Source organism: Micromesistius poutassou (genome assembly GCF_964030765.1).
Source record: "Micromesistius poutassou genome assembly, chromosome: 3".
Classification (NCBI taxonomy): Eukaryota; Metazoa; Chordata; class Actinopteri; order Gadiformes; family Gadidae; genus Micromesistius; species Micromesistius poutassou.
The window spans coordinates 23,900,150-24,044,328 of record NC_140273.1 but is presented as its reverse complement, the minus strand read 5'-3'; the positions used below and the strand labels follow the sequence as shown (position 1 = coordinate 24,044,328).

The 144,179-nt window shown below is 43.7% G+C and overlaps 8 protein-coding genes and 1 pseudogene across 13 annotated transcripts; 8 read left to right on the top strand and 1 right to left on the bottom strand.

The window, feature by feature from the left end:
* Nucleotides 1–48,009: 48,009 nt before the first annotated feature.
* Nucleotides 48,010–55,224, top strand: LOC311340750 (acetoacetyl-CoA synthetase-like). 4 transcript variants are annotated; one of them, XM_084465626.1, is made up of 8 exons: nucleotides 48,010–48,309; nucleotides 49,538–49,641; nucleotides 50,367–50,487; nucleotides 51,960–52,073; nucleotides 52,496–52,580; nucleotides 52,663–52,730; nucleotides 52,858–52,926; nucleotides 53,027–53,121. In XM_084465626.1, the coding sequence occupies exons 1-7, from the start codon at nucleotides 48,168–48,170 to the stop codon at nucleotides 52,875–52,877; spliced, it is 654 nt and encodes a 217-aa protein (XP_084321752.1). In that variant the 5' UTR covers nucleotides 48,010–48,167; the 3' UTR covers nucleotides 52,878–52,926; nucleotides 53,027–53,121. The 4 variants fall into 4 exon arrangements, 3 of the variants coding, with proteins under 3 accessions (XP_084321752.1, XP_084321751.1, XP_084321753.1); XM_084465625.1 differs by lacking the exons at nucleotides 48,010–48,309; nucleotides 49,538–49,641; nucleotides 50,367–50,487; nucleotides 52,663–52,730 and adding exons at nucleotides 53,390–53,522; nucleotides 53,615–53,732; nucleotides 54,569–54,645; nucleotides 54,969–55,224; XM_084465627.1 differs by lacking the exons at nucleotides 48,010–48,309; nucleotides 49,538–49,641; nucleotides 50,367–50,487; nucleotides 51,960–52,073 and adding exons at nucleotides 53,390–53,522; nucleotides 53,615–53,732; nucleotides 54,569–54,645; nucleotides 54,969–55,224 and having other exon boundaries at nucleotides 52,510–52,580.
* Nucleotides 55,225–57,852: 2,628 nt separating this feature from the next.
* LOC311341171 (uncharacterized protein) lies at nucleotides 57,853–62,747 on the top strand (the record flags this gene model as incomplete). The annotated part of the gene is made up of 9 exons (XM_084466058.1): nucleotides 57,853–58,038; nucleotides 58,148–58,241; nucleotides 58,336–58,403; nucleotides 58,528–58,776; nucleotides 58,895–58,954; nucleotides 59,073–59,219; nucleotides 59,328–59,393; nucleotides 59,546–59,623; nucleotides 59,770–62,747. 9 exons carry the CDS (start codon nucleotides 57,853–57,855, stop codon nucleotides 60,427–60,429), a joined length of 1,608 nt encoding a protein of 535 aa, XP_084322184.1. The 3' UTR covers nucleotides 60,430–62,747.
* A 5,842-nt stretch (nucleotides 62,748–68,589) lies between these two features.
* On the bottom strand, nucleotides 68,590–70,701 carry LOC311341170 (arylsulfatase I pseudogene; annotated as a pseudogene). The gene is made up of 3 exons: nucleotides 70,685–70,701; nucleotides 70,118–70,453; nucleotides 68,590–69,686 (listed from the first exon to the last, which is right to left on the bottom strand). The product of its transcript is annotated as an arylsulfatase I pseudogene (transcript).
* Nucleotides 70,702–70,875: 174 nt separating this feature from the next.
* On the top strand, nucleotides 70,876–75,738 carry LOC311341169 (uncharacterized protein; the record flags this gene model as incomplete). Its single annotated transcript, XM_084466057.1, has 6 exons — nucleotides 70,876–70,881; nucleotides 71,164–71,413; nucleotides 71,543–71,636; nucleotides 71,713–71,770; nucleotides 75,350–75,538; nucleotides 75,647–75,738. 6 exons carry the CDS (start codon nucleotides 70,876–70,878, stop codon nucleotides 75,719–75,721), a joined length of 672 nt encoding a protein of 223 aa, XP_084322183.1. The 3' UTR covers nucleotides 75,722–75,738.
* A 2,475-nt stretch (nucleotides 75,739–78,213) lies between these two features.
* On the top strand, nucleotides 78,214–87,050 carry LOC311341168 (cell adhesion molecule CEACAM8-like; the record flags this gene model as incomplete). The annotated part of the gene is made up of 13 exons (XM_084466056.1): nucleotides 78,214–78,245; nucleotides 78,375–78,383; nucleotides 78,652–78,755; nucleotides 78,934–79,055; nucleotides 79,910–79,918; nucleotides 81,057–81,063; nucleotides 81,178–81,444; nucleotides 81,816–82,076; nucleotides 82,255–82,509; nucleotides 82,601–82,730; nucleotides 82,807–82,867; nucleotides 86,462–86,650; nucleotides 86,759–87,050. The coding sequence occupies 13 exons, from the start codon at nucleotides 78,214–78,216 to the stop codon at nucleotides 86,831–86,833; spliced, it is 1,521 nt and encodes a 506-aa protein (XP_084322182.1). The 3' UTR covers nucleotides 86,834–87,050.
* Nucleotides 87,051–87,918: 868 nt separating this feature from the next.
* LOC311341167 (B-cell receptor CD22-like) lies at nucleotides 87,919–102,269 on the top strand (the record flags this gene model as incomplete). The annotated part of the gene is made up of 12 exons (XM_084466055.1): nucleotides 87,919–87,973; nucleotides 88,974–89,354; nucleotides 89,528–89,743; nucleotides 92,239–92,499; nucleotides 92,678–92,944; nucleotides 93,319–93,579; nucleotides 93,758–93,876; nucleotides 99,383–99,518; nucleotides 99,614–99,743; nucleotides 99,820–99,880; nucleotides 101,891–102,039; nucleotides 102,188–102,269. 12 exons carry the CDS (start codon nucleotides 87,919–87,921, stop codon nucleotides 102,267–102,269), a joined length of 2,118 nt encoding a protein of 705 aa, XP_084322181.1.
* Nucleotides 102,270–104,577: 2,308 nt separating this feature from the next.
* On the top strand, nucleotides 104,578–113,364 carry LOC311341165 (cell adhesion molecule CEACAM6-like; the record flags this gene model as incomplete). The annotated part of the gene is made up of 8 exons (XM_084466054.1): nucleotides 104,578–104,586; nucleotides 104,799–105,009; nucleotides 107,854–108,114; nucleotides 108,765–109,019; nucleotides 109,204–109,297; nucleotides 109,374–109,434; nucleotides 112,979–113,167; nucleotides 113,276–113,364. The coding sequence occupies 8 exons, from the start codon at nucleotides 104,578–104,580 to the stop codon at nucleotides 113,348–113,350; spliced, it is 1,155 nt and encodes a 384-aa protein (XP_084322180.1). The 3' UTR covers nucleotides 113,351–113,364.
* A 1,321-nt stretch (nucleotides 113,365–114,685) lies between these two features.
* LOC311340781 (cell adhesion molecule CEACAM6-like) lies at nucleotides 114,686–122,675 on the top strand. Of its 2 annotated transcripts, XM_084465662.1 has the most exons (10): nucleotides 114,686–114,770; nucleotides 114,861–114,967; nucleotides 115,942–116,322; nucleotides 116,486–116,704; nucleotides 117,345–117,611; nucleotides 117,983–118,237; nucleotides 118,331–118,460; nucleotides 118,533–118,593; nucleotides 122,208–122,396; nucleotides 122,497–122,675. In XM_084465662.1, exons 2-10 carry the CDS (start codon nucleotides 114,913–114,915, stop codon nucleotides 122,569–122,571), a joined length of 1,632 nt encoding a protein of 543 aa, XP_084321788.1. In that variant the 5' UTR covers nucleotides 114,686–114,770; nucleotides 114,861–114,912; the 3' UTR covers nucleotides 122,572–122,675. The 2 variants fall into 2 exon arrangements, with proteins under 2 accessions (XP_084321788.1, XP_084321789.1); XM_084465663.1 differs by lacking the exon at nucleotides 115,942–116,322 and having other exon boundaries at nucleotides 114,753–114,770; nucleotides 116,523–116,704.
* Nucleotides 122,676–123,920: 1,245 nt separating this feature from the next.
* Nucleotides 123,921–131,499, top strand: LOC311340778 (sialoadhesin-like). Its single transcript, XM_084465659.1, has 12 exons — nucleotides 123,921–124,005; nucleotides 124,096–124,202; nucleotides 125,196–125,576; nucleotides 125,757–125,975; nucleotides 126,733–127,113; nucleotides 127,409–127,675; nucleotides 127,976–128,242; nucleotides 128,625–128,879; nucleotides 128,995–129,088; nucleotides 129,169–129,229; nucleotides 130,689–130,921; nucleotides 131,035–131,499. The coding sequence occupies exons 2-12, from the start codon at nucleotides 124,148–124,150 to the stop codon at nucleotides 131,105–131,107; spliced, it is 2,286 nt and encodes a 761-aa protein (XP_084321785.1). The 5' UTR covers nucleotides 123,921–124,005; nucleotides 124,096–124,147; the 3' UTR covers nucleotides 131,108–131,499.
* The last annotated feature ends 12,680 nt before the right edge of the window (nucleotides 131,500–144,179 follow it).

Genomic DNA, 144,179 nt, shown 5'->3' with positions numbered 1-144,179 from the left:
TTTTGTTTTGTTTTTTTGTGGGTGAAGGAGCTTTATTTTTTCTGTTTTATTTTTTTGTGGGTGAAGGAGCTAGGGTTAGGGTTAGGTTTTTATGTGTTTATTTTTTGTTTTCTTCTTTTTTTGTGGGTGAAGGAGCTTTATTTTTTGTTTTATTTTTTTGTGGGTGAAGAAGCTAGGGTTAGGTTTTTATGCGTTTATTTTTTTTGTTTTGTTTTTTTGTGGGTGAAGGAGCTTTATTTTTTCTGTTTTCTTTTTTTGTGGGTGAAGGAGCTTTATTTTTTCTGTTTCTTCTTTTTTTGTGGGTGAAGGAGCTAGGGTTAGGGTTAGGTTTTTATGTGTTTATTTTTTCTGTTTTCTTCTTTTTTTGTGGGTGAAGGGGTTAGGGTTAGGTTTTTATGTGTTTATTTTTTGTTTTCTTCTTTTTTTGTGGGTGAAGGAGCTTTATTTTTTCCGTTTTCTTTTTTTGTGGGTGAAGGAGCTTTATTTTTTCTGTTTCTTCTTTTTTTGTGGGTGAAGGAGCTAGGGTTAGGGTTAGGTTTTTATGTGTTTATCTTTTTTGTTTTCTTTTTTTGTCGGTGAAGGAGCTTTAGTTTTTCTGTTTTCTTCTTTTTTTATGGGTGAAGGAGCTAGGGTTAGGGTTAGGTTTTTATGCGTTTATTTTTTCTGTTTTCTTCTTTTTTTGTGGGTGAAGGAGCTTTATTTTTTCTGTTTTCTGCTTTTTTTGTGGGTGAAGGAGCTAGGGTTAGGGTTAGGGTTAGGTTTTTATGGGTTTATTTTTTCTGTTTTCTTCTTTTTTTGTGGGTGAAGGAGCTAGGGTTAGGGTTAGGTTTTTATGTGTTTCTCTTTTCTGTTTTCCTCTTTTTCTGTGGGTGAAGGAGCTTTATTTTTTCTGTTTTCTGCTTTTTTTGTGGGTGAAGGAGCTAGGGTTAGGGTTAGGGTTAGGTTTTTGTGTTTATTTTTTGTTTTCTTCTTTTATTGTGGGTGAAGGAGCTAGGGTTAGGGTTAGGTTTTTATGTGTTTATTTTTTGTTTTCTTCTTTTTTTGTGGGTGAAGGAGCTAGGGTTAGGGTTAGGTTTTTATGTGTTTATTTTTTTTGTTTTGTTTTTTTGTGGGTGAAGGAGCTTTATTTTTTCTGTTTTATTTTTTTGTGGGTGAAGGAGCTAGGGTTAGGGTTAGGTTTTTATGTGTTTATTTTTTGTTTTCTTCTTTTTTTGTGGGTGAAGGAGCTTTATTTTTTGTTTTATTTTTTTGTGGGTGAAGAAGCTAGGGTTAGGTTTTTATGCGTTTATTTTTTTTGTTTTGTTTTTTTGTGGGTGAAGGAGCTTTATTTTTTCTGTTTTCTTTTTTTGTGGGTGAAGGAGCTTTATTTTTTCTGTTTCTTCTTTTTTTGTGGGTGAAGGAGCTAGGGTTAGGGTTAGGTTTTTATGTGTTTATTTTTTCTGTTTTCTTCTTTTTTTGTGGGTGAAGGGGTTAGGGTTAGGTTTTTATGTGTTTATTTTTTGTTTTCTTCTTTTTTTGTGGGTGAAGGAGCTTTATTTTTTCTGTTTTCTTCTTTTTTTGTTGGTGAAGGAGCTAGGGTTAGGGTTAGGTTTTTATGTGATTATTTATTCTGTTTTCTTCCTTTTTCGTGGGTGAAGGAGCTAGGGTTAGTGTTAGGGTTAGGTTTCTGTGTTTTTTTTTCTGCTTTCTCCTTTTTTTGTGGGTGAAGGAGCTTTATTTTTTTCTGTTTTCTACTTTTTTTGTGGGTGAAGGAGCTAGGGTTAGGGTTAGGTTTTTGTGTTTATTTTTTCTGTTTTCTTCTTTTTTGTGGGTGAAGGAGCTTTATTTTTTCTGTTTTCTTCTTTTTTTGTGGGTGAAGGAGCTAGGGTTAGGGTTAGGTTTTTGTGTTTGTTTTTTCTGTTTTCTTTTTTTTATGGGTGAAGGAGCTTTATTTTTTCTGTTTTCTTCTTTTTTTGTTGGTTAAGGAGCTAGGCTTAGGGTTAGGTTTTTATGTGATTATTTATTCTGTTTTCTTCCTTTTTCGTTGGTGAAGGAGCTAGGGTTAGTGTTAGGGTTAGGTTTTTTATGTGTTTATTTTTTGTTTTCTTCTTTTTTTGTGGGTGAAGGAGCTAGGGTTAGGGTTAGGTTATGTGTTTATTTTTTCTGTTTTCTTCTTTTTTTGTGGGTGAAGGAGCTAGGGTTAGGGTTAGGTTTTTATGTGTTTCTTTTTTCTGTTTTCTTCTTTTTTTGTGGGTGAAGGAGCTTTATTCTTTCTGTTTTCTTCTTTTTTTGTTGGTGAAGGAGCTAGGGTTAGGGTTAGGTTTTTATGTGATTATTTATTCTGTTTTCTTCCTTTTTCGTGGGTGAAGGAGCTAGGGTTAGTGTTAGGGTTAGGTTTCTATGTCAATCAATCAATCTTTATTTATAGAGCACCTTTCATACATGGGAAATGCAACACAAAGTGCTTTACACACAGAAAAATAGAAACAGAAAAACAATTTCAATTAAAAACCCCTCCCTCCCACACCCCATACTGCACACACACACACACACACACACACACACACACACACACACACACTCTCTCTCTCACTACTGACACTAGGGAGACATGGCATGACACTGAGGATTGAGGAAGCGCCATCTTTGGGGCCGTCCACACTGGGAGGAGTGGCAGGCCGTGCCACAGGGGCACCAGCGCCCAGGCCCCCCGACCCCGACAGACCACAGCCAGCGGAGCCGAAGGGACCCAGGGACAGCGCCCCCAGCAGCAGCCCAGACACAGCTCCCAGCGTGGACGACCCCCCTGAGGAAACGCTGGAGTTAAAGCTAAAAACTAAAAACATAAGATAGGATAAAAACATTGAACATTGAACATAAAAACAGTTAACAGAATAAACAGTTTAAAAAGATAAAAATATGTAAGATAATAAATAAAATAAGTAAAACAAGTAAAATTATTTAAGGTTAATAACATCTTTAAAAGCAAGGTAGAAGCAGAAAATTAAGATAGAGCCATAAGAAGAATTTAAGATCTAGTTCTAGTTAAAAGCCTGACTAAAAAGGTGTGTTTTTAACCTTCCCTTAAAAATATCAACTGTCTCTGCGGTCCTGAGGCTCTCCGGCAGGCTGTTCCACAGGTGGGGGCCATAATAGCTAAATGCCGCCTCACCGTGGGTTTTGGTTCTGGGTTTTGGTATGGATAAAAGGCCGGTGCCGGAGGACCTCAGGGTCCGCGAGGGTTGATATGGTAAAAGCAGGTCAGATAAATAAGAGGGCGCAAGGCCGTTAAGACATTTAAAAACTATTAAAAGGACCTTAAAATCGATCCTGAAGCGTACGGGGAGCCAATGCAGCGACTCTAAAACTGGCGTAATATGCTCCCGCCCTCTGGTCCTCGTCAGTACTCGTGCGGCTGAGTTCTGTAGTAATTGGAGATTAAAAATACTCTTTTTGGGAAGACCAGAGAGCAGGGCATTACAATAATCTAATCGACAGGTGATAAAAGCATGCATCAGCACCTCCGTACTGGCCTGAGAGAGAAACGGGCGGACTCTGGCTATGTTTTTAAGATGATAAAAACCTATTTTTGTCATATTTTTGATATGTGGAAGAAAATTCAGCTCAGAGTCAAAAATCACGCCCAGATTTTTTACTGACTGTGTTGGTTTAAGATCCTGTAGTTTTGGTAAAACTTTCTCTCTCTGGCCTTCAGGACCAATGACTAAAACCTCAGTTTTGTCCTGGTTGAGCTGTAGGAAATTCACTGCCATCCATGACTTGATGTCTAAAATGCAGTTAAAAAGGGCATCAATTGGCCCAGTGTCATCAGGAGACACAGCGATGTACAGTTGCGTATCGTCAGCATAACTATGGAAGCTGATGCCGTGCCTCCTGATGACGTCCCCAAGGGGCAGCATGTACAGATTAAAAAGAAGTGGACCTAAAATTGACCCTTGGGGAACCCCACATCCAATTTCATGGATTTCCGAGGAACATGTATCCATACTTACATAAAAGCATCGGTCTGTGAGATAAGAACAAAACCAGTTAAAAACAGTACCAGAGAGGCCCACCAGGTGTCTAAGCCTATTTAATAAAATGTGATGGTCTACTGTATCAAAAGCGGCGCTTAGATCCAGTAGAACCAACACTGTGAGCTTTTTATTATCTAAATTCCACCTGATGTCGTTTAAAATCTTTAAAAGTGCTGTCTCGGTACTGTGGTATTTCCTAAAACCAGACTGATGCTTTTCTGAAATGTTCTTTCTGTTTAAAAAGTCATTAACTTGGTTAGAAACCAGTTTTTCTAAAACTTTACTTAAAAATGGTAAGTTGGATACAGGTCGGTAGTTATTAAGAACACTTGGATCTAAATTGCTCTTCTTCAGAAGGGGCTTCACCACCGCTGTTTTAAAGGCGGTGGGGAAGACACCCGTCTGAAGAGAGCAATTCATGATGTTTAAAAACTGTTCCTCGAAGAATCCATAAAACGATTTTAAGAGTGATGTGGGAATGGGATCTAAAAGGCAGGTTGTTGGGTTTACTTGGGAGAAAACTCGACCAAGCGTCCTTGCATCAACCAGGGCAAAACTCTCCAGTGTTTCCTCAGGCAAGGACAACAGTTCAGTGTCAACAGATAAAACTTGATGGGATAAAAGGCAGGATCTGATGTCCTTGATTTTGGTTCTGAAGTGGTCTGCAAAGTTCTCACAAAGATCATCTGTTGGTGTCTTAAAAACGTTATTAGAATTAGCACCTGTTAAAACATTAAAAGTGGAGAAGAGGAACCGGGGGTTGTTTTTATTGATGGTGATGAGTTGTGAAAAATGGGAAATTCGTGCCTTTTTGACTGCATTATTGTAAGTTTTGAGTTGTTGACATAAAATCTCGTAATGAATTGTCAGTTTACTTTTCCTCCATCTTCTCTCGGCACTCCTGCATTTTCTTTTCAGTTCATTGATTTCATTGTTTTTTCTCCACGGGGGTGTTGGTTTTCTTTTTACTGTTTTAGTTAAAAGTGGAGCTACTGAGTCCAGAGTTGACTTCAGTCTACTGTTAAAATTATCAACAATAAAATCACAAGGTGCAGGTAAAATTTCAGCAGGAGTGCTCTGTAAAATCTCCATAAAATTTGCAGCCACTTCAGAAGTAAGATAGCGCCTCCTCACTGTTCTCACTGGGGCCTCCTCTCGGTTAAAACTGGTGATGCTAAAAAACACACAGTAATGGTCAGACACAGCCAGGTCGACAACAGAGGACACACCGATGGACAGGCCATGGGTTATGACCAGGTCCAGGGTGTGTCCTCTGTTGTGAGTTGGCTGTGCGACGTGCTGCTTAAAATCAAGACAACTTAAAAGATTTAAAAACTCTCTGGATATTGGATCCGAGGTGTCGTCAACGTGTAAATTAAAATCACCAGTTATTAAAATCCTGTTAAAAGAGGTGTGAATAATAGATAAAAGCTCTGAAAATTCACTGATAAAAGAGCTCGAGTGATGGGGTGGTCTGTATACAGTAACACCAAGAATTGGAGGACTGCTAAAAGTAAAGGCATGGTATTCAAATGATGCATAACTGTTAAAAAACACTCCATTTGAGTTCAGTGAATCCTCTATAATTGATGCTGTACCTCCTCCTCTTCTACCCTCTCTAGTAGAGAATAAAAAGTTATAATTTGGTGGGGAAGCCTCAGTGAGAACGGCAGGTGCGTCAGTGCCAAGCCATGTCTCGGTTAAAAGAAGACAGTCTAACTTGTTGTCTAAAATCACATCATTCATTAAAAAGGTTTTGTTTAAAAGAGAGCGAACATTAAAAAGTGCCATGTTGATGGTGACAGGTGGCTTGTTGATGGGAGAGGTGGATTGTTGTGTGAGTGATCTGAGATTGTGAAAGTTCACAGAGTGGGTGTGGTAGTGTCTGATGTGGTGATGGTGTGTAATGATAACGGGAATGGGTGAAGTGTTGATGTGCAGAGGTCCAAGTCCGGTATTGAGTGTATGGTGGAAGGTGGAACTGAATGCGTAGGAGCATGGACCAGGGGGACATCAATCGGAGGGGGTCAGAGCAGCTGGTGCGGGTTTGGGCTGATTGGCATGCTGTACGCCGTATGCCAGGTTAGCAGCTAGCATGCGGGCACCTGCCCTGTTCAGGTGGCGCCCGTCCGACCCAAAGAGATGTCGCCTCTCCCAGAGAACGTCAAAGTTATTAACAAAGCCTACCTGGTGTGAGCTGCAGACAGAGGAGAGCCAGGTGTTGAGGCTGAGCAGCCTGCTGAAGCTGCCGATCCCTCTGCCGCAGGTGGGGGTGGGGCCGGAGATAAAAACAGTCACCTGGGACTGTGAGACAGAGTTAAAAAGGTGGATAAAATCTTGTTTTAAAAGTTCGGACTGTTGCCTGGCGATGTCGTTTGCCCCTGCGTGGATGATAATCCTTCTTGCCTGCGGATGGGAGCTCAGGATGTCCGGAATTTTCCCGGTGATGTCCGCAACGGTGGCTCCGGGAAACGCCATGGTGAACGCCCCCCTAATGCGGACGTGCCTCACAATCGAATCCCCGATGACCAGGGTTGTGGGCGCGACCGCTCGGTCGTCAGGGGGGCAAGCCAGCTCAGCCACCCCGCCACCCACACCAGGACCCCGGGTGTGATCCCTCGCCTGGTGGGAAGAACGGGAACGGGATGAGCGCCAGCGCACCGCGTCGACGAGCCGCCTGCGCTGGGATGAGGAGCTGGGCGGCGGAGGCGGACAGCCCCGGGTTTGATGCCCACCTGCTGGAGGGCAGCTCGCCGCGAGTGGAGGGAAGGCTGTGGTGTCTGTCAGCGGGGGGACAACACAGGCAGCAGCAGAGCGGATGTGGGGACCTCCAGAAGACAGCGTGGGGGAGGCTGAACCGACCTGGTGGTGCAGGGTAGCTGCCTTGCTTCCCCCCGATGGCGAGGGACCCGCGGGCCTGGGTGGTGGTGCGCCCCCAGGGAGGGAGGCTGTGGACGCCGCGCCGGTCGGAGGAGCCGAGCCCGGACCCCGACCATCACACGGGGCGCCAGCAAGCTGCGACAGAGCCTCATAGTGATTGGAGAGTGGGATTGGAGGCGAGACAGCTCCAGGTGGGGTCCTCTGTCGGCCATGGGTAACCCGAGTCCATGATCGCTGGAGGCGGGGGCGGAGCAGACGGACGGCCGCGGGCCGGTGGGATCCCAGGGCACCGTGTCCTGGAGGGCCGCTGACAGCGATGACATCCGGAGACACTGCTCGTGAGCTACGTCCAGGGACTGCTGGAGCAGGTCCTCTTTCCTTCTCAGCTCCTTGGAAAGTCGGCGAACATCATCTTTCAGGTCAGCAATCTCTTTGTGGGCTTTCCTCAGTTGTTTGTGATCCCCCGGGGACATGGAGGTAGCCATTTAGCTTAGCCAAGCTTAGCCTAGCTTGGCTGTATCTTGTAGGTCCCCGGCTGTCGGTGTATCCAGTAAAAGCAGATAAAATAGCCACTGATCGTCTTAAAAACACACAGTATGGTAACTGTGAGTATAAAAAGACTAAAAGCAACTAAAATCTAAGGTCATCAACAACTTCACTTGTTGCGTAGGGATCGTCACTTGTTGCGTAGGGATCCACCTGTCGCAAGATGCACCTGTCGCTGTCACATGTGTTTATTTTTTCTGTTTTCTCCTTTTTTTGTGGGTGAAGGAGCTTTATTTTTTCAGTTTTCTTCTTTTTTTGTGGGTAAAGGAGCTAGGGTTAGGGTTAGGTTTTTATGCGTTTATTTTTTCTGTTTTCTTATTTTTTTGTGGGTGAAGGAGCTAGGGTTAGGGTTAGGTTTTTATGTGTTTATTTTTTCTCTTCTTTTTTTGTGTGTGAAGGAGCTAGGGTTAGGGTTAGGTTTTAATGTGTTTATTTTTTCTCTTCTTTTTTTGTGTGTGAAGGAGCTAGGGTTAGGGTTAGGTTTTTATGTGTTTATTTTTTCTGTTTTCTTCTTTTTTTGTGGGTGAAGGAGCTTTATTTTTTCTGTTTTCTGCTTAATTTTGTGGGTGAAGGAGCTAGGGTTAGGGTTCGGTTTTTATGTGTTTATTTTTTCTGTTTTCTTCTTTTTTTGTGGGTGAAGGAGCTTTATTTTTTCTGTTTTCTTTTTTTGTTGGTGAAGGAGCTTTATTTTTTCTGTTTTCTACATTTTTTGTGGGTGAAGGAGCTAGGGTTAGGGTTAGGTTTTTATGTGTTTATTTTTTCTGTTTTCTTCTTTTTTTGTGGGTGAAGGAGCTTTATTTTTTCTGTTTTCTTCTTTTTTTGTGGGTGAAGGAGCTAGGGTTAGGGTTAGGTTTTTATGTGTTTATTTTTTGTTTTCTTCTTTTTTTGTGGGTGAAGGAGCTAGGGTTAGGGTTAGGTTTTTCATGTGTTTCTTTTTTCTCTTCTTTTTTTGTGGGTGAAGGAGCTAGGGTTAGGGTTAGGTTTTTATGTGTTTATTTTTTGTTTTCTTCTTTTTTTGTGGGTGAAGGAGCTTTATTTTTTCTGTTTTCTTCTTTTTTTGTTGGTGAAGGAGCTAGGGTTAGGGTTAGGTTTTTATGTGATTATTTATTCTGTTTTCTTCCTTTTTCGTGGGTGAAGGAGCTAGGGTTAGTGTTAGGGTTAGGTTTCTATGTGTTTATTTTTTCTGTTTTCTCCTTTTTTTGTGGGTGAAGGAGCTTTATTTTTTCTGTTTTCTTCTTTTTTTGTGGGTGAAGGAGCTAGGGTTAGGGTTAGGTTTTTGTGTTTATTTTTTGTTTTCTTCTTTTTTTGTGGGTGAAGGAACTAGGGTTAGGGTTAGGTTTTTATGTGTTTATTTTTTCTGTTTTCTTCTTTTTTTGTGGGTGAAGGAGCTAGGGTTAGGGTTAGGTTTTTATGTGTTTATTTTTTCTCTTTTCTTTTTTGTGGGTGAAGGAGCTAGGGGCTGGCTCCTTCACCCACAAAAAAAGAAAACAGAAAAAATAAAGCTCCTTCACCCACAAAAAAAAGAAGAAAACAAAAAATAAACACATAAAAACCTAACCCTAACCCTAGCTCCTTCACCCATAAAAAAAGAAGAAAACAGAAAAACTGAAGCTCCTTCACCCACAAAAAAAGAAAACAGAAAAAATAAAGCTCCTTCACCCACAAAAAAAGAAGAAAACAGAAAAAATAAACACATAAAAACCTAACCCTAACCCTAGCTCCTAGACCAACAAAAAAAGAAGAAAACAGAAAAAATAAAGCTCCTTCACCCACAAAAAAAGAAGAAAACAGAAAAAATAAAGCTCCTTCACCCACAAAAAAAGAAGAAAACAAAAAATAAACACATAAAAACCTAACCCTAACCCTAGCTCCTTCACCCACAAAAAAAGAAGAAAACAGAAAAAATAAACACAGCTCCTCACCCACAAAAAAGAAAACAAAAAATAAACACATAAAAACCTAACCCTAACCCTAACCTAACCTTAACCCTAACTCTAACTACCTAACCCTAACCCTAACCTAACCCTACTAACCCTAACCCTCTAACCCTCTAACCCTAACCCTATTATTATACAAAAACCTAACCCTAGCCCTAACCCTACTAACCCTAACCCTAACCCCTAACCCTAACCCTACCTGCCGTGAGGTCCTGGGACTCCTCCTTGGGGGCTTCCTGCATGGCGTCGGGCCAATTGTGTGTTTTAATATGTTGCATGTTTTAATCCTTCCGTGTGACTCTTTTAGATCATGATTTTATTTAGGCCTTCCACCTCATCTACTTTTTACCCCCCTATTTTATTCCATTGGAGGCCTCTTTTATGTGTAAGATTGGTATGAATGTTTGAATGATTTTACTATACCTTATTCATCCTTTTATATCTATTTATATACCTATTTATTCATCTATTTATTCATTTTATCTATTCCAGCACTTACCCAAAGCACTTATTTTTATCATGCTTGTTTTTAATGAGTCTTGCATGCTTTTATCATTCCCTTATGTGTGTGTGTATATATATATATGTTTTTTTATATATGTGTGTGCATTTCCATATTAAAGGGGGTCCTGCATTTTCCATCCATGAATTATTTGAGATTGCAGTGGCTTCCTTTTTTATTCCTGTATATATATTATGTATATTTTGTGATCATGCACATGTTTTATTATTTATGAGGATGGATTTGGATGGGTATGAATGCATGCAAGTGTGTATGGATGTATATATACATGTGAGTGTGTCTATTTATACATGTATTTATGGATTTTTACATATTTATATGCATGTGGGTGCGAACAGGGCCCTTAGATCACCCCTTCTTTTATTCCAATAGAAGTGTATTTATATCGGCCCGACTGCTGTGCTGGCTGCCCCACTATGGGAGGCCTCTCGGAGCCCCGACCCCTTGGGCCTTCACCGGCACTGGCAGTGCCCTGCTCCCTCTTGACTCGCTCTTGGGGGTCATAAAAGGACAGAATTAAAAAGTATACTTACCTTTGCTCCGCGCCTCCTCAGACCCCAGCTGCTGCTCCTCCTGCTCCTCCTTCTTTTCCTCTGGTTTTATTCAATCCCTGCAAAAAAATAAAATAAAACACAAAAATGAAAAACAATATATATCTAAAAGAAAAAAACTAAATGAAAGGATTGGGAGATGGTGTGCCAGTGCACCCAGGGTCGCATGACCGTCAAAAGCTGAATAATTACAAAAACCTAACCCTAAACCTAACCCGAAACCTAACCCCTAACCCTAACCACACATCCACACACCTCCACACACATTCACACTCCACACACAGCTCCACACACATCCACACACACATCCACACACACATCCCCACACACACATCCACACACACATCCACACATCCCCATACACACATCCACTCACACACATACACACAAACACATACACACATCCCCACAGACACATCCACTCACACACCTCCAATCACACCTCCACACACACAAATCCACACACACATCCACACACACATCCACACACACACCTCCACACACACACCTCCACACACACACCTCCACACACACACCTCCACACACACCTCCACACACACCTCCAGACACATCCACACACATCCACACCCACCTCCACACACACATCCATACACACACCTCCACACAAACATCCACACACCACCTCCACAAACAGATCCACACACACACATTCACACACACACCTCCAGACACACCTCCGCACACACACATCCATACACATCCACACACACATCCACACACACACCCACACACATCCACACACACATCCACACACATCCACACATCCACACACACATCCACACAAAACACATCCACACACAAACATCCACACACACATCCCCACACACACATCCCCACACACACATCCCCACACACACATCCACAGATCCCCACACACACCTCCACACACACCTCCACTCACACACATCCACACACACACCTCCACACACACACCTCCAAACACAAACCTCCACACACACACACACATCCACACCTCAACACACCTCCACACACACCTCCACACACACATCCACACCCACCTCCACACACACATCCACACACACATCCACACACACATCCCCACACACACATCCCCACACACACACACCTCCACACACATCCATCCATCCACACACACACATCCACACCTCCAAACACATCCACACACACCTCCACACACACATCCACATACACACATCCACACACACACCTCCAGACACACCTCCACACACACATCCATACACATCCACACACATCCACACACACATCCAATCAGATTCACACACACATCCACACAAACACACCCACACACATCCACACACACATCCACACACACACATCAACACACATCCACACACATCCCCACACACACACACACCTCTACACACACACACACACACACACCTCCACACACCTCCACAGACCTCCATACACACACCTCCACACACACACATCCACACACCTCCACACACACACACATCCACACACACATCCACACACATCCATCCATCCACACACACCTCCACACACACCTCCACACACACACATCCACACACACATCCCCACACACACATCCCAACACACATCCATCCATCCACACACCTCCACACACATCCACACACACACATCCACACACATCCATCCATCCACACACGCAAACATCCACACACACCTCCACACACCTCCACACACACACATCCACACACACATCCACACACATCCATCCATCCACACACGCAAACATCCACACACACCTCCACAAACATTCACACACACATCCACACACACACATCCACACACACACCTCCGCACACACACCTCCACACACACCTCCACACACACACACATCCACACACATCCATCCATCCACACACACAAACATCCACACACACCTCCACACACACATCCACACACACATCCATCCATCCACACACACAAACATCCAAACATACCTCCACACACACACATCCACACATCCCCACACACACACCTCCTCACACAAACCTCCACACACACACCTCCACACACACACATCCACACACACATCCACACACACACCTGCAAAAACACACATCCACATACATCCACACCCACCTCCACACACACACCTCCAGACACACACACATCCACACACATCCACACACACATCCAATCAGATACACACACATCCACACACACGCATCCACACACAGCCACACACACACATCCCCACACACACATCCACACACACATCCATCCACACACCTCCACACACACACCTCCACACACACACCTCCACACACACACATCCACACACCTCCACACACACACACATCCACACACATCCACACACATCCATCCATCCACACACACAAACATCCACACACATCCACACACACACATCCACACACACATCCACACACACACATCCACACACACATCCACACACCTCCACACACACACACATCCACACACACATCCACACACATCCATCCATCCACACACACAAACATCCACATACACCTCCACACACACATCCACACACACACATCCACACACACATCCACACACACCCACACACACACATCCACACACACCTCCAGACACACACATCCCCACACACACATCCACACACATCTCCACTCACACACATCCCCACACACACATCCCCACACACATCCACACACACATCCACACACACATACAGACACACACACATCCCCACACACACATCCACACATCCCGACACAGACACATCCACACACACACATCCACACATATCTCCACACACACACACATCCACACATCCCCACACACACACACCTCCTCACACACACCTCCACACACCTCCACACACACACATCTACACACACATCCACACACACCTCCACACACACATCTACACACATCCACACACCTCCACACACACCTCCACACACATCCATCCACACACCTCCACACACACCAACACACACATCCACACGAATCCAAACACATCCACACACATCCAAACACCTCCACACACACATCCACACACATCCACACACATCCAAACACACCTTCACACACACACATCCACACACACCTCCACACACACACCTCCACACACACCTCCACACACACACACACATCCACATACATCCACACCCACCTCCACACACACACCTCCACACACACACATCCACACACCTCCACACACACATCCACACATATCCATCCATCCACACACACAAACATCCACACACACCTCCACACACACATCCACACGCACACATCCACACACACATCCCCACACACACATCCCAACACACATCCATCCATCCACACACCTCCACACACATCCACACACACACATCCACACACACATCCACACACCTCCACACACACACATCCACACACACATCCACACACACCTCCACACACACATCCACACACACACATCCACACACACATCCACACACACCCACACACACACATCCACACACACCTCCAGACACACACATCCCCACACACACATCCACACACACCTCCACTCACACACATCCCCACACACACATCCACACGCATCCACACACACATCCACACACACACACATCCACACACACATACACACACACACATCCCCACATCCCCACACACACATCCCCACACACACATCCACACATCCCGACAGACACATCCACACACACACATCCACACATATCTCCACACACACACATCCACACACACACCTCCTCACACACCTCCACACACACATCCACACACCTCCACACACACACATCCACACACATCCACACACATCCATCCATCCACACACGCAAACATCCACACACACCTCCACAAACATCCACACACACATCCACACACACACATCCACACACACACCTCCACACACACCACACACACACACCTCCACACACACCTCCACACACACCTCCACACACACATCCACACCCACCTCCACACACACATCCACACACACATCCACACACACATCCCCACACACACATCCCCACACACACACACCTCCACACACATCCATCCATCCACACACACACATCCACACCTCCAAACACATCCACACACACCTCCACACACACATCCACATACACACATCCACACACACACCTCCAGACACACCTCCACACACACATCCATACACATCCACACACATCCACACACACATCCAATCAGATTCACACACACATCCACACAAACACACCCACACACATCCACACACACATCCACACTCACACATCAACACACATCCACACACATCCCCACACACACACACACCTCTACACACACACACACACACACACACCTCCACACACCTCCACAGACCTCCATACACACACCTCCACACACACACCTCCACACACACACACATCCACACACACATCCACACACATCCATCCATCCACACACACCTCCACACACACCTCCACACACACACATCCACACACACATCCCCACACACACATCCCAACACACATCCATCCATCCACACACCTCCACACACATCCACACACACACATCCACACACATCCATCCATCCACACACGCAAACATCCACACACACCTCCACACACCTCCACACACACACATCCACACACACATCCACACACATCCATCCATCCACACACGCAAACATCCACACACACCTCCACAAACATTCACACACACATCCACACACACACATCCACACACACACCTCCGCACACACACCTCCACACACACCTCCACACACACACACATCCACACACATCCATCCATCCACACACACAAACATCCACACACACCTCCACACACACATCCACACACACATCCATCCATCCACACACACAAACATCCAAACATACCTCCACACACACACATCCACACATCCCCACACACACACCTCCTCACACAAACCTCCACACACACACCTCCACACACACACATCCACACACACATCCACACACACACACCTGCAAAAACACACATCCACATACATCCACACCCACCTCCACACACACACCTCCAGACACACACACATCCACACACATCCACACACACATCCAATCAGATACACACACATCCACACACACGCATCCACACACAGCCACACACACACATCCCCACACACACATCCACACACACATCCATCCACACACATCCACACACACACCTGCAAAAACACACATCCACATACATCCACACCCACCTCCACACACACACCTCCAGACACACACACATCCACACACATCCACACACACATCCAATCAGATCCACACACCTCCACACACACACACATCCACACACATCCACACACATCCATCCATCCACACACACAAACATCCACACACACATCCACACACACCCACACACACACATCCACACACACCTCCAGACACACACATCCCCACACACACATCCACACACATCTCCACTCACACACATCCCCACACACACATCCCCACACACATCCACACACACATCCACACACACATACACAGACACACACACATCCCCACACACACATCCACACATCCCGACACAGACACATCCACACACACACATCCACACATATCTCCACACACACACACATCCACACATCCCAACACACACACACCTCCTCACACACACCTCCACACACCTCCACACACACACATCTACACACACATCCACACACACCTCCACACACACATCTACACACATCCCCACACACACATCCCCACACACACATCCACACATCCCGACACAGACACATCCACACACACACATCCACACATATCTCCACACACACACATCCACACACACACATCCACACACACACCTCCTCACACACCTCCACACACACATCCACACACCTCCACACACACACATCCACACACACATCCACACACATCCATCCATCCACACACGCAAACATCCACACACACCTCCACAAACATCCACACACACATCCACACACACACCTCCACACACACCACACACACACACCTCCACACACACACCTCCACACACACCTCCAGACACACACACATCCACACACATCCATCCATCCACACACACAAACATCCACACACACCTCCACACACACATCCACACACACATCCATCCATCCACACACAAACATCCACACATACCTCCACACACACACATCCCCACACACACACACCTCCTCACACACACCTCCACACACACACCTCCACACACACACATCTACACACACATCCACACACACATCCACACACACACCTCCACACACACCTCCAAACACACACATCCACATACATCCACACCCACCTCCACACACACACCTCCAGACACACACACATCCACACACATCCACACACACATCCAATCAGATACACACACACATCCACACACACGCATCCACACACAGCCACACACACACATCCCCACACACACATCCACACACACATCCATCCACACACCTCCACACACATCCACACACACACCTCCACACACACACCTCCACACGCACACATCCACACACCTCCACACACACACACATCCACACACACATCCACACACATCCATCCATCCACACACACAAACATCCACACACACCTCCACACACATCCACACACACACATCCACACACACATCCACACACACACATCCACACACCTCCACACACACACACAAACATCCACACACACCTCCACACACACATCCACACACACACATCCACACACACATCCACACACACCCACACACACAAATCCACACACACCTCCAGACACACACATCCCCACACACACATCCACACACACCTCCACTCACACACATCCCCACACACATCCACACACATCCATCCATCCACACACACAAACATCCACACACACCTCCACACACACACACACACACACATCCACACACACATCCACACACACCCACACACACACATCCACACACACCTCCAGACACACACATCCCCACACACACATCCACACACACCTCCACTCACACACATCCCCACACACACATCCACACACATCCACACACACCTCCACACACACATCTACACACATCCACACACCTCCACACACACATCCACACACATCCATCCACACACCTCCACACACACCAACACACACATCCACACGAATCCAAACACATCCACACACATCCAAACACCTCCACACACACATCCACACACATCCACACACATCCAAACACACCTCCACACACACACACATCTACACACACATCCACACACACACCTCCACACACACCTCCACACACACATCTACACACATCCACACACCTCCACACACACCTCCACACACACACATCCACACACATCCACACACACATCCAATCAGATACACACACACATCCACACACACGCATCCACACACACCCACACACACACATCCCCACACACACATCCCCACACACACATCCACACACACACATCCACACACACACATCCACACACACCTCCACCCACACACACCTCCACACACACATCCACATCCATCCATCCACACACACACACATCCACACACACATCCACACCCACCTCCACACACACATCCACACACACACCTCCAGACACACACACATCCACACACACCTCCACACACACATCCACACACACAAATCCTCACACACACCTCCAGACACACCTCCACACACACATACATACACATCCACACACGCATCCACACACATCCACACACACATCCAATCAGATACACACACACATCCACACACATCCACACAAACACACCCACACACATCCACACACACATCCACACAAATCCACACACATCCACACACATCCCCACATACACATCCACACACACACATCCACACATCCACACACACACATCCACACACATCCACACACACATCCACACACACACATCCACACACACACCTCCACACACACATCCACACACACACACACACCTCCACACACATCCACACCTCCACACACCTCCACACACACCTCCACACACACCTCCACACACACACACATCCATCCATCCACACACACATCCACACACACATCCACACACACACACACACACACACACCTCCACACACACACACACACATCCACACACACACACACACCTCCACACACACGCACATCCACACACACCTCCACACCTCCACACACACCTCCACACACACACCTCCACCCACGCACATCCACCCACGCATCCACACACACACATCCACACACACACACCTCCACATCCACACACACACACACACCTCCACACACACACACACACCTCCACACACACACACACACCTCCACACACACGCACATCCACACACACCTCCACACACACACCTCCACACACACACATACACACACATCCACACACACACACACATCCACACACACACACATCCACACACCTCTACACACACACACCTCCACACCTCCACACACACACACACCTCCACACACACACACACCTCCACACACACACCTCTACACACACACACCTCCACACACACACACACCTCCACACCTCCACACACACACCCACACACCTCCACACACACACATCCACCCACGCATCCACACACACACATCCACACACACACACCTCCACATCCACACACACACACACACACCTCCACACACACACACACACACCTCCACCCACGCACATCCACCCACGCATCCACACACACACATCCACACACACACACACCTCCACATCCACACACACACACACACACACCTCCACACACACACACACACCTCCACACACACACACACCTCCACACACACGCACATCCACACACACCTCCACACACAGACCTCCACACACACACCCACACACCTCCACACACACACCTCTACACACACACCTCTACACACACACACCTCTACACACACACACCTACACACACACACCTCTACACACACACACCTACACACACACACACACACCTACACACACACACCTACACACACACACACACCTCTACACACACACACCTACACACACACACACCTACACACACCCACACCTACACACACCCACACACACACACACACCTACACACACACACCTCCACACACACACCTCCACACACACACCTCCACACACACACCTACCTCCACACACCTCCACACACACCTCCACACACACCTACACACACACTCCTCCACACACCTACACACACACACCTACACACACACACCTCCACACACACCTCCACACACACCTCCACACACACCTCTACACCTCCACACACACACACACCTCTACACACACACACACCTCTACACACACCTCCACACACACACACACGCACATCCACACACACACACACACGCACATCCACACACACCTCCACACACGCACATCCACACACACCTCCACACCTCCACACCTCTACACACACACACACCTACACACACACCTACACACACCTCCACACACACCTACACACACACCTCCACACACACCTACACACACACCTACACACACACACCTCCACACACCTACACACACACCTCCACACACACCTCCACACACCTCTACACCTCTACACCTCTACACCTCCACACACACACACACCTCTACACACACACACACCTCTACACACACGCACATCCACACACACACACACGCACATCCACACACACCTCCACACACACACCTCCACACCTCCACACCTCTAAACACACACACACACCTACACACACCTCCACACACCTCCACACACACCTACACACACACACCTACACACACACCTACACACACACCTACACACCTACACACACACCTACACACACCTCCACACCTCTACACACACACCTACACATACACACCTACACACACCCACACCCACACACACACACACCCACACACACACACACCCACACACACACACACCCACACACACCCACACACCTACACCCACACACCTACACACACACACCTACACACGCACCTCTACACACACACACCCCCACACCTCCACACCTCCACACACACACACCTACACACACACACCTCCACACACCTACACACACACCTCCACACACCTCCACACCTCCACACACACACCTCCACACACCTCCACACACACACCTCTACACACACACACCTCCACACCTCCACACACACACACCTCCACACACACACACACACCTCCACACACACACACACACACACACACACACACACACACACCTCCACACACACACACCTCCACACCTCCACACCTCCACACACACACACCTCCACACACACACACCTCCACACACACACACACACACCTCCACACACACACACACACACCTCCACACACGCACCTCTACACACACACACCTCTACACACCTACACACACACACCTACACACACACCTCTACACACCTACACACACACCTACACACACACACACACCTACACACACACACACACATACCTCCACACACACACCTCCACACAACTCCACACACACACCCACACACCTCCACACACACACCCACACACCTCTACACACACACCTCCACACACACACCCACACACACACCTCTACACACACACACCTCTACACACACACACCTACACACACACACACACACCTACACACACACACACACACCTACACACACCCACACCTACACACACCTCCACACACACACACACCTCTACACACACACCTCCACACACACCTCCACACACACCTCCACACACACACCTCCACACACACCTCCACACGCACACACACACACACACACACACCTCCACACGGACACACACACACACCTCCACACACACCTCCACACACGCACATCCACACACACCTCCACACACGCACATCCACACACACCTCCACACCTCTACACACACACACACCTCCACACACACACCTTCACACACACACCTTCACACACACACCTACACACACACACCTACACACACACCTCTACACCTCTACACCTCCACACACCTCTACACACACACACACACCTCTACACACACCTCCACACACACACCTCTACACACACCTCCACACCTCCACACCTCCACACACACACACACCTCCACACACACACCTCCACACACACCTACACACACACACACCCACACACACACCCACACACCCACACCCACACACCCACACACCTACACACACACACCTACACACACACCTCCACACGCACCTCTACACACACCCACACACACACCCACACACACACCTCCACACACCTATACACACATACACACCTACACACACCCACACCCACACCCACACACACCCCCACACCTCCACACACACACCTACACACCTACACACACACCTCTACACACACACCTACACATACACACCTACACACACCCACACACACCCACACACACCCACACACCCACACCTCCACACACACCTCTACACACACACCTCTACACACACACCCCCACACCTACACACACACACCTACACACACACACCTACACACACACACACCTACACACACACACCTCTACACACACCTCTACACGCACCTACACGCACCTACACGCACCTACACGCACACACACCTCTACACACACACACACCTATACACACACACACACCTCTACACCTCTACACACACACACACACACACACCTCCACACACACACACCCACACACCTCCACACCTCTACACACACCCACACACCCACACACCCACACACCCGCACATCCACACACACACCCCCACACCTCCACACACACCTACACACACACACCTACACACACACACCTACACACACACACCTACACGCACATACACACACGCACATCCACACACGCACATCCACACACCTCTACACGCACCTACACGCACCTACACACACGCACATCCACACACGCACATCCACACACACACCTCCACACACACACACGCACATCCACACACACGCACCTCCACACACACACACACCTCCACACACACACCTCTACACACACACACACACCTCTACACACCTCCACACACACACACACACACACCTCTACACACACACACACACCTCCACACACACACACACACACCTCTACACACCTCCACACACACCTCTACACACCTCCACACACACCTCTACACACCTCCACACACACACCTCCATACACACACAGACAGACACCTCTACACACCTCTACACACACACACACACCTCCACAAACACACACCTCTACACACCTCCACACCTCTACACACACACACACACACACACACACACACACACACACACACACACACACACACCTACACACACACACCTCTACACACACACACCTACACACACACACACACACCTACACACACACACACACCTCTACACACACACACCTACACACACACACACCTACACACACCCACACCTACACACACCCACACACACACACACACCTACACACACACACCTCCACACACACACCTCCACACACACACCTACCTCCACACACACCTCCACACACACCTCCACACACACCTACACACACACTCCTCCACACACCTACACACACACACCTACACACACACACCTCCACACACACCTCCACACACACCTCCACACACACCTCCACACACACCTCTACACCTCCACACACACACACCTCTACACACACACACACCTCTACACACACCTCCACACACACACACACGCACATCCACACACACACACACACGCACATCCACACACACCTCCACACACGCACATCCACACACACCTCCACACCTCCACACCTCTACACACACACACACCTACACACACACCTACACACACCTCCACACACACCTACACACACACCTCCACACACACCTCCACACACACCTCCACACACACCTACACACACACCTACACACACACACCTCCACACACCTACACACACACCTCCACACACACCTCCACACACCTCTACACCTCTACACCTCTACACCTCCACACACACACACACCTCTACACACACACACACCTCTACACACACGCACATCCACACACACACACACACGCACATCCACACACACCTCCACACACACACCTCCACACCTCCACACCTCTAAACACACACACACACCTACACACACCTCCACACACCTCCACACACACCTACACACACACACCTACACACACACCTACACACACACCTACACACCTACACACACACCTACACACACACCTACACACACACCTACACACCTACACACACACCTACACACACCTCCACACCTCTACACACACACCTACACATACACACCTACACACACCCACACCCACACACACAGACACCCACACACACACACACCCACACACACACACACCCACACACACACACACACCTACACCCACACACCTACACACACACACCTACACACGCACCTCTACACACACACCCCCACACCTCCACACCTCCACACACACACACCTACACACACACACACACCTCCACACACCTACACACACACCTCCACACACCTCCACACCTCCACACACACACCTCCACACACCTCCACACACACACCTCCACACACCTCCACACACACACCTCTACACACACACACCTCCACACCTCCACACACACACACACACACACACACACACACCTCCACACACACACACCTCCACACCTCCACACCTCCACACACACACACCTCCACACCTCCACACACACACACCTCCACACCTCCACACACACACACACACACCTCCACACACACACACACACCTCCACACACACACACACCTCCACACACACACACACACACACCTCCACACACACACACACACACCTCCACACACGCACCTCTACACACACACACCTCTACACACCTACACACACACACCTACACACACACCTCTACACACCTACACACACACCTACACACACACACACACCTACACACACACACACATACCTCCACACACACACCTCCACACACCTCCACACACACACACCCACACACCTCCACACACACACCCACACACCTCTACACACACACCTCCACACACACACCCACACACACACCTCTACACACACACACCTCTACACACACACACCTACACACACACACACACACCTACACACACACACACACACCTACACACACCCACACCTACACACACCTCCACACACACACACACCTCTACACACACACCTCTACACACACACCTCCACACACACCTCCACACACACACCTCCACACACACACCTCCACACGCACATCCACACACACCTCCACACACGCACATCCACACACACCTCCACACACACACCTTCACACACACACCTTCACACACACACCTACACACACACACCTACACACACACCTCTACACCTCTACACCTCCACACACACCTCTACACACACCTCCACACACACACCTCTACACACACACCTCCACACCTCCACACCTCCACACACACACACACCTCCACACACACACCTCCACACACACCTACACACACACACACCCACACACACACCCACACACACACCCACACCCACACCCACACACCTACACACACACACCTACACACACACCTCCACACGCACCTCTACACACACCCACACACACACCCACACACACACCTCCACACACCTATACACACCTACACACACCCACACCCACACCCACACCCACACACACCCCCACACCTCCACACACACACCTACACACCTACACACACACCTACACATACACACCTACACACACCCACACACACCCACACACACCCACACACCCACACCTCCACACACACCTCTACACACACACCTCTACACACACACCCCCACACCTACACACACACACCTACACACACACACCTACACACACACACACCTACACACACACACACCTACACACACACACCTCTACACGCACCTACACGCACCTACACGCACCTACACGCACATACACACACGCACATCCACACACACACACACACCTCCACACACACACACACACACCTCCACACACACACACACCTCTACACACACCTCTACACACCTCCACACACACACACCTCTACACACACACACACCTCTACACACACACACACCTCTACACACACACACACACCTCTACACCTCTACACACACACACACACACACACACACACCTCCACACACACACACCCACACACCTCCACACCTCTACACACACCCACACACCCACACACCCACACACCCGCACATCCACACACACACCCCCACACCTACACACACACACCTACACACACACACCTACACACACACACCTACACGCACATACACACACGCACATCCACACACGCACATCCACACACCTCTACACGCACCTACACACACGCACATCCACACACGCACATCCACACACACACCTCCACACACACACCTCCACACACACACACGCACATCCACACACACGCACCTCCACACACACACACACCTCCACACACACACCTCTACACACACACACACACCTCTACACACCTCCACACACACACACACACACACCTCTACACACACACACACACCTCCACACACACACACACCTCTACACACCTCCACACACACCTCTACACACCTCCACACACACACCTCCATACACACACAGACAGACACCTCTACACACCTCTACACACACACACACACCTCCACAAACACACACCTCTACACACCTCCACACCTCTACACACACACACACACACACACACACACACACACACACACACACACACACACACACACCTCCACACACACCTCCACACACACACACACACATCCACACACACACCTCCACACACACACTCCTCTAGAGAAGCTTTTGTAGTTATACTTCCCTTTACAATTCACATGAGTGAAAAAAACAGTTAGGAATAGACTCTTTGACTTCTCTCATGAACTGTACTCTCCCTGGTGGATGTCTGAGTAGGGACTCGAACCCAGGTCCACAGAGCTCTAACCCAACACGCTTACCACTGAACCGCCAGCGTAATGAGTTACTGTAGAGAAGCTTCTTTGTACTTATACTTCCCTTTACAATTCACATGAGTGAAAAAGCCAGTTAGGAATAGACTCATTGACTCACCATCCAGCCAGAGGAAGAATGGGCGCAGGAAGAAGGCTTGGGCTCTGGCGGGGGGGCTGCGTGTAGAGGTGCCGGGCGCCTGGCGGGTACCACCACAGGCGGGGCGGTGTGGTGAGGACCACCTTCACACACACACACACACACAGACAAAGCTGTAAGACTGTTGATATCAATGTTAATGTCAGGATATCAGCCCATTAGGGGGGTTAGGGTAATACTGTTGTGAATGTTAATGTCAGGAGGCCATTAGGTTTAGCCTGATAGTGACCTGTTGCCCCATCCATTCACACCTCTCTTATGCAAATCGAGGTTGTATTTCAAGCACCGAAATCACACATTTACACTTTTAATTAATTTAAATAGAAAGCCTATCTTCATATGGGTTTCTAACCCCTCTATTGTCTCATCTACTTTTTACTTCATGCTCAGTGCCGTCATGATCGCCATAGTAACGCCGATAAACAAATCCACCTCATCGCGGCAGCGTGGTGCTTTCAGAAACTGTTTCACCCTCCCCTGACTTCCACTGGTTGGTTTGCGGGACATGCAAAGCAAGCGGTGGATGGGGCATTACACTAAGCAACATGAATCTCATCCATATTACATAGTAAGGCAACACAAGACGTGAATAAAGCTAACGCCGCTTAGCATGCTAATTGTAAACAATAGAACGTGCGCATTACATGTAGACCACCGCAACGTCGCTCATTACGTCTGCGAACCGATAAACACTTTCATAAAGTACGCACACCAACCGGCACATACGCATTTAACACTGATGTTACAGGCGCTTAACTTGTATAGTAACAAACTACTTTAATTACTATTTGGCCGCAAACTTAAACGTGCTACTCGCCAACTCAGAACGGAGCGGATAAAGGCTGCACATGCACAGCGTTGCTAGGCAACGTCACGTAAACAAAGGGAGTCTTTCGTGCACATATTGAACCCAAGTTTGCGGGTTAACAGCTCAATAACCAATAAAAATGTACACAAGCACTGTTACGTATTAAACTTCAATAGCTCAATATTAAAACATTTTAATAAAACTCTGAATACACATTTTCTTGTCCAGAAAAAACCAGCGGCACAGAAGTTTTTTATTCAAGCAATGTAGCACGAGTTGGAGTGGAGTTGGTTAGGAACAATAATATCGGGGGGGGGGCAGAGGATCAGGGTAAGGTAAGGGGGGCATTTGCTCAAAAAAGGTTGAGAAACACTGGTCTATAGCATAAAACACCGTCGACTGATTACAGTTTAATGCATTTTACACAATTTTCCAGGGCGAATAAACGCGCCAAACGTGACAATGGGAATCGCGACAATGGGGATGACAAAGGGAATACTTTCCACATCAAGTTTAACATATTTATACTTCGACATTCGTTCCAGCATTTATACCAAAACTACCTTAGGGTCTATAGCATATAACTGGCTAATCTGCTCACATTTTAATGCATTTTTCACGATTTGCCAGATCTCGTTTCAAGGCCTATCACCGCGCCATTCGTTTCAATGGGAAACGTGACGGTGCGTACTTTCCACATCAAGTTTAACATATTTATACTTCAACATTCGTTCCAACATTTATACCACAGCTACATTAGGGTCTATAGCATATAGCTAGCGTGTCTGCTCACATTTTAATGCATTTTCCACGATTTGCCAGATCTCGTTTCAAGGCCTATCACCGCGCCATTCGTTTCAATGGGAAACGTGACGGTGCGTACTTTCCACATCAAGTTTAACATATTTATACTTCAACATTCGTTCCAACATTTATACCACAGCTACATTAGGGTCTATAGCATATAGCTAGCGTGTCTGCTCACATTTTAATGCATTTTCCACGATTTGCCAGATCTCGTTTCAAGGCCTATCACCGCGCCATTCGTTTCAATGGGAAACGTGACGGTGCGTACTTTCCACATCAAGTTTAACATATTTATACTTCAACATTCGTTCCAACATTTATACCACAGCTACATTAGGGTCTATAGCATATAGCTAGCGTGTCTGCTCACATTTTAATGCATTTTCCACGATTTGCCAGATCTCGTTTCAAGGCCTATCACCGCGCCATTCGTTTCAATGGGAAACGTGACGGTGCGTACTTTCCACATCAAGTTTAACATATTTATACTTCAACATTCGTTCCAACATTTATACCACAGCTACATTAGGGTCTATAGCATATAGCTAGCGTGTCTGCTCACATTTTAATGCATTTTCCACGATTTGCCAGATCTCGTTTCAAGGCCTATCACCGCGCCATTCGTTTCAATGGGAAACGTGACGGTGCGTACTTTCCACATCAAGTTTAACATATTTATACTTCAACATTCGTTCCAACATTTATACCACAGCTACATTAGGGTCTATAGCATATAGCTAGCGTGTCTGCTCACATTTTAATGCATTTTCCACGATTTGCCAGATCTCGTTTCAAGGCCTATCACCGCGCCATTCGTTTCAATGGGAAACGTGACGGTGCGTACTTTCCACATCAAGTTTAACATATTTATACTTCGACATTCGTTCCAACATTTATACCACAGCTACCTTAGGGTCTATAGCATATAACTAGCGTGTCTGCTCACATTTTAATGCATTTTCCACGATTTGCCAGATCTCGTTTCAAGGCCTATCACCGCGCCATTCGTTTCAATGGGAAACGTGACGGTGCGTACTTTCCACATCAAGTTTAACATATTTATACTTCGACATTCGTTCCAACATTTATACCACAGCTACCTTAGGGTCTATAGCATATAACTAGCGTGTCTGCTCACATTTTAATGCATTTTTTAACCTTTAATAAAGGCATTACTTACGTGATGGTTGGAAACTGTAAAAGTCTGCTTTTCGGCGGGAAGTTTTCGGCGGGAGGAGCGCAGGTGAATATGCGCTCCCAATGCGCCAATCACGGAGCAGCATCCTAGTCCAAGTGAGATTCTGTCCAATTAAACCATGGGAGCTGTTTAGCAAATTAAGTGAGACGGTCCAATCAAAGGCCGCGGTTTTTTTTGTTGCCAGGGCGGGAGGTCTTTCGACCGACGTCGTTTCGACGTCTCATAGACGACATCAATCCACGTCGTCTCGACGTTGTATAGACGACATTTCAACCTACATGAAATTTACTTTTAAGCCAATACACTAAATACCCACTTAATTATGAAAAAAATAGTATTAAGCTACATTTCAGTTACCTTGTAGTGTGCTCCAATTTACGGTTTTCAGTATAGCTACCCACTGAACCTATAACAAGCAGTTCTTATGCTGCATGTAGATAATTAAACATTTCTCAATCTGTTGTAAACATATTTACCTCAAACCGTGTGGTCAACAAGTCCAATAGACGTCGAGTCGCAACGTGACTTTATTTCGACCCTTTGCCGACATGATGTATAGATAGAACCAAATGTAGCCTATAGAGCATTTGGTCATATCAAAAGGACAGCAATATTTGGCTACATCTATAATATTTGGTTTAATTATGCATACTCTTATCAATCAAGCATGAATACATGTCCTATTAATCTTCAACAAAAGACAGATTTCAGGGTATAAAGTAAATTTATACCCAAGTAGGCCTACATCTTCTTTAAACAACAAAATGAAAACTTATTGGGATCAAAATCCCACCCCCCCAGTCCTTGCAGGTGCATGTTTCAGGTGTAAACTCATGGCTGCTTCGATTACTGTATCTGTGGCCTCGGGATTCCATCTCGTCACAGCAGCTGGAAAGAACACCAGTACAAGGTTTGGTGAGAGTGAGAAGTTTGACTGGCCAAAATACACCAAGTGTTTGGCTCAGTGGACGAAGACAGTCTCACCATCCAGCACCCCAGCCTCAAGGGCTAACTGGTGGCTACATCAAGTCCATTTAGCTTAGCTACATCGGAAGCTATCACCTCTCTCGCTATCAATAATGAGAAGAATGGGTCCTAAAATTGACCAACAGTTCACAGGACTAATGCACGGGGAAGGGCTTTGCCACCCGTGTTTTATTTTCAATAACACAGCTACCGTTAGCCCTGAAACGGGACGCTGCTGCTCCCCAGCTGGGAAGTAGCAGCGTCCCGTTTCAGGGCTAAGCTAACGTTAGCCTGCTAGCTTCCCGCTCCCAGTTCGTATGTAACGTTACAAATACGAAAACCCGCTATCCATGAGAATACGCCATGTAGCCTCAAATTCAACAGTTATGCATGCAAATAACAAAAGGGTAATGTCTCTACAAATACAGTTGCATTTTAAATTGCAGTGTCTTTTCGAAACTCACCTGCAACTCCCGCATGCTGCTGAGTGCCGAACTTGACGGCAAACTGATATCACCTGCGCATGCGTTGGAGGGATTACGTGTTGGTGCGCAAGGAAAAATAGTTCCTCAATGGAACTTGAGTAAATGCTGGAATAAAACATTTTAGCACCTATATTGGCCATATACATGATAGCATATTGCGTTTGGAATAATAACACTTTTCAATAATACTATTAATGTGTAAACATTACCGTTCACACTAATGTTACAAAGTTACATCGTTGTTAAGTTAAATAGCGATATAAACAGTGTTTATTCAGTTACACAACTGTCAAACAAGCTTTCCTCGAAATCACCATTTCCGTAGCGGCATAGGCCTATATGTTTTCATGTCGGCAAATGGTCGAAATAAAGTCACGTTGTGACCCGGCGTATTTAAGACTTGTTGAATGCATAAATGTTTGCTGGGAGTGTTTATTCGGTTACACCACTCTAAAATAAGTCTTCATTGAAATCACCATTCCTCTAATGATTATGTTTTCATGTCGAAATGAAGTCACGTCGTGACTCGACGTCGACTGGACTTGTTCGCTTCGACGCAGGTCGAGAAAATGTTTGCTGGGTTATTATTCCCAACGCAATATGCTATCATGTATATGGCCAATATAGGTGCTAAAATGTTTTATTCCAGCATTTACTCAAGTTCCATTTAGGAACTATTTTTCCTTGTGCACCAACACGTAATCCCTCCAACGCATGCGCAGGTGATATCAGTTCGCCGTCAAGTTCGGCAGCATGCAACAGTTGCAGGTGAGTTTCGAAAAGACACTGCAATTTAAAATGCAACTGTATTTGTAGAGGCATTACCCTTTTATTATTTACATGCTAAACTGTTGAATTTGAGGCTACATGGTGTATTCTCATGGATAGCGGGTTTTCGTATTTGTAACGTTACATACGAACTGGGAGCGGGAAGCTAGCAGGCTAACGTTAGCTTAGCCCTGAAACGGGACGCTGCTACCTCCCAGCCGGGGAGTAGCAGCGTCCCGTTTCAGGGCTAACATTAGCTGTGTGTTCTTGAATAAAACACGGGTGGCAAAGCCCTTTCCCCGTGCATTACTCCTGTGAACTGTCAATTTTAGGACCCATTCTTCTCATTATTCATAGCGAGAGGGGTGATAGCTTCCGATGTAGCTAGCTAAATGGACTTGATGTAGCCACCAGTTAGCCCTTGAGGCTGGGGCGCTGGATGGTGTGGCTGTCTTCGTCCACTGAGCCATACACTTGTGTATTTTGGCCAGTCAAACTTCTCACTCTCACCAAACCTTGTACTGGTGTTTTCTTTCCAGCTGCTGTGAAGAGATGGAATCCCAACGCCACAGATACAGAAATCGAAGCAGCCACGAGTTTACACCTGAAACATGCACCTGCAAGGACTGGGGGGATGGGATTTTGGTCCCAATAAGTTTTCATTTTGTTGTTTAAAGAAGATGTAGGCCTACTTGGGTATAAATAAAATGTTTTGGATAGTGCACTTTATACCCTGAAATCTGTCTTTTGAAGATTAATAGGACATGTATTAATGCTTTATTGATACAGTATGCATAATTAAACAAAATACTATATATGTAGCCAAATGTTGCTATCCTTTTGATGTGACCAAATGCTCTATAGGCTACATTTGGTTCTATCTATACATGTCATGTCGGCAAAGGGTTGAAATAAAGTCACGTTGCGACTCGACGTCTATTGGACTTGTTGACGACAGGGTTTGAGGTAATGTTGGCTGGAATTGGTCTAATGGTTGTAAATATGTTTACAACAGATTGAGAAATGTTTAATTATCTACATGCAGCACAAGAACTGCTTGTTATAGGTTTAGTGGGTAGCTATACTGAAAACCGTAAATTGGGGCATACTACAAAGTAACTGAAATGTAGCTTAATACTGTTTTTTTTTCATAATTAAGTGGGTATGTAGTGTCTTAGGTTAAAAGTAAAAGTACATTTCACGTAGGTTGAAATGTCTATACAGTGGATTGATGTCGTCTATGAGCCGTCGAAGGACCGACGTCAGAAAAACTTTCATATCAGCCCCTCAAATCGACGTCGTTTCGACCTCCATGACCAACGTCTATTAGACGTCTGATCGACGTCGACATGTTTGCTGGGTGAGACACAGGATGTAAGCCGTTTCTCAATACCAAGTACGCGGACTACGTTCTCGCGGACTTGGAAGTACGTACTTGGCAAGTCCGGACTTCTAAGTACAGACTTCCGAGAATGCGAGTACGCGCCTGCAACTGGAACAGCAGTGGACTGGATGACGTCACCACCTTAGCTCTGTTAACTGTGCTTTACGGCCTCAAACTACTGAACAATATAAACTAATTATATAAAACTAAACCCCAGCCTCTTTCATTTTAAAATAGTATGTTGATATTTTGAATGAATATAAATTATATATGTAGGGTACAGAAGCGCGTGCCTAACTGCCTATGTAGTTGGAGAGTAGGCTATTATAACGAATAATAATAATAACGAATGAGCGAGAAATTACACAGATTAGAATAGTCTACCAGCAGGGTGGCCACGGCCGTCACCATGGGAACAGCCGGGCGTAGGAGGCGAGGGCGTCCTTGTTGTCCATGAGGGGCGACCTGCTGGTGTCCCCTCCCTCTCTCTCCTTCTGGTGGGACGCCGAGATGGAGACGGCGTACCCTACCACGGTCCCCAGCAGCCACCGGAACGTTTGGCCGTGGTACTGGAGGCCAAACTGGAGCTCGCTCTCCGCCAGCACAACATGGTCAGTGACGTCCCCCTTCTGCCGGGCTCTGGCCCTCGGACCACACCCCCCCTCTTCACCTGCCCCCCGCTGGCAGAGGCCTGGGGTTTGCTTGCCAGCGCGACAGCGGCATCAGAGGGGCGAAGGGTGAGCTCGGAGGATGAGGGTTCGAACCGGAACAGCGGAGCAAAAGACATGTTCTGTAAGACAAGAAGAAGAAACAAAACATTTAGTGTATTACAATGTACTACTAATGACCTTGTTTGCCTCCCCTAGGGTGTTAGGATAACACTGTTGATATCAATGTTAATGTCAGGATATCAGCCCATTAGGGGGGTTAGGGTAACACTGCTGATATCAATGTTAATGTCAGGATATCAGCCCATTAGGGGGGTTAGGGTAACACTGTTGATATCAATGTTAATGTCAGGATATCAGCCCATTAGGGGGGTTAGGGTAACACTGTTGATATCAATGTTAATGTCAGGATATCAGCCCATTAGGGGGGTTAGGGTAACACTGCTGATATCAATGTTAATGTCAGGATATCAGCCCATTAGGGGGGTTAGGGTAACACTGTTTATATCAATGTTAATGTCAGGATATCAGCCCATTAGGGGGGTTAGGGTAACACTGTTGATATCAATGTTAATGTCAGGATATCAGCCCATTAGGGGGGTTAGGGTAACACTGTTGATATCAATGTTAATGTCAGGATATCAGCCCATTAGGGGGGTTAGGGTAACACTGTTGATATCAATGTTAATGTCAGGATATCAGCCCATTAGGGGGGTTAGGGTAACACTGTTGATATCAATGTTAATGTCAGGATATCAGCCCATTAGGGGGGTTAGGGTAACACTGTTGATATCAATGTTAATGTCAGGATATCAGCCCATAAGGGGGGTTAGGGTAACACTGTTGATATCAATGTTAATGTCAGGATATCAGCCCATTAGGGGGGTTAGGGTAACACTGCTGATATCAATGTTAATGTCAGGATATCAGCCCATTAGGGGGGTTAGGGTAACACTGTTGATATCAATGTTAATGTCAGGATATCAGCCCATTAGGGGGGTTAGGGTAACACTGTTGATATCAATGTTAATGTCAGGATATCAGCCCATTAGGGGGGTTAGGGTAACACTGTTGATATCAATGTTAATGTCAGGATATCAGCCCATTAGGGGGGTTAGGGTAATACTGTCGTGAATGTTAATGTCAGGAGGCCATTAGGTTTAGCCTGATAGTGACCTGTTGCCCCATCCATTCACACCTCTCTTATGCAAATCGATGTTGTATTTCAAGCACCGAAATCACACATTTACACTTTTAATTTCGTTCCAGCATTTATACCACAGCTTCTCTAGGGTCTATAGCATAAAACACCGTCGACTGATTACAGTTTAATGCATTTTACACAATTTTCCAGGGCGAATAAACGCGCCAAACGTGACAATGGGAATCGCGACAATGGGAATGACAAAGGGAATACTTTCCACATCAAGTTTAACATATTTATACTTCGACATTCGTTCCAGCATTTATACCACAGCTACCTTAGGGTCTATAGTATATAACTGGCTAATCTGCTCACATTTTAATGCATTTTTCACGATTTGCCAGATCTCGTTTCAAGGCCTATCACCGCGCCATTCGTTTCAATGGGAAACGTGACGGTGCGTACTTTCCACATCAAGTTTAACATATTTATACTTCGACATTCGTTCCAACATTTATACCACAGCTACCTTAGGGTCTATAGCATATAACTGGCTAATCTGCTCACATTTTAATGCATTTTTCACGATTTGCCAGATCTCGTTTCAAGGCCTATCACCGCGCCATTCGTTTCAATGGGAAACGTGACGGTGCGTACTTTCCACATCAAGTTTAACATATTTATACTTCGACATTCGTTACAGCATTTATAACACAGCTACCTTAGGGTCTATAGTATATAACTGGCTAATCTGCTCACATTTTAATGCATTTTTCACGATTTGCCAGATCTCGTTTCAAGGCCTATCACCGCGCCATTCGTTTCAATGGGAAACGTGACGGTGCGTACTTTCCACATCAAGTTTAACATATTTATACTTCGACATTCGTTCCAACATTTATACCACAGCTACCTTAGGGTCTATAGAATATAACTAGCTTGTCTGCTCACATTTTAATGCATTTTTTAACCTTTAATAAAGGCATTACTTACGTGATGGTTGGAAATTGTAAAAGTCTTCGGCGGGAGGAGTTTTCGGCGGGAGGAGCGCAGGTGAATATGCGCTCCCAATGCGCCAATCACGGAGCAGCATCCTAGTCCAAGTGAGATTCAGTCCAATTAAACCATGGGAGCAGTTTGGCAAATTAAGTGAGACGGTCCAATCAAAGGCCGCGGTTTTTTTTGTTGCCAGGGCGGGAGGGGGCGGGAAACACAAGTGAGCAAGTGAGACACAGGATGTAAGCCGTTTCTCAATACCAAGTACGCGGACTACGTTCTCGCGGACTTTTTTTTTAAATCTTTTTTATTGTAGAGTGAGTAAGACAGAAAGAGAGAAAGGGAAACATGCAGCATATGACCCAGGCAGGAATCTAACCCCTCATTTGACTTTTTTTAGTTAACTATTTTGAATGCATGAGGGATCCCTCCATCTGGTGTTGAACAGTGGTAGTGACGTAAAGCATTATAATCAGCTCAGTAATTGTATGCAGGTGTGCAAACAAACAATTTGAATCAGTGAATGTTGAGAGAGGACAAGGTCTTGTGCTGCTCCTGGCATACTTTTGAGCATAGAATGCTACTTTTTGATATTTTTATAACTTATTTGGACGCATTTTAGAGCTTGGAGCCAACACAGACTACCGGAAAGACTACAATCAACTTCAACAAACCAAGTGAGTGCAATAACTGCCTCTAAATTCATTGTCTATGGGGGAATTGTTTTGTTGGAAATTGACGTGGGACTCAATGCAGGCTGACTCAGGGGGCTGTTAACTCCACCAGATCAAACAGGTTACATTGAAAAAGACAGTGGGCCGTCTCCATTACACGGTTAATATTGACGTTATTTTAGAAGTTTAACCGAAACATGGTTAGAAACGTCCAGTTAAAGTTATAAAAGTAACTAATGATATGTCTGGTCCTTGTTTTCCAGGTTGACCATCGGGTTAACGAAGACTTTTTGAAGTAAAACGGCCCGCTACATCCGGACCTGCTGTGAGTAGGACATTTATTTGACATTTATTTATAATTGATCTTAATTGTTTTTTACTAGGCCTACTTGATAAGTTTAATAATAGTAGTTCTGGATGTAATTCGTCGTAAGCGGTTGACGGGGCTGCTGATGTTTATCAATGACTCCATGATGGAGTTGGCCGGCGGAAGACGTAGGGGGCGGGAACATGACATCACACAATGACTCCGCATTCGGTTACCGTCGTAGTTAAATGGAAAAAATAACTTATTTTAATAACTTATTTTGATTCGATTAATCACTAATTAAAACACACACACACACACTAGCTGTAAAACTAATCTCGTTGCTCTCCTTCACAGCTCAAGAAGAACAGATTCTGTGAGTATCACGATCAAACCATGAAGAAGAAGAAACTGCGAACTGTAAGTCACAACATTTTCTTTTGATGCTGTGGGTTGACAGCGTTTAGTTTGAACGGGTTCTCAGGCCCTGCCCCTCGTAGGCCCTGCCCCGCCCCTCGTAGGCCCTGCCCCACCCCTCGTAGGCCCTGCCCCGCCCCTCGTAGGCCCTGCCCCGCCCCTCATAGGCCCTGCCATACCCCTTGTAGGCCCCGCCCCCCTCTCTGGCCCTGATCTCTCTCTCTCTCTCTCTCTCTCTCTCTCTCTCTCTCTCTCTCTCTCTCTCTCTCTCTCTCTCTCTCTCTCTCTCTCTCTCTCTCTCTCTCTCTCTCTCTCTCTCTCTCTCTCTCTCTCTCTCTCTCTCTCTCCCGTTATCATGCCTCTCATTCGCACCTAGAAGATACTTTTTCCGTCCACTTTCCTACTACATTCCTCAACATTGCATCACATCTCATGTGTGTTGTCCTACTGATAAGGGTGTGGTCTGACTGACCAGAGATGCATGCTAGGGTTCTGCTCTGTTTGAGGCCTTCAGTTGTGTAGACGTTCCCCCTCAGGGGAACCCAGTGTTTAAGAGGCCGTCATCACGTAAGTTACATGAACTGGAACGTCTTTCAGGATGGCGACAGGGACTCCTCAAGGAGTCACACCAGGGGGCGAGATGTGAGGGCTGTCCCTCTCAGCAACTAGAACCCAACCTGGTTCCTGCACCTGAGAACCACAGAGCACATTCCAACGTTTCCCTCCATATGCCTTGAAGCCCAAGCCCCAGCCCCCCCCACCACTGGTCTGACCCACCAGCCCCCCCCACCACTGGTCTGACCCACCAGCCCCCCCACCACTGGTCTGACCCACTAGCCCCCCCACCACTGGTCTGATCCACCAACCCCCCCACCACTGGTCTGACCCACCAGCCCCCCCACCACTGGTGGCTCCTTACTTTATGGTATGTCTGTTAGAGACCTATAAACCCTCTACTGGTCTCTCCTCTCTCAAAGACCTACAAACCCACCGTTGGTCTCTCCTCTCTCAAAGACCTACAAACCCACCGCTGGTCTCTCCGTCAAACCCACCACTGGTCTATCCGTCAAACCCACCACTGGTCTCTCCTCTCAAAGACCTACAAACCCACCACTGGTCTCTCCTCTCTCAAGGACCTACAAACCCACCGCTGGTCTCTCCGTCAAAACCTCCATTGGTCTCTGCTCTCTCAAGGACCTACAAACCCTCCACTGGTCTCTCCTCTCACAACGACCTACAAACCCACCGCTGGTCTCTCCGTCAAACCCACCACTGGTCTATCCGTCAAACCCACCACTGGTCTCTCCTCTCTCAAAGACCTACAAACCCACTGCTGGTCTCTCCTCTCTCAAAGACCTACAAACCCACTGCTGGTCTCTCCTCTCTCAAAGACCTACAAACCCACTGCTGGTCTCTCCTCTCTCAAAGACCTACAAACCCACTGCTGGTCTCTCCTCTCTCAAAGACCTACAAACCCACTGCTGGTCTCTCCTCTCTCAAAGACCTACAAACCCACTGCTGGTCTCTCCTCTCTCAAAGACCTACAAACCCACTGCTGGTCTCTGCTCTCTCAAGGACCTACAAACCCACCGCAGGTCTCCTCTCTCGTTTGGCTTTGTATTCCTTTGAGTATTGTCATCGTTTGTGTATATACACAATCTAATAACTGAAAATAAAGAGGTGTGATCTTTAACCTGGTACTGGTCAATCTTTGCATGTCATGGGGTACTAAGTGTGTGAGGGGCAATATTTAACCTGGCACGGGGCACGAAGTGTGAGAGGGGAGATCGTTACCTTTGCACGGGGCAATAAGTATGAGAGGGGCAATTGTTGCCCTGGCATTGGGCATTAAGTGTGAGAGGGGCAATCTTTAACATTGCATGGGGCACTATTTCAGGTGAGGGGTGATTGTTGCCCTGCCCTCGACTCGCCACGCCTTTTTTGTGTTTCCATTGGCAAAAAAAGTACCTGGTACCTACCCTTTATTTTATTTTATTTCCCATCATAACCTTTCCCGGGAATCAGGAAAGTCTTGATCAGATTCAGATTTCCCGGGAACCCCGTCTCCCGTGATTAAAACCTAATGACAATCCGCCCATGGTGGAGAGGTTCTTTTCTACGACCCGCCCACATTGAAGAGGTACTTTTTTAGATGGAAACGCACCTGGAGTCGAGTCGAGCTGATACTGTCGGTGGAAAAGCGGCATAAGTGTGAGGGGCAATCGTTGCCCTGGCATGGGGCACTATGTGAGAGGGGAAATCTTTAACCTGGTACTGGGCACTACATGTGTGAGGGGAAATCTTTCTACTCCTACTTGGCTTGTATTACATTAACATTTTAATTTTCAGCTATAGGAGGACGCTACTCTTCCTGAAACAAGAGTGTCTTTTGGTCGGACGTTTCTGGATGACTCAAGTCTGTGGCCTAAATCAAAGAGGATAACAAAGTGGGTGTTCAATACAGTAAGAGCCTGGAGTGATCTAGCATCTGGATCTCAATTCAACCCTTCTACACAATGGACAGGATGACTTGAGTGTCATGCAGCTTGGACTGCAGTGTGACTGAATCATGCAAACAATGGGAAGCGACGATGGCTACTTGGTACAATGAATGATGGACTAACGGCATTCCGAATGGACAATCGGATGAGAAACCAACTGACTGAAGATGGAAGATGAACAGTCTGCGACGTGGCTTCCCTACCTAACCTCAACATGATGGACTGCTGGCAAGCCCACTGGATCTCCTGTACTCGTGCCCTGAGATCCAAATCTTTCTCAGGCTGTCTTGTAATGACAAGGCTAATTGGACCTGGGAGATGGATCCCCCTTGAATCGGAAACCATCTTGGAAACATCCCAACTAGCGTCCCTGTCGAGCTGCAGTTGTGCTCTTCTTCAGAAGACGAGGTGAAGAATGCCTCACTGGGGCTTCAAGGTCTATGAAGAGGAACGTTGAAATGTGCTCCATGATTCTCTCCTGTAAGAGCTGGGTTGTATTCTAGTCGCCGAGCGGGGGGAGACTCACATCCTACCCTTTGGCGTTTCTCCTTGGGGAGTCCTTGTCACGGTCTTGACAGATGTTCCAGGTCATGTAACTGATGTTACGACAGCCTTTTGAAAACTTGGTTTCTCCTGAGGGGCAACGTCTACAGAACTGTAGGCGTCAGATGGCACAGTATCCCAGCATGCATCTCTGGTCACTCAGATCACACCCTGATCATTAAGGCAACACTCATGCGATGTGCATGCAATGTTTTAGAGAGTAGTAAGGAAGTAGACAAAAGGCATGAGAACAGTTTGTTATTTTGTAGGGTTAGCCTTGTTTATGGGTGGGAATTATTTGCTAAATGGGGGGGATATGAAATGTATAGTCAATTATTTGTACATGAACCAACAGCAACAAACTACTAGATCTGCTCAAGGTAAGTCTGTTGGCTGTATTTTGCAACGAGACGACCAAAGCACCCCAAGATCTCCATCATCGTTCCAGCTCAAGGTAAGGGGCTTCTGCAGGGTGGTTGGTAGTTATATTTGAGACCGCTATGTGCACGGGTCTATAAAGATGCTGTCTGACTTCACAGGATCTCCTGGACCAGGGTGGACCAGAGGCTGAGGACCAGCAGGTGACCAGATCCCCAAGACCAGGCATGGGAGACCAGAGGCTGGAGACCAGATCCCACTGGACCAGGTATGGGGCACCAGGGTGGATGATGATGATAATGATAATTGTTATTGGATGTGTATAGTGCTTTTCTCACGCTTAATTATAATGTAGGGTAACTAGATCCCCTAGACCAGGCATGGGGTACCAGGCAGGACCGGAGGCTGTGGACCGGAGGCTATCCAGATCCCCTAGACCAGGCATGGGGTACCAGGCTGGACCGGAGGGTATCCAGATCCCCCTGGACCAGGAATGGGGCACCAGGCTGGACCGGGGACCAGAGGGTAACCATCACCAAACACTTGACACCCAGAGGTTCTTTTTAATTATTTCAAACGATCGTAGAGGGTGTTCATTAGTTTTTCCTTCAGATTTTTGATTCAGTGAATTTTAGCCAAAGCTGTGATTTGAAGTAATTAAGGTCACATCAGCTGCTACTACTATGGTTTATCCAGCATACATCAAGGTGGACACTAAAACGTAACAGCTGGTCACACTCACACCTGGTGACGTAACGTCACCCTTTTTTATTGTGAACAGATGAAGCTGACGACCCACCAGGAGCGAGACGAGGACTACGATGGGACTGCACAAGTCTTTGGAAGGTTAATACCAAATTCCCAAGTGTGTGCATGTTTCATGTTGAAGTTAAAAATTTGATTTGATTCAGAATTATTTCAATGAGGTGTCCAAAGAATAATAAACTCTACCACTGTGTTTCTAGTTTAGAATTCTCAAAACAAAAGTTTTTTCTTAAAGTATAATTTTTTACAATTTCAACGCAAATTATATTAACTAAAAAAATCATGGACAAAATGATCAGGAACCCTCGGCTGAGGAGAGCTGATGGAGGAGCCACCTACAGTATCTGGATGAATGCTGAGAGAGGACAAGGTCTTGTACTGCTCCTGACTCCTGATATTTTTTTAACTTATTTGGACGCATTTTAGAGCTTGGAGCCAACACAGACTACCGGAAAGACTACAATCAACTTCAACAAACCAAGTGAGTGCAATAACTGCCTATTTTAATAACTTATTTTGATTGGATTAATCACTAATTAAAACACACAGACACACTTATGTGACACACACACACACACACACACACACACACACACACACACACACACACACACACACACACACACACACACACACACACACACACACACACACACATAATCTCGTTGCTCTCCTTCACAGCTCAAGAAGAAGAAACAGATTATGTGAGTATCATGATCGAACCATGAAGAAGAAGAAACTGCGAACTGTAAGTTACAACATTTTCTTGCTGTGGGCTGACAGCGTTTAGTTTGAACCAGTTTTCAGGCCCCGTCCCTCGTAGGCCCTGGCCCGCCCCACATAGGCCCTGCCATACCCCTTGTAGCTCTCTCTCTCTCTCTCTCTCTCTCTCTCTCTCTCTCTCTCTCTCTCTCTCTCTCTCTCTCTCTCTCTCTCTCTCTCTCTCTCTCTCTCTCTCTCTCTCTCTCTCTCTCTCCCCCCCCCCCCGTTCTCATGCCCCGTTCTCATGCCTCTCATTCGCCCCTAGAAGATACATTTTCCGTCCTCTTTCCTACTACATTGCATCACATCTCACGTGTGTTGTCCTACTGACCAGAGATGCATGCTAGGGTTCTGCGCTGTTTGAGGCCTTCAGTTGTGTAGACGTTCCCCCTCAGGGGAATCCAGTGTTTAAGAGGCCGTCGTTACATGAACTGGAACGTCCTTCAGGATGGCGACAGGGACTCCTGAAGGAGACACACCAGGGGGCGAGATGTGAGGGCTGTCCCTCTCAGCAACTAGAACCCAACCTGGTTCCTGCACCTGAGAACCACGGAGCACGTTCCAACGTTTCCCTCCGTACGCCTTGAAGCCCAAGACCCAGCCCCCCCACCACTGGTCTGACCCACCAGCCTCCCCACCACTGGTCTGACCCACCAGCCTCCCCACCACTGGTCTGACCCACCAGCCTCCCCACCACTGGTCTGACCCACCAGCCCCCCCACCACTGGTCTGACCCACCAGCCCCCACACCACTGGTGGGCCCTTACTTTACGGTACGTCTGTTAGGGACAAACCCTCCACTGGTCTCTCCTCTCAAAGACCTACAAACCCTCCACTGGTCTATCCGTCAAACCCACCACTGGTCTCTCCTCTCTCAAAGACCTACAAACCCTCCACTGGTCTCTCCTCTCTCAAGGACCTACAAACCCTCCACTGGTCTCTCCTCTCTCAAGGACCTACAAACCCTCCACTGGTCTCTCCTCTCTCAAGGACCTACAAAACCTCCACTGGTCTCTCCTCTCTCAAGGACCTACAAAACCTCCACTGGTCTCTCCTCTCTCAAGGACCTACAAAACCTCCACTGGTCTCTCCTCTCTCAAGGACCTACAAACCCACTGCTGGTCTCTCCGTCAAACCCACCACTGGTCTCTCTTCTCTCAAAGACCTACAAACCCTCCAATGGTCTCTCCTCTAACAACGACCTACAAACCCTCCACTGGTCTCTCCGTCAAACCCTCCACTAGTCTCTCCTCTCTCAAAGACCTACAAACCCACCGCTGGTCTCTCCTCTCTCAAAGACCTACAAATCCTCCACTGGTCTCTCCTCTCTCAAAGACCTACAAAACCTCCACTGGTCTCTCCTCTCTCAAGGACCTACAAACCCACCGCTGGTCTCTCTGTCAAACCCACCACTGGTCTCTCATCTCTCAAAGACCTACAAATCCTCCACTGGTCTCTCCTCTCTCAAGGACCTACAAACCCACCGCTGGTCTATCCGTCAAACCCTCCAATGGTCTCTCCTCTCTCAAAGACCTACAAACCTTCCAATGGTCTCTCCTCTCACAACGACCTACAAACCCTCCACTGGTCTCTCCTCTCTCAAAGACCTACAAACCCACCGCTGGTCTCTCCGTCAAAACCTCTGCTGGTCTCTCCTCTCGAGGACCTACAAACCCACCACTGGTCTCTCCTCTCGAGGACCTACAAACCCACCGCTGGTCTCTCCTCTCTCGTTTGGCTTTGTATTCCTTTGAGTATTGTGATCGTTATAACTGAAAATAAAGGTGTGATCTTTAACCTGGTACTGGTCAGTCTTTGCATGTCATGGGGTACTACTACATGTGAAGGGCAATATTTATCCTGGCATGGGGTACTAAGTGTGTGAGGGGCAATCTTTGCATGGCATGGGGCACTACTACATGTGAAGGGCAATATTTATCCTGGCATGGGGTACTAAGTGTGTGAGGGGCAATCTTTGCATGGCATGGGGCACTACTACATGTGAAGGGCAATATTTATCCTGGCATGGGGCACTAAGTGTGAGAGGGGCAATCTTTGCATGGCATGGGGCACTACTACATGTGAAGGGCAATATTTATCCTGGCATGGGGCACTAAGTGTGAGTGGGGCAATCGTTGCCTTTGCACGGGGCACTAAGTGAGTGGGGCGATCTTTAACCTTGCATGTGGAGCTAAGTGTGTGAGGGGCAATCTTTGCATGGCATGGGGCACTACTACATGTGAAGGGCAATATTTATCCTGGCATGGGGCACTAAGTGTGAGAGGCAATCTTTAACCTGGTACTGGTCACTACATGTGTGAGGGGAAATATTTCTACTTGTATTACCTGAACATTTGAATTTTCAGCTATAGGAGGACGCTACTCTTCCTGAAACACCCTTGAGTGTCTTTTGGTCGGACGTTTCTGGATGACTCAAGTCTGTGGCCTAAATCAAAGAGGATAACAAAGTGGGTGTTCAATACAGCTAGAGCCTGGAGCGATCTAGCATCTGGATCTCAATTCGACCCTTCTACACAAAGGACAGGATGACTTGAGTGTCATGCAGCTTGGACTGCAGTGTGACTGAATCATGCAAACAATGGGAAGTGATAATGGCTACTTGGTACAATGGATGAAGGACTAACGGCATTCCGAATGGACAGAATCGGATGAGAAACCAACCAACTGACTGAAGATGGAAGATGAACAGTCTGCGACGTGGCTTCCCTACCTAACCTCAACATGATGGACTGCTGGCAAGCCCTCTGGATCTCCTGTACTCCTGCCCTGAGATCCAAGTCTTTCTCGGGCTGAATTGTAACAAAGAGGCTAATTGGACCTGGGAGATGGGTCCCCCTTGAATCGGAAACCATCTTGGTAACATCCCAACTAGCATCCCTGTTGAGCTGCAGTTGTGCTCGACACAACTGCAAAGGAGGTGAAGAAAGCCTCACTGGGGCTTCAAGGTCTATGAAGAGGAACATTGAAATGTGCTCCATGATTCTCTCCTGTAAGAGCTGGGTTGTATTCTAGTCACAGAGAGGGGGAGCCTCACAGCCTACCCTTTGGCGTTTCGTCTTGGAGTCCCTGTCATGGTCTTGATGGACGTTCCAGGTCATGTAACTGATGTCACGACAGCCTTTTGAAAACTTGGCCCCTGAGGGGCAACGTCTACAGAACTGTAGGCGTCAGATGGCACAGTATCCCAGCATGCATCTCTGGTCACTCAGGTCACACCCTGATCAGTAAGGCAACACTCATGCGATGTTTTAGAGAGTAGTAAGGAAGTAGACAAAAGGCATGAGAACAGTTTGTTATTTTGTAGGGTTAGCCTTGTTTATGGGTGGGAATTATTTGCTAAATGGGGGGGATATGAAATGTATAGTCAATTATTTGTACATGAACCAACAGCAACAAACTACTAGATCTGCTCAAGGTAAGTCTGTTGGCTGTATTTTGCAACAAGACGACCAAAGCACCCCAAGATCTCAATCATCGTTCCAGCTCAAGGTAAGGGGCTTCTGTGGGGGGGTTGTAGTTAGATTCGAAACCGCTATGTGCACGGGTCTATAAAGATGCTGTCTGACTTCACAGGATCTCCTGGACCAGGGTGGACCAGAGGCTGAGGACCAGCAGGTGACCAGATCCCCAAGACCAGGCATGGGAGACCAGAGGCTGGAGACCAGATCCAGGGAGACACGGAATCTGGTTAGCCTCCTAGCTGGACATTGTTAGCCTCCTAGCATAATGGATATCGTTAGCTTCATAGCATAATGGATATTGTAAGCTTCATAGCATAATGGATATTGTTAGCCTCATAGCATAATCGACATCGCTAGCCTCATAGAGTTATCTATATCGTTAGCCTCATAGTATAATTGATATTGTAGCATAATTGACATGGGTAGCCTCATAGCGTAATGGACATCGGTAGCCTCATGGCGTAATCGACATGGGTAGCCTCATAGCATAATCGTCATCGGTAGCCTCATTGACATTGTTGGCCAATGGCTAACATAGATTATGCTACGAGGCTAACAATTTGTGTTTTTCCTCTTGCAACATTTCAGTGACCCACCGACGGCGCCTCGTCAGAGCTGGACGGTGGAGACTTCGGATTCAACTTCTACCTCGCAGGACGTGACTTAAGTCATGGGTTTTCAAGGGTTCCTTGGTTCCTACAAGGGTTCCTCATGGTTCAGTGTTAGGGACAGAGTTAGGGTCAGATGGTCTCACCATGAACCATTGTTTTTTTTGAATCACATCCCAGAATTGCTTCACTGTGCGCACAGATGTTGAAATGTATACTGATAGATATGATATAAAATAACTTAAAACGACCTGGCTGTGTGGCTTGTTGTGCAGTAATTTTTATTATACACATGCCTGTTACCCTAATAAGGTAAGGTTACCTCTCCCCTCCCCTATACCCTAACCTCCCCTCTCCTCCACACACACACCTCCACACACGCACACCTCCACACACACACACACCTCCACACACACACCTCCACACACACACCTCCACACACACACCTCCACACACACACCTCCACACACACACACACCTCCACACACACACCCCTCCACACACACCTCCACACACACACACCTCCACACACCTCCACACACACACACCTCCACACACACACACCTCCACACACACACCCCTCCACACACACACACCTCCACACACACACGCCTCCACACACACACGCCTCCACACACACACGCCTCCACACACACACACCTCCGCAACGATTCTTATTTTTGTGGTTTATGCACTAATTAAAATGCTCTCATGAACGTAACGCTCTCATAACGTTGCACCTTGAATGTCTCACATGCTGATTGCATTCATGTTTAGGCTGAGGTCTGCCCCAAGGTTGTCCTGGCTTATCCCCTGTTGGACAACAGTCACAACATGGGGGTGTGTGGTGGGCCTCTTCTTCCTGCATAAGACAACCTTCCTTCAATCCCACAAGTCCCAAAAGTGTGTGGGGACACATAGTTCTTCTGTGTAATCGCTGCAGTGGATGGAGATTGTGACTGAGGCTTCTTATGGTGTAGTTCTCCTCTCGTTGTGAAGGTGTGAATATCACAGGTTACAATGCATTTAGCCTACTTGTCACCCAAAATGATGAGGTTACTCTCAATCTGCCTGTCTATCAAATATACATACATAGGCCTACATATACATATATATATATATATATAGCGGTATACTACACAGATCATAAACAAACATAAATCACACCATTCTGACTGATTGTAGGACATCCCCCGAGGGAGGGAGGGTTCCCTTTGCTGGCTGCTGATTGGGCACACCTCTGAACCGGTATTAGCTTAGCAAGACGCCAGTCCACTGACACGGCCCGCCCCGTATAGACCGATCCGTCGGCTGATGTGGAACCAGACTCTTCTCGTCCAATCAAAACTCGCCTCTTCCTCCCTCCTTGAGCAGAGCCCTTGAGCAACCGCGAGCCAGCTCCTGGTGCGCGTCACAGGCGGGAGGCATTCAAGACTCGCAACTGTCTACCAGCGAACCGTGAAAAATAAATATTATATTCGCCCTTTTATGTTTTCGTTTCCGGTAATTTTTCACCAAAATTTAAAACAGAAACCTAAGATACACTGCCAAGTCGTTCCTACGTGTTGTGTTTTGTTTAATTTACACGTGCAGAGAATTTTTGCTTAAGTTAAGACCTAACCATTTTTATACATTTTAACAATGGTCAATGACCCTATGCGTATTAAATCCCAATAAAAGACAGATGGACGTATCGTAAAGAGAAACGGGGAAATATATTTTTTTATATACAAACGACGGGAAGCGTACGTCTCTTGAATGCGCTCCAGAGACGCGCGGTCGCTCGGTGGGCGGAGCTTCCAGCAGGACCACGCTGACAGGACGCTTCAGTGGGTCAGCTGTCACAGACCTCCAACCCTGCTCACAAGACAGAGGCGCTAGCCGGGTGATCTCATTCAACGCTCCACCTGAACGCGTCTGTAGGTTATCCAGCAGTGGTCAAGCCCTTGAGACGAGACGAGAAGACCCCGAGCAGCAGCGATGTCGAAAGACCCACAGGAAGGGAAGAGCGAGAAGATCATGGAGGAGGAGACCAAAGCGCTGTGGTACCCAGACTCTAAGAAAAACACGCATATGAACAGGTTCAGGGCGCACATCAGTAAGGATTACGGTGTCGATCTGGGTGAGTTGAAAGGAGAGACGGGAGATTATGCACGAGGCTACTTTTGTCTTTTGCTCTTTGCAGGTATGGCTATATTATTGAGTTATAACGTAATAGTACAATATGATAATAAGACAGTCGAACGATGCTAATTAAAACTAATTTGACCAATGCTTTTACCTACTCAGTTTGCACCGATGTTTTGGACATAAATAAAACAAGGGACATCAAGATTCCAGACACCTCAGTCGAAGAGAGTCGGCTCGGCTTCACCACACCTCCTCGTCTGGCTACAAAGCTCACTATGTCATGGATTAACCTTCTCACACATAGCCTCGGTGTCAACAGGTCACTCCTCATGCTGACCACCACACGCACAGATCTGCTGTAGCGGTGGTGGTCCACCGTGTTCCACAACACAGTGTACAGCCTGCATCAGAGTATTTAACATGGTCAACTACTATTATGCGGATACTGTGTCATAAACAGTGTATTACTCATGATTAACTACTATTATCCGGATACTGTGTCATAAACACAGTGTATTTCACATGAGTAACTACTATTATCCGGATACTGTGTCATACACACAGTGTATTACACATGGTTAACTACTATTATCCGGATACTGTCATACACACAGTGTATTTCACATGGTTAACTACTATTATCCGGATACTGTGTCATACACAGTGTATTACACATGATTAACTACTATTATCCGATGGGTGAGGGTACACAAAGCGCTAAAGAGTGCTAAAGAGACCCGATTCACCGGATGGAACGGATGGTTAATGAATGGCAGCAAAGAGCAGGGGAGCCATGCAGAATGGCTGTTATGTAATGGAGAGGGGCCCTAATGGTGCTGGGCGTAGTAGGAGAAGAGCAGGGTCCACAGATGATCAGACAACTGAGGATGTTATGTTCTCCGATTTTAATAATAACATTTGGACACTTATCCTATTCTATCTGTTACAACAAAGATTACAGGGTGACTTGTTTGACCTTGCGTTACAGCCAGTGTTTCTGGTTTTGTGCTATTCTGGTGTTTGGAAACATGCCATTGTGGCAAAACCAGTCGTAAATTTTGAATACACAGCCCTGCTGGGATGTGTAGTCTAAGGCCAACAGGGAAGCAGGCAGACACAACGGAGTAGGAGTAAATGTCTATATAAATGATTGGTTATGGATGTGTATCACCATGTACAACACAATACACCCTCTCACCACATGCTCTCTCTGTCTCCAGCCAACTACAATGATCTGTATCAGTGGTCGGTGGACAGCTACCCAGACTTCTGGGCCGAAGTCTGGAGTTTCTGTGGCATCGTCAGCTCCAGCCCGTATGAGGAGGTGTGTGTCTGTGTCTGTGTCTGTGTGTGTGTGTGTGTGTGTGTGGGTCACATGATGCAGCCCTCAATTAACCCATCATCACTCTAATGAGTGTGTGTGCAGACACGTGGCGGCTCCACGCTGTAGCCAGTGGCCGTGTGGACTTTATGATGCACACAATGATGCAGTGACAGCATGACACACACAACCCAGCCTGAAACACTGCTCTCCAATACATGAACCACACCAGAGATATATAAAGTACTAGAGACCCAGACTGGAGTACAAGTACTATATCAAAAAAGTGACTTGAGTAGAAGTGTTCTTTAAACACCACACTTAAGTGGAAGTACAAGTATTCAAAATGTTTTGTACTTAAGTATTGCAAGTAGTTAATTTGACAATGTACTACTCAAGTACTGAAAGTAAAAGTACAAGTATTGTGCTATGTTTATATTAAAGAAAGCAGTCAAAAGTTTGAATATCATATTGTTTATATTATTTTAAATATTTAAACTGAAGGACACACAATTCCTTTGGCTGTAGCAGCAGCAGTGAAGTAAAAGTGGAAGTAGGAGAAAAAAAGAATACTCCAGTAAAGTACAGATTTTACAGCATTTTAGTACTTAAGTTAAGTAGTGAAGTAGTTCTACTTTGTTCCTATACATCTCTGAGCCACACACACATCCATCCATTCCTACATGTCTTCATGAAGGTCTTCTCAAGCCAAAGCTCCCTGCTTTCAGGTGATCGACGTGAACAAGCGGGTGTCGGACGTCCCAGAGTGGTTCAAAGGAGCCAGGCTCAACTACGCAGAGAACCTGCTCAAACACACAGACCTGGACCAGGTGGCGCTCTACGCTTCCAGTAAGAACACTCTTTCATACCTTTATGTGTGTATTTTGTCTGTTGTATGGCTGGCCGCTGAATCAACAACTCCACCTGTCATAATAAATGTTATAATCTGATAAGACATGTCTTTGCGACCGCGTGTTTCGTACCCAGGCTACAGCACAGGCCGTCGAATCCGACGCCCTGAGAAAGTTGTTGACTTGATCACATATGGGCAGTGTCCGCAGGGAAACACTGTTGAGTGGCAACGCAGGAGATGAAAAAACAAATAGTCCAAACTCCAGTGAGCACTGTCAACTGAACGAATAACTCATTTTCACATAAAACGGTTTGGTTGAGGCGTTGCATAACACTCCAAGTCCACCTGAGACGCCTCGTTAATTAATTAACACAAAACAGGTGCATTCTCATAGTGAGGCTGCAGAAGAAGAGGACAGATCTGTATCAGGAACCTTGACATTTGTAATTAAAAGGCAATATTTATGAATCCAAGGTATAAACATAAATATAGGATTTGTCCAGCTAGATGTTAATTTCCTGTTAACCTTCAAACCATACAATGATACATTATTGCACAATGCAATAATGAATGTAATATAATTATTGTAGTACAATTGTGCATCCTCTACGTATCAAGAGTTTCTGATGATTTGGTCAGTTCTAGGGACCCCCCCCCCCCCCAGGCCGGCAGACGTGAGCGAGTGCAGGGGGTGTGTTTATATTCAGGAGGAGTGTGTGATGTGATAAGGCTGAAAATCCATAACACTGAGTCAGATTGTACAGGGCAGGCTGTAATAAGATTAAATCCTCTCCCCCTCTCTCTCCCCCTCGCCTTCTCTCTCTCTCTCCCTCTCCCTCTCTCTCCCTCGCCTTCTCTCTCTCTTCCCTCCCTCTCTCCCTCTCTCGCTGACTGAGTGACATGGAAATGGAGATAGTACCTGTGTGTACCTCCACACACACACACACACACACACACACACACACACACACACACACACACACACACACACACACACACACACACACACACACACACACACACACACACACACACACACACACACACACCGGAGCTGTCATTTTATTAGGACAGGCTTCACAGTCCACCTATAAACGTCAGATAGCTTTTACTTAGCGGGATTAGAACAATGGCTCTCTGTCTCTGTGCGCCATGGCAGAGGAGGCAACCATATGTAATATCATCGCCCGTCATCAGGTTAATGAATGAATAACGGGAAACATAATCTTGTCGTCTAAATTAACTAATACAATTGTGTGTCTTGTTGGTTTTGCTTGAGTCCTGCAATAACAATAGCTAGCCTTCTCTGTTTTGCCCCAAATTGACGGGGTGTGTGTGTGTGTGTGTGTGTGTGTGTGTGTGTGTGTGTGTGTGTGTGTGTGTGTGTGTGTGTGTGTGTGTGTGTGTGTGTGTGTGTGTGTGTGTGTGTGTGTGTGTGTGTGTGTGTGTGGCTCTGCCCGCTCCGCAGTGGAGTCTAACGAGGAGGTAACCAAGGTGACGTTTGGGGAGCTGCGGCGGGACGTGGCGCTGTTTGCGGCGGCCATGAGGAAGATGGGCGTGCAGACGGGGGACCGGGTCGTAGGTGAGTCCTCCATGTCCGCCATGTTGCTCTCTCTGGTGAACCAAGGCACCCAGGCCTGGTGCATCCTGGGGACGGCGGCCGGCTCGTCTGGAAACGGCCCCTTGTAATTCAGTTTGAATGAGCTGAGGACGGTAGCTCCATAACAACATCTCTCTGGTCAGGAACCGAGGGCTCGCCCTGACCTGAACCCTCAGAAGAGAAGGGGATCAATTGCTATTAAACCCAGTGGGAAACAAGCATCTCTCTCTCTCTCTCTCTCTCTCTCTCTCTCTCTCTCTCTCTCTCTCTCTCTCTCTCTCTCTCTCTCTCTCTCTCTCTCTCTCTCCCTCCTGACGTCCTTAATGCACGCTCTTGTTTTGTAACTCCTATCTCTTTGCACGACATCCTGTTGGATCATTTGTGTGTGTGTGTGTGTGTAATAGATGGTTGTGGTCCAACACGATGGACGCCGTGGTTCCAGCTCATCTTTCGAGCCCTGACTGCCCAGCCGTTCCACAACACACAAAGGTATTCAAGGTTCGAATCTCAGAAGCTTACATGCGAGCTACCCTTAACCAGTATGACCCTGCTCATCGAATCTTTCAATTAGACCACTACACAAATGGTGTAATTCTTGGAGGTTCAAGGGAGCAAATCAGTCGACACCTGATGCGAAATGTAAGGCCACCGTAACACGTGTTGATTGATGCTTACTGCCAATTTGACCAACAAAATCAATTCACTATAAAAACAATAACATATCAGACATAGTATGCCTCATGCTGTTGTGCTAATTTTTACACAGGTGAACCTGGATACCTTTGACGCTGCTGTGTCATTTGTGAATGTAAACAACAACCACTGGCGGTTCGTGGTGAGTAGGCTACAACAACACAAAGATTTGCAAAGAAGGTTAGCAGAGGATAATTGTGGATTTCATAATGTGCTTCTGCTTTTTCCTTATGTTTTCCCAGTATCTTCATGCGCCTTTAAGGAGTATATTTGTGATGGATCCTGCTGCTGCAGAACAAGATCTTCACCTCTCCACAACTGCTGTTCAATGCTACAAGTAAGAAAATAATGCAAAATATAACTTAACTGTCCGACTACCAGTGAAGCATCATTTCAATTGTGGGTGAATATCAATTAACCAAAATACAACCGCAAACTGAAATAGATGTGATATGTCACAGTTCAACATACTTTGCGATTCAGAAATATATAATAAACCTTAAATAAACCTTATCAAATGGTTCTAGATCTGTAAAGTCATCAGAAATGCACACAAACTTGGACATCATGACTCATGTTAGACATTGGTGCATTGTGTCTTCTAGGCGCTACTTTCAGATGAGGCAAAACCTTTACGGCGTACCTAAACAGGTGTGGGGCAGTCTCAAGTGGAAAGCCGCAACAATTCCACACCCAGTTCAGCAGGACTCAACAAGCTGCGGGGTATTTGTGATGCAGGTATTAGAGGAAGATTCAGAACACCCTTAAGAACGCTTGACAAGTACTTGACTACACTCCAGTAACGCATATTATTTTGACATGTCTATCAGATGGCTAAAGAGGCAATCCAGTCTTTTCCGGGGATTCCTTCATTAAATATGAAGAACTCGCCAAGGGCTATGGGTCGTCTCCGGGCAGAGATGGCAGAGGATCTACTGTCCGCATCAGGTAAATACGTACAATTATTAGTAGGCCGCAAGCCAGGGGGCCTTACTGTGCACCCCCCGCATGATCCAACGATACCAACTTTTTTTGAAAGGTCTGACCATGCTGAACATGAATTAGAATGTTAACATTGAAACATTTGACTTGACTTTGACTTGACTTGACATTTGGGTTGCACTACCTGTTTCAGGTAGTCAATGCGTTTCAATACATTGGAATACATTGGAAATGCATTTAAAAATGCATCACAGGAACATGACTGCATGACCTAGGGGAAGGTGTGACATCTGTCTTTGCATGTTTGATCACATCTACATCTACATCACATCTATTATTTAGGGAAAGCCAATTAAACCACTCAAACCATACATTTTCTGAAAGCTTGTGTCCTGTAGATGTGATCAAACATGCAAAGACAGATGTCACACCTTCCCCTAGGTCATGGAGAGTCATGTTCCTATACTGCATTTCCAATGTATTGAACCGTATTGATTTTCAATGTAAATCTATTCATGGGCCTGAAACAGGTAGTGCAACCCAACAGTTTCAATGTAAACATTCTAATTCATGTTCAGCGTGGTCAGACCTTTCAAAAAAAGTTGGTTTCGTTGGATCATGCGGGGGGTGCACAGTAAGGCCCCCTAGCTCGCGGCCTATAGGGTTATGAGTAAGAGCTATTGCTTAATTCTGCTAAATAAATGTTTTAACTTACCGCCATATGTAACTCAGAAGCTGCTGCATGCTGGTACTTGGTTATTGAGGTTCTTCCCTTTCAGTAATGCAGTGTGAGAGTACATTTTAAAGCATTACATAACTTAATGTTGTTGTTCTTCTTGTAGAGAAAGAGTACTGTTCAATGTGTGGCCTGAAGTATTTGCCAAGACACAAAGACATTAAGGCAGAAGTAATTGACTGGGTAGGTGCCTGAAATACAACAACACAAACATTTAAATGCTGGAATGTGTATTGGAGATTAGAATGATCAGAAAGCATTAGTCGTTGGAATAACCTGTTGTTAAAGGAACACTTTGTTAAAGGAGCAGAAGTTACATAAAAAGATAGGATGCACCTTCACAAAATTACACTATGCTGATATTGTGTAAAATATATTATTATTATTAAAACATATTTTGTACATAAAATGACAAATCTGTGATTTCTTTTACATTTTGTCATTTAAATAAAGCACAAAAAAATCATATCACCAATATGAGATGTTCAATTTGTTTATCTTTGTAGACCCAGTGTGACTCATGTGGAAGGTGGTTCCATGACATTAGCCTGACAGCAACCCGGATAGGACATGTTCCACAAGAACTGGCACAATGGCAATGTACCCTGTGCGATAATCAATAAATGTATTTGATTTCCTGTTCATATGTAAATATTTGACATTGTTGTAAGTTGTATTTATTTAATTTTGTGTTAGGTGACAGTTAGCTGAGTTCACCACATGTGTTTTAACATGATATAAATAATAAAAAATTGTATAAAATCAAAATGTGTGTTTTTGGAAAACATAAGCCTTGTGTTATGTGTGGGGCAGTTAGCTGAGTTCACCAGATGTGTTTTGATATAGGTAGGTGAAAAGACCAAGCCGCATAATATATTTATAGCCTTTTTTAATAAAAAAAGAAATTGTATAAAATCAAAGGGTGGGTTTTTGGAAAAAAAAGAAGCTTTGTGTTATGTGTGGGGCAGTTAGCTGGGTTCACCCCATGTGTTTTGATATGGGTAAGTCAAAAAGTGAAGCCGCATAATAGATTTAAAGCATTTATCAACATAAAAATGGTATAAAATCAAAATGTTTTTTTTTTGACAAAAGAAGCTTTGTGTTATATAGGCAGGCCTTGTCACATCAAAGTTGGTTTGACACAAATGCGTCCATCGAAGCCAGTGCTAAATAGATTTTTCGAATGTGTCGAATATCCAACGTCAAATATAAAACCAACTTTACCACCCTCTAGATATCATAGACGTCGATGGGACAGAAGACCGACATTCATTCATTCAGGTGGGTGGTTAGGCCGCCCCAAGATGGCGGTGGCATTGACGTATTATGTTCCACTGACCCTAGAGTTTAGTTTAGTTTAGTATTTTTTATTATTATTGTGTCATGCATCAGCATGCCCAGCCCACAAGGGCTAACAAGACACCATTATAAAACAGACAGTCCAAAAACCAAAAGTAGATGCTAAACAATACTAACATTAACGATATAAACCATCCTGACTACAAATGCGGCCACCGTCTCAGAGCGGAAGTACTACGAGTCGCGGAGCAGCATACACAAGATGGCGGAGAAGCGCGAACACAAGAGCTTGTTGACAGTTTTGTGATTGGCTTATTTGAATCCCTGTGTCGTGATTGGCTGATGTTGTGCTGCGATTGGCTGTTGTGATTCAAATATGTGTGACGCCAGGTAGGCTATAAAAGGATTGTCCGAACGGCAGTTGTCGCCTTCTTTGAGACTCAGAGCTTCGGAGCTGTGTTTTATTGCAAGGTTTAGAGCGATTGTGGGAAATATTTCTACACAGAGATATTTCAATCGAGAGAGTGTGCTTGATAGTTTAATACCTTTTCAGGTATTACTATCACTACTATTAGTACTACTAGTAGTATTCTATCTATCTATTCTATCCATCTATTCTATCTATCTATCCATCGATCAATCTATCGATTTACTAGGACGCTTGATCCTCCTTGGAACGACGGTGAGTTTATTTCTCATACTTCATTTATCATTCCATTTAAACGTGTGGTAGTAAAGATGCAAGTATGTTTCATTACAGGTTTCATTCGCTTTTTCTAATCTTATTCTGTTTATATGTTTTTAGATGCCTCGCGGCAAGTCGTACCGTCTCTCTCAGGCGGCCAAGAGGAGAGGCAGCCCTACGTCCCGTTGACGTGGATCTGTCGTTTGACCGTCCTGAGTTTGTTGCACCTAAGTAGGGAGTTGGATTTTTTCCATTGTCATCAAGTTCTATGTGCACAGTGAAGCTTTTGAAATTGTAAATGAGGTCAATATTTGTGTTATCTAGATGAGTAATATTATTACTAATATAGTATATACTATATTTAAGCAATAGATCACGCCAGGCTGTGGTATACTGTCATTATACCACAGTTAAGGGGCGTTGTCCATCCCGCCGCGCAGCGGAGGGACGGCGACCCCCTTCACTCTGGTGATTTTGCTACCTAGTGGTTCTGCGCATGCGCATGACGACACTATTGATCCGCGGTGTAGTATTGGTGTAAAATATACATACTGTACCCCTTAACTCTCCAATAAAGACGTTATAATACAGTATCAGAGTCTATAGAATCATGCTACCCTATCAAAAAGTGATACCTTATGTGTTTGGTAGCGTATTTAATCTGTTGACCGACTGCCTCTATCAAGCGATGCTCCCACTACAGAAACATGTTATTTTACACCACTACTCACTCCATGTACACTGTAAGAATACTGGGAGCATATTTTGATACTGTATTATAACGTCTTTATTGGAGATTTCAGGGGTACAGTATGTGTATTTTACACCCAATACTCAATACTATCGAGCAGTTCACTCAATGTGTGCCTATTGCTTTACAACATTTCCAGCCTATCCAGCAATCAACATGTTTTTAGGCTTCAGTGAACTATTCTATTGCTTTTATATATAAATAAACAACAGTTCAAGTTAGGCGCGGAGTGATACTGAACTCTGTAAACCGAACGGGCGTCATAGCTGTGTGTATATGCTCAATATACAACAGTTGGGAACCAATCAGATTGCTTGATTTAAGCCATCCGTTTTATAAATACTAATATACTTCTTTCTGTGAATAGGCCGTGGTACAGGGACATGCCGTTGTGTGACCCAGTACCCGGTGTCTGTGTCAGGCAAGACACACAAGCTCTTCGTTCCTGCGCATTCGGCTGATAAGAAGGTAATTGATTGTTTAAGAATGTGTTAATAATTTTTAACAATTTTTTTAATTTTTTTTAATTGAAAAACATGATTTCTAAATAGGTTTTTCTATCTTTCAGTTTGTTCTTATCATAGGGGATTCCCATCTGCGCCCCTTTGCCGATGGAATGGTCGGGATTTCCAAGGGAAGGCTTTCCTTTGGGATCATGACGACCCCTGGGGCCAGCGCGTCTCATCTTAGGACGGAGCTGGTCCACGCTACGCTACCCCGGACACCCGATGCAGTCTGCATCCTGGCCCTCGGCAACAACCTGACCACCAGCACTACTCATGAATTGGCTGGTCAAGAGTTTGAGAAGCTCTTGATTAGTGCAAGTCAGCGTTGGCAGAATGTAAGTAATTTAGTTGATTGTGTGTATTTTGTTCAGTTCTTAAAATGCGTTAATGAGGTGTTGCAGTACAGCGTACATGTGTTTAAATGGAATGTCATTGTCTTTCAAGGTTTTTGTCGTGGATTTCGTTCCACGCCTGAGTGTCGCTCCAGAGCTGCAGGAGCACATGAGCTGGGAGTTTCGTTCTGTGGCCAAGTCCATGGGTATGTTTCAAACAGATGTTTATGTTACTTGCTTACTTTATTTGTTGATATATGTAAGTATATGAATGATTTATATATATTTATCATTTCTTAGGTATGGCGTACTACTCGACGTTCAAACACTTCCCCTTCAGCGACCTGAATCTCTGGGTCAGAGATAGTGTAAGTAGCATATACTGTGTGCAAAGAAGGTTGATGATTTACACTTATTTGTAGTTGAATTGATAGTATTATTTATTGAAAGTTGATGTTATTGTTAGTTAGTGTATTATTCTATCCTTTTCAGGTTCACTTGAGCGACGAGGCTGGCATGGGCATTTTTGCCAAGTTGCTGTGGCATGCTGCCTACACGCAACTGGACGTGCCAGTGCCGGCGCCAGCACCAAAGGCGCCGGATGTTCCCGTGCCTGTGCCAGCACCGGCACAGGCGCGACCAGCATCGCCGGGTCCAATCACCCCTCCAAGGGTGATTGTGAGGGATTCTCCCTCTTCTCCCCCCTGCGATGTCTGGATGGAAGTGGTGAACGGCAAGAAGGTAATATTTGCATACAGTACTTTTCCCCACTCATATTTGCAAAATAGTTGATGGTTGAAATTCAAAAATGTTCACCATGCATTCATTTTAATCAAATAATTGTTATTTGTCATTGCAGAGGATCCAATCTGCGGATCAGCTCTTCAGGCCCTCAAAGAGATGTGTGGTTTGGCATCAGGTTTGTAGTATATTGTAACGTTAATTGTTAACATATGTATATCGATTGTATATCTGTGCACATTGATTTACTCAATAGCAATTGTGACTAATATTCTGTTTCTGTGTTTATTTCACAGGAGGACGGACGTGCCATCGTGCTGAAGGATTGTTTCATCCCACTCAATCCTGTCCACTTCAGCACCGCCATGTTGGCTGCGATGGACGCCGTGGTTCCAGCTCATCTTTCGAGCCCTGACTGCCCAGCCGTTCCACAACACACAAAGGTAAGTTGAAAATGTGACGTGTTGATTGAGGTCTTTTAAAACTGTATTGTCTCCCTTAAAACACTCCTTTTATATGTTCTAAAAGTGTGTTTGATTTTCTTTAATCAGACACGGTGTGTGGTGGAGCGACGTCCGAAACGTGTGGCCTACAAGAGGAGACCTGCAATGTGCCAGGTTTGTCTTTATTTCATTAATGTAATCACTGAATTGCGCAGTACAAATGGTAGGCACCAATAATGCAATAGTTTCTTTGCTTTACTTGTTTAGTACTTTGGCAAGTATTGAAAACAATTAAGAAAATACATGGTTTTGTTTTGTGTAAACAGGTCAAGGCGGCACCCAGCGTTGGGGTGTCTCCCAGGCTGACACGTGGCATTGTTGTGGACGTGGTTGCAGAGGAGGAAGTTAGTACGCTTTATTCTTAATCAGTTTAATTCTATGTGCATGTACATATTGTGTAATACACATAGCAAATTATTGCTATGACTAGCAAGTTCTCTCAAATGCAATAATGACACTTTTGTTCATGTATTTTCTTAATTCTTTTTAGGGGGACGCGACTCCGAGTGCTGTGACGGTGCCGGAGGGGGAGGAGGTCAGCAGAAGATTCATCCAAAGTAAGGTTGACGCTAACCCTCCCTCTTGCAGGTGTGGCAAGCGAAAGCCACAGGCTGTTGTGTCTGGTAGTGTAGTTAGAGGTGGTGGTAGTGGAAAAGTGTCGGCGACAACGACTGACGTGTCAATTGCGTGCAGTGTTGTCGCCGCACTTAAACACGTCATTGCCCCTGTTTGTACATGGGGTGCGCGAGATGTCGATAGTGTTTGTTTAGAAGGTGAGAAGTTGGCTAGTTCTGTAGGTACATCAACTAGGGATAGTGGCTTTGATAGTGATCTGTGCGAGTTCTTAAAACAGCACAGTGTTTTTGGCAGAAAGTGGAAAGTAGCCATTGGTCCATCAGTCTACAGAGGTTTCGGCTCTGACGACTCTGTGTTCTTCGAAAAGCTACAGGAACCTTTGTTGACTGATGGATTGTGTCTCTTGAACCTGCACGGTGCGGTGAGTGTTGTCATTGAGCACAATGGTTACTTTGTTGTAGTTGATTGTAGTACTTGTGACGTATCTGGTTTTCCATGTGGTATTGGTAGGTCTGTAGCGGTTTTTAACACGTGCCTGGCCGACCTGATGTTGCATATTCAAAGTCTTAGTTAAAGTATCAGACGTGTTTTCTGACATTAGGTGGTAGTACATGTGCAGTAATTAGTCAAGGTGGACGTTTTGCTATTGTAGATTCGCATGCGCGCAGTGCAGATGGGATGGTGGACGGGGAAGGGAAGAGTGTTGTAATGTATTTCACGTGCCTAGATGATGTTTTTGAGCACATCTGCAAGTTAGCGACAGGATTAAAACCACCCAAACCGTTTGAGATAGCTAGTGTTAGTGTTTTCCAGAGATCCAGTTTAAAAGTAGAACCAACGGTTAGCTCGAGTGTAAAGCGTAAAGCTTCACCGAGTGGGTGTTCATCAAAGAAGTTAAGGAAGGGTGATTATGATTCGGATGTTGTTTTTGTAGGTGATGTTTTGAGTAAAGGCCTCCAGTTTAAGCCGCTTTCTGGGGAAGTTGTAGAAACTCTGTGCAATCAGTTAAATGTTGACTCAGAGGAGGCAGATCTAGTTTCTACACAAGTTGGTCCATTGGGTGCTCCTTGTAAAAATGGGAAAATAGTCGGGGATGGTAATTGTTTCTTTAGAGCAGTTAGTCAGTCTGTGTGTGGTACACAAAAGAATCATAGGAAAATTAGACTAGCTGTAGTTAAGCATTTGAAAGGTAATGGTGGTGTTTTGAGAAGTGAGTATAGTTCGATGGAGGAATATCTCACAGTCTCAAAAATGGCGTATGTCGGTAGTTGGGCCACTGAAGTCGAGATTCAAGCAGCAGCAGATATTTTGGGAGTTAGTATTTTTACTTACTGTGATGGTCGCTGGCTTGAATATAGTTGTAAGTTGGAGTCGTTGTCAGATCAGGGAATTTACTTAGAAAATTGTAATGGTAATCATTATGAGAATGTGTGTGTTTGTGTTCAGAAGCCAAACATGCAGTGTTGCTATGGGTATTGCAAAGGGGGTGGGTCTAGTTACAATCTCAGAAAACATAGGGTTTGTGCAGACAATTTAACTTCGGTCGCATCCTCAATTTTAGAAGCTAAATTAGACATTATTGAACAAAATGTAAAATCGGTAAAAGCCAAATCCATAAGTAGGTCTAACCATTTTGTAAATCTAAATAAATTGAGAATAAGAATGAAATATCAGGAAAACAGGCAAAAATTTCTAGAAAAGAAGAAAATGAAATATCAGGAAAAAAGTTGGTACAAGGCAAAATTGAGAGAAATTAGTAAAAGTAAATATCGGAAAAATAAGACTTAAGACATAAGTCTTTCTGAAGCCCGCCTGACTTAAACCTCGCAAAGTGTGAGTTTGCGAGGGCGACAGTCACCTATTTAGGAAAGGTTGTAGGACAAGGACAGGTGCGTCCGGTTCGGGCTAAGACCTTGGCCATTGACCGGTACCCATCGCCCACAAGTAAAAAAGACCTAATGCGTTTCTTGGGCATGGTGGGTTTTTACCGGGGGTTCTGTCCTAGCTTTTCGTCTGTTGTTGCGCCGTTGACAGACCTCTTGAAGTCCTCGGTGAAGTTTGACTGGACCCAGGTATGCCAGTCGGCTTTTGAGAAAGTAAAAGCCCTCCTGACGTCGTCTCCTGTTTTGGCCGCGCCGCAGTTGAACCGGCCGTTCAAACTGCATGTGGACGCTAGCCAGGTAGGAGCAGGTGCTGTATTGCTCCAGGAGGATGAGCAAGGCATCGATCGCCCAGTTAGTTTTTTTCTAGGAAATTTCTCTCCTATCAGTCCAGTTACTCTGTAATTGAAAAAGAAGCGTTGGGTTTAATTTGGGCACATCAACATTTTGACGTTTATGTTGGGGGTGCTGTTTCTCTAGTGGTCTATTCTGACCATAATCCTCTGACCTATTTACGGTCGCTTCAGAACCCCAACCAGCGGTTAAATGCGCTGGGCTCTTTTTCTTCAGCCATTTAATTTGGATATCCAACATATTAAGGGCTCGCATAATGTTATTGCTGACGCCCTATCCCGTGCTCCCACTGACTAAGTTTGGTCAGATGTGTTTCTCTGTGTTTTCCTGTGTCTGCTTTGTCTTCCAGGGCCCGGATGACAGAGGTTTTGGACAGAATGGAAACGCCTGCAGGGAAAAGGGGGTTTAATTGGGAGTAAATTTGGGAATCTAGTTAGTTTTGTATTTTTTTTTGTATGCTTGTGGTCACCACCTATTACGCACAGTTAGGAATTGGTGAAATGGTTGTGGACTTTTGTTACTCTGCAAGTCCCTTCTTAAGCGGGAGGGTGTTATGGCCACCTTGGCCTTTCAGGGGTCATATTGTGTGTGCTGCTCCTGTTCTCGTTTCTCTCCTAGGCCTGGTCCCACATGTTCCAGGATCAGAGGGTGTACCCGCGTACGGGGCGTGTCCCTGGAACCGCATAAAAGGGGCCTGGCCTCCGAGAGACGGCGGCGGGAAATTTGATTTGCGGTTACGCACCGACTGCAGAGATCATTTTGTGTTACATGCTTTTCACGGAGAAATAAACAAAGAAACATGGATTGTCGCGCTGTCTCCTGCCCTGTTTCTTTGTTGCGTTGAGCTAAGCTACCAACCAAAGGTGAAAAACACGAGACAACTAGCCAAACTAACAGCAGTAAATACAGCAGTATGCAGTAAGCAGAATATCATTGGGGTTATCAAGTGGGCACCCTCTTTCACAGATGTTTCGTTAAGTTAGGCCCACGACACCTCCTGAAGGCTTAACAATGAAACTAGCGTCCTGGATTCACCCCCCTCAATGCTGCCACCACATTGCCACATTTAATGCATCTAAACACTCTCTTTCCTGCATCGTACCCCTAGCCCTACCGCTAACCCTGACCAAACAAACACGTTAGCACAATAGCACACATTAGCACATCTGGCTTACCTTAGCTTGGTAACCCCAGGACGTATGTTTTCTCCTTATCCACAGCCATTCACTTGCTCGTTCTGCTGCCACGGACATGTTACTAACCGCCTGCCTCAGACTTCGTCCACAAATACCCGGTTCAGTCAGCAAGCTAATAGCAGATCTAGCCATGAACCCCCGCGCACCGACTTCAATAGGCCTTAGTCGCGTAGTCCAGCCTCTCTGTGCTGCCTCTCCAGCCATCGCAGCATACTTCGCTTTCTTAAGCTCATTGGCTACTTCAACTCTGTCTTCCCAAGGAACTGTAAGCTCAATAAAATAAACAATCTTCTCTGAGTCTGACCACAATAGCATATCTGGTCTTAGCCGAGTACTAACGATGTGTGGAGGCACAACAACCTGCTGAATAAGGTCCGCCTTCAATTTCCAGGCTCCTCCATTACTTAGCTGCCCGACTCTATGCCTGCCTCTAAATGGTCTAGCCTTTTCCCCCGATGCACAAAGTTAATTTGCCTACCCTCTTTACTAGCGGCTGCTGAATTAGCTTCTCTCCGTTTAACATAAACAGCCTCTGCCAAACATTTCAATACCTGATTATGACGATACGTATAGCGCCCCTGGGAGAGACTTACCTTGCACCCTGATAGGATATGGCGGAGGCTGCACACACGGGAACATAGTGTGCATGTGTCATCCTCACCAAACCACTGATTTAAGTTCTGGGGAGATGGGAGAACATCATAAGTGGCACCTATCATAAATCTGATCCTGCTAGCCTCCATGCTCCATAGATCTCTCCACTTTATCTTCTTCTTCTCCACTCCCTCCCTTGTTTAGCCTGCGACACTGCCTTAGTACATCTTACAATCTCCTCCTGTCTATGTATTTCCTCCACTACCATTTTCCTCCTTTCTCCTGCAGAAGCCTTACCCCATGAGGGTTTACCTACGTCCCTCCCTAAGCCCCCCCGCCCATGCTGAACATGGCCCATAATATCCCTATGCCTAAGTGCCGATTGAGCTTGCTGGACCGCTTGATTTGGTTTCCATTTCCTCCCTGCTTTAACTGTGGGTTCAACCCTCCTCACCACTGGGTCCTTGGACTGAGTAAGAGTCATTTCCAGTCTAACCTTAGCACATTTAAATTCTTCTGTCAGATTAGATATGGGCAACTCTACAATGCCCTTCCCATACAAGGCTACGCTGCTTGGGCAGCGTGGGACTCCGAGCCACTTTCTGACAAAAGAGTTGATCATTTTTTCCATCCTTTCTACCTTTGACAGAGGAACTTCATACACTGTCAATGGCCACATTAGCCGGGGCAATAGACCAAACTGCAGACACCATAACTTAAGCTTACCTGGCAGCCCTGACTTGTCTATCTTTGCAATACATTGTCTAGTTTCCTGTCTCAATCCTTCAACCTGTGCCTTATCACTAAAGCTTGCATCATACCACCTTCCCAGACTCTTCTCTCTCTGGCTTCTCCAAAACTGTAGGCATCACCTCTTCATTTATAGCAAACTTCTTATCTACTACCTTCCCTTTAACGATTGAGAGACTCCTAGACTTACTTGGCTTCACCTTCATTCTAGCCCATTGCAGATTGCTATTTAACTTATCCAGCAACCTGCTGGTGCATGGAGCGGTTGACGTCATGGTTGTCATGTCGTCCATAAAAGCCCTAATTGGGGGGAGGCGTGGCCCTCCCTGCAACTTCTCCCCACCCACTACCCACTTAGAGGCCCTGATAATCACCTCCATCGCCATTGTGAAGGCGAGTGGGGAGATTGTACATCCCGCCATAATTCCTATCTCGAGCTGTTGCCACCCTGTGGTGTACTCTACCGTATTAAAACAAAGTTGAATATCCAGAAAATAATCTTTAACTAGGCTTTTAATGCTACCTAATAAATATTCCCCCAGCCCTACGCCACGCCTTGGGAATACTCTGCTTTTTCCCAACTATTCTCATTAGCTTCCATAGGAATCTTAAAGAATATATAATATATCTTTAATTGTCATTGCACAGGTACAACGAAATTGAGGTAGAAACTCTCACATCAGTGCTCTTAAAGTACAAAACGACATAAGAAGACAAACAGGCAATAGGCACAGTATAAAATTCAATCAGATAAAACAACTATAAAAATGAAAACTGTTTAATGATGTAGCTTTGAAAGTTGTAAGTTTATATGTGTCTGTTTATATCTGAACACATAACATTGACAGATGCTCAAGCCCCAAGCTAGGGAGATTTTCTTCCTAGATCCCCTCTGTGGCACTGGGTGGAGAGATCAAAGTCACACCGTACCATTCAGGTTTTTTAGCTCCCCAGTTTTATCATTGCTGGATAGTGGTAGTTCTGTTCAGACCACTTATCCATTTTTATTTTTTTTTAATTATGGCTCTGTTTTACATAAACTCAAATTTTAGATACTGTACATAATTTCCAATTGGATGCGTGAAACAGAGACATAGTTGCAACTTATCAGTGGGGCTGTTCTGACCCCATTAGGCCATTTATTTTTTTATTTGAATTCCAGCCTGTTGGCTGATCCTGTTACAACTGTGTTCTAATCTTTTATGCATGTTTAGGAGGAGAAGAATTGTACCGTTAAACTTACTTTCATACAGTATGTACTGTGTTCACAGAAACTTGGCTCAGATCTTAAGCCCCTGGGCCTTGGAAGACTCTGGCTGTGGATGATCTTCAGGTTTGTTTTAGTTTTTTAAATTAATTTCGAAATAAACCTGATTCATCCTGCTACTAAAACATGTGTACTCTCCACACACTACAGGGTGCACCAAGGCAAGGTTTTTCCATAAACTGTGGGGTGTTTGTGTTGATGGTAAGAATATGGCAATTCAGTATATAATGAATGTCGTATTGGGGCAACTGGGGCGGTATTTCTTCTATTTTCAAAAATAAATAAAGTTTTTATTTTTATAAAATACATAAATACATAAATATAAACCACTTCTCTTAATTTACAGTACACAATGTACATTGTATGTCTACATAAGTAATTGTATCATCACTCAAGGCAAGGTTTTTTTGTCACTATTGATTTTTGTTTGTTAAAGGGGTAGTTCAGGATTTTGGACATCGGGTCTCATTTCCAAGTGAGCCAGTGTGTTATTCATCATTGGAGACCGTTTTCAACACTTTTCATTCAGTCCTTCTAGTTGCAGAAATCGCTGGTGCTAGGCTAGCGCAAGTCGAGGGGAACTGCTAGCCTGCCAATAAAAACAGTTTTACCCACTCCACAATACACCCGATGCAAACCAATTATAATGCCAGACTATCGATGTAAATGTCTGTGTTGATAGAATAGTGTTAGAAATAAACTTACCCTTGCATCACATTGCATTTAGTTTATAATCCCTGTAGTTGGAAGCAAGCTACGGCAGTGGCGGACTGATATTACCTGGAGTGCGCTTCTGTTTACCTTCTGCTGTAGTGAATCGGTTGCTACACCGGAGCAAAGCAAAATTCCGCCACTGCTGAGAAAGTAGTCCCCCAAAATGTAATGTGATCATTGCGATACAAGGATAGTTTTATTTCTAATATTATTCTATCAATGTTATCGACAAACACAGACAAGACAATAACAACGGAAACAGGTCAGGATAGCACGAACGCGATTATCGACGGGGGTGGGGGGGGGGGGGGGGGCGAACGCATTTGTCGACGGGGGGGGGGGGGGGCATACGAACGCGATTGTCGACAGGGGGGGGTCGAACGCGGTAGGGGTGGCACCTGGGGTGGCCAACAGCCCCTCTGGCTCCGCCACTGTTTATGGTAGGGGGGCGCGCGCGCACACACGCGAACGTGCACACCTGGAACAAACAAAGTGTCCTGCATTTGGGGTTGAGAAAGTTGGCAACCCTAACCGTGAGTGACAGGTGTCATGACATACCCCCTGGATTTAGCGACCATGGCTAAATGAATATAGCCCAGACCAGTGACTTTCCACCAATAACACACACCGCCTCCAACAGTGACAGTGCCTGTTGGAGGCGGGAGAAGAGAGAGTGATGATCACCAATGCTAACATACTTAACGAGGTGGACTATCTACGGACTCACCTGTTTTTGTTAATGTCTTTGGAAGAAAAAAATTAAATAAAGAGACTGGGGGCACATAAACAATGTCCTAAAAAAAACAAAAGGACATGCGACAAAATCTTTCATTTTGCGTGTCACCGGACTTCAATGACATGGTGATTAACCTGTTTGCATCCCAGAAAGGCCGTCGATGTGAACTTCTCTTCAAATAAGGAAGGCCCAAGCCCATAGACCTCTTAAAGGAAAATCACTCCGAGGCCTTGAATTTATTCGGGACATGATGCTTGCTTCATAATGTGTGTGATAAAAACAGTGCAGTTGGCAGTCGTTACAGTTCAAACACGTTTTGTAGTGCATAGGTGGAGTGTGTGTGTGTAGCCAGAGTGTGTGTGTGTACTTGTTTCTCATTGTAGAGCATTATTCCTTGCTGTAACTTGGGGCTGTATCTCTGGACTACACCTCGGATGTGATTTTGTTGTTGCTGCATCGTGAACTATGATGGTATTAAACAAATATGTTATAAACATATATATATAGGCCCTAGTGTGAACTATTATGGTATTAAACATATATATATGTTATAAACATATATATATATAGGCCCTAGGGTGAACTATTATGGGTATTAAACATATATATATGTTATAAACATATATATATATAGGCCCTGTTAGCATCTGTTAGCCCCCCCCCCCCCCCCCAATATCACCACCAGCCGCTCCTGATTAAAACCCTTGACACTAACAGCTTATACGGGCATAGGTTCAAATGAAAGAGTTAAACCATTCTGCACCCATTTCAGTTCGCTTTAAATAGCAACACAAAAAAGAAAATAGAACAGAATAAATGAGTAATAATGACAGCGACCTGGGAGTTGGACCATAACTCTCACAATAATAGTATAGCATGCAGTCTTATACGTTACCGGTTCTTTAATCAATAGCAACGTAAAAGAGTGGTTACAACAAACATATCCCCTGCTTAGCGCCAGGGATATGTATATGAACCCCAAATCCCAGTTCATCAGTCAATATTGAATTTGCCATCACTCAGCCATTTATTACACTATCAAAACCATTCTGATAACCACAAAACCAAAACAAATTGCCATCTTAATCAGGCTAGATCATGTGTATGGAAACGCTGTGTCATTTGAAGCTATGGTTCTAAAAAATATTTTTATTATGTTTACAGCAAAATCTAAATTTGTAATCAGTTACAACAAAAAGAAGAGTTGCAGTGTTATTGAAAACTCGGAACAACAGGAAAAACCTCAGAAGAGCAGTGAGTTCCTCTGCAGCCGCGAGCCCACCTTCTTGAAGAGCGCTTTCAGTTTGCACACCTTGCAGTGCTTCACCCTCCTCACCTCCTCCTCTCCGGGGCCCTCCGGCCCCTCCAGGCCCAGCCAGGGCCCCCAGGCCCCTCCGTGGAGCTGGGGGTCGGCCATAGGGTCGTCGGGGGGGTTCCTGGGCTCCACGGCCGTGCGGTTGTACTCGCCCAGCCTGGCCAGCAGGTGGCTCACCACCTCGGGCCGGGCCTCCGCCAGGTCCGCCCTCTCGTTGGGGTCTCCGGTGATGTTGAACAGCCAGACGGACTTCCTCCGCTGGTCGTGGCGCTTCTCCAGCGCCCGCCACCGCTCCAGGGCCGGCGGCGGGCGCGTCCTCTGCGGAGGGATCCAGTCGCCGTCGCCGATGTTCCCGGTCAGGAGCTTCCACTCTCCCACGCGGATCCGGACCCCGGATCCGCGTGGATCCGGGGGTCCGCACGGTCCGGACCCCCGGACCGTGCAGCATCACGGGGGCCTCCCGCCCCGCCCCGGGCCTCCTGGACACCGGGTCGATGTTGAAGAGGATCTCGGTGCGGGGGCTGGGCAGCCCCTCGCTGATGGCTCCCCAGACATCACGCCCGTCCAGACGGCCGCCCTGCTGGCAGGAGACCCCCGCCAGACCCAGCAGGGTGGGGTACCAGTCAGAGACGTGGATCAGGGCTCGGCTCACCACCCCCTTCCTCTTCAGCAGAGGGCTGTGGACGAAGCCCACGGCGCGGACCCCCCCCTCCCAGTACGTCCCCTTGCCGCCCCTCAGGGGCCAGTTGCTGCCCCCGGACAGCGGCTGGCCCCCGTTGTCGGAGGAGTAGACCAGCACTGTGTTGTGGTAGAGCCCTGTGCGCTGCAGCTCCTCCACCACCTCCCCGAGGCCCTGGTCCAGGCAGCTCAGCATGGCTGCGTAGCGGCGGCGCGCCGGGTTCTCCACGCCGGGGTAGGCCTGCAGGAAGAGCTCGGGGGCCTGGAGGGGCGAGTGGGCGGCCTGGAGGGACAGGTAGAGGAACAGGGGCCGGCCAGGGTCATGACCTCTCAGGATCTCCTTCACTCTGAGAGAGAGAGAGAGAGAGAGAGGTTAGGCTATGAAAGCAGTTTGTGCTTTTGAAACTCTGAGTATTAGAGAACAATGTTTATAAATATCATGCCCCCCCCTAAACGTATGTAACACAGGACAGCATTAACCAAGCAAGGAAACAACCAAAGGCCTGGTGCCTTGCTCAGGGGCCGCTTACCCCTACCTCAGCCAGGTGGAGTCTGAACCCCACCACCCTGACTGCCCCGCCTCCTGAGCTACGTGACCCCACGTTGGCTTCATTACTGAACACCAATAATAGACAAAACATATTGAAGGATCACCCAAGATCATTCATGAACAAAAGCTTTTGATTGATAAATGAGGAGTGCATTTGGTACATTAGTGTTTTAGGACTAGAGGTCATCGGTTGGATTGACTCGGATGTCTCAATGAGACGCCGCTCACCGCTGGACGTAGAGCGTGGTGGAGTAGTTCCCCGCCATCTCCCACGCGGGTCTCTCTCCGTCATGCAGGTCGAAGCCGCAGGCCTCGCCCCCCCCGGCGCAGCTCCGGTAGGAGAGGTGGTCCCCGCCGCCCGTCAGGGTGCCCAGGAAGCTGTGGAAGCCGCGGCGCGTGGGCAGGCAGCTCCTGCGGCTGAAGCCCAGGTGCCACTTGCCCACCATGTGGGCGGCGTAGCCGGCCGCCCCCAGGCGCTCGGCCAGGGTGGGGTCACCCGGGGGCAGGCAGAGGGGCTGGAGGGGCCGGATGACCGAGTGCTGGAGGCCGGTGTGGATCTGATACCTGGTGGGACAGAGAGAGAGAGACAGAGAGAGAGAGAGAGAGAGAGAGAGAGAGAGAGAGACAGAGAGAGAGACAGACAGACAGACAGACAGACAGACAGACAGACAGACAGACAGACAGACAGACAGACAGACAGACAGACAGACAGACAGACAGACAGACAGACAGACAGACAGACAGAGAGAGAGAGGGAGAGGGAGAGACAGAGAGAGAGAGAGGGAAATTATTAACAGTTGTACATCAAGCATCCAAGTAAAGTGACCAAGTGAACTGCTGAACTGCAGGGCAAGTGTGTGAAGTAGATCAGACGAACGGTTCCTGAGCTATTGGAAGGACATACGTTTATATATTCCTCGCTTTATTGGTAGATGCACCCAAACTCTCTGCATCTTATAAAATGAATGAAATCTAACTTTTAACAGATGCTAGTGTGTGTGTGTGTGTGTATTTATATATAAGTAAAGTATATATATATATATATATACATATATAATATATATTATATGTGAAGTAGATCAGACGAACAGTCCTAGAGATATACAGAGGACATACATACACACACAGACACACACACACACACACATATAAACAAACCATACACAACATGCATACCACACAGCATACATCCATTCCTTGCTTTATCGGTAGATGGACTCAAACTGCCGGTATTAATGATTAATGAATATAATTAATGAAATGTAACTTAACAGACAAAGACCCCCTCAGTGGCTGTGAGTCCCTCTGGTGAAATAGAGGAGGGCAGTACAGTGACTCTGAGCTGCAGCAGTGATGCCAACCCAGCAGCTAAGTACACCTGGTTCAAGGAACATGAAGACTCAGTAAAAGAATCAGGACAGAACTACACCATCACTGACATCACTTCTAAGCATGGAGGAAACTATAGCTGCCATGCTCGTAATGCAATCGGACTTCATAAGTCCATCTTTTTGTTAATTGAAGGTAATTGTTCATTTAAAAATCACACACACACACACACACACCTTCCTCACAGTCACAGGCACACAGTTAAACATTAGCCTATTTATGTTGTAGTTTGTATTCAGTGTCTGAAATCAACTGATGTTGCACTGATGACATCATCATCATGGACAACAACAGTAGCTGTGAGAACCATCGTTGTCCTACTGGCCACCATACTCCTCCTCGTCTTCCTCTGGATGAGGTGAGATTCTCTCTCTCTTGTCTCACATTCCTTCACTTCTGCTGTTGCTTCTTCATTTCTCTGTTCTCTTCACCAGAAGAAAGAGGGCCTCCGGAAAAGCATGTGGACAGGAAGGAAGGCCAGATACCGTGGAGGTGAGACACAGGAAGCCATTTATTACTAACCCGTCCTTTACTAAGACACACAAAATTAATTCCTTTGTGTACCACTAAATAGTGCACCACCAGCTGTACGCGTAACAGAGTTTGAGAACCAATGGGATAGAGCATCATTTATAGATTTGATGATTGTATCGGGTAAGTGTCAGGTGTTTTAAACATATGCATTAGAGATACAAGCTAGGCTAATTATTTTTGTACATCAAATCCTATAAGTGCATTATGTGTGTCATAAAGACTTCCTCAAAAGTGTGATTTATTAACATATAAAGAGAGCAGGATTGGTCAGATTAACTCAATTGTGACAATGTAGATATAGCATGGGCTATCTTCAAATATTTTTTTTATCAGTTCTTGATAAACCTATGATACAAAATGATTAACCAGCAGACAACTACATGGATTACCAGTGATATTTAGACATTTAACAACTTTGCAAGATTATGATCAGGAAAGAACCTTAGAAATCAGGTAAGCTAAAACAAAGCTTGCTTTTATAAAGATGCAGTTAATCAACATTTTTGTCAGCCCCGAAGATTATGGAAAGTGTTGAAGCAAATGAGCTTCAAGATGATCTATTAAAACAAAGATAAAATCTATAATCCTCAGTTTAAACACTGATTGTATTTTGTCTCACATCATAACAAAGGTGGCACTTCAACTTTATTCATTACTGTGGCTTTGTTTTTGTCTCAGAGTTTCCTTTTAGCTCTGGGAGTTTGGATGAGGACAGCAAGACAGCACAGGAAGAACAGATTATCTGTCTACAGTCTGATTCAAGAAGGCACAGACACTTGTCTCACTCACCTTGTTTAGTATGATATGAAGATGGCAGGCAATAGAATCAATCACACTGGAATGGTCCTGTTCAATCAACTGAAGGCTTTTGATACAGTACACAACACCACTTTGTTAACGAACATAAAATGTTCAAATGTGCAAAGGAACACATCAATAGTATAGAGAATAGAGAGGTTAAAATGGTATTTGACAGATAGATGATTATAGTGGCCCTCTTTGCCAAGATTAGAGGCCACTATAGGAGCGGGGTAAACGACGCGCAATCCTAAATCATAGTAAAGCAATCGCTGAATCAAAGTTTAAACAAAAGTGCTTCATTAAATAAAGCTTCAAACAATGATAATTCTTTAAGCAAACATTTGCGGTCAAAAAACTGTCCTGCTTCCCCGTCTCACTCTCCTTTGTGTCACATTCCCACAGGTGTATGAAATCCCTTCATTAGAAAATGAAATAATAGAACTGACCTACAGGGGGAGCCAGACAGAGTACAAACTAAACCAAAGATACCAAAGATATCAATTATTTAACCAAAGATATCTATTATTATTATTTCCATTCCATTCTTCTATTCTATTTGCATTATGGGTCCAACAATGATGGTGGGCCAGGTGATGGTGGTAGATAGTAACCCTCAGTGGTGTGGTCTACGTGATACGCAGGTATATATATATATATATATATATATGTATATATACACAGGTATACGCCGTATACCCATTAAGAAAGCTCCAGCATTTCCGTATGCCCACTTAGAAATGTGCAATGACACGTATCAATTTCGATAGTGGCGGAAATTCTGTTAATTTTAGGGTTAGGGTTAGGGTTAGGGTTAGTATGACAGTTCTGTCACAGAACGTACATACTTTCATTCATAAATTCAACCTGTGCGCTGTACCTCAGCTTGACCAATATATCATGAATCAACTCTCCTTACTACTGGCGTGCAGGTTTGAGTGACAAGTCTGATGGCCCTCCTTCGCCCATAATTACTATTGGACAGGCTATTGTTTTTACTATATACTATTGTTTTTAGCATTTAGCTTCTACCGGGAGTACACCCGGATATGTAGCATTAGCAAGCACCTAGCTTCTAGGCATATAAACGGTGGTCCCCACAGACAAACGCCCAATATATAGAACAATCATATTTCCAATCAATCATTTTAGCGCACGTGGAACAAGAAATAAACCTTTAAGCTTGACATTGTGTTTCTAGTTTAAATATTGACGTTGTACTCTGCGACGTCCACAATGGTTAGCTTTGTGATAGCCACGCTTGTGGCGGATTCCAAGTGTCATAGTGTGTCATTGATAATAACAATAATACGTCTTAGAACAGTTGCTGATTTATTATTACAGTTTTTTAGTTTTTTTAGTTTTATTTATCTTAATTTATTGTTTAAGTATTTTTGTATGGGAAACATAGCCTACATGTTTTTATTTAGTATTTTCGCATTTATTGTTTCTTATATAGGGTATTTTATTTTATTGAGTTGTAATTGTTTGACAAATTACCAACTCTTTTTCTTGTCTCTAAAACTCAGTGTTTATATAGCCAACAAGTATTTATTTATTGATTCTTTATCGATTATTTGATGCTAGTGCCTAATGGTGATTTTAATTTGACTGTTTAATGTCCTAGAAACTGATGACAATATCGAGTGTTGAATAATCTCAATGACTTATGGTGGTTGTAGGCTACTGTATGCGACAGTGAGTGTGGTGGTGGTAGGATGGGTGTGGAAGAGGCTAGGAGAGAATCACAGTATACCCACTACAAAAAACTAGACTACACCACTGGTAACCCTATCAGTGGCCAGAGAGTTGACTTGTGCGGTCCCCCAGGGATAAATCCTTGGCCCTGTTTTATTTTTGATATGTCAATGATATGATAGGGGCAGTTGAGTGCAAGGTGATTCGTTATGTGGAAGCCTTACTGGTAACAGGTGGATTCAGTAGGATTCAGGACACACTGGAAGGAAGAAGGAACTGGCCTCTACAGCTGTCTCTACATCTGGGGACAACAGAATCCATTTAGTTTGGCCTGAAGCACAAGTTAAAGAAACTTGCAAGAGTAGGATCCTGGTAGAAGTAGTATCACATCCAAACCTAATGTCCCTTATCTAAAATCAACACATTATTATCTGGTGACCTGGTTACCATTCTTCTGCTGCCACTCTAAATCATTTCATTTCAGCGTTAGAGAACTGTTGCTTATAGCCTTTATTCAGTGCCATAAGCCTGGTGCACTGGTTTATCACAAAAACTAATGGAATGCATCTTATGCAAAACAATGTAATCAGATACGTCTTTAATGCCTCCCCAAGAACACATATAGGACTCCAGGAGTTTAAACAGGCCAGTCTCCTCCTGTGGACCAGCTGAAGCTAAACCATATGTATGATATTATTAATATAACAGCTCCTGGTTATTTGCTGTGCCAGTGATGTTTGCTATAAGGGTGAGATCTAGGGTGAGAACTACGGTGACATCTGGAGGAAAAACTGGATCTGATGAGACTGCTGCCAGTGAACAGAATGAGGGGACGGCTATGTCAAATTATAGATGTCTAATCTTGTTTTAAAGAAGCAAATGAAGAAGGTGTTGAAAGATGGACCTTGCAGGAAGGACTTGAAGTGAGGCCTAGAGAAGCCAGCATGGTGGGACCACTAGTCCCCACCAAGGTTCTCTTCATGTCTTCAGGAAGTGTAAAGTGTTCTTTAAATGTTCTCTTCTGTCCTCACTCTCCATCAGCTACTTCCTGTTCCTGTGTATGAAAACGTCTCAGCTCTGACCAATCGCTTGGCTCCTGCAGCACAGAGAGAACCAATAGAAGAGCAGGATGACCTTCACCATGCCAGCATCCACACCTCTCTCTCAGAGAACCAGGAAGTGACTCGCTGGTTGGCTGGCTCCCTTGTCCAATCAGAAGAGACAGATGAGGTCCTTTACTCTGTGGTCAAAATAGATCAAATGGTTTAGGACTTAATCAACCCAATGGATCTGCTTTACAGGGAGACTGATGTTCATATCTCCTCTGTCTTCTTTCAGGGACCAGGACCAGACGGAGATGGGAGGAGAGTTGTCAGCACCGTCAAATCAACACCCCAGAGTGTGAACCAGTAGCGGCAGCAGGATTTAAATAGTGGGACTGAGTTTAGTGACTCAGTTGTGTGTGTTGTTTAGTGACAGTTGAAGCAGGACAATACGCTGGCTGATTGTTTGCTGCATAACCTACGGCGCTTAGGTTCCTGTGCTGTACAATGCTGTTTCTACTTCTCTATCATTAATATGGGATCTTTGCATTTTATTAATTGTATTTTTTGAGTGTGGTTATCCTGTGGTGGTCATTACCATTAATGCGATATATTAATCAATTGATGACATGAATATGAAAGTAACCAATCACATCGGAGCTTCAAGAGGTAATCTTACGTGATGCTTACATTATCAATAAAAACACTGACTTCCATGTCTCATTCTGATAAATTATGATTTCAGCTGATTTGCTGTGTTGTCTCCATCTATGGTCACTTTTGCCTGAGGCAGGCCTGGTCATTACACACACTTCTACATTAAGTTGGGTTTTCAATAGGTATGCAAAAATAAACAAAAAAATAAAATAAAAAATAAAACGTTCATCACTTCTTCACAACACTGTTCTCTAGAATTGTCCTGTCCCGCATCCTGGGGACAGCAATATCAGAGGTAAGACACAAGTAACCAGCCTAGACCAAAGGGGAACTATGAAACACTATGGTGCACGTAGTATAACCATAACATGTTGGTGAATGTTCTCTAGACACATTAGTTCCCAGGTTTCATGATAATTCTAATGCTTTCTCTTTGTTTGTTCTTTCCATTTATTTTGTTCAGCTAACTGCGTGATGAACTGGAACCGCAGACGATGTTGTAGTTTCTTAACTTTATTCCATTGCTCAACATATATTGCGTGACTATATATAACTGGCCGGCTGGATAGCTAGCTTGCCCCACAGGCGCTTATGGAGCTTCTCCACTCTGAAAACGTTGACATTTTCAATTCACCACCAATTTGTTATTTATCCTGAAGAATATGGAGGGAGAGAGAGGGTGGGAGGGAAGGAGGTAGGGAGGGAGGGAGGGAGGATTTTGGGGATGCTTTACTGTATGATTGTCTGATAAAAAAATTTATAAAATAATAATAATCATCACTTCAAAGATGAACACATTAGTGATGTTGTCTCAAGTTCTGCTGCCCCGCATCCTGGGGACAGCCACCCTATGAGAAGTAACACTCACAAGTAACCAGACTAGACTTTAGGGGGTGAAGAGGAAGGAAGTCTTGAGCAGAAGGACCGAAGATTAATAAAGAGATTAAAAAAATTGCAGAACACATGACAGCGCTTTAACTATTCATTGTGGTCTAAAAAGGTGATTCTCTGATAGGCCCAGTAGTTACCAGGCTTCTGGTCATTATTCTGCTAATCATGGTGTGAAGAGGAAGGAAGTCTTTCAATGTTGTACGGTTTATTTTCAGCTAAGTGCATGAACTGGAACCACAGACTAGATGTCAGACCAGCTTCCTCCTCTACAGTAACTTTTAACTTTTATTATTCTATGGTTAATGAATCTAATTCATTGAGATTGCTTGTATGCACTTTTTAATTGTATTTTTACCTGCAGGTGTGTTTAAATATCTCCAAGAACAACAGAGTGAGAGAGGAGAGGACTCACTATGGATTTAAGATCAGCAGCAAGAGGATTTCTAGTTCTCCTTCTGTCAGTACCAGGTTGGTTTATTTACATTTTAACTGTTTCAATAACATGACAACCAAGCAACTGGAACGAGGAGAGGGTGAAACCACAGCAGGTTTAAGATAGAATAATAGAACATTAAAGAATCACCCTCTAGAACGCTGTGTTTGGTTAAACAGACCACTAGAATAGAGAACGGTCCACTTTATTTATTTCATTTATGGTTCATAAGGAATTGAACAATTCTACTTCACTGCAAGTTGTATACAGCCTCTTGTAGTTAAAGTGCTGGTTTTAAGATAACCCTTTTGAGATATGTTGGCCATTTCCTGTTTGTTAGACAATCCTGAACTATTCACATCATCGAAGGGTTAATTCAGTTACTTTTATACTTTTAGAAAAAACATAAATGTCAAAAGCTACTGTTGCTCCCCCATTTATTCTATTAATGATGATTTAGACATGAAATCTGCTGCAACGTTACCATTCTGATTCAGTGATACTGTACACGGCATGCCTCCTCCTGTCCCCTCTCCTCATCTCCTTGTCTTCTCTCCTCTCTCCTCTCTCCTCTATTATTCTCCTCTCCTCTTCGCCTCCTTGTCTCTACTCCTCTCTTTTCCTTGTCTCCACTCTTTTCCTCTCCTTACCTTGTCTCCTCGCCACTATTCCCACTTCAACTCTTTGTTTGCAATACTATCCTTGTCTCCTCTCCTCACCTCATCTACTCACACTACATTCCTTGTCTCCACATCTAAGTCATTTCAAAGCTTATAGTCACATTGGCAATTCATTAACTGTTAGTGTATGTTATTCAGTTAGTGTAGTGTAGTGTAATAAATGCTGCAATACCCTCCTGGCTACTCCACTGGTGTCCCATGATGTTCTGGAACGTTCCTCTCACAGCTCAGTGGTCAGCATGTATCTGTAGTTTCCATCTCCACCCACCAGCCTCCATCTCTTTATGTATCTTCTGATCTGTTCATCAGGTGAACCTCTGTGTCTGGTTCATTCTCAATGAGATGTGTTTGTTTTTCCACAGTGCTTCAGGGTAATGGTGACTGGAGAGTTACTTACTCACCTAGTAATGTCTGCGCTTTAAGAGGAGCAACGGTTGACATCATCTGCACTTATGAATACCCTAACAGCGTACAGTACCACCCTACCACAGTCATAAGACCGTGGTTTACTAAAGGAGACAACAAGCAGCCAGTTGATCTGCTAAGTGATACAGACTATAGAGGTCGTGTTGAATACCACTGTGGATGGTTCAGTTGTACCAGGTCCAGATGTTATGGAACATGTACCCTGACAATCAGAGACCTGAGACTGAGTGACTCTGCTGTCTACAAGTTTAGGTTCACAACAAACCAACCAGGTGGGGAATATACTGGTGACCCTGGAGTGACGTTATCTGTAACAGGTAAACTATGATGAGTTGGATTACCAATGGGTGTAGTGTGTGTGTGGGTGTGTTGACATTGTGTGTGTGTGTGTGTGTGTGTGTGGGGGGGGGGGGGGGGGGGGGGTTATTGAAGGTTTGTGTGATATGTTATCTTCAATATTTTGAATAATTGTGTGTAAATTGTTCTCACTCCCAGATCTCCAGGTGAAGGTGTCCTTTCTTTACCCTACCCATCCTACCTATGCACATCTGGAGTGTCACAGTATGTGTGGTCTAGCTGGTGACCGTCCCTACATCTGGTTCAGGAATGGACAGAATGTAAGACAGGGAGTGGACTACAGGGTCTACACTCAGTCTGGAGACAGCGTCTCATGTGCTGTTGAAGGATACGAACATCTCCGATCTACTTTAGTGTGTAAGTCCACTCCACAGCACACTGACGTGATACCAGATGTCATGGACCTTTAAGGGTACAGAACTACATGTTTCTATGAACCAGTGCAGAGACCGTTCAAAACGAGCCTGTTCAGAAAGGGCTGATTGCATGTCCTCTCGTATTGATGCTTGCTGCTTTCTCGAGCGTCGCTCCTTTAAAATACTTCACACTCGACACGGCACTTCCTGTGTTCTCAGTAATACGGCTGCCACGCATGAAGTAGATCAAATGAACTGATGTGGAGAAAACTGAAGGACATGCAGACACACAGAGAATCTGTTAATTATTAACAGTTGTACATCAAGCATCCAAGTAAAGTGACCAAGTGAACTGCTGAACTGCAGGCAAGTGTGTGAAGTAGATCAGATGAACGGTTCCTGAGCTATTGGAAGGACATACGTTCATATATTCCTCGCTTTATTGGTAGATGCACCCAAACTCTCTGCATCTTATAAAATGAATGAAATCTAACTTTTAACAGATGCTTTTCAAATTGTTTTATTTTTTTTATTTCTGTCTTTCAGGGGGGGTTGAAAACCCCCCCCTGGCTATGCGTATGCTGTTAGTGTCACATGATGCTCTGGAACATTCCTCTCACAGCTCAGTGGTCAGCATGTATCTGTAGTTTCCATCTCCACCCACCAGCCTCCATCTCTTTATGTATCTTCTGATCTGTTCATCAGGTGAACCTCTGTGTCTGGTTCATTCTCAATGAGATGTGTTTGTTTTTTCACAGTGCTTCAAGGTAATGGTGACTGGAGAGTTGCTTACTCATCTAGTAATGTCTTCGCTTTAAGAGGAGCAACGGTCATCAGCTTTACTTATGAATACCCTAACAGCGTACAGTACCACCCGACCACAGTCACAACACTGTGGTTTACTAAAAGAGACAACAACTATCAGCCAATTGATCTGGAACACGATACAGACTATACAGGTCGTGTTGAATCCAGCTGTGGAGAGGTCAGCTGTACCGGGTCCAGATGTCATGGAACATGTACCCTGAGAATCAGAGACCTGAGACTGAGTGACTCTGCTGTCTACAAGTTTAGGTTCACAACAAACCAACCAGGCGGGGAATATACTGGTGACCCTGGAGTGACGTTATCTGTAACAGGTAAATTAGTCTAGTGTGTGTGTGTGTGTGTATGTGTGTGTGCATTTATATATAAGTAAAGTATATTATATATATATATATATATATATACATATATAATATATATTATATGTGAAGTAGATCAGACGAACGGTCCTAGAGATATACATACAGACACACACACACACACACACACACACACATATAAACAAACCATACACAACATGCATACCACACGGCATACATCAATTCCTTGCTTTATCGGTAGATGGACTCAAACTGCCGGTATTAACGATTAATGAATATAATTAATGAAATGTAACTGTTAACAGACGCTCCAAAGACCCCCTCAGTGACCGTGAGTCCCTCTGGTGAAATAGAGGAGGGCAGTACAGTGACTCTGAGCTGCAGCAGTGATGCCAACCCAGCAGCTAAGTACACCTGGTTCAAGGTGAATACAGATCGTTCCTCCAGAGAGATGAAGAAGGGACCACAGCTCGTCTTTGGAAGCATCCGGTCTTCAGACTCTGGACAATACTACTGTCTAGCTCAGACTGAGCTAAGGACAACATCTGAGTTGATCTATATAACTGTGAAATGTGAGTAAAAGATATATTTAACATCATCTGAGTTGATCTATATAACTGTGAAATGTGAGTAAAAGATATATTTAACATCATATTACAGATGTTATAAAATAAATATATGAATCTTCATCATCATCATCATTAATACTGTCATGGATATAAGTGTGCATGCTGTTGTACATGTTTCTATGTGTCTCCAGATGGGCAGTAGATAATATGTAGTAGTATAAACAATATTCTGTAACATACTGGGATTGCAGTTGCTGCTAAACACTGTTTCATTACTTCAGGAGGAATATTGATCATTTGTGTTCATTACAGACGCTCCAAAGACCCCCTCAGTGACCGTGAGTCCCTCTGGTGAAATAGAGGAGGGCAGTAGAGTGACTCTGAGCTGCAGCAGTGATGCCAACCCAGCAGCTAACTACACCTGGTTCAAGGTGAATACAGATCGTTCCTCCAGAGAGAGGATCCAGGGACCACGGCTCGTCTTTCGCTACATCCGGTCTTCAGACTCTGGACAGTATCGCTGTGAAGCTACGAATAAGCTGGGGAAAAAATCTGTCACCAACTCTATTAATGTCAAGTGTGAGTAAAACACAACACAAAATATAATGATCTTAACTGTGTCAACATTAACTATATCTATATAACTGTGAAATGTTAGTACAACATATATTTAGCATCATATTACAGATGTTATAAAATAAATATAGGATTCTTGTCCACATTAGTCATTAAGTTCATTGTGCAATAAATCCATGAACTTTCCATTATCATTAATACTGTCATGAATATAATTGTACATGCTGTTGTACATGTTTCTATGTGTCTCCAGATGGGCAGTAGATAATATGTAGTAGTATAAACAATATTCTGTAACATACTGGCATTGCAGTTGCTGCTAAACACGGTTTCATTACTTCAGGAGGAATATTGATCATTTGTGTTCATTACAGACGCTCCAAAGACCCCCTCAGTGACCGTGAGTCCCTCTGGTGAAATAAAGGAGGGCAGTAGAGTGACTCTGAGCTGCAGCAGTGATGCCAACCCAGCAGCTAAGTACACCTGGTTCAAGAACAACCAACCTCTGCTCTGGAAACCAAATCAACCTCATACCCTCCCCTCAGTTCTCCCTGAAGACAGAGGAACGTACCGCTGTCACGCAGAGAACAAATATGGACAACTGAGCTCTAAATCGCTATTCATAGATGTCCAGTGTGAGTTGAAAATCTGTCTAATATGTTTACATAATTTCTATATCTGGTCTTTAAAATGTAGAGCTGCTATTCATGTATAACTGCTTGCTTGTAAACAGTTATGACTCACTTATCATACTGGAATTGCAGTTGCTGCAATAACTTAAGGTTGGATATTGATCATTTGTGTTCATCACAGACGCTCCAAAGACCCCCTCAGTGACCGTGAGTCCCTCTGGTGAAATAGAGGAGGGCAGTACAGTGACTCTGAGCTGCAGCAGTGATGCCAACCCAGCAGCTAACTACACCTGGTTCAAGGAACATGAAGACTCAGTAAAAGAATCAGGACAGAACTACACCATCACTGACATCACTTCTAAGCATGGAGGAAACTATAGCTGCCATACTCGTAATGCAATCGGACTTCATAATTCCATCTTTTTGTTAATTGAAGGTAATTGTTCATTTAAAAATCACACACACACACACACACCTTCCTCACAGTCACAGGCACACAGTTAAACATTAGCCTATTTATGTTGTAGTTTGTATTCAGTGTCTGAAATCAACTGATGTTGCACTGAAGACATCATCATCATGGACAACAACAGTAGCTGTGAGAACCATCGTTGTCCTACTGGCCACCATACTCCTCCTCGTCTTCCTCTGGATGAGGTGAGATTCTCTCTCTCTTGTTTCACATTCCTTCACTTCTGCTGTTGCTTCTTCATCTCTCTGTTCTCTTCACCAGAAGAAAGAGGGCCTCCGGAAAAGCATGTGGACAGGAAGGAAGGCCAGATACCGTGGAGGAGGTGAGACACAGGAAGCCATTTATTACTAACCCGTCCTTTACTAAGACACACAAAATTAATTCCTTTGTGTACCACTAAATAGTGCACCACCAGCTGTACGCGTAACAGAGTTTGAGAACCAATGGGATAGAGCATCATTTATAGATTTGATGATTGTATCGGGTAAGTGTCAGGTGTTTTAAACATATGCATTAGAGATACAAGCTAGGCTAATTCTTTTTGTACATCAAATCCTATAAGTGCATTATGTGTGTCATAAAGCCTTCCTCAAAAGTGTGATTTATTAACATATAAAGAGAGCAGGATTGGTCAGATTAACTCAATTGTGACAATGTAGATATAGCATGGGCTATCTTCAAATATTTTTTTTATCAGTTCTTGATAAACCTATGATACAAAATGATTAACCAGCAGACAACTACATGGATTACCAGTGATATTTAGACATTTAACAACTTTGCAAGATTATGATCAGGAAAGAACCTTAGAAATCAGGTAAGCTAAAACAAAGCTTGCTTTTATAAAGATGCAGTTAATCAACATTTTTGTCAGCCCCGAAGATTATGGAAAGTGTTGAAGCAAATGAGCTTCAAGATGATCTATTAAAACAAAGATAAAATCTATAAACCTCAGTTTAAACACTGATTGTATTTTGTCTCACATCATAACAAAGGTGGCACTTCAACTTTATTCATTACTGTGGCTTTGTTTTTGTCTCAGAGTTTCCTTTTAGCTCTGGGAGTTTGGATGAGGACAGCAAGACAGCACAGGAAGAACAGATTATCTGTCTACAGTCTGATTCAAGAAGGCACAGACACAGACACTTGTCTCACTCACCTTGTTTAGTATGATATGAAGATGGCAGGCAATAGAATCAATCACACTGGAATGGTCCTGTTCAATCAACTGAAGGCTTTTGATACAGTACACAACACCACTTTGTTAACAAACATAAAATTGCCCTGAACATAAAATGTTCAGGGCAAAGGAACACATCAATAGTATAGAGAAATAGAGAATAGAGAGGTTAAAATGGTATTTGACAGATAGATGATTATAGTGGCCCTCTTTGCCAAGATTAGAGGCCACTATAGGAGCGGGGTAAACGACGCGCAATCCAAAATCATAGTAAAGCAATCGCTGAATCAAAGTTTAAACAAAAGTGCTTTATTAAATAAAGCTTCAAACAAAAATGTTAATGATAATTCTTTAAACAAACATTTGCGGTCAAAAAACTGTCCCGCTTCCCCGTCTCACTCTCCTTTGTGTCACATTCCCGCAGGTGTATTAAATCCCTTCATTAGAAAATGAAATAATAGAACTGACCTACAGGGGGAGCCAGACAGAGTACAAACTAAACCAAAGATACCAAAGATATCAATTATTTAACCAAAGATATCAATTATTATTATTTCCATTCCATTCTTCTATTCTATTTGCATTATGGGTCCAACAATGATGGTGGGCCAGGTGATGGTGGTAGATAGTAACCCTCAGTGGTGTAGTCTACGTGATACGCAGGTGTATATATATATATATATATATATGTATATATACACAGGTATACGCCGTATACCCATTAAGAAAGCTCCAGCATGTCCGTATGCCCACTTAGAAATGTGCAATGACACGTATCAATTTCGATAGTGGCGGAAATTCTGTTAATTTTATGAATGAAAGTATGACAGTTCTGTCACAGAACGTACATACTTTCATTCATAAATTCAACCTGTGCGCTGTACCTCAGCTCGACTAATATATCATGAATCAACTCTCCTTACTACTGGCGTGCAGGTTTGAGTGACAAGTCTGATGGCCCTCCCTCGCCCCTAATTACTATTGGCCAGGCTATTGTTTTTACTATAGACTATTGTTTTTAGCATTTAGCTTCTACCGGGAGTACACCCGGATATGTAGCATTAGCAAGCACCTAGCTTCTAGGCATATAAACGGTGGTCCCCACAGACAAACGCCCAATATATAGAACAATCATGTTTCCAATCAATGATTTTAGCGCACGTGGAACAAGAAATAAACCTTTAAGCTTGACATTGTGTTTCTAGTTTAAATATTGACGTTGTACTCTGCAACGTCCACAATGGTTAGCTTTGTGATAGCCACGCTTGTGGCGGATTCCAAGTGTCATAGAGTGTCATTGATAATAACAATAATACATCTTAGAACAGTTGCTGATTTATTTTTATAGTTTTTCAGTTTTTTTAGTTTTATTTATCTTAATTTATTATTTAAGTATTTTTGTAGTATTGTAGTATTTTCGCATTTATTGTTTCTTATATAGGGTATTTTATTTTATTGAGTTGTAATTGTTTGACAAATTACCAACTCTTTTTCTTGTCTCTAAAACTCAGTGTTTATATAGCCAACAAGTATTTATTTATTGATTCTTTATAGATTATTTGATGCTAGTGCCTAATGGTGATTTTAATTTGACTGTTTAATGTCCTAGAAACTGATGACAATATTGAGTGTTGAATAATCTCAATGACTTATGGTGGTTGTAGGCTACTGTATGCGACAGTGAGTGTGGTGGTGGTAGGACGGGTGTGGAAGAGGCTAGGAGAGAATCACAGTATACCCACTACAAAAAACTAGACTACACCACTGGTAACCCTATCAGTGGCCAGAGAGTTGACTTGTGCGGTCCCCCAGGGATAAATCCTTGGCCCTGTTTTATTTTTGATATGTCAATGATATGATAGGGGCAGTTGAGTGCAAGTTGATTCGTTATGTGGAAGCCTTACTGGTAACAGGTGGATTCAGTAGGATTCAGGACACACTGGAAGGAAGAAGGAACTGGCCTCTACAGCTGTCTCTACATCTGGGGACAACAGAATCCATTTAGTTTGGCCTGAAGCACAAGTTAAAGAAACTTGCAAGAGTAGGATCCTGTTAGAAGTAGTATCACATCCAAACCTAATGTCCCTTATCTAAAATCAACACATTATTATCTGGTGACCTGGTTACCATTCTTCTGCTGCCACTCTAAATCATTTCATTTCAGCGTTAGAGAACTGTTGCTTATAGCCTTTATTCAGTGCCATTATGATTGTGCATGCCAAGCCTGGTGCACTGGTTTATCACAAAAACTAATGGAATGCATCTTATGCAAAACAATGTAATCAGATACTCTTTAATGCCTCCCCAAGAACACATATAGGACTCCAGGAGTTTAAACAGGCCAGTCTCCTCCTGTGGACCAGCTGAAGCTAAACCATATGTATGATATTATTAATATAACAGCTCCTGGTTATTTGCTGTGCCAGTGATGTTTGCTATAAGGGTGAGATCTAGGGTGAGAACTACGGTGACATCTGGAGGAAAAACTGGATCTGATGAGACTGCTGCCAGTGAACAGAATGAGGGGACGGCTATGTCAAATTATAGATGTCTAATCTTGTTTTAAAGAAGCAAATGAAGAAGGTGTTGAAAGATGGACCTTGCAGGAAGGACTTGAAGTGAGGCCTAGAGAAGCCAGCATGGTGGGACCACTAGTCCCCACCAAGGTTCTCTCCATGTCTTCAGGAAGTGTAAAGTGTTCTTTAAATGTTCTCTTCTGTCCTCACTCTCCATCAGCTACTTCCTGTTCCTGTGTATGAAAACGTCTCAGCTCTGACCAATCGTTTGGCTCCTGCAGCACAGAGAGAACCAATAGAAGAGCAGGATGACCTTCACCATGCCAGCATCCACACCTCTCTCTCAGAGAACCAGGAAGTGACTCGCTGGTTGGCTGGCTCCCTTGTCCAATCAGAAGAGACAGATGAGGTCCTTTACTCTGTGGTCAAAATAGATCAAATGGTTTAGGACTTAATCAACCCAATGGATCTGCTTTACAGGGAGACTGACGTTCATATCTCCTCTGTCTTCTTTCAGGGACCAGGACCAGACGGAGATGGGAGGAGAGTTGTCAGCACCGTCAAATCAACACCCCAGAGTGTGAACCAGTAGCGGCAGCAGGATTTAAATAGTGGGACTGAGTTTAGTGACTCAGTTGTGTGTGTTGTTTAGTGACAGTTGAAGCAGGACAATACGCTGGCTGATTGTTTGCTGCATATCCTACGGCGCTTAGGTTCCTGTGCTGTACAATGCTGTTTCTACTTCTCTATCATTAATATGGGATCTTTGCATTTTATTAATTGTATTTTTTGAGTGTGGTTATCCTGTGATGGTCATTTCCATTAATGCGATATATTAATCAATTGATGACATGAATATGAAAGTAACCAATCACATCGGAGCTTCAAGAGGTAATCTTACATTATCAATAAAAACACTGACTTCCATGTCTCATTCTGATAAATTATGATTTCAGCTGATTTGCTGTGTTGTCTCCATCTATGGTCACTTTTGCCTGAGGCAGGCCTGGTCATAACATGTACTTCTACATTAAGTTGGGTTTTCAATAGGTATGCAAAAATAAACAAAAAAATTAAATAAAAAATAAAACGTTCATCACTTCTGGGATGCTTTACTGTATGATTGTCTGATAAAAAAATTAATAAAATAATAATAATCATCACTTCAAAGATGAACACATGAGTGATGTCTCAAGTTCTGCTGCCCCGCATCCTGGGGACAGCCACCCTATGAGAAGTAACACTCACAAGTAACCAGACTAGACTTTAGGGGGTGAAGAGGAAGGACGTCTGGAGCAGAAGGACCGAAGATTAATAAAGAGATTAAGATGAACACATGACGGCGCTTTAACTGTTCATTATGGTCTAAAAAGGTGATTCTCTGATAGGCCCAGTAGTTACCAGGCTTCTGTTCATTATTCTGCTAATCATGGTGTGAAGAGGAAGGAAGTCTTTCAATGTTGTACGGTTTATTTTCAGCTAAGTGCATGAACTGGAACCACAGACTAGATGTCAGACCAGCTTCCTCCTCTACAGTAACTTTTAACTTTTATTATTCTATGGTTAATGAATCTAATTCATTGAGTTTGCTTGTATGCACTTTTTAATTGTATTTTTACCTGCAGGTGTGTTTAAATATCTCCAAGAACAACAGAGTGAGAGAGGAGAGGACTCACTATGGATTTAAGATCAGCAGCAAGAGGATTTCTAGTTCTCCTTCTGTCAGTACCAGGTTGGTTTATTTACATTTTAACTGTTTCAATAACATGACAACCAAGCAACTGGAACGAGGAGAGGGTGAAACCACAGCAGGTTTAAGATAGAATAATAGAACATTAAAGAATCACCCTCTAGAACGCTGTGTTTGGTTAAACAGACCACTAGAATAGAGAACGGTCCACTTTATATATTTCATTTATGGTTCATAAGGCATTGAACAATTCTACTTCACTGCAAGTTGTATACAGCCTCTTGTAGTTAAAGTGATGGTTTTAAGATAACCCTTTTGAGATATGTTGGCCATTTCCTGTTTGTTAGACAATCCTGAACTATTCACATCATCGAAGGGTTAATTCAGTTACTTTTATACTTTTAGAAAAAACATAAATGTCAAAAGCTACTGTTGCTCCCCCATTTATTCTATTAATGATGATTTAGACATGAAATCTGCTGCAACGTTACCATTCTGATTCAGTGATACGGTACACGGCATGCCTCCTCCTGTCCCCTCTCCTCATCTCCTTGTCTTCTCTCCTCTCTCCTGTTCTCCTCTATTATTCTCCTCTCCTCTTCGCCTCCTTGTCTCTACTGCTCTCTTTTCCTTGTCTCTACTCCTCTCCTTACCTTGTCTCCTCACCACTATTCCCACTTCAACTCTTTGTGTGCAATCCTATCCTTGTCTCCTCTCCTCACCTCATCTACTCACACACTACATTCCTTGTCTCCACATCTAAGTCATTTCAAAGCTTATAGTCACATTGGCAATTCATTAACTGTTAGTGTATGTTATTCAGTTAGTGTAGTGTAATAAATGCTGCAATACCCCCCTGGCTACTCCACTGGTGTCCCATGATGTTCTGGAACGTTCCTCTCACAGCTCAGTGGTCAGCATGTATCTGTAGTTTCCTTCTCCACCCACCAGCCTCCATCTCTTTATGTATCTTCTGATCTGTTCATCAGGTGAACCTCTGTGTCTGGTTCATTCTCAATGAGATGTGTTTGTTTTTCCACAGTGCTTCATGCTAATGATGACTGGACAGTTACTTACTCACCTAGTAATGTCTGCACTGTAAGAGGAGCAACGGTTGACATCAGCTGTGCTTATGAATACCCTGACGACGAACAGTCCCGCCCAACCACAGTCACAAGACTGTGGTTTACTAAAGTAGACAACTATCAGCCAATTGATCTGGAACACGATACAGACTATACAGGTCGTATTGAATACCACTGTGGAGAGGTCAGCTGTACTGGGTCCAGATGTCATGGAACATGTACCCTGAGAATCAGAGACCTGAGACTGAGTGACTCTGCTGTCTACAAGTTTAGATTCACAACAAACCAACCAGGCAGGGAATATACTGGTGACCCTGGAGTGACGTTATCTGTAACAGGTAAACTATGTCAAATGTGTGTGAGAATGAGTGTGTGTGTGTGTGTGTGTGTGTGTGTGTGTGTGTGTGTGTGTGTGTGTGTGTGTGTGTGTGTGTGTGTGTGTGTGTGTGTGTGTGTGTGTGTGTGCGCACGCATGTATATCTATAATATTATAATTTTTTCTCACTCCCAGATCTCCAGGTGAAGGTGTCCTTTCTCCCTGACAGTCCTACCTATGCACATCTGGAGTGTCACAGTATGTGTGGTCTAGCTGGTGTAACTCCCTACATCTGGTTCAGGAATGGACAGAATGTAGGACAGAGAGTGGACTACAGGGACTACACTCAGTCTGGAGACAGCGTCTCATGTGCTGTTGAAGGATACGAACATCTGCGATCTACTTTAGTGTGTAAGTGAACTCCACAGCACACTGACGTGATACCAGATGTCATGGACCTTTAAGGGTACAGAACTACATGTTTCTATGAACCAGTGCAGAGACCGTTCAAAACGAGCCTGTTCAGAAAGGGCTGATTGCTTGTCCTCTCGTATTGCTGCTTGCTGCTTTATTGAGCGTCGCTCCTTTAAAATACTTCACACTCGACACGGCACTTCCTGTGTTCTCAGTAATACGCCCGCCACGTGAAAAGTCGGTCAAATGACATGCAGACATAGAGAGACACTCCTAATTCTTGTTAGACTAACATAACGGTTGTGTATCTAGCATCAACGTAAAGTGACCAAGTGACCTGCTGAACTGCAGAGCCCTGAAGCCTGGCCCGCTGCTGCTGTCTTGTTCAAAGTGTGTTGATATTGAACCTGTGTCCAAATTAGTCAGCACTGCACTTCCTCAGCTCTCAGCAATACACACTCCAAGCGTGAAGTAGATCAGAGGAACGGTCCTAGAGATATAAAGAGGACATACATACATACATACTACTTACATACATACATAGCATACATAAATTCCTTGCTTTATTGGTAGATGGACTCAAACTGCCGGTATTAACCATTAATGAATATAATTAATGAAATGTAACTGTTAACAGACGCTCCAAAGACCCCCTCAGTGACCGTGAGTCCCTCTGGTGAAATAGAGGAGGGCAGTACAGTGACTCTGAGCTGCAGCAGTGATGCCAACCCAGCAGCTATGTACACCTGGTTCAAGGTGAATACAGATCGTTCCTCCAGCGAGATGAAGAAGGGACCACAGCTCGTCTTTGGAAGCATCCGGTCTTCAGACTCTGGACCATACTACTGTCTAGCTCAGACTGAGCTAAGGACAACATCTGAGTTCATCTATATAACTGTGAAATGTGAGTAAAAGATATATTTAACATCATCTGAGTTGATCTATATAACTGTGAAATGTGAGTAAAAGATATATTTAACATCATATTACAGATGTTATAAAATAAATATATGAATCTTCATCATCATCATCATTAATACTGTCATGGATATAAGTGTGCATGCTGTTGTACATGTTTCTATGTGTCTCCAGATGGGCAGTAGATAATATGTAATAGTATAAACAATATTCTGTAACATACTGGGATTGCAGTTGCTGCTAAACACGGTTTCATAACTTAAGGTTGGATATTGTTATTTTGTGTTCATTACAGACGCTCCAAAGACCCCCTCAGTGACCGTGAGTCCCTCTGGTGAAATAGAGGAGGGCAGTACAGTGACTCTGAGCTGCAGCAGTGATGCCAACCCAGCAGCTAAGTACACCTGGTTCAAGGTGAATACAGATCGTTCCTCCAGAGAGAGGATCCAGGGACCACAGCTCTTCTTTCGCTACATCCGGTCTTCAGACTCTGGACAGTATCGCTGTGAAGCTACGAATAAGCTGGGGAAAAAATCTGTCACCAACTCTATTAATGTCAAGTGTGAGTAAAACACAACACAAAATATAATGATCTTAACTGTGTCAACATTAACTATATCTATATAACTGTGAAATGTTAGTACAACATATATTTAGCATCATATTACAGATGTTATAAAATAAATATAGGATTCTTGTCCACATTAGTCATTAAGTTCATTGTGCAATAAATCCATGAACTTTCCATTATCATTAATACTGTCATGAATATAATTGTACATGCTGTTGTACATGTTTCTATGTGTCTCCAGATGGGCAGTAGATAATATGTAGTAGTATAAACAATATTCTGTAACATACTGGCATTGCAGTTGCTGCTAAACACGGTTTCATAACTTAAGGTTGGATATTGTTATTTTGTGTTCATTACAGACGCTCCAAAGACCCCCTCAGTGACCGTGAGTCCCTCTGGTGAAATAGAGGAGGGCAGTACAGTGACTCTGAGCTGCAGCAGTGATGCCAACCCAGCAGCTAAGTACACCTGGTTCAAGGTGAATACAGATCGTTCCTCCAGAGAGAGGATCCAGGGACCACAGCTCTTCTTTCGCTACATCCGGTCTTCAGACTCTGGACAGTATCGCTGTGAAGCTACGAATAAGCTGGGGAAAAAATCTGTCACCAACTCTATTAATGTCAAGTGTGAGTAAAACACAACACAAAATATAATGATCTTAACTGTGTCAACATTAACTATATCTATATAACTGTGAAATGTTAGTACAACATATATTTAACATCATATTACAGATGTTATAAAATAAATATAGGATTCTTGTCCACATTAGTCATCATTAAGTTCATTGTGCAATAAATCCATGAACTTTCCATTATCATTAATACTGTCATGAATATAATTGTACATGCTGTTGTACATGTTTCTATGTGTCTCCAGATGGGCAGTAGATAATATGTAGTAGTATAAACAATATTCTGTAACATACTGGCATTGCAGTTGCTGCTAAACACGGTTTCATAACTTAAGGTTGGATATTGTTATTTTGTGTTCATTACAGACGCTCCAAAGACCCCCTCAGTGACCGTGAGTCCCTCTGGTGAAATAGAGGAGGGCAGTACAGTGACTCTGAGCTGCAGCAGTGATGCCAACCCAGCAGCTAAGTACACCTGGTTCAAGAACAACCAACCTCTGCTCTGGGAACCAAATCAACCTCATACCCTCCCCTCAGTTCTCCCTGAAGACAGAGGAACGTACCGCTGTCACGCAGAGAACAAATATGGACAACTGAGCTCTAAATCGCTATTCATAGATGTCCAGTGTGAGTTGAAAATCTGTCTAATATGTTTACATAATTTCTATATCTGGTCTTTAAAATGTAGAGCAGCTATTCATGTATAACTGCTTGCTTGTAAACAGTTATGACTCACTTATCATACTGGCATTGCAGTTGCTGCAATAACTTAAGGTTGGATATTGATCATTTGTGTTCATTACAGACGCTCCAAAGACCCCCTCAGTGACCGTGAGTCCCTCTGGTGAAATAGAGGAGGGCAGTACAGTGACTCTGAGCTGCAGCAGTGATGCCAACCCAGCAGCTAAGTACACCTGGTTCAAGGTGAATACAGATCGTTCCTCCAGAGAGAGGATCCAGGGACCACAGCTCTTCTTTCGCTACATCCGGTCTTCAGACTCTGGACAGTATCGCTGTGAAGCTACGAATAAGCTGGGGAAAAAATCTGTCACCAACTCTATTAATGTCAAGTGTGAGTAAAACACAACACAAAATATAATGATCTTAACTGTGTCAACATTAACTATATCTATATAACTGTGAAATGTTAGTACAACATATATTTAACATCATATTACAGATGTTATAAAATAAATATAGGATTCTTGTCCACATTAGTCATCATTAAGTTCATTGTGCAATAAATCCATGAACTTTCCATTATCATTAATACTGTCATGAATATAATTGTACATGCTGTTGTACATGTTTCTATGTGTCTCCAGATGGGCAGTAGATAATATGTAGTAGTATAAACAATATTCTGTAACATACTGGCATTGCAGTTGCTGCTAAACACGGTTTCATAACTTAAGGTTGGATATTGTTATTTTGTGTTCATTACAGACGCTCCAAAGACCCCCTCAGTGACCGTGAGTCCCTCTGGTGAAATAGAGGAGGGCAGTACAGTGACTCTGAGCTGCAGCAGTGATGCCAACCCAGCAGCTAAGTACACCTGGTTCAAGAACAACCAACCTCTGCTCTGGGAACCAAATCAACCTCATACCCTCCCCTCAGTTCTCCCTGAAGACAGAGGAACGTACCGCTGTCACGCAGAGAACAAATATGGACAACTGAGCTCTAAATCGCTATTCATAGATGTCCAGTGTGAGTTGAAAATCTGTCTAATATGTTTACATAATTTCTATATCTGGTCTTTAAAATGTAGAGCAGCTATTCATGTATAACTGCTTGCTTGTAAACAGTTATGACTCACTTATCATACTGGCATTGCAGTTGCTGCAATAACTTAAGGTTGGATATTGATCATTTGTGTTCATTACAGACGCTCCAAAGACCCCCTCAGTGACCGTGAGTCCCTCTGGTGAAATAGAGGAGGGCAGTAGAGTGACTCTGAGCTGCAGCAGTGATGCCAACCCAGCAGCTAAGTACACCTGGTTCAAGAACAACCAACCTCTGCTCTGGAAACCAAATCAACCTCATACCCTCCCCTCAGTTCTCCCTGAAGACAGAGGAACGTACCGCTGTCATGCAGAGAACAAATATGGACAACTGAGCTCTAAATCGCTATTCATAGATGTCCAGTGTGAGTTGAAAATCTGATTAATATGTAAAAACCTTTGGTATATCTTGTCTTTAAAATATAGAGCTGGAATTCATGTATTTCTGTATGCCTGTAAAACACTATTACTCATTAAAGTTTAGTATTTATTAGTATAAACATTCTGTAACATACTGGCATTGCAGTTAATGCTAAACACGGTTTCATAACTTCAGGAGGAATATTGCAGATAATAGTAATGCAGACTTAACTTAAGGTTGGATATTGATCATTTGTGTTCATTACAGACGCTCCAAAGACCCCCTCAGTGACCGTGAGTCCCTCTGGTGAAATAGAGGAGGGCAGTACAGTGACTCTGAGCTGCAGCAGTGATGCCAACCCAGCAGCTAACTACACCTGGTTCAAGCAACCTGATCTCACAGAAATGCGTGAAATGACCACGAACACCTAGTACCAGATTCCGTGCTCCTTTCACGTAATGTGTTAAAATTACGTGAAAAGGAGCACGGAAACAGTCTCCACTGAAAGCCAATGAGTCCAAATTCCGTGAGATGGCCACGCAAACCGTGTCGTGGTGGATGCACGCATTTTCAGCTTCAAAGACGTCACGCTGTGGGTGGTGTTTCAGATCCCGGAAGTGCAAATGTAGACTAATTTATATTGTTAAAAAAGATCGGATTATTAGCCATAACGCTGTAATCATCCAAGACAGACTGTGTAACGATGGTATGTGCTTCTTTCGAGTCCAAAAGCCCCGTGTAATATCAACTTCATTTTAAGAAAACACATTTTATTGTCAATGTCATATCACGGAGAAGCACTACATTACCCATAATCCTCATGTTTATCTGTGACCAGCAAATACAAATAAAACAAATTGAGCTTTCATCATATTTTCTTAGTAACTAAAATGTCCTTTTTGTTTTCCACATTGAATTTTCATTTTTAATTCAATGAGTGAAATTTTCTTTTCTTTTTTTAAATCTGAAAAACACCGGCGTTGCCTGTCGCCTTGGTAACGCCGGCGTATCCCCCAAAGGAAACACACACACACGCACGCACACACACACACACACGCACGCACGCACGCACGCACGCACGCACACACACACACACACACACACACACACACACACACAATGCATTTCGCTGCTACAACAACAAAAAAATACAAAAATATAAATTAATATAAATTAATACAAAAATAATTATTAATTAATATTAATAATAACTCTAATATTATTACTTTCAAAACATTGGCCAAAATTAAACACAGAGCTGCCAACTCTCAGGGTTTGACCGTGTGACACGCGCCTTTGCCTGCTTACACACACACGCACACACGCCACACATCCAATTTCTCACGGCAAAAAAAAACAAAAACACGCGTCCGTCCACCCCCCGTCCACCCCCTCAACAATCCTGATCGCCCCTCAACAATCCCGATCGTCCCCCCCCCCCCCCCCCCCCCCCCTTAAATAAATAAATACATATATAAATATGTAGGGCAGGCAGCTATAACGCTATGGTTCCCATCGACCACACGACCTGGCCATTATTTAATTTTCTGTTTTATATATTAGTAGGCTATAGGCTATTATTATCCCGAAAATATTGATTCTAGGTTCCACGTTGCAAACGATTTCATGAGTTCAAACATAAACATTCATTGTAACATAACATTCATTCATAGATCGGCTCCAAACCACGTTAACGACGTTAAGCCACCAGAGTGGTGGTGACGTTATATTATTCGCGTCGACAGCAGCGAACAGCTGTAGTTCACAAAGTGGCCTCACACAAAACCTAACATTATCAAACTTCTTCTCGAACATTTTTAGTTTTCTTGGCATGAAAAATTATCATTTAAATCCACAAACAACATATGTGTAATCCAGGGCATATAAAGACTGGGACTCGAAAATAATTACTTTCTCTCCATTGAAACCCATTCATATTTTTCGATCCCATAGGTCGGGCTCTACCTGAAGGGGCGTGACTTCGCCACTCTATAGAGAAGAGCCGTGTAATAAATAAATCAATAAATGTATTTATTTATTTATTATATACGGAGACTTCCTTGAAGCAAGGAGGATGGTCAATGGTCAGATACAGATCTTGTTATAACGATAATTGAATAAAAGCTATGGTCTACTTATAATATTATAACTAAATAATTGTATATTTATATATATATATATGATATATAATATATATTGTAAACCTCATAGGCATATAAAGACTGGGACCAGAAAATAATTACTTTCTCTCCATTGAAGCCCATTCATATTTTTCGATTTCAGAGGTCCCGTGGGCTCTACCGGAAGGGGCGTGACTTCGCCACTCTATTAAACTTACTCATACGTTATGGTCATAGGCTGGCGCCAGACTAAACAGCGCCTCCACGAGTGCCGCCGAGGTAATGACACCCCAGTTGTGAGGGGACATCAATGAACTTTGTTTTGACAATAAAATGTCTGCTGACTTCAGTGGCCATTAGACCTTCAGCCAGGGTGCATCTTGGGATTACTCTGTGAAAATTGTGGGTCTCTGGGAAAAAGCCAGCCCTAACCCTAACCCTAACCCTAACCCTAACCCTAAACCTCAGACCCCCCCCCTCCATGCCCTTGGCGTCCGACCGGGCCAAGTTTCGGTGTGGGGGTCCCAGTTATGCCCTAGAATAAGGTATTCAAGTTTCAGGGCGGTAGGACCTTCCTATCTCAAAAACTGTCTTTCCACCACATTCTGACGCACTAGGTCTTACAGGCAACACTTCTGAGAGGCTTTGTCCAAATAACAGTCCATTTCGGAAAACTTTTTTTCTCTAAGGGCTAGAAATCCAAATCTCGGATATGTCGTTCTCGGGACCCCGGGAAGTGTGCGTGTACATTTTGGAATCTCTAGCTTGCTCGAAAAGGTGGGAAAAGGGGCGTGACCTCCAACAGTAGAGTAAATGTACATAAGACAGAGGTTAGTTTCTAGTCCCCATTTTTTGTGGGATGGACGTGTACATTTGTGGCTTAAGGTGTGTAGACACAGCTGGTGTGTCTACAAGTGAAGTCTGGGGTCAAAAGGTCAAAAGGAGCCGGCACCACGCCGCTTATGAGATAACAAAAAGTTAATGTGCATTTCTCTCATAACTTTTTGTCATTATTAAAGTGACGCCTGATTCTCAGATATGCATGTTGGATGGCTAGGGTGTAGGTCTGGGGAGAACTTCAGGCCAAAATCTTGCAAGCGAGCCGGTGAGGTGCAACAAGATGGAGCACTTGCTGAGTTATTTCTTGTAGGGCTGCACCCCTAGGTTGATAATGATATGTGTCCTTTGAGACCCCCTTTGATATAATATAGCTTACTTGTTAATGTCCTCGACTCAGTCACCTATTGCATCATTTCCTTTAAGGCTTCGGCCTCCTAATAGATCATTTCATATATATGAAACCACCACTGGGACCTGACCTGGCAACAATTTTCCATATCCATATGGGGATGGGGGGGGGGGTGGTTCTTGTGGACAGTAGGGGTGTACACTAGACATAGGAAGCACACTCAGGAGGAGGAATGACCTCTCAGTGAGAGGTCATTCTCACACATATTTAATGAATTGTTTCAAATAACCCTGCCTCGTTAAAGCTTCATTAAAAAGTAACATATTAATTACAAGTCTAAACTGCAGATAATATAAACATATTTCAAGGTTTCCTTTTGAAGGAAATCTTGGAATATCTGTCTATTTCCTAACCAGCGGGTAAAAGCCAACGTTTACGACAAAAACAACCCACTTGACGGCAGCACCGTTGCCGCCATGTAAGGAGCAGAGGGGGCTGGCAACCATAGCAACCATGAGAGTCACGTGCGTATCACATGTTTAAAGCCGTTATTGTATTTAATTAATTAAATATTAAAATATATATTATATATATCATATATATAAATATACAATTATTTAGTTATAATATTATAAGTACCATATTATAAGGACCATAGCTTTTATTCAATTATCGTTATAACAAGATCTGTATCTGACCATTGACCATCCTCCTTGCTTCGAGGAAGTCTGGTGGTCTCCGTATATAATAAATAAATAAATAAATACATTTATTGATTTATTTATTACACGGCTCTTCTCTATAGAGTGGCGAAGTCACGCCCCTTCAGGTAGAGCCCATGGGACCTATGGGATCGAAAAATATGAATGGGTTTCAATGGAGAGAAAGTAATTATTTTCGAGTCCCAGTCTTTATATGCCCTGGATTACACATATGTTGTTTGTGGATTTAAATGATAATTTTTCATGCCAAGAAAACAAAAAATGTTCGAGAAGAAGTTTGATAATGTTAGGTTTTGTGTGAGGCCACTTTGTGAACTACAGCTGTTCGCTGCTGTCGACGCGAATAATATAACGTCACCACCACTCTGGTGGCTTAACGTCGTTAACGTGGTTTGGAGCCGATCTATGAATGAATGTTATGTTACAATGAATGTTTATGTTTGAACTCATGAAATCGTTTGCAACGTGGAACCTAGAATCAATATTTTCGGGATAATAATAGCCTATAGCCTACTAATATATAAAACAGAAAATTAAATAATGGCCAGGTCGTGTGGTCGATGGGAACCATAGCGTTATAGCTGCCTGCCCTACATATTTATATATGTATTTATTTATTTAAGGGGGGGGGGGGGGGGACGATCGGGATTGTTGAGGGGCGATCAGGATTGTTGAGGGGGTGGACGGGGGGTGGACGGACGCGTGTTTTTGTTTTTTTTTGCCGTGAGAAATTGGATGTGTGGCGTGTGTGCGTGTGTGTGTAAGCAGGCAAAGGCGCGTGTCACACGGTCAAACCCTGAGAGTTGGCAGCTCTGTGTTTAATTTTGGCCAATGTTTTGAAAGTAATAATATTAGAGTTATTATTAATATTAATTAATAATTATTTTTGTATTAATTTATATTAATTTATATTTTTGTATTTTTTTGTTGTTGTAGCAGCGAAATGCATTGTGTGTGTGTGTGTGTGTGTGTGTGTGTGTGTGTGTGTGTGTGTGTGTGTGCGTGCGTGCGTGCGTGCGTACGTGCGTGTGTGTGCATGCGTGCGTGTGTGTGTGTTTCCTTTGGGGGATACGCCGGCGTTACCAAGGCGACAGGCAACGCCGGGATCTGAAACACCACCCACAGCGTGACGTCTTTGAAGCTGAAAATGCGTGCATCCACCACGACACGGTTTGCGTGGCCATCTCACGGAATTTGGACTCATTGGCTTTCAGTGGAGACTGTTTCCGTGCTCCTTTTCACGTAATTTTAACACATTACGTGAAAGGAGCACGGAATCTGGTACTAGGTGTTCGTGGTCATTTCACGCATTTCTGTGAGATCAGGTTGGGTTCAAGGAACATGAAGACTCAGTAAAAGAATCAGGACAGAACTACACCATCACTGACATCACTTCTAAGCATGGAGGAAACTATAGCTGCCATGCTCGTAATGCAATCGGACTTCATAATTCCACCTTTTTGTTAATTGAAGGTAATTGTTCATTTAAAAATCACACACACACACACACACACACCTTCCTCACAGTCACAGCCACACAGTTAAACATTAGCCTATTTATGTTGTAGTTTGTATTCAGTCTCTGAAATCAACTGATGTTGCACTGATGACATCATCATCATGGACAACAACAGTAGCTGTGAGAACCATTGTTGTCCTGCTGGCCACCATACTCCTCCTCGTCTTCCTCTGGATGAGGTGAGATTCTCTCTCTCTTGTCTCACATTCCTTCACTTCTGCTGTTGCTTCTTCATCTCTCTGTTCTCTTCACCAGAAGAAAGAGGGCCTCCGGAAAAGCATGTGGACAGGAAGGAAGGCCAGATACCGTGGAGGAGGTGAGACACAGGAAGCCATTTATTACTAACCCGTCCTTTATTAAGACACACAAAATTAATTCCTTTGTGTACCACTAAATAGTGCACCACCAGCTGTACGCGTAACAGAGTTTGAGAACCAATGGGATAGAGCATCATTTATAGATTTGATGATTGTATCGGGTAAGTGTCAGGTGTTTTAAACATATGCATTAGAGATACAAGCTAGGCTAATTCTTTTTGTACGTCAAATCCTATAAGTGCATTATGTGTGTCATAAAGACTTCCTCAAAAGTGTGATTTATTAACATATAAAGAGAGCAGGATTGGTCAGATTAACTCAACTGTGACAATGTAGATGTAGCATGGGCTATCTTCAAATATTTTTTTTATCAGTTCTTGATAAACCTATGATACAAAATGATTAACCAGCAGACAGCTACATGGATTACCAGTGATATTTAGACATTTAACAATTTTGCAAGATTATGATCAGGAAAGAACCTTAGAAATCAGGTAAGCTAAAACAAAGCTTGCTTTTATAAAGATGCAGTTAATCAACATTTTTGTCAGCCCAGAAGATTAGGGAAAGTGTTGAAGCAAATGAGCTTCAAGATGATCTATTAAAACAAAGACCTAAAATCTATAAACCTCAGTTTAAACACTGATTGTATTTTGTCTCACATCATAACAAAGGTGGCACTTCAACTTTATTCATTACTGTGGCTTTGTTTTTGTCTCAGAGTTTCCTTTTAGCTCTGGGAGTTTGGATGAGGACAGCAAGACAGCACAGGAAGAACAGATTATCTGTCTACAGTCTGATTCAAGAAGGCAGACACAGACACTTGTCTCACTCACCTTGTTTAGTATGATATGAAGATGGCAGGCAATAGAATCAATCACACTGGAATGGTCCTGTTCAATCAACTGAAGGCTTTTGATACAGTACACAACACCACTTTGTTAACGAACATAAAATGTTCAGGGCAAAGGAACACATCAATAGTATAGAGAATAGAGAGGTTAAAATGGTATTTGACAGGTAGATGATGCTGGGCCAGGTGATGGTGGTAGATAGTAACCCTATCAGTGGCCAGAGAGTTGACTTGTGATGTCCCCCAGGGATAAATCCTTGGCCCTGTTTTATTTTTGATACGTCAATGATATGATAGGGGCAGTTGAGTGCAAGGTGATTCGTTATGTGGAAGCCTTACTGGTAACAGGTGGATTCAGTAGGATTCAGGACACACTGGAAGGAAGAAGGAACTGGCCTCTACAGCTGTCTCTACATCTGGGGACAACAGAATCCATTTAGTTTGGCCTGAAGCACAAGTTAAAGAAACTTGCAAGAGTAGGATCCTGGTAGAAGTAGTATCACATCCAAACCTAATGTCCCTTATCTAAAATCAACACATTATTATCTGGTGACCTGGTTACCATTCTTCTGCTGCCACTCTCAATCATTTCATTTCAGAGTTAGAGAACTGTTGCTTATAGCCTTTATTCAGTGCCATAAGCCTGGTGCACTGGTTTATCACAAAAACTAATGGAATGCATCTTATGCAAAACAATGTAATCAGATACGTCTTTAATGCCTCCCCAAGAACACATATAGGACTCCAGGAGTTTAAACAGGCCAGTCTCCTCCTGTGGACCAGCTGAAGCTAAACCATATGTATGATATTATTAATATAACAGCTCCTGGTTATTTGCTGTGCCAGTGATGTTTGCTATAAGGGTGAGATCTAGGGTGAGAACTACGGTGACATCTGGAGGAAAAACTGGATCTGATGAGACTGCTGCCAGTGAACAGAATGAGGGGACGGCTATGTCAAATTATAGATGTCTAATCTTGTTTTAAAGAAGCAAATGAAGAAGGTGTTGAAAGATGGACCTTGCAGGAAGGACTTGAAGTGAGGCCTAGAGAAGCCAGCATGGTGGGACCACTAGTCCCCACCAAGGTTCTCTCCATGTCTTCAGGAAGTGTAAAGTGTTCTTTAAATGTTCTCTTCTGTCCTCACTCTCCATCAGCTACTTCCTGTTCCTGTGTATGAAAACGTCTCAGCTCTGACCAATCGCTTGGCTCCTGCAGCACAGAGAGAACCAATAGAAGACCAGGATGACCTTCACCATGCCAGCATCCACACCTCTCTCTCAGAGAACCAGGAAGTGACTCGCTGGTTGGCTGGCTCCCTTGTCCAATCAGAAGAGACAGATGAGGTCCTTTACTCTGTGGTCAAAATAGATCAAATGGTTTAGGACTTAATCAACCCAATGGATCTGCTTTACAGGGAGACTGACGTTCATATCTCCTCTGTCTTCTTTCAGGGACCAGGACCAGACGAGTTGTCAGCACTGTCAAATCAACACCCCAGAGTGTGAACCAGTAGCGGCAGCAGGATTCAAATAGTGGGACTGAGTTTAGTGTCTCATCATTCAGTTGAAGCAGGACAATATGCTGGCTGATTGTTTGCTGCATATCCTATGGCGCTTAGGTTCCTGTGCTGTACAATGCTGTTTCTACTTCTCTATCATTAATATGGGATCTTTGCATTTTATTAATTGTATTTTTTGAGTGTGGTTATCCTGTGATGGTCATTTCCATTATTGCGATATATTAATCAATTGATGACATGAATATGAAAGCATCCAATCACATCGGAGCTTCAAGAGGTAATCTTACGTGATGCTTACATTATCAATAAAAACACTGACTTCCATGTCTCATTCTGATAAATTATGATTTCAGCTGATTTGCTGTGTTGTCTCCATCTATGGTCACTTTTGCCTGAGGCAGGCCTGGTCATAACATGTACTTCTACATTAAGTTGGGTTTTCAATAGGTATGCAAAAATAAACAAAAAAATAAAATAAAAAATAAAACGTTCATAACTTCTGGGATGCTTTACTGTATGATTGTCTGATAAAAAAATTAATAAAATAATAATAATCATCACTTCAAAGATGAACACATGAGTGATGTCTCAAGTTCTGCTGCCCCGCATCCTGGGGACAGCCACCCTATGAGAAGTAACACTCACAAGTAACCAGACTAGACTTTAGGGGGTGAAGAGGAAGGAAGTCTGGAGCAGAAGGACCGAAGATTAATAAAGAGATTTAAAAAATTGCAGAACACATGACAGCGCTTTAACTATTCATTGTGGTCTAAAAAGGTGATTCTCTGATAGGCCCAGTAGTTACCAGGCTTCTGGTCATGGTGTGAAGAGGAAGGAAGTCTTTCAATGTTGTACGGTTTATTTTCAGCTAAGTGCATGAACTGGAACCACAGACTAGATGTCAGACCAGCTTCCTCCTCTACAGTAACTTTTAACTTTTATTATTCTATGGTTAATGAATCTAAGTCATTGAGTTTGCTTGTATGCACTTTTTAATTGTATTTTTACCTGCAGGTGTGTTTAAATATCTCCAAGAACAACAGAGTGAGAGAGGAGAGGACTCACTATGGATTTAAGATCAGCAGCAAGAGGATTTCTAGTTCTCCTTCTGTCAGTACCAGGTTGGTTTATTTACATTTTAACTGTTTCAATAACATGACAACCAAGCAACTGGAACGAGGAGAGGCAGAAACCACAGCAGGTTTAAGATAGAATAATAGAACATTAAAGAATCACCCTCTAGAACGCTGTGTTTGGTTAAACAGACCACTAGAATAGAGAACGGTCCACTTTATATATTTCATTTATGGTTCATAAGGCATTGAACAATTCTACTTCACTGCAAGTTGTATACAGCCTCTTGTAGTTAAAGTGCTGGTTTTAAGATAACCCTTTTGAGATATGTTGGCCATTTCCTGTTTGTTAGACAATCCTGAACTATTCACATCATCGAAGGGTTAATTCAGTTACTTTTATACTTTTTGAAAAAACATAAATGTCAAAAGCTACTGTTGCTCCCCCATTTATTCTATTAATGATGATTTAGATATGAAATCTGCTGCAACGTTACCATTCTGATTCAGTGATACGGTACACGGCATGCCTCCTCCTGTCCCCTCTCCTCATCTCCTTGTCTTCTCTCCTCTCTCCTCTATTATTCTCCTCTCCTCTTCGCCTCCTTGTCTCTACTGCTCTCTTTTCCTTGTCTCTCCTCCTCTCCTTACCTTGTCTCCTCACCACTATTCCCACTTCAACTCTTTGCAATACTATCCTTGTCTCCTCTCCTCACCTCATCTACTCACACACTACATTCCTTGTCTCCACATCTAAGTCATTTCAAAGCTTATAGTCACATTGGCAATTCATTAACTGTTAGTGTATGTTATTCAGTTAGTGTAGTGTAATAAATGCTGCAATACCCCCCTGGCTACTCCACTGGTGTCCCATGATGTTCTGGAACGTTCCTCTCACAGCTCAGTGGTCAGCATGTATCTGTAGTTTCCATCTCCACCCACCAGCCTCCATCTCTTTATGTATCTTCTGATCTGTTCATCAGGTGAACCTCTGTGTCTGGTTCATTCTCAATGAGATGTGTTTGTTTTTCCACAGTGCTTCAGGGTAATGGTGACTGGAGAGTAACGGTTGACATCAGCTGCACTTATGAATACCCTAACAGCGTACAGTACCACCCTACCACAGTCATAAGACTGTGGTTTACTAAAGGAGACAACAAGCAGCCAGTTGATCTGCTAAGTGATACAGACTATACAGGTCGTGTTGAATACCACTGTGGACGGATCAGGTGTACCGGGTCCAGATGTCATGGAACATGTACCCTGACAATCAGAGACCTGAGACTGAGTGACTCTGCTGTCTACAAGTTTAGATTCACAACAAACCAACCAGGCGGGGAATATACTGGTGACCCTGGAGTGACGTTATCTGTAACAGGTAAACTATGATGAGTCGGATTACCAATGAGTGTAGTGTGTGTGTGTGTGTGTGTGTGTGTGTGTGTGTGTGTGGGGGGGGGGGGTCTCCAGGTGAAGGTGTCCTTTCTTTACCCTGACAGTCCTACCTATGCACATCTGGAGTGTCACAGTATGTGTGGTCTAGCTGGTGTCCCTCCCTACATCTGGTTCAGGAATGGACAGAATGTAGGACAGGGAGTGGACTACAGGGTCTACACTCAGTCTGGAGACAGCGTCTCATGTGCTGTTGAAGGATACGAACATCTCAGATCTACTTTAGTGTGTAAGTCCACTCCACAGCACACTGACGTGATACCAGATGTCATGGACCTTTAAGGGTACAGAACTACATGTTTCTATGAACCAGTGCAGAGACCGTTCAAAACGAGCCTGTTCAGAAAGGGCTGATTGCTTGTCCTCTCGTATTGCTGCTTGCTGCTTTATTGAGCGTCGCTCCTTTAAAATACTTCACACTCAACACGGCACTTCCTGTGTTCTCAGTAATACGCCCGCCACGTGAAAAGTCGGTCAAATGACATGCAGACATAGAGAGACACTCCTAATTCTTGTTAGACTAACATAACGGTTGTGTATCTAGCATCAACGTAAAGTGACCAAGTGACCTGCTGAACTGCAGAGCCCTGAAGCCTGGCCCGCTGCTGCTGTCTTGTTCAAAGTGTGTTGATATTGAACCTGTGTCCAAATTAGTCAGCACTGCACTTCCTCAGCTCTCAGCAATACACACTCCAAGCGTGAAGTAGATCAGAGGAACGGTCCTAGAGATATAAAGAGGACATACATACATACATACTACTTACATACATACATAGCGTGCATAATTTCCTCGCTTTATCGGTAGATGGACTCAAACTGCCGGTATTAATGATTAATGAATATAATTAATGAAATGTAACTGTTAACAGACGCTCCAAAGACCCCCTCAGTGACCGTGAGTCCCTCTGGTGAAATAGAGGAGGGCAGTAGAGTGACTCTGAGCTGCAGCAGTGATGCCAACCCAGCAGCTAACTACACCTGGTTCAAGGTGAATACAGATCGTTCCTCCAGCGAGACGAAGAAGGGACCACAGCTCGTCTTTCGCTACATCCGGTCTTCAGACTCTGGACCATACTACTGTCTAGCTCAGACTGAGCTAAGGACAACATCTGAGTTGATCTATATAACTGTGAAATGTGAGTAAAAGATATATTTAACATCATATTACAGATGTTATAAAATAAATATATGAATCTTCATCATCATCATCATTAATACTGTCATGGATATAAGTGTGCATGCTGTTGTACATGTTTCTATGTGTCTCCAGATGGGCAGTAGATAATATGTAGTAGTATAAACAATATTCTGTAACATACTGGGATTGCAGTTGCTGCTAAACACGGTTTCATTACTTCAGGAGGAATATTGATCATTTGTGTTCATTACAGACGCTCCAAAGACCCCCTCAGTGACCGTGAGTCCCTCTGGTGAAATAGAGGAGGGCAGTAGAGTGACTCTGAGCTGCAGCAGTGATGCCAACCCAGCAGCTAACTACACCTGGTTCAAGGTGAATACAGATCGTTCCTCCAGCGAGACGAAGAAGGGACCACAGCTCGTCTTTCGCTACATCCGGTCTTCAGACTCTGGACCATACTACTGTCTAGCTCAGACTGAGCTAAGGACAACATCTGAGTTGATCTATATAACTGTGAAATGTGAGTAAAAGATATATTTAACATCATATTACAGATGTTATAAAATAAATATATGAATCTTCATCATCATCATCATTAATACTGTCATGGATATAAGTGTGCATGCTGTTGTACATGTTTCTATGTGTCTCCAGATGGGCAGTAGATAATATGTAGTAGTATAAACAATATTCTGTAACATACTGGGATTGCAGTTGCTGCTAAACACGGTTTCATTACTTCAGGAGGAATATTGATCATTTGTGTTCATTACAGACGCTCCAAAGACCCCCTCAGTGACCGTGAGTCCCTCTGGTGAAATAGAGGAGGGCAGTAGAGTGACTCTGAGCTGCAGCAGTGATGCCAACCCAGCAGCTAACTACACCTGGTTCAAGGTGAATACAGATCGTTCCTCCAGCGAGACGAAGAAGGGACCACAGCTCGTCTTTCGCTACATCCGGTCTTCAGACTCTGGACCATACTACTGTCTAGCTCAGACTGAGCTAAGGACAACATCTGAGTTGATCTATATAACTGTGAAATGTGAGTAAAAGATATATTTAACATCATATTACAGATGTTATAAAATAAATATATGAATCTTCATCATCATCATCATTAATACTGTCATGGATATAAGTGTGCATGCTGTTGTACATGTTTCTATGTGTCTCCAGATGGGCAGTAGATAATATGTAGTAGTATAAACAATATTCTGTAACATACTGGGATTGCAGTTGCTGCTAAACACGGTTTCATTACTTCAGGAGGAATATTGATCATTTGTGTTCATTACAGACGCTCCAAAGACCCCCTCAGTGACCGTGAGTCCCTCTGGTGAAATAGAGGAGGGCAGTACAGTGACTCTGAGCTGCAGCAGTGATGCCAACCCAGCAGCTAAGTACACCTGGTTCAAGGTGAATACAGATCGTTCCTCCAGAGAGATGAAGAAGGGACCACAGCTCTTCTTTCGCTACATCCGGTCTTCAGACTCTGGACAGTATCGCTGTGAAGCTACGAATAAGCTGGGGAAAAAATCTGTCACCAACTCTATTAATGTCAAGTGTGAGTAAAACACAACACAAAATATAATGATCTTAACTGTGTCAACATTAACTATATCTATATAACTGTGAAATGTTAGTACAACATATATTTAACATCATATTACAGATGTTATAAAATAAATATAGGATTCTTGTCCACATTAGTCATTAAGTTCATTGTGCAATAAATCCATGAACTTTCCATTATCATTAATACTGTCATGAATATAATTGTACATGCTGTTGTACATGTTTCTATGTGTCTCCAGATGGGCAGTAGATAATATGTAGTAGTATAAACAATATTCTGTAACATACTGGCATTGCAGTTGCTGCTAAACACGGTTTCATAACTTAAGGTTGGATATTGTTATTTTGTGTTCATTACAGACGCTCCAAAGACCCCCTCAGTGACCGTGAGTCCCTCTGGTGAAATAGAGGAGGGCAGTACAGTGACTCTGAGCTGCAGCAGTGATGCCAACCCAGCAGCTAAGTACACCTGGTTCAAGAACGGCCAACCTCTGCTCTGGAAACCAAATCAACCTCATACCCTCCCCTCAGTCCTCCCTGAAGACAGAGGAACGTACCACTGTCACGCAGAGAACAAATATGGACAACTGAGCTCTAAATCGCTATTCATAGATGTCCAGTGTGAGTTGAAAATCTGATTAATATGTAAAAACCTTTGGTATATCTTGTCTTTAAAATATAGAGCTGGAATTCATGTATTTCTGTATGCCTGTAAAACACTATTACTCATTAAAGTTTAGTATTTATTAGTATAAACATTCTGTAACATACTGGCATTGCAGTTAATGCTAAACACGGTTTCATAACTTCAGGAGGAATATTGCAGATAATAGTAATGCAGACTTGTACTTGCCTAAGTTCAAAACAAACATTGGTAAGTGTACTCTCAAATATAGTGGTGTGGTGAACTGGAATAAATAACCTTTGGAAATTAAGAGCATAGACAACTATCATTGTTTCAGAAAAAAGGTAAAATCCTGGCTCATGGTGAATTTAAACCCCTAGTGACACTAACATGTCTTCCTCCATGTGAGTTGTTGTCTGTTGGTGTTTGTCTATGTATGCACATTGCACTTTAAAGCGGAAAGTAAGGGTTAGGGAAGATTCTTTAATATTGTTAGCCTCTCATAGTCTATTTTTTATGATGTTTAATGTTTTGTTTTATGTGGATATATGTCCTGTCTTGACTTTGTCATGTTTTTTTTCTATCCCTTGGATATGTCTTTATTCCAAATAAAGAAATCTATATTGATCATTTGTGTTCATTACAGACGCTCCAAAGACCCCCTCAGTGGCTGTGAGTCCCTCTGGTGAAATAGAGGAGGGCAGTACAGTGACTCTGAGCTGCAGCAGTGATGCCAACCCAGCAGCTAACTACACCTGGTTCAAGGAACATGAAGACTCAGTAAAAGAATCAGGACAGAACTACACCATCACTGACATCACTTCTAAGCATGGAGGAAACTATAGCTGCCATGCTCGTAATGCAATCGGACTTCATAATTCCACCTTTTTGTTAATTGAAGGTAATTGTTCATTTAAAAATCACACACACACACACACACACACACACACACACACACACACACACACACACACACACACACACACACACACACACACACACACACACACACACACACACACACACACACTAGCCTATTTATGTTGTAGTTTGTATTCAGTGTTTGAAATCAACTGATGTTGCACTGATGACATCATCATCATGGACAACAACAGTAGCTGTGAGAACCATCGTTGTCCTACTGGCCACCATACTACTCCTCGTCTTCCTCTGGATGAGGTGAGATTCTCTCTCTCTTGTCTCACATTCCTTCACTTCTGCTGTTGCTTCTTCATCTCTCTGTTCCCTTCACCAGAAGAAAGAGGGCCTCCGGAAAAGCATGTGGACAGGAAGGAAGGCCAGATACCGTGGAGGAGGTGAGACACAGGAAGCCATTTATTACTAACCCGTCCTTTATTAAGACACACAAAATTTATTCCTTTGTGTACCACTAAATAGTGCACCACCAGCTGTACGCGTAACAGAGTTTGAGAACCAATGGGATAGAGCATCATTTATAGATTTGATGATTGTATCGGGTAAGTGTCAGGTGTTTTAAACATATGCATTACAGATACAAGCTAGGCTAATTCTTTTTGTACGTCAAATCCTATAAGTGCATTATGTGTGTCATAAAGACTTCCTCAAAAGTGTGATTTATTAACATATAAAGAGAGCAGGATTGGTCAGATTAACTCAATTGTGACAATGTAGATATAGCATGGGCTATCTTCAAATATTTTTTTATCAGTTCTTGATAAACCTATGATACAAAATGATTAAACAGCAGACAGCTACATGGATTACAAGTGATATTTAGACATTTAACAATTTTGCAAGATTATGATCAGGAAAGAACCTTAGAAATCAGGTAAGCTAAAACAAAGCTTGCTTTTATAAAGATGCAGTTAATCAACATTTTTGTCAGCCCCGAAGATTATGGAAAGTGTTGAAGCAAATGAGCTTCAAGATGATCTATTAAAACAAAGATAAAATCTATAAACCTCAGTTTAAACACTGATTGTATTTTGTCTCACATCATAACAAAGGTGGCACTTCAACTTTATTCATTACTGTGGCTTTGTTTTTGTCTCAGAGTTTCCTTTTAGCTCTGGGAGTTTGGATGAGGACAGCAGGACAGCACAGGAAGAACAGATTATCTGTCTACAGTCTGATTCAAGAAGGCACAGACACTTGTCTCACTCACCTTGTTTAGTATGATATGAAGATGGCAGGCAATAGAATCAATCACACTGGAATGGTCCTGTTCAATCAACTGAAGGCTTTTGATACAGTACACAACACCACTTTGTTAACGAACATAAAATGTTCAGGGCAAAGGAACACATCAATAGTATAGAGAAATAGAGAATAGAGAGGTTAAAATGGTATTTGACAGATAGATGATTATAGTGGCCCTCTTTGCCAAGATTAGAGGCCACTATAGGAGCGGGGTAAACGACGCGCAATCCAAAATCATAGTAAAGCAATCGCTGAATCAAAGTTTAAACAAAAGTGCTTCATTAAATAAAGCTTCAAACAAAAATGATTCATCTTAATGATAATTCTTTAAACAAACATTTGCGGTCAAAAAACTGTCCCGCTTCCCCGTCTCACTCTCCTTTGTGTCACATTCCCGCAGGTGTATTAAATCCCTTCATTAGAAAATGAAATAATAGAACTGACCTACAGGGGGAGCAAGACAGAGTACAAACTAAACCAAAGATACCAAAGATATCAATTATTTAACCAAAGATATCAATTATTATTATTTCCATTCCATTCTTCTATTCTATTTGCATTATGGGTCCAACAATGATGGTGGGCCAGGTGATGGTGGTAGATAGTAACCCTCAGTGGTGTGGTCTACGTGATACGCAGGTATACGCCGTATACCCATTAAGAAAGCTCCAGCATTTCCGTATGCCCACTTAGAAATGTGCAATGACACGTATCAATTTCGATAGTGGCGGAAATTCTGTTAATTTTATGAATGAAAGTATGACAGTTCTGTCACAGAACGTACATACTTTCATTCATAAATTCAACCTGTGTGCTGTCAACCTCAGCTTGACCAATATATCATGAATCAACTCTCCTTACTACTGGCGTGCAGGTTTAAGTGACAAGTCTGATGGCCCTCCCTCGCCCCTAATTACTATTGGACAGGCTATTGTTTTTACTATAGACTATTGTTTTTAGCATTTAGCTTCTACCGGGAGTACACCCGGATATGTAGCATTAGCAAGCACCTAGCTTCTAGGCATATAAACGGTGGTCCCCACAGACAAACGCCCAATATATAGAACAATCATATTTCCAATCAATCATTTTAGCGCACGTGGAACAAGAAATAAACCTTAAGCTTGACATTGTGTTTCTAGTTTAAATATTGACATTGTACTCTGCGACGTCCACAATGGTTAGCTTTGTGATAGCCACGCTTGTGGCGGATTCCAAGTGTCATAGAGTGTCATTGATAATAACAATAATACGTCTTAGAACAGTTGCTGATTTATTTTTATAGTTTTTTAGTTTTTTTAGTTTTATTTATCTTAATTTATTATTTAAGTATTTTTGTATGGGAAACATAGCCTACATGTTTTTATTTAGTATTTTCGCATTTATTGTTTCTTATATAGGGTATTTTATTTTATTGAGTTGTAATTGTTTGACAAATTACCAACTCTTTTTCTTGTCTCTAAAACTCAGTGTTTATATAGCCAACAAGTATTTATTTATTGATTCTTTATCGATTATTTGATGCTAGTGCCTAATGGTGATTTTAATTTGACTGTTTAATGTCCTAGAAACTGATGACAATATCGAGTGTTGAATAATCTCAATGACTTGTGGTGGTTGTAGGCTACTGTATGCGACAGTGAGTGTGGTGGTGGTAGGATGGGTGTGGAAGAGGCTAGGAGAGGATCACAGTATACCCACTACAAAAAACTAGACTACACCACTGGTAACCCTATCAGTGGCCAGAGAGTTGACTTGTGCGGTCCCCCAGGGATAAATCCTTGGCCCTGTTTTATTTTTGATATGTCAATGATATGATAGGGGCAGTTGAGTGCAAGGTGATTCGTTATGTGGAAGCCTTACTGGTAACAGGTGGATTCAGTAGGATTCAGGACACACTGGAAGGAAGAAGGAACTGGCCTCTACAGCTGTCTCTACATCTGGGTACAACAGAATCCATTTAGTTTGGCCTGAAGCACAAGTTAAAGAAACTTGCAAGAGTAGGATCCTGGTAGAAGTAGTATCACATCCAAACCTAATGTCCCTTATCTAAAATCAACACATTATTATCTGGTGACCTGGTTACCATTCTTCTGCTGCCACTCTCAATCATTTCATTTCAGCGTTAGAGAACTGTTGCTTATAGCCTTTATTCAGTGCCATAAGCCTGGTGCACTGGTTTATCACAAAAACTAATGGAATGCATCTTATGCAAAACAATGTAATCAGATACTCTTTAATGCCTCCCCAAGAACACATATAGGACTCCAGGAGTTTAAACAGGCCAGTCTCCTCCTGTGGACCAGCTGAAGCTAAACCATATGTATGATATTATTAATATAACAGCTCCTGGTTATTTGCTGTGCCAGTGATGTTTGCTATAAGGGTGAGATCTAGGGTGAGAACTACGGTGACATCTGGAGGAAAAACTGGATCTGATGAGACTGCTGCCAGTGAACAGAATGAGGGGACGGCTATGTCAAATTATAGATGTCTAATCTTGTTTTAAAGAAGCAAATGAAGAAGGTGTTGAAAGATGGACCTGGCAGGAAGGACTTGAAGTGAGGCCTAGAGAAGCCAGCATGGTGGGACCACTAGTCCCCACCAAGGTTCTCTCCATGTCTTCAGGAAGTGTAAAGTGTTCTTTAAATGTTCTCTTCTGTCCTCACTCTCCATCAGCTACTTCCTGTTCCTGTGTATGAAAACGTCTCAGCTCTGACCAATCGTTTGGCTCCTGCAGCACAGAGAGAACCAATAGAAGAGCAGGATGACCTTCACCATGCCAGCATCCACACCTCTCTCTCAGAGAACCAGGAAGTGACTCGCTGGTTGGCTGGCTCCCTTGTCCAATCAGAAGAGACAGATGAGGTCCTTTACTCTGTGGTCAAAATAGATCAAATGGTTTAGGACTTAATCAACCCAATGGATCTGCTTTACAGGGAGACTGACGTTCATATCTCCTCTGTCTTCTTTCAGGGACCAGGACCAGACGGAGATGGGAGGAGAGTTGTCAGCACCGTCAAATCAACACCCCAGAGTGTGAACCAGTAGCGGCAGCAGGATTTAAATAGTGGGACTGAGTTTAGTGACTCAGTTGTGTGTGTTGTTTAGTGACAGTTGAAGCAGGACAATACGCTGGCTGATTGTTTGCTGCATATCCTACGGCACTTAGGTTCCTGTGCTGTACAATGCTGTTTCTACTTCTCTATCATTAATATGGGATCTTTGCATTTTATTAATTGTATTTTTTGAGTGTGGTTATCCTGTGATGGTCATTTCCATTAATGCGATATATTAATCAATTGATGACATGAATATGAAAGTAACCAATCACATCGGAGCTTCAAGAGGTAATCTTACATTATCAATAAAAACACTGACTTCCATGTCTCATTCTGATAAATTATGATTTCAGCTGATTTGCTGTGTTGTCTCCATCTATGGTCACTTTTGCCTGAGGCAGGCCTGGTCATAACATGTACTTCTACATTAAGTTGGGTTTTCAATAGGTATGCAAAAATAAACAAACAAAAAATAAAACGTTCATCACTTCTTCATAACACTGTTCTCTAGAATTGTCCTGTCCCACATCCAGGGGACAGCAATATGAGAGGTAAGACACAAGTAACCAGCCTAGACCAAAGGGGAACTATGAAACACTATGATGCACGTAGTATAACATGTTGGTGAATGTTCTCTAGACACATTAGTTCCCAGGTTTCATGATAATTCTAATGCTTTCTCTTTGTTTGTTCTTTCCATTTATTTTGTTCAGCTAACTGCGTGATGAACTGGAACCGCAGACGATGTTGTAGTTTCTTAACTTTATTCCATTGCTCAACATATATTGCGTAACTATATATAACTGGCCGGCTGGATAGCTAGCTTGCCCCACAGGCGCTTATGAAGCTTCTCCACTCTGAAAACGTTGACATTTTCAATTCACCACCAATTTGTTATTTATCCTGAAGAATGTGGAGGGAGAGAGAGGGTGGGAGGGAAGGAGGTAGGGAGGGAGGGAGGGAGGATTTTGGGGATGCTTTACTGTATGATTGTCTGATAAAAAAATTAATAAAATAATAATAATCATCACTTCAAAGATGAACACATGAGTGATGTCTCAAGTTCTGCTGCCCCGCATCCTGGGGACAGCCACCCTATGAGAAGTAACACTCACAAGTAACCAGACTAGACTTTAGGGGGTGAAGAGGAAGGAAGTCTTGAGCAGAAGGACCGAAGATTAATAAAGAGATTAAAAAAATTGCAGAACACATGACAGCGCTTTAACTATTCATTGTGGTCTAAAAAGGTGATTCTCTGATAGGCCCAGTAGTTACCAGGCTTCTGGTCATTATTCTGCTAATCATGGTGTGAAGAGGAAGGAAGTCTTTCAATGTTGTACGGTTTATTTTCAGCTAAGTGCATGAACTGGAACCACAGACTAGATGTCAGACCAGCTTCCTCCTCTACAGTAACTTTTAACTTTTATTATTCTATGGTTAATGAATCTAATTCATTGAGTTTGCTTGTATGCACTTTTTAATTGTATTTTTACCTGCAGGTGTGTTTAAATATCTCCAAGAACAACAGAGTGAGAGAGGAGAGGACTCACTATGGATTTAAGATCAGCAGCAAGAGGATTTCTAGTTCTCCTTCTGTCAGTACCAGGTTGGTTTATTTACATTTTAACTGTTTCAATAACATGACAACCAAGCAACTGGAACGAGGAGAGGGTGAAACCACAGCAGGTTTAAGATAGAATAATAGAACATTAAAGAATCACCCTCTAGAACGCTGTGTTTGGTTAAACAGACCACTAGAATAGAGAACGGTCCACTTTATATATTTCATTTATGGTTCATAAGGCATTGAACAATTCTACTTCACTGCAAGTTGTATACAGCCTCTTGTAGTTAAAGTGCTGGTTTTAAGATAACCCTTTTGAGATATGTTGGCCATTTCCTGTTTGTTAGACAATCCTGAACTATTCACATCATCGAAGGGTTAATTCAGTTACTTTTATACTTTTAGAAAAAACATAAATGTCAAAAGCTACTGTTGCTCCCCCATTTATTCTATTAATGATGATTTAGACATGAAATCTGCTGCAACGTTACCATTCTGATTCAGTGATACGGTACACGGCATGCCTCCTCCTGTCCCCTCTCCTCATCTCCTTGTCTTCTCTCCTCTCTCCTGTTCTCCTCTATTATTCTCCTCTCCTCTTCGCCTCCTTGTCTCTACTGCTCTCTTTTCCTTGTCTCTACTCCTCTCCTTACCTTGTCTCCTCACCACTATTCCCACTTCAACTCTTTGTGTGCAATCCTATCCTTGTCTCCTCTCCTCACCTCATCTACTCACACACTACATTCCTTGTCTCCACATCTAAGTCATTTCAAAGCTTATAGTCACATTGGCAATTCATTAACTGTTAGTGTATGTTATTCAGTTAGTGTAGTGTAATAAATGCTGCAATACCCCCCTGGCTACTCCACTGGTGTCCCATGATGTTCTGGAACGTTCCTCTCACAGCTCAGTGGTCAGCATGTATCTGTAGTTTCCTTCTCCACCCACCAGCCTCCATCTCTTTATGTATCTTCTGATCTGTTCATTCTCAATGAGATGTGTTTGTTTTTCCACAGTGCTTCAGGGTAATGGTGACTGGAGAGTTACTTACTCACCTAGTAATGTCTGCGCTTTAAGAGGAGCAACGGTTGACATCATCTGCACTTATGATTACCCTAACAGCGTACAGTACCACCCTACCACAGTCATAAGACCGTGGTTTACTAAAGGAGACAACAAGCAGCCAGTTGATCTGCTAAGTGATACAGACTATACAGGTCGTATTGAATACCACTGTGGACGGATCAGTTGTACCAGGTCCAGATGTCATGGAACATGTACCCTGAGAATCAGAGACCTGAGACTGAGTGACTCTGCTGTCTACAAGTTTAGGTTCACAACAAACCAACCAGGTGGGGAATATACTGGTGATCCTGGAGTGACGTTATCTGTAACAGGTAAACTATGATGAGTTGGATTACCAATGGGTGTAGTGTGTGTGTGGGTGTGTTGACATTGTGTGTGTGTGTGTGTGGGGGGGGGGGGGGGTTATTGAAGGTTTGTGTTATATGTTATCTTCAATATTTAGAATAATTGTGTGTAAATTGTTCTCACTCCCAGATCTCCAGGTGAAGGTGTCCTTTCTTTACCCTGACAGTCCTACCTATGCACATCTGGAGTGTCACAGTATGTGTGGTCTAGCTGGTGTCCCTCCCTACATCTGGTTCAGGAATGGACAGAATGTAGGACAGAGAGTGGACTACAGGGTCTTCACTCAGTCTGGAGACAGCGTCTCATGTGCTGTTGAAGGATACGAACATCTCAGATCTACTTTAGTGTGTAAGTCCACTCCACAGCACACTGACGTGATACCAGATGTCATGGACCTTTAAGGGTACAGAACTACATGTTTCTATGAACCAGTGCAGAGGCCGTTCAAAACGAGCCTGTTCAGAAAGGGCTGATTGCTTGTCCTCTCGTATTGCTGCTTGCTGCTTTATTGAGCGTCGCTCCTTTAAAATACTTCACACTCAACACGGCACTTCCTGTGTTCTCAGTAATACGCCCGCCACGTGAAAAGTCGGTCAAATGACATGCAGACATAGAGAGACACTCCTAATTCTTGTTAGACTAACATAACGGTTGTGTATCTAGCATCAACGTAAAGTGACCAAGTGACCTGCTGAACTGCAGAGCCCTGAAGCCTGGCCCGCTGCTGCTGTCTTGTTCAAAGTGTGTTGATATTGAACCTGTGTCCAAATTAGTCAGCACTGCACTTCCTCAGCTCTCAGCAATACACACTCCAAGCGTGAAGTAGATCAGAGGAACGGTCCTAGAGATATAAAGAGGACATACATACATACATACTACTTACATACATACATAGCGTGCATAATTTCCTCGCTTTATCGGTAGATGGTCTCAAACTGCCGGTATTAATGATTAATGAATATAATTAATGAAATGTAACTGTTAACAGACGCTCCAAAGACCCCCTCAGTGACCGTGAGTCCCTCTGGTGAAATAGAGGAGGGCAGTACAGTGACTCTGAGCTGCAGCAGTGATGCCAACCCAGCAGCTAAGTACACCTGGTTCAAGGTGAATACAGATCGTTCCTCCAGCGAGATGAACCAGGGACCACAGCTCTTCTTTCGCTACATCCGGTCTTCAGACTCTGGACAGTATCGCTGTGAAGCTACGAATAAGCTGGGGAAAAAATCTGTCACCAACTCTATTAATGTCAAGTGTGAGTAAAACACAACACAAAATATAATGATCTTAACTGTGTCAACATTAACTATATCTATATAACTGTGAAATGTTAGTACAACATATATTTAACATCATATTACAGATGTTATAAAATAAATATAGGATACTTGTCCACATTAGTCATTAAGTTCATTGTGCAATAAATCCATGAACTTTCCATTATCATTAATACTGTCATGAATATAATTGTACATGCTGTTGTACATGTTTCTATGTGTCTCCAGATGGGCAGTAGATAATATGTAGTAGTATAAACAATATTCTGTAACATACTGGCATTGCAGTTGCTGCTAAACACGGTTTCATAACTTAAGGTTGGATATTGTTATTTTGTGTTCATTACAGACGCTCCAAAGATCCCCTCAGTGACCGTGAGTCCCTCTGGTGAAATAGAGGAGGGCAGTACAGTGACTCTGAGCTGCAGCAGTGATGCCAACCCAGCAGCTAACTACACCTGGTTCAAGGAACATGAAGACTCAGTAAAAGAATCAGGACAGAACTACACCATCACTGACATCACTTCTAAGCATGGAGGAAACTATAGCTGCCATGCTCGTAATGCAATCGGACTTCATAAGTCCATCTTTTTGTTAATTGAAGGTAATTGTTCATTTAAAAATCACACACACACACACACACACACCTTCCTCAGTCACAGCCACACAGTTAAACATTAGCCTATTTATGTTGTAGTTTGTATTCAGTGTCTGAAATCAACTGATGTTGCACTGATGACATCATCATCATGGACAACAACAGTAGCTGTGAGAACCATCGTTGTCCTACTGGCCACCATACTCCTCCTCGTCTTCCTCTGGATGAGGTGAGATTCTCTCTTGTCTCACATTCCTTCACTTCTGCTGTTGCTTCTTCATCTCTCTGTTCTCTTCACCAGAAGAAAGAGGGCCTCCGGAAAAGCATGTGGACAGGGAGGAAGGCCAGATACCGTGGAGGAGGTGAGACACAGGAAGCCATTTATTACTAACCCGTCCTTTATTAAGACACACAAAATTAATTCCTTTGTGTACCACTAAATAGTGCACCACCAGCTGTACGCGTAACAGAGTTTGAGAACCAATGGGATAGAGCATCATTTATAGATTTGATGATTGTATCGGGTAAGTGTCAGGTGTTTTAAACATATGCATTAGAGATACAAGCTAGGCTAATTATTTTTGTACGTCAAATCCTATAAGTGCATTATGTGTGTCATAAAGACTTCCTCAAAAGTGTGATTTATTAACATATAAAGAGAGCAGGATTGGTCAGATGAACTCAATTGTGACAATGTAGATACAGCATGAGCTATCTTCAAATATTTTTTTTATCAGTTCTTGATAAACCTATGATACAAAATGATTAACCAGCAGACAGCTACATGGATTACCAGTGATATTTAGACATTTAACAATTTTGCAAGATTATGATCAGGAAAGAACCTTAGAAATCAGGTAAGCTAAAACAAAGCTTGCTTTTATAAAGATGCAGTTAATCAACATTTTTGTCAGCCCCGAAGATTATGGAAAGTGTTGAAGCAAATGAGCTTCAAGATGATCTATTAAAACAAAGATAAAATCTATAAACCTCAGTTTAAACACTGATTGTATTTTGTCTCACATCATAACAAAGGTGGCACTTCAACTTTATTCATTACTGTGGCTTTGTTTTTGTCTCAGAGTTTCCTTTTAGCTCTGGGAGTTTGGATGAGGACAGCAAGACAGCACAGGAAGAACAGATTATCTGTCTACAGTCTGATTCAAGAAGGCACAGACACTTGTCTCACTCACCTTGTTTAGTATGATATGAAGATGGCAGGCAATAGAATCAATCACACTGGAATGGTCCTGTTCAATCAACTGAAGGCTTTTGATACAGTACACAACACCACTTTGTTAACGAACATAAAATGTTCAAATGTGCAAAGGAACACATCAATAGTATAGATAATAGAGAGGTTAAAATGGTATTTGACAGATAGATGATTATAGTGGCCCTCTTTGCCAAGATTAGAGGCCACTATAGGAGCGGGGTAAACGACGCGCAATCCTAAATCATAGTAAAGCAATCGCTGAATCAAAGTTTAAACAAAAGTGCTTTATTAAATAAAGCTTCAAACAAAAATGATTCATCTTAATGATAATTCTTTAAACAAACATTTGCGGTCAAAAAACTGTCCCACTTCCCCGTCTCACTCTCCTTTGTGTCACATTCCCGCAGGTGTATGAAATCCCTTCATTAGATGATTAAATGAAATAATAGAACTGACCTACAGGGGGAGCCAGACAGAGTACAAACTAAACCAAAGATATCAATTATTTAACCAAAGATATCAATTATTATTATTTCCATTCCATTCTTCTATTCTATTTGCATTATGGGTCCAACAATGATGGTGGGCCAGGTGATGGTGGTAGATAGTAACCCTCAGTGGTGTGGTCTAAGTGATACGCAGGTGTATATATATATATATATATATATATATATATATATATATATATATATATATATATATATATGTATATATACACAGGTATACGCCGTATACCCATTAAGAAAGCTCCAGCATGTCCGTATGCCCACTTAGAAATGTGCAATGACACGTATCAATTTCGATAGTGGCGGAAATTCTGTTAATTTTATGAATGAAAGTATGACAGTTCTGTCACAGAACGTACATACTTTCATTCATAAATTCAACCTGTGCGCTGTCAACCTCAGCTCGACTAATATATCATGAATCAACTCTCCTTACTACTGGCGTGCAGGTTTGAGTGACAAGTCTGATGGCCCTCCCTCGCCCATAATTACTATTGGACAGGCTATTGTTTTTACTATAGACTATTGTTTTTAGCATTTAGCTTCTACCGGGAGTACACCCGGATATGTAGCATTAGCAAGCACCTAGCTTCTAGGCATATAAACGGTGGTCCCCACAGACAAACGCCCAATATATAGAACAATCATATTTCCAATCAATCATTTTAGCGCACGTGGAACAAGAAATAAACCTTTAAGCTTGACATTGTGTTTCTAGTTTAAATATTGACATTGTACTCTGCGACGTCCACAATGGTTAGCTTTGTGATAGCCACGCTTGTGGCGGATTCCAAGTGTCATAGTGTGTCATTGATAATAACAATAATACGTCTTAGAACAGTTGCTGATTTATTATTATAGTTTTTTTTAATTTTTTTTTTATTTATCTTAATTTATTATTTAAGTATTTTTGTATGGGAAACATAGCCTACATGTTTTTATTTAGTATTTTCGCATTTATTGTTTCTTATATAGGGTATTTTATTTTATTGAGTTGTAATTGTTTGACAAATCACCAACTCTTGTTCTTGTCTCTAAAACTCAGTGTTTATATAGCCAACAAGTATTTATTTATTGATTCTTTATCGATTATTTGATGCTAGTGCCTAATGGTGATTTTAATTTGACTGTTTAATGTCCTAGAAACTGATGACAATATTGAGTGTTGAATAATCTCAATGACTTATGGTGGTTGTAGGCTACTGTATGCGACAGTGAGTGTGGTGGTGGTAGGACGGGTGTGGAAGAGGCTAGGAGAGGATCACAGTATACCCACTACAAAAAACTAGACTACACCACTGGTAACCCTATCAGTGGCCAGAGAGTTGACTTGTGCGGTCCCCCAGGGATAAATCCTTGGCCCTGTTTTATTTTTGATATGTCAATGATATGATAGGGGCAGTTGAGTGCAAGGTGATTCGTTATGTGGAAGCCTTACTGGTAACAGGTGGATTCAGTAGGATTCAGGACACACTGGAAGGAAGAAGGAACTGGCCTCTACAGCTGTCTCTACATCTGGGTACAACAGAATCCATTTAGTTTGGCCTGAAGCACAAGTTAAAGAAACTTGCAAGAGTAGGATCCTGGTAGAAGTAGTATCACATCCAAACCTAATGTCCCTTATCTAAAATCAACACATTATTATCTGGTGACCTGGTTACCATTCTTCTGCTGCCACTCTCAATTATTTAATTTCAGAGTTAGAGAACTGTTGCTTATAGCCTTTATTCAGTGCCATAAGCCTGGTGCACTGGTTTATCACAAAAACTAATGGAATGCATCTTATGCAAAACAATGTAATCAGATACTCTTTAATGCCTCCCCAAGAACACATATAGGACTCCAGGAGTTTAAACAGGCCAGTCTCCTCCTGTGGACCAGCTGAAGCTAAACCATATGTATGATATTATTAATATAACAGCTCCTGGTTATTTGCTGTGCCAGTGATGTTTGCTATAAGGGTGAGATCTAGGGTGAGAACTACGGTGACATCTGGAGGAAAAACTGGATCTGATGAGACTGCTGCCAGTGAACAGAATGAGGGGACGGCTATGTCAAATTATAGATGTCTAATCTTGTTTTAAAGAAGCAAATGAAGAAGGTGTTGAAAGATGGACCTTGCAGGAAGGACTTGAAGTGAGGCCTAGAGAAGCCAGCATGGTGGGACCACTAGTCCCCACCAAGGTTCTCTCCATGTCTTCAGGAAGTGTAAAGTGTTCTTTAAATGTTCTCTTCTGTCCTCACTCTCCATCAGCTACTTCCTGTTCCTGTGTATGAAAACGTCTCAGCTCTGACCAATCGTTTGGCTCCTGCAGCACAGAGAGAACCAATAGAAGAGCAGGATGACCTTCACCATGCCAGCATCCACACCTCTCTCTCAGAGAACCAGGAAGTGACTCGCTGGTTGGCTGGCTCCCTTGTCCAATCAGAAGAGACCGATGAGGTCCTTTACTCTGTGGTCAAAATATGTTTAGGACTTAATCAACTCAATGGATCTGCTTTACAGGGAGACTGACGTTCATATCTCCTCTGTCTTCTTTCAGGGACCAGGACCAGACGGAGATGGGAGGAGAGTTGTCAGCACCGTCAAATCAACACCCCAGAGTGTGAACCAGTAGCGGCAGCAGGATTTAAATAGTGGGACTGAGTTTAGTGACTCAGTTGTGTGTGTTGTTTAGTGACAGTTGAAGCAGGACAATACGCTGGCTGATTGTTTGCTGCATATCCTACGGCGCTTAGGTTCCTGTGCTGTACAATGCTGTTTCTACTTCTCTATCATTAATATAGGATCTTTGCATTTTATTAATTGTATTTTTTGAGTGTGGTTATCCTGTGATGGTCATTACCATTAATGCGATATATTAATCAATTGATGACATGAATATGAAAGTAACCAATCACATCGGAGCTTCAAGAGGTAATCTTACGTGATGCTTACATTATCAATAAAAACACTGACTTCCATGTCTCATTCTGATAAATTATGATTTCAGCTGATTTGCTGTGTTGTCTCCATCTATGGTCACTTTTGCCTGAGGCAGGCCTGGTCATTACACACACTTCTACATTAAGTTGGGTTTTCAATAGGTATGCAAAAATATACAAAAAAATGTAATAAAAAATAAAACGTTCGTCACTTCTTCACAACACTGTTCTCTAGAATTGTCCTGTCCCGCATCCTGGGGACAGCAATATGAGAGGTAAGACACAAGTAACCAGCCTAGACCAAAGGGGAACTATGAAACACTATGGTGCACGTAGTATAACCATAACATGTTGTTGAATGTTCTCTAGACACATTAGTTCCCAGGCTTCATGATAATTCTAATGCTTTCTCTTTGTTTGTTCTTTCCATTTATTTTGTTCAGCTAACTGCATGATGAACTGGAACCGCAGACGATGTTGTAGTTTCTTAACTTTATTCCATTGCTCAACATATATTGCGTGACTATATAAAACTGGCCGGCTGGATAGCTAGCTTGCCCCATAGGCGTTTATGGCGCTTCTCCACTCCGAAAACGTTGACGTACATTTTCAATTCACCACCAATTTGTTATTTATCCTGAAGAATGTGGAGGGAGAGAGAGGGTGGGAGGGAAGGAGGTAGGGAGGGAGGATTTTGGGGATGCTTACTGTATGATTGTCTGATTAAAAAATTAATAAAATAATAATAATAATCACTTCAAAGATGAACACATTAGTGATGTCTCAAGTTCTGCTGCCCCGCATCCTGGGGACAGCCACCCTATGAGAAGTAACACTCACAAGTAACCAGACTAGACTTTAGGGGGTGAAGAGGAAGGACGTCTGGAGCAGAAGGACCGAAGATTAATAAAGAGATTAAGATGAACACATGACGGCGCTTTAACTGTTCATTATGGTCTAAAAAGGTGATTCTCTGATAGGCCCAGTAGTTACCAGGCTTCTGTTCATTATTCTGCTAATCATGGTGTGAAGAGGAAGGAAGTCTTTCAATGTTGTACGGTTTATTTTCAGCTAAGTGCATGAACTGGAACCACAGACTAGATGTCAGACCAGCTTCCTCCTCTACAGTAACTTTTAACTTTTATTATTCTATGGTTAATGAATCTAAGTCATTGAGTTTGCTTGTATGCACTTTTTAATTGTATTTTTACCTGCAGGTGTGTTTAAATATCTCCAAGAACAACAGAGTGAGAGAGGAGAGGACTCACTATGGATTTAAGATCAGCAGCAAGAGGATTTCTAGTTCTCCTTCTGTCAGTACCAGGTTGGTTTATTTACATTTTAACTGTTTCAATAACATGACAACCAAGCAACTGGAACGAGGAGAGGCAGAAACCACAGCAGGTTTAAGATAGAATAATAGAACATTAAAGAATCACCCTCTAGAACGCTGTGTTTGGTTAAACAGACCACTAGAATAGAGAACGGTCCACTTTATATATTTCATTTATGGTTCATAAGGCATTGAACAATTCTACTTCACTGCAAGTTGTATACCGCCTCTTGTAGTTAAAGTGCTGGTTTTAAGATAACCCGTTTGAGATATGTTGGCCATTTCCTGTTTGTTAGACAATCCTGAACTATTCACATCATCGAAGGGTTAATTCAGTTACTTTTATACTTTTAGAAAAAACATAAATGTCAAAAGCTTCTGTTGCTCCCCCATTTATTCTATTAATGATGATTTAGACATGAAATCTGCTGCAATGTTACCATTCTGATTCAGTGATATGGTACATGGCATGCCTCCTCCTGTCCCCTCTCCTCATCTCCTTGTCTTCTCTCCTCTCTCCTCTATTATTCTCCTCTCCTCTTCGTCTCCTTGTCTCTACTCCTCTCTTTTCCTTGTCTCCACTCTTTTCCTCTCCTTACCTTGTCTCCTCACCACTATTCCCACTTCAACTCTTTGCAATACTATCCTTGTCTCCTCTCCTCACCTCATCTACTCACACACTACATTCCTTGTCTCCACATCTAAGTCATTTCAAAGCTTATAGTCACATTGGCAATTCATTAACTGTTAGTGTATGTTATTCAGTTAGTGTAGTGTAATAAATGCTGCAATACCCCCCTGGCTACTCCACTGGTGTCCCATGATGTTCTGGAACGTTCCTCTCACAGCTCAGTGGTCAGCATGTATCTGTAGTTTCCTTCTCCACCCACCAGCCTCCATCTCTTTATGTATCTTCTGATCTGTTCATCAGGTGAACCTCTGTGTCTGGTTCATTCTCAATGAGATGTGTTTGTTTTTCCACAGTGCTTCAGGGTAATGGTGACTGGAGAGTTACTTACTCACCTAGTAATGTCTGCGCTTTAAGAGGAGCAACGGTTGACATCATCTGCACTTATGATTACCCTAACAGCGTACAGTACCACCCTACCACAGTCATAAGACCGTGGTTTACTAAAGGAGACAACAAGCAGCCAGTTGATCTGCTAAGTGATACAGACTATAGAGGTCGTGTTGAATACCACTGTGGACGGTTCAGTTGTACCAGGTCCAGATGTCATGGAACATGTACCCTGAGAATCAGAGACCTGAGACTGAGTGACTCTGCTGTCTACAAGTTTAGGTTCACAACAAACCAACCAGGTGGGGAATATACTGGTGATCCTGGAGTGACGTTATCTGTAACAGGTAAACTATGATGAGTTGGATTACCAATGAGTGTAGTGTGTGTGTGGGTGTGTTGACATTGTGTGTGTGTGTGTGTGTGTGTGTGTGTGTGTGTGTGTGGGGGGGGGGTTATTGAAGGTTTGTGTGATATGTTATCTTCAATATTTAGAATAATTGTGTGTAAATTGTTCTCACTCCCAGATCTCCAGGTGAAGGTGTCCTTTCTTTACCCTGACAGTCCTACCTATGCACATCTGGAGTGTCACAGTATGTGTGGTCTAGCTGGTGACCGTCCCTACATCTGGTTCAGGAATGGACAGAATGTAAGACAGGGAGTGGACTACTGGGACAACATTCAGTCTGGAGACAGCGTCTCATGTGCTGTTGAAGGATACGAACATCTCCGATCTACTTTAGTGTGTAAGTCCACTCCACAGCACACTGACGTGATACCAGATGTCATGGACCTTTAAGGGTACAGAACTACATGTTTCTATGAACCAGTGCAGAGACCGTTCAAAACGAGCCTGTTCAGAAAGGGCTGATTGCTTGTCCTCTCGTATTGATGCTTGCTGCTTTCTCGAGCGTCGCTCCTTTAAAATACTTCACACTCGACACGGCACTTCCTGTGTTCTCAGTAATACGGCTGCCACACAGGAAGTAGATCAAATGAACTGATGTGGAGAAAACTGAAGGACATGCAGACACACAGAGAATCTGTTAATTATTAACAGTTGTACATCAAGCATCCAAGTAAAGTGACCAAGTGAACTGCTGAACTGCAGGCAAGTGTGTGAAGTAGATCAGATGAACGGTTCCTGAGCTATTGGAAGGACATACGTTCATATATTCCTCGCTTTATTGGTAGATGCACCCAAACTCTCTGCATCTTATAAAATGAATGAAATCTAACTTTTAACAGATGCTTTTCAAATTGTTTTATTTTTTTTATTTCTGTCTTTCAGGGGGGGTTGAAAACTCCCCCCTGGCTATGCGTATGCTGTTAGTGTCACATGATGCTCTGGAACATTCCTCTCACAGCTCAGTGGTCAGCATGTATCTGTAGTTTCCATCTCCACCCACCAGCCTCCATCTCTTTATGTATCTTCTGATCTGTTCATCAGGTGAACCTCTGTGTCTGGTTCATTCTCAATGAGATGTGTTTGTTTTTTCACAGTGCTTCAAGGTAATGGTGACTGGAGAGTTGCTTACTCATCTAGTAATGTCTTCGCTTTAAGAGGAGCAACGGTCATCAGCTTTACTTATGAATACCCTAACAGCGTACAGTACCACCCGACCACAGTCACAACACTGTGGTTTACTAAAAGAGACAACAACTATCAGCCAATTGATCTGGAACACGATACAGACTATACAGGTCGTGTTGAATCCAGCTGTGGAGAGGTCAGCTGTACCGGGTCCAGATGTCATGGAACATGTACCCTGAGAATCAGAGACCTGAGACTGAGTGACTCTGCTGTCTACAAGTTTAGGTTCACAACAAACCAACCAGGCGGGGAATATACTGGTGACCCTGGAGTGACGTTATTTGTAACAGGTAAATTAGTCTAGTGTGTGTGTGTGTGTGTTTATATATAAGTAAAGTATATTATATATATATATATATATATACATATATTATATATATTATATGTGAAGTAGATCAGACGAACGGTCCTAGAGATATACAGAGGACACACACACACACACACACACACACACATCATACACAAACCATACACAACATGCATACCACACAGCATACATCCATTCCTTGCTTTATCGGTAGATGGACTCAAACTGCCGGTATTAACGATTAATGAATATAATTAATGAAATGTAACTGTTAACAGACGCTCCAAAGACCCCCTCAGTGACCGTGAGTCCCTCTGGTGAAATAGAGGAGGGCAGTACAGTGACTCTGAGCTGCAGCAGTGATGCCAACCCAGCAGCTAAGTACACCTGGTTCAAGGTGAATACAGATCGTTCCTCCAGCGAGACGAAGAAGGGACCACAGCTCGTCTTTGAACGCATCCGGTCTTCAGACTCTGGACCATACTACTGTCTAGCTCAGACTGAGCTAAGGACAACATCTGAGTTGATCTATATAACTGTGAAATGTGAGTAAAAGATATATTTAACATCATATTACAGATGTTATAAAATAAATATAGGATACTTGTCCACATTAGTCATCATTAAGTTCATTGTGCAATAAATCCATGAACTTTTTATTATCAGTAATACTGTCATGAATATAAGTGTGCATGCTGTTGTACATGTTTCTATGTGTCTCCAGATGGGCAGTAGATAATATGTAGTAGTATAAACAATATTCTGTAACATACTGGCATTGCAGTTGCTGCTAAACACGGTTTCATAACTTAAGGTTGGATATTGTTATTTTGTGTTCATTACAGACGCTCCAAAGACCCCCTCAGTGACCGTGAGTCCCTCTGGTGAAATAGAGGAGGGCAGTACAGTGACTCTGAGCTGCAGCAGTGATGCCAACCCAGCAGCTAAGTACACCTGGTTCAAGGTGAATACAGATCGTTCCTCCAGCGAGATGAACCAGGGACCACAGCTCTTCTTTCGCTACATCCGGTCTTCAGACTCTGGACAGTATCGCTGTGAAGCTACGAATAAGCTGGGGAAAATATCAGTCACCAACTCTATTAATGTCAAGTGTGAGTAAAACACAACACAAAATATAATGATCTTAACTGTGTCAACATTAACTATATCTATATAACTGTGAAATGTTAGTACAACATATATTTAACATCATATTACAGATGTTATAAAATAAATATAGGATTCTTGTCCACATTAGTCATTAAGTTCATTGTGCAATAAATCCATGAACTTTCCATTATCAGTAATACTGTCATGGATATAAGTGTGCATGCTGTTGTACATGTTTCTATGTGTCTCCAGATGGGCAGTAGATAATATGTAGTAGTATTGTATTAGTATAAACAATATTCTGTAACATACTGGCACTGCAGTTGCTGCTAAACACGGTTTCATAACTTAAGGTTGGATATTGTTATTTTGTGTTCATTACAGACGCTCCAAAGACCCCCTCAGTGACCGTGAGTCCCTCTGGTGAAATAGAGGAGGGCAGTACAGTGACTCTGAGCTGCAGCAGTGATGCCAACCCAGCAGCTAACTACACCTGGTTCAAGGAACATGAAGACTCAGTAAAAGAATCAGGACAGAACTACACCATCACTGACATCACTTCTAAGCATGGAGGAAACTATAGCTGCCATGCTCGTAATGCAATCGGACTTCATAATTCCACTTTTTTGTTCATTAAAGGTAATTGTTTATTTAAAAGACACATAGCTTTCACACAGTCACAGCTACACAGTTAAACAATGGCCTACTTATGTTGTTTGTTATCAGTGTTTGAAATCCTTTTAATATGTTCCAGTCACGACATCATCATCACAGACAGGAATGGTAGCTTTAACAACCATTGGAGTCTTACTGGCCTTTATACTCCTCCTCGTCTTCCTCTGGATGAGGTGAGATATTCTCTCTCTTTCTCGTTTTCTATTCCTTAACTTCACCTGTTGCTTCTTCATCTTTCTGTTCTCTACTACAGAAGAAAGAAGGCCTCCAGAAAACCATGTGGACAGGGAGGAAGGCCAGATACCGTGGAGGAGGTGAGACACAGGAAGCCATTTATTACTAACCCGTCCTTTACTAAGACACACGGTGTCCTGAGGCCACAACACAAGACCACACTAGAGACTTCTAGTTGTTACCTTAGTAACTGTCCTTCTCTGTTGCTCTAGCCCTGTCACTAGGAGAGACTCTACATCACAGTGTCTGTTTTTTTATATTTTATATTTATTTATTTTATATAAGAACAGTCTGAAGTTTAACCCTCTGCCTGTTTTGGACATTTCTGAACTGGAGATAATGTTGAAATTTTACAAGTTAAAAAAAGGCAATTTTAGTGGGAATGTGCCATAGACCTCCCTAACATGATTTTTACAAGTGTGAAGAGTTTACCTTACTGGGCGATTCTAATGTTTTTACATGACAAGGGTCTATCTTACCTGGCAATTTTAATACAAATGTGAAAACTCCAACATGCTTCCCTTGTGAAGTTCAATCAGTTGTCTGGGTTTTATTATTTATTATTATTATTATTATATATATATACAACTCCATATATATATATATATATATATATATAATCTCCATATATATATATATATATAATTATTATTATTATATTATCAACTGAATGAGGAGCCAACGCTGTTGATGAAGTATAATATCTATAAAAAACAAAGCTATGCCAAAGCTGAAGATAAAGATGTTGGTCTGTTGTGGGATCTGTCTTTGGGCTGTGAGACAAGGGAGGGGTTTGAGACAATAGTCTATAAGGTCTATAGTATATAAGGTCTATAGTATATAAGGTCTAGAAGGGAGGATGAGAACGGGACGAAGGTGAATACACATCAATTGTTTGATCAGCTCCTCAAGTGTAGTGGAGGGATGGAGAGTGGTGTCTGACAGGGAAAAGGTGTCATCAACTAGCAGTGGAGTCAGAGACAGGGCTCTGGCAGGGAGGGGGAAGACAGCATGAGGTAAAACCATATCTAACCATTAAACAATTCATACAATCCTCAACATTCCTCCATTTGAGACTTTCAAGTATCACCAATCCAATTAATACATTAATCGAAAAGTGTTAATCTCGGAATAGAAACTTTTTGAATTCATTATCAGTCTGGGATTTAGTCATGACTTTGAGTCATGACTTTACAAAGTCATGTTTGCTTAAAGGGTGAGATCTAGGGTGAGATCTAGGATGAGATCTGCTGAGACTTCTGCCAGTGAGCAGAATGAGAAGATTGGTGAAGTGAAGTATTGACGTCTAATTTGGTGTTAATGAAGCAAATGAAGATGTTATTCAGAGATAAAACGGTTTTAGGAGCTCAACAGATTGAGGACAGCCTGCAGTAAGTGAGTGAGGCCTACAGCAGCCTGCATGGTGGGACCACTAGTCACCACCAATGGTCTCTAGATGATCCAGAAACACTTCAGGACTGTCTTCAGGAATTGTAAAGTGTTTTCTAAATGTTCTCTTCTGTCCTCACTCTCCATCAGCCACTTCCTGGTCCTGTGTATGGAAACGTTTCAGCTCTGACCAATCGCTTGGCTCCTGCAGCACAGAGAGAACCAATAGAGCAGGATGACCTTCACTATGCCAGCATCCACACCTCTCGCTCAGAGACCCAGGAAGTACCTCGCTGTTGGGTTGGCTCTCGTGTCCAATCAGACCAGGCAGTTGCAGTCTTTTACTCTGTGGTCAACATTAAGAGATCCAACGCTGGCCCTGGGTAAGCTTCTCTTGGTATTCATAAAGAGGAAATAGACTCTACGTTTGGGGACTTCATCAACCCAATGGATCTGTTTCACATGGTGACTGAAGTTCTGTCTTTTTCCTTTTCAGAGAGAGTGACCAGACAGAGGCGGCAGAAACCTCACAGTTGTACAGCACCGTCAAAAAACACCTCAGAGATTGAACCATTTGTGGCAGCAGGATTTAAATAGTGGGACTAGGTAGAGAGTCTCATCCATTTAGTTTAACAGGACAATACGCTGGCTGCATGTCCTATGGCTCAATTAATTAATTACCTGGACTGAATACATGATCTGATGACTCTTGAGTTGATTTGACTTATTTACTTGATTTGTGTTCCACTTGTGATGGCTCCAGCGAGGCCTCTCTCTGGGGGATGTGGCTCTGCTTCATCGCTACCACCTGCTGCTTACCAGGAACGAATTGCATAGAATTACATAGAATGTGCCTCTGTTTATAACTTTCTACATTCGAAAAACATAAGAAAGGTTCAACAACAGTGAGTGAGACCCAAACTAAACCATTTTCAATTGAATAAATTGATTATGGGGTATATGTGGCTGTAGGAGATTTTGTGTAGTTCATAAGCAGTGTTGGGTGTAACGCGTTACTTTGTAACGCGTAACGCGTTACTTTGTAACGCGTTACTGTAATCAGATTACTTTTTCAAGTAACTAGTAGTGTAAGGCATTACTCTACTGAAAATAGTAATAATATTACAATTTTTCCGGGCTCGTTACTTGCGTTACATTTGCTAGTAGCTACCAGCTACTTCACCACACACGCATCACACAAAACAGCACGGAGTGAGGGGGGGGCGTGAATGGATCAGTGATTGGTTGGGGTTTGACACGAGGTATCATTTACCATCACCGATTGGTCGCCAGCTTCACCCGCCAGGACAGATGGGTAAAAAATGGAAGAGTCAACAAGTCCGGAGCATGTTGCTGCTGCTGCTGCTGCTAGCTCGCGTCCTGAAGAAGGCACCGCTCTGCAAAAAACCTTGTTCGACGGCTGGAAATTCAACCACTATTTTCAATATTTGCAACGAAAGGAAAATAACCTCGTAGTGCAATGTACCCTTTGCCCGGGAAAAAAGCTACTCTCAACCGCTTCGAACACCACCTCCAACTTGAAAAAACACCTCGAAAGACAGCACGGACACATCGAGTTTGTTGCCAAGCAACTGGATGACTTTACCGAGCAGCCTCGTAAGCAGCTAAAACTTTCATTCGATCAAAAGGTACTGGTACCAGCATCAAAATCAGAAATAAATAAGCTTGTTGCCTCTTACGTAGTAGAGGAGATGCTACCGCTTTCAACCGTCGAATCGCAGTCTTTTCGTAAGATACTCGGCAAAATACCGATAGCAGGGAGAGACCAGCCGTATTCTGACAGGAAAACTTTTGCAACGTACCTTGATAAATGTTATGCCAGGATGGAAAGTGAGCTGAAAAAAACGTTTGAAAGCATTGAGTATGTGTCAACGACCGCTGACATCTGGACTTGTCACAACAAAGCTATATAGGCATGACTGCCCACTGGATTGACCCAAGCAACTTCCATCGTGCAAAAGCAGCCCTTGCCTGCAAAAGAATCAAAGGACGACACACATACGACGTTGTGGCTACTGAAATTGAGCAGGTTCACTCATCTTATGGACTTTCAGAGAAGGTCACCGCAACAGTCACTGACAACGGCTCGAACTTTGTGAAGGCTTTCAGGTCAGTTAAATAAGAGTTTTATTTGCAAATGAGTAACGTTCATGAATGGTTTAATTTGATTGCATTATAATCAACTACACACACATGATATGATTGCATTTTAATTGAATAGGCCACACATGATGAATTTATTTCTTTTTGTTTCTTTCACTTTTTACATTCAGGGAGTATGAGCCCCGGCCACCAGCAGCAGCAGCAGCAGCAGCTGCAGAAGATTCCGAGGATGAGGGATCCGGGGAGGATGAAGAGGTGACATTTACCAATGTACAAGAAGTGCTCTCCACTGAACAAGACCCAGGACAATTTACTCTCCCCCCTCACATAAGATGTGCCTCGCACACACTGAATCTTATTTCAACTGGTAAAAAAGTAACTAGTAATATAACTAGTAATATAACTAGTTACTTTCTCCAGGGAGTAATGTAGTAGTGTAAGGCATTACTATTTTTGAGAGTAATATGTAATCTGTAATATATTACTTTTTAAAGTAACTAGCCCCAACACTGTTCATAAGGAGGCCTAGGGCTGTGCAATTAATCTAATTTTGATCACGATTTCGATTCTTGGGTCAAACAATCTCCAAATTAATAAAATCGAGTTGGAATGATTCTTTTGAAAAAAAAAATAAAATGATTTTTTCAAGTTCAAGTCAAGTTCATTTCAGTGAGTTCTGAGTATGATGGGCCAGGCCAGTCCTTCCAGCCTTAATCCATTACTGGATCAATTTACAGATTGCAATTTGTTGAGTGTCGTTTACAAAAAACGTTAGATTAAAAATGTGTCAGTGCACTAAACACAAGAAAGTTAATTTAAGTTAATTTAAGTTGTTCTGTCCTATTTGATTTTCTAGTGTATTTATTTTATTAACTCATTGGCTGCCAGCTATTTTCAGTGCAGAGAGCCCCATACTGCCAAGCGTTTTACAGCATTTTGACTGATTTTCCAAGACCCACTGAACAGTGAGTTATATGACTATGTAAACACCGAAACTACCAAAAGAAAGAGTAGACTCTCTTCTTTCATCAGTAAAAAACCGTTTGTTTCTACCTTTTTCCGTTCTTTATAAATCTGCATTAGAACAAAGGTTGGTTTCACCAAAAACCTGTTTCTGACCCCAAAAACTGAGAAAACAAGCTTTCTGTGAAAATAAACTTTTTATGCTTTAGTGACACCGCCAACATCTGAAAAGTGGTTTCCTTCCATAAAACAGCAAAAACAACATTGACAGAGGTATTTTGATGGCAAAATAATTTATTAGCCAATATATAACCAAGTAGATCATCAATGTAAAACACTCTCCTGTGTGCAAGGGGACACAACATGACTTGCACCATATTTTGCAAATATATATAACCAAATAGATAAACAAAAATATATACATATATACAGTTGTACAATGTGTGTGTGTGTGTGTGTGTGTGTGTGTGTGTGTGTGTCCACCCCTACACTGAATAGTTCAGCTTAGTGTGGTAAGCTGTAAAACACTCTCCTGCGTGCAAGGGGACACAACAGGACTTGCACCACATTTTTGTCTCGCTGCGCAGGCCCCTGCGAGCACAGACCCTACACCGCCTTGCTGGTCTCCCCTTCTTTCTGGTGGCCATCAGGTGTTCGAGTGTGTGCCTGCTTAGCGCTCCGTCTAGCCTGCTCTCTGGGTCAGTGTTATATGGTGCTCTCGGAGTACGTCGGCCTTCCTCCAAGTCCCCACACCCCTCAACCCCCACACCTGCCCCCTCCTCCTCCTCCTGCTCCTGCTCCTCACTGCCCCCCACATGTCGCTTTACTGTCCAGGACTTAACTACCCTGCGAATGAACTCCAAGAGGGTTTTACACTCCCCTGGGTTTCTGGCTCAGTAGAGGACATAGGCGTTAAACATGGATATTTGGAAGAGATAGGCTACAAACTTCTTGGACCAGTTCAGCGATCTTCGGATGAAGGGATAGTATGCAATGTTTTGGTCCAACTTGTCTACCCCATTCATGGATGCATTGTACGCAACAATACACTCTGGCTTGAGCTGAGCCACCTTGTCTTTGTTTCCCCTCCGCCACACGTCAACCCTCTGCATCCTGTCTTGGTGGCAGGTAGTCAGCATCTTCACCAACCGTTTGTCCTGCCATGCTACGATCATCACCCTCTCATTGTGCCGCACAACTTTTTCCCCCTCCCCCAAATCGGTCTTTGTCATCTCGCTGATGATCTGAGGTTCCCCCCTATTTTTCCTCAGTGTTCCACAGACGTTGGTTTGCGCTCCCAGCAAACGTTCAGACAGTGCTACAGAATTGTAGAAATTATCCATAAACAATGTGTACCCATGACCTGGGAGACGATCAAGGAGAGAGAACACTGTCTCTGGCAGAGTACTATGTTCCCCGACATAAGGACGCATATTGAAGCAGTACCCTGTGGCAGAGTCACACAGTATGTAGGATTTGATTCCATATTTCACAGGCTTTTGTGGGTTATACACCCTGAAAGATAGGCGCCCCCTCCACTGCATCATACCCTCATCAATGCAAATGTTTCGCTGTGGTTGATACATCTCCTTGAACTTTTGCACAATGTAATCCAACACTGGGCGAACTTTGTACATTTTGTCAGTTGCATCTTGTGATGCATTGTTATTGTAATGAAGGAACCTCCATATAATTTGAAATCTGTTCCTTGGCATAGTCTTGCCGAAATGGGGCGTGGCATCTACCTCATCAACACTCCAGTACATTTCAAGGTTTGGCTTTTTGATGTAACCAGAGAGAAAACTGAGTCCAAAGAAAGTTTTCAGTTCTGGGATGGACACTGGTTTCCATGCATTACCTCTGCTATATGGAAGAGGTGGTGAGGGGTGTGCTTCAAAATACTGACTTGCATATAGGTTGGTTTGATCGACAATATGTTGGAGTAGCTCGTCAGTCAGGAAGAGCTCCAGGAAGTCAGCTGGCAGGTCGCTATCCAGCTTCGCAGCAGCGCTCTGGGGTCCAGGGGTTGCAGTGAAGGGCAAATTGTTCGGTTGCCAGCCAGCTTCATGCCAGTGCCTGTGCTCTCTCTGCTGGGTCCCGGTGTATCGTTATTGGCGATTGCAACACTGCGGCGTATACTCTGTTCGAGAGTGAGCTGTCTGAACTTTTTCTTTCGTCTCGCTGGCGCCATGCTTACCTTCTTCTTTCATTACTCGTTACTCATCTCCGATCTATATTGGCACTGCGGCCCCCTAGCGGGTCAGTTCGCTAGTACTTTCTCTGTTTACAAGTCTGATTTTTGTTGACAAGGTCCGCCAGATCGTTCCCCAGCCAGTCCAGATGAAAAACATAATTGACGTCTATAGACGTCATTGGCAGTGAACGGTTGTATTTCAATTGACGTCTATAGATGTCATTGGCAGCCAATGAGTTAATTGAAAGTTTTATAGAGATTACAGAACAGCTGGATGCATATTTATTTGTACATTATTTTCAATTTGAACATTTTCTATTTTTTTATTTGAACATTTTGTGTAGTTTAAGAATTTTGAAAACTCTGTTACAGTGAGTTTTTTTTGGCCGAAATGCAGAATAAATGCATTTTATTTTCAAACTCAATAAGAATCGTTTGAAGAATCGTGATTTCAATCTTGACCAAAAAAATCGTGATTCTCATTTTTTCCAAAATCGAGCAGCCCTAAGGAGGCCTGCAATTCAGTTTTCTGCTTATTGTTAAGATATATTAGTCCAGGAAAGGCCGCCGAGACAGGATCGCTTTTAACTCACTTTATTGGGTTAAGGTGGTTGGTCTAAGGTTCCTATAACTAACCTATGCAGATTTAGTCTTTGCGACGATATGATCTGCTTACCTTTAGTGGGCCCGTGGCAGGGGTTTTCAGATCCTCGTGTTCGATCGGCTCGGTCAGTCTAGGTCCGCCTTTCCTTGGATAAATCACGTCGAGGGTCACCAATTGTTAAGATATATTAGTCCAGGAAAGGCCGCCGAGACCGGATCGCTTTTAACTCACTTTATTGGATTAAGGTGGTTGGTCTATTGTCTATCGTCTATGAAACAAAAGGAGAGGAATGGTATATAACACGCGCAGAGCGTCTCTAAGCTTTACATCTAATCGATACGCCGCCCAAGAGATTCCGATTCTAAAATGGCGGAGTCCGATAGTTAAATAGGCAGGTAGAGGTGGGCGTGTTCTGTGGCTTTAAAAGCCTGCCCCCTTCATCTATGTATGAATCAGCGGTTGCCCCCTTGTGGCTATGCGCAAGTCTTACAGCTTATGTTATGTTGGGAGAATATTATGGCTGAAATATGTTACATTATGTGTCATTCAAATGGGGTCTTTTTATTTTAGTCGTAACACATTTACATGAATACACATCCTTTTACATTAAGAAGTTGTTTAGATGTGAGTTTTCAATAGACAGCCAGTGTTTAGATTCCTATAATGTGGGCCTGCAAAGCCCTTTGAGTCTGTGTGATGTGAATTGATATGGCTATTTCTATGTTAGCCACTTGAGAGCGCTACAGCCTCGCGGATGTGTAGTTAAAAGGTTATTGATCTATGTGTTAGAGCCACATGTTATGTCGAGCTGAGTATGCAATGTCCATGTATGACTTCAAGCCGAAATATTAAACAGTCTACAGCAGGGGTGTCAAATTCAAACTTACTGAGGGCCATTCTGAGGGCTGTGAATACAATCAGGGGCCAGCCAGACAGTTTTTCCATGTTATGATGTAATTCTTACCAGTAAAACTGATTAATAAAGTTAAACAAATCACATTTGCATCACAGTAGCCTACTTTTGTCTGTAACTAAATAACAAATTAGGTATTTGTCACATCATTGATTAAAAAAGCAAAACAATATTTATCAAATGCTGAAATTTTATTTGTATAAAATCACTTCTCAATTAAACAAAACACATCACAATACTTTTGTCTAACAAAACAACAAAAACATATCTTTGTTACCAGCAATACTGATTAATAAAGCAAATTATTATTTGTGCTGAACACATTTTTTTGTATAAAATGACAACTGCAGTTAAACGAAATACATTTGGATCACATAACTTTTGTCTTTAACAAAACAACCAATAAGGTAATGGTTTTCAGCAAAACTGTTTCATAGAGAAAAAATATTCAAGGCAACATGTCGTATCTCAAATTGTATGGCTTTCTTGGGAACTTGAAAGGACACAATAGGGCATATAATGCCAAATCAAAGCAAAATAGCTTGCTTTTTAGCAAGTCTTACCAGACACTCTGCACCTTTTCTTAGTAATGATCTCGTCTATTCTAGGCTTAATGTCCTTTGCAGTGGCCACTTTCAATACCGAAACAAGATGCTGGTCTGTGAGGCGAGATCTGTGGGACGTCTTGTTCAGCTTCATTATGGAAAACATCTGTTCGCACGAGTAGGTGCTTCCGAACATGGACATGACGCGCGCAGAGTTAAGGCGAAGCTGTGGCATTGATTCAGGGAGTAGCGGGGCAAACTCAGCAGCCCCAACTGAATGGCAATGGGTCTTCAGAGCACCATTACATTGCAACTCAATGAGTTCCAACTGTAAGTGCTCAGGTGCAGTGTCAACATCAATTGCAAATGGATTTGCGAACAGATCAAGGTTGAATTTCTGTGCGTCAAAATCAGAAAATCTCTGTTTGAATTCCACTTTGAGTGTGTTCAGTTTGCCAGCATACACTTCAGTCGGGAATGGGATGGTGATTGTGTCATTGGCTGACTGGCAAGTAGGAAAGTGAGCCAAGTTGCCTTGGCACATATGGCCCTCCCATAGACGCAGTTTCATTTGAAACGCCTTTACTGCGTCTCGCATTTCAGTGATCAGCTGTTGTCGGCCCTGGAGTTTTACATTCAAGACATTGAGGTGCTCCGTTATGTCACACATAAACGCCAAGTCGCTCAGCCACTTTTCATCCTCAAGCTCGGGGATGACCTTTTGTTTGCTCTCCATGAAACGAGCGATCTCAACGCGGGTATCATAAAATCTTCGCAACACTTTACCCCGACTCAACCAGCGCACCTCCGTGTGGTATGGCACATCCTCGCACTCAGAGTTTAACTCCTCCAAGAGTGCCCTAAATTGCCGGTGATTCAAGCCCCGTGAAAGAATGAAGTTCACCGTTTTGGTTACAACTGTCATTACATGTCCCATGCCCAAAACCTTTCCACAGAGGGCCTCTTGGTGGATGATGCAGTGGTAGGCTATCAATTTCCCTCCCGTGTGCCCCATCTTCTCTCGAACCAATCCAACAAAACCACGGACCTCCCCGCACATCGCAGGTGCACCATCCGTTGTCAGCCCAGTGAGTTTATCCCACTGCAATTCTGTCTCGTTGATGCACCGCTCCACTTCTGTGAAAATGTCCCGTCCAGTAGTTGTAATGAATCGATTTTAAATCCAAAAGTTCCTCAGTGACTGCAAACTTAGCATCCACCCTCCGGATGAATATGGAAAGCTGAGCAGTGTCCGTCCTGTCTGTACTCTCATCTGCAGCCAACGAATATGAAACAAATTCCTTGGCCTTAGCTTTTAACTGGATTTGTAAGTCGGAGGCCAGCTCATCAACCCGACTAGCCACGGTGTTTCGGGAGAGGCTGATATCCGCAAACGCCTGCTTCTTTTCGGGGCATACTACATTGCATACCTTATCAATGCAATTTTTAATAAACTCTCCCTCTGTGAAAGGCTTGCATGCTCTGGCTATTTCCTCCGCTATTATAAAGCTTGCCTTCACAGCTCCCTCCGACTGGTTCTTGATCCGAGTAAACATGTTTTGCTGTTGTTTCAGGTTGCGTTTTAATTCATTGACTTTTTGAAGCCGCTCCATGTCCTCCATGTTCCCATAAAGCTCATGATGCTTCGTTTCGAAATGCCTTCGAAGGTTATACTCTTTGAAAACCGCCACTGACTCTTGACATACGAGACACATTGGCTTTTGATTGAATTCACAAAACAAATATTCTGTTTCCCATCTCTCTTGGAATTGACGGTATTCATTGTCCACTTTTCTTTTTTTGGCCATTGTTTTGCTAGCTTGCAACCTCATTAACGTTGTTTGTCTCTGCGTGAGAGTGAGAGTTTAGCGCAGGAGTGGAGTGTGGCAGAGCTGCAGCGCCTCCTACATTTCAATGTTATATCGTCACAAACGTACATTTAAACACAAGCGCACGGGCCAAATTTGATTGATTGTCAGAATTTATTGCCGGGCCTGTGTAAAAGTCGCGGCGGGCCTTGATATGACATATGTGGTCTACAGCATGAGTCCCTGAGTTAATCATAACCACTAAGTAAGGATTCATGACATGGTGTCAGAAGTGGCCCTTTCGGCTGAGTGTGAGAAGAAACACGTTTGGAGCAGCAAAATGGCGAAGTTTCACGCGCCGGACCCGTTTGACCTCACCCAGCCCACGGCATGGCCGGCCTGGAGACAGCATTTCTCTCATTATCGTATTGCAGTAAAGCTCGACCAAGAAGACGGCGATGTGCAGGTTAAGGCTCTATTGTATGCTATGGGCAAAGATGCAGAGCCGATATTCAGTACGTTCACGTTCGGTGACGATGAGTATGATTACTACAATGAGGTAATTAACAAGTTCGACGGGCATTTTGTGCCGAAGCGGAACACCATCGACGAACGTGCGTGTTTCCACAGACGTTCCCAGCTACAGGGAGAGAGAGTGTGGAGGCGTTTGTGAGACATCTTTATCAACTGGCTGAATACTGTGACTTTGGAATAGCAAAGGTGGTAAGAGATTGGTGGTAAGAGATTGGTAAGAGATTTAACTTTATCCAGACCCGCTACCTTAATCTTAATCCTAACCTTAACCTTTAGCCTTAACATTTAGGGCATTTAGCAGACGCTTTTATCCAAAGCGACTTACAATACAATTCTAAGTGTTCCTTTTTATTGTATATTTTATTGCTTTTGTGTACTCTTGTACGGTGTCCTTGAGTGCCAAGAAAGGCGCCTTCTAAATAAAATGTATTATTATTATTATTATTATAAGTACATTTGTCATAAGAAGTGAAACAATAAATCGCCGTCGGTACAGTAAAGATGTTCATAGAACCAAGTGCAAGTACTAACAATCGCCAGGCTAACCCCATTCCCCGTATACAGCAGTGATTGCTAGCTACTGGAGATGCTACACAACTAAGTACATGCTACACAACATGCATACACAACACAATTAAGTACATGCTACACAATTAAGTACAATGAATGAATACAACCTGCATTAAGTGCGTTCATCAAGTGCCAGGACGTACAACAAACAATAGTGCAACAGACAAATAAGGGACTGAATGGCTATGTAGAGTCTAGATGAACTCTGAACAGGTGGGTTTTGAGACGTTTGCGGAAGCTGGTGAGCGACTCTGCAGTCCTGACATCAGCAGGGAGCTCGTTCCACCACTGTGGTCTAGTGGTGGATTTCATGATTCGTTTGAAAGAATCAGTTCGCGTCGGTCAGTTCGCCATGAAGAGTCGTTCATTCGTTCGTTCGTTCGTTCGCATTTCCGGTAGCGGTGAATCATGATTCTCAGTCACTGAGTCGGTCAGACTCAGCTCCTCCCTCGTTCTCATTCTCAAACGAATCACGATCGTGCAATGGTGCAAACGGTCAATCAACACAACATTAACTAAGTTCCTTTTAGCTGAGGAGTGCTTCATGTTCGGAATCGGGATGTTGTTGCCCGGCTGACTCTCGTGACTTCTCAGTCCTCGAGTCTTCACCGCTAAACACAGTCAGTGAACGAACGGCGACTCGCGAGTCAGCGCGACTCAGCAACTAGTGGGTGGAGCTGGGAGTCGAGTCTCGGAGAACGAACGAGACGAACGACGACGAACGAGAGCGGCGAATCAGTTCGGTTCGTTCGTTTTAAAGAGTCGTTCGTTCGAACTGATTCGTTCGCGAACGAGCCACCACTACTGTGGTCCCAAGATAGAGAAGAGTTGTGATTTAGCTGATCGACCTTTGGTTGCTCTTAGTGATGGCGGTACCAGACGTCCAGCTGAGGCTTTTAAAGCCACAGAACACGCCCACCCCTACCTGCCTATTTAACTCTTGACTCCGCTATCAGAGAGAGAATCTCTTGGGCGGCGTATCCTAGATATAAAGCTTAGAGACGCTCCGCACGTGTTATATACCATTCCTCTCCTTTTGTTTCATAGACGATAGACAATAGACCAAAACCTTTACCAAATAAAGTGAGTTAAAAGCGATCCTGTCTCGGCGGCCTTTCCTGGATTAAAAATATCATAACACCAGGAAGTCCAAGTGGGGGCAATCTCTCCCCGGTATTAGGAGGAGCTCAGTCTTGTTGAGGTTAAGCCTCAGGTGAAGTGCTGACGTCTGCCAGACATTCAGATATGCGCGTTGCAATCAGGGCTTTGTCAGAGGAGGGGAATGAGAGGAATAGCTGGGTGTCGTCGGCATAGCAGTGATATGAAAAACCGTGTGATGTAATTACAGAGCCTAGAGATCTGGTATAGAGGGAGAACAGAAGGGGCCCCAGTGGGGATGAAGTGGGTAAAAACAGGTGGGGATGGATGGAGGGATGATGGTGGGTGGAGGGAGGATGGTGGCAGGGGTAAAAGTGGCGCTGATGTCCTTCACCTTCTGGGTAAAGTAGGTGACAAAGTCGTCAGCAGTGAGGGAGTAAGGAGGCGGAGGGGAGGGAGGGGTGAGGAGGGAAGAGAACATGGAAAATAGTTTCCTTGGGTTGGAGGCGGAGGAGTTGATTTTAGACCAGTAGAAAGTTGATTTGGCTGTTGACACAGTGGAGGTGAAATCTGAGAGAAGGTGAAGATAGTGAGATAGATCATTAGGACAGTCTGATCGCTTCCATTTCCTCTCAGCTGCCCGCAACTCTGCTCTATAAGACCGCAGAGATTTGGACAGCCAAGGTGGAGGGGGTGAGGATCGTGCAGGTCTGGAGTGGAAGGGACAGAGGGAGTCCAAGGAGGAGGAGAGGGAGGATAGCATAGTGTCTGAGGCTTCCTCAGTGGATAATTGGGAGAATTGTTTGACAGAAGGTAGTGAGGACAGAACAGTTGAGGCAAACGTAGAGGGAGAGAGAGATTTCAGGTTACGGCGGCTTGTGACAATGTGAGGGGTAGAGAGGAGGGAGGGAGAGGACTTCAGGGGGAGAGAAAAAGCAACAAAGTGATGGTCAGATACGGGGAGCGGGGTGACAGAAAGAGCCGAGGTACTGCAGGACCTTGTGAATATCAGGTCAAGTTGGTTACCAGCCTTGTGTGTGGGGGGAGAAGTGGAGAGTGTCAAGTCAAAAGTGGCGAAAAAGTTGGTTAGTTCAGGTGAGTGTAACTTCTCTGGCAGGATGTTGAAGTTGCCAAGGATAACGAGTGGTGTGCCATCTTCTGGAAAGCAGCTGAGGAGGGCATCCACCTCGTCATAGAAATCACGGAAGGAACCTGGAGGACGGTAGATCACTACAATGAAGAGCTTGATAGGCAGGGTGACAGTGACAGCGTGGAGTTCAAATGCAGATCTGGCCGAGTGTTCTAGTGGAAGAACCTGGTAGGACCACTTCGGCGAGATGAGGAGTCCAGTCCCTCCTCCTCGCCCCGATGGTCTTGGGGTGTGTGAGAATGAGAAGGCGGTGGAGAGGGCAGCAGGAGTAGCAGAGTTCTCTGGAGTGATCCAAGTCTCTGTAAGGGCCAGGAAGTGGAGGGTCATAAGGGATGCGTAGACCGAAATGGAGTCTGCCTTCTTGACCGCTGATTGGCAGTTCCAGAGTCCTCCCATCACTTCGAGGTCGGTGTAGGTGGAGGGCGATGGGTGGCACAGATTGGACGGGTTGCTGCGCCGAGCAGAGGGTCTGTAGTGGCGTCTCCTCTGGTTGGAGACCCTGACGGTGATAGAAGTACGCCACATAGCTACAATATGGCTGGCCTCCTAGGGCCTTCTCGAGGGACTCCCACAGAGAGACTCCCTTTGTCTTTGTTTCCCGGGTCTTCCTTTGCTGGGTCCTGACACTACCGCTAACACTAATAAAACTATCCTTTAAATACACAAGGGAGCTCAGGCAGCCGTAGCTCTGCCCAGCAAGCCTATTGTCGTCACCTTGTGACTGAAACTAGCTTGAACGACCTCTTACTAACAACAACAACCACAACACTGCAACAACCACAACACAGCAAAAACCAACACAGCAGCAACAGAGTTAAAGTTAGTCTAAGCAATTGTAATGCTAATACACTAGCGTTCTTAGTATCAAGACTCACCGGAAAACAAATCATCTTTCCAATATTAGCTCTAAAAGGAAAACAAAAAAATATTTTCAATCTTAACTCCAATCTGATAACTAAAAATCTTTCCAATCTTAACTCCAACAGGAGAAACAAAAGTCTTTCCCATCTTAACTCCAACCAGAAAACGAATAATAACAATATTTAGAATAATATTAAGAATAACATTGAGAATAATATTGAGAATAACATTGAGACCTTATACAAAGAAAAAAGTTGTTGATGGTTATGGGACATGA

Excerpts from the sequence above, each read along its gene's own strand:
- LOC311340778 (XM_084465659.1), top strand. The coding sequence starts at position 124,148 with ATGGATTTAAGATCAGCAGCAAGAGGATTTCTAGTTCTCCTTCTGTCA. Across the intron at positions 129,089-129,168 it reads CTCGTCTTCCTCTGGATGAG|AAGAAAGAAGGCCTCCAGAA; the intron begins GTGAGATATTCT and ends TCTCTACTACAG. Across the intron at positions 129,230-130,688 it reads GGCCAGATACCGTGGAGGAG|CCACTTCCTGGTCCTGTGTA; the intron begins GTGAGACACAGG and ends ACTCTCCATCAG.
- LOC311340750 (XM_084465625.1), top strand. The coding sequence starts at position 52,515 with ATGGACGCCGTGGTTCCAGCTCATCTTTCGAGCCCTGACTGCCCAGCC. Across the intron at positions 53,122-53,389 it reads ACTGCTGTTCAATGCTACAA|GCGCTACTTTCAGATGAGGC; the intron begins GTAAGAAAATAA and ends TGTGTCTTCTAG. Across the intron at positions 54,646-54,968 it reads AGGCAGAAGTAATTGACTGG|ACCCAGTGTGACTCATGTGG; the intron begins GTAGGTGCCTGA and ends TTATCTTTGTAG.
- LOC311340781 (XM_084465662.1), top strand. The coding sequence starts at position 114,913 with ATGGATTTAAGATCAGCAGCAAGAGGATTTCTAGTTCTCCTTCTGTCA. Across the intron at positions 118,238-118,330 it reads CATCTTTTTGTTAATTGAAG|TTTGTATTCAGTGTCTGAAA; the intron begins GTAATTGTTCAT and ends TTTATGTTGTAG. Across the intron at positions 118,594-122,207 it reads GGCCAGATACCGTGGAGGAG|CTACTTCCTGTTCCTGTGTA; the intron begins GTGAGACACAGG and ends ACTCTCCATCAG.